The sequence below is a fragment of the Pyrus communis genome, chromosome 11 (assembly GCF_041283825.1).
Source record: "Pyrus communis isolate YQ-2024b chromosome 11, ASM4128382v1, whole genome shotgun sequence".
Taxonomy (NCBI): Eukaryota; Viridiplantae; Streptophyta; class Magnoliopsida; order Rosales; family Rosaceae; genus Pyrus; species Pyrus communis.
The window spans coordinates 20,599,982-20,744,160 of record NC_142575.1 but is presented as its reverse complement, the minus strand read 5'-3'; the positions used below and the strand labels follow the sequence as shown (position 1 = coordinate 20,744,160).

General features: G+C 39.2%; 3 protein-coding genes and 4 pseudogenes across 4 annotated transcripts; 6 read left to right on the top strand and 1 right to left on the bottom strand.

Moving 5' to 3' along the window:
* The first annotated feature begins 10,301 nt into the window (after positions 1 to 10,301).
* On the top strand, positions 10,302 to 11,252 carry LOC148693060 (palmitoyl-monogalactosyldiacylglycerol delta-7 desaturase, chloroplastic pseudogene; annotated as a pseudogene). Its single transcript, XR_015953587.1, has 3 exons — positions 10,302 to 10,715; positions 10,855 to 10,993; positions 11,080 to 11,252. The product of XR_015953587.1 is annotated as a palmitoyl-monogalactosyldiacylglycerol delta-7 desaturase, chloroplastic pseudogene (transcript).
* Positions 11,253 to 15,664: 4,412 nt separating this feature from the next.
* Positions 15,665 to 26,314, top strand: LOC148693059 (uncharacterized; annotated as a pseudogene).
* A 2,043-nt stretch (positions 26,315 to 28,357) lies between these two features.
* On the top strand, positions 28,358 to 31,015 carry LOC148693058 (uncharacterized). The gene is made up of 2 exons (XM_088680298.1): positions 28,358 to 30,026; positions 30,999 to 31,015. The coding sequence occupies exons 1-2, from the start codon at positions 28,358 to 28,360 to the stop codon at positions 31,013 to 31,015; spliced, it is 1,686 nt and encodes a 561-aa protein (XP_088536424.1).
* A 6,014-nt stretch (positions 31,016 to 37,029) lies between these two features.
* Positions 37,030 to 39,796, top strand: LOC148693057 (uncharacterized; annotated as a pseudogene).
* Positions 39,797 to 75,091: 35,295 nt separating this feature from the next.
* LOC148693056 (uncharacterized) lies at positions 75,092 to 122,490 on the top strand. Its single transcript, XM_088680297.1, has 4 exons — positions 75,092 to 75,810; positions 76,642 to 77,358; positions 118,797 to 118,985; positions 122,212 to 122,490. The coding sequence occupies exons 1-4, from the start codon at positions 75,196 to 75,198 to the stop codon at positions 122,488 to 122,490; spliced, it is 1,800 nt and encodes a 599-aa protein (XP_088536423.1). The 5' UTR covers positions 75,092 to 75,195.
* Positions 122,491 to 122,652: 162 nt separating this feature from the next.
* LOC148693055 (uncharacterized) lies at positions 122,653 to 128,557 on the top strand (annotated as a pseudogene).
* A 4,438-nt stretch (positions 128,558 to 132,995) lies between these two features.
* Positions 132,996 to 133,592, bottom strand: LOC148693054 (uncharacterized). The gene is made up of 2 exons (XM_088680296.1): positions 133,556 to 133,592; positions 132,996 to 133,444 (listed from the first exon to the last, which is right to left on the bottom strand). Exons 1-2 carry the CDS (start codon positions 133,590 to 133,592, stop codon positions 132,996 to 132,998), a joined length of 486 nt encoding a protein of 161 aa, XP_088536422.1.
* Positions 133,593 to 144,179: the final 10,587 nt, after the last annotated feature.

Genomic DNA, 144,179 nt, shown 5'->3' with positions numbered 1-144,179 from the left:
TCCCCTGAAATGAATGCCTTGGCCTCCTATTTATAGAATTCCAAAACTTGATTTTTTGGATTTAAATAATCAGATGAAATAAATCATTTCTGCCAGATATTGACACGTGTCCTATTTGATGACCTTTCCAATTTATTTCGATTTTTCGTTGAGTCACACGCTACATGTAAAATTTATGTGACACGTGAGCGTTGAAATTTTAATTATTGGTTAACATTCATTTCACCGAAATTTCGATGTCTACAAACATAAATTACAAGTTGGTCATAAATGGATGCTTTGGATCATTAGATTTGGATCCAATGCCTTCTTGTTAAAACTGTATAGAGGCGAAATGTTCGAATCTTTATTCTTTTAGAAAGAATAAAGAATCACAAAGTTGTTGAGGTTAATTCATTTAGATGTTAGTGGCACTTGTCCACAATATAATACTACTCATGTTGTATGACATTCACCGAAGATCACTCTCGGTTGGATGATAGGAGCATATTTAGGCGACTTACTTAGCTTGTTTTCGTGCATTTATGTTGTTGTTTCTTAGTTCTTTAAGTGTTTTAAGTCATTTTCGTATGATTTCAGGTTCTAAGGGCTAAAGAAGCAAAGAAGTGCAATTTGGAGCCTTTTGGAGCATTTTTGGGCCAAGAATGGATAGCTTATGCTTGGAGCCAAAGTGTTGGACAAAATTGAAGCTTTGTGTGCACTTTAGAACATAAAACAAAGGGCCTAGCCCAAGCAAACAAAGCCTTAGAACCAGAAATTCCCATGCCAACACATAAACAAAGCCCTTTGCCATGCAACACATGCACTCCCATTTCACATCCACTTCACCCTTTGCCGTGACTTCACATTGCATTTCCAGCATGCATTCACATGCATTTTCAGCTACATATTCACCCACATACACTTTAATCATTCAACACATGCATTCACACACCAACAACCATTTTGTGCCGTGCATTTCATCACCTTTCCAGCTTTCCCTTTCAATTCCAGCATGCATTCACATACAAAAACAGCACCATTCATTCTATGCCGTGCATTTCATTTACCTTTCCAGCTTTCCCTTTCATTTCCAGCTCTAACTCTTCATCATTGCAGCCACAAACACCTTAAACAAACAGCCATATACATCTCCACTCCTCCTATAAATACCCTTGCATTCCATTCACCAAATCTATCTTTCCATTCACAACACAACAACAAACACAAAAACAGCAACCTTGTTGCCGTGGGTTCTCTTCATTTCCAGCATCATTCCCTTCTATTTCCACCACTTCCCAACCCTCCAAACCACTCCTCATCCATCTCCATAATCCCCCAAACCTCACCTTAGACCTTGTGCTACAACAACGAGGAAGATAAGAGGGCCTAAACGTTCATACAATTCAAGTTTGAGTTGTTGGAATGTTTAGGTGTTTCTTTGATTTCAAAGTTTAAATTCAATTCTCTTTGTTTTGTACGTATGAGGAATGGAAGAAAAGAGTGCCTAAACGTTCATACAATTCAAGTTTGAGTTGTTGGAATGTTTAGGTGTTTCTTTGATTTCAAAGTTATGAGGAAATAAACCCCCCTTTAGCTAGGGGGTGATTCGAAACTATGTTTATGTTTGCAATATGAATTGATTAACTTTCGTTGGAATTTCATAAGTTGTTGATTCAATTTGTTTAACCGTTTGATTGATAACTTATTTATGTATGTTTATTAAGAATGTGCGCTTAATTTTCATGCATGAATATGACGCTAGAATATAAGTGAGTTTCACCTAATCGTTATGAACTTATATTCACAAGTAGTGGAGGTTGCTTATAAACAATCGCGTTAAATGAATTCTTGGCACGAGTTTCATGCTCATCATAGTAACGAATGCCTCGTCAACACTTATAGTTTTCATAATGCTTAATGATCTTTGATTGTATCTTTATTGTGCTGTTCACGTAAAGGACTTTTGGAGAATGTTGTGAATTGCGTTGCGCAAACCCATCCAATTCATTAACTTAAGGAAAACTTGACGGTTAATTTAAGCGGATCTAATTAACCCGGAGTGTTGAGTTTCATAATTTATCGAAAGACCAACTGAGAATCAATCTTGTATGCAAGTGTAACATGTGTGGAGAAGAACCCCTTAGCTATTCCATCATCCATATTTTCATCACATTCATATTTACGTTTTGCCTTTAATTACAATTTGTCCATTTTGTTTAATTTCGTCCAAACACAATCCCCCCTTTACTTTATTGTTCAATTTAATTAGAAATCAATTTAGTTTTTGTTTTTAAAGTGTTTGAGTCTTTTGATTTGTTTTAGTGTTTTAAAGTTTAGTTTTGCATTCTTTGAGTCTAGTATAGTGTTTTAAACTTTATTTTACGTTTTTGAGTCAGTTTCCAAGTGATTTGCAATCCCTCCTAATCCCTGGTTAAGAACGATCCCTACTTACATACTTACTACAATTGATAAAAAGAGGGTTTAATTTGTGCGCGTATAATTCTCGCACCATTGGACTATCGTTTATTTTGAATAAACACAAGTCCGAATGCTTTGCAAAAGGTTTCAAAGAATTCAAGAATGTAAGTTGATGAGTAAGACGCCTAAAATATTTATCTCCTTAGATTTGATCCAAGGAAAAATAACACTTTAGAAGAGTTTCCTTGAAAGATATCAAGGAAAGTAGCATCATAAGATAATGGATTTCTGCATTGGGAGAATAAAGAACTCAAATAAGATTTTGTTTGTTGGATGTTATCAATTACCCATATATAGGATGTATACTTCTAAGATAATATGATTGTCAATTGGAAGATCTTCCAAAATTTTCATGACTCCATAGGATGTAGTTGGAAAGAAAGACAAGTCTTAATCGTGTTAAGATTTGAGGTTGTGTGCTAATAAGCAATATTTGTTTGAGAACAATCTTGTGGGATATCCTTAAATTAACCTTTGGATATCACTTCTATAAACCAACTAACAAATGTTGTTTGTTGGGTAGTTCATTGTAATCGTACACTAGGATTTGCCTAAGATAGAGCAAATGAACGAGAGATAGAGCTCAAAGAATGGGTTCTTTGAGAGACAAGATGATGATCAACAAATATAACAACCTAGTTCCTACACCATAAGCTCCAAGGTAGTCGGGAAGGATTTATAGATTGTCTTAGTTGAATGATTTGAACTTTATGACTATGTCATAGAGTTACACCTCGTAATTCGAAAGAAATAAGAATGAAAATCCTTATGACTACATTGAGTGTATATATGAGATATACTCAAGGAAATGGTATAGTACCATTTGACCCGAAATAATGAAACCTACATAGCTAAATGGTAGCTTAAGGTGACTACAATCAACGAGATTGGTTGACTTGGATGAAACCATCTTTGATGTAGTCTTGGTTTCAATTAATTCGAAGATTGCTAGCTACAACTAAACGGTGATTCAATGTTTAGACATAATATGGGTTTTCGAAACCCTTATCAAGATAGTCTTGATAATATATGTCTAAAACTTGGAATCACAAGACGTGTAAGTTGTAGAGATCCATCCATAATGAATCTTAACAAGCTAGTGGGAGCTATAAGTGTCTTATGAGAGAAAGATCAAATCGTTTGATTTCTCATAAAGATGTAAATCAATCTTTTGTTTACTAGGTTTACAAAAGATTAGTGGGAGTTAATCATATTCCTAAATTTGAACATATATATGATATATTAATTTTAGGAATTCTTCTTCATTAAAGTTATGACTTTAAACATTCTATAACGATAGAATGTATATGGGAGACATAGTCTATATACATGGTATGGAAATCTATAATGATAGATTTCAGGATATAATTGGATTATATCAAGCCCTAATAATAGACAAAATATGCTAGGAAGTATCTCATATGATGATAAACTTCAATCAGAAGGACAAGTCCAGTGAGACTAGGAAGTTGCTTTTCTCAAAGGGAACGTACCCTTTGTGCCTACGCAGAAAGGTGATTTACATATTTCATATTGTATGAATAACATTGATATGAGTTGTGCCAAGATCAGTACAAGACGATATCAGTGCAAGCTCAGGATCAGAGCCATGACAACTGTCAAGTGAGTCCTTAAGTATTTAAGAAATACTAAAGGATACATTCCTCAAGAAGGAGGAAGAATTAGAGTAATGCAATGGAAGCATAAGTGTATTATATTATGAATCTAATATCGTATCCATCATTGGATGTATCTTCATTTTGAATGAAGAGATAATTAGATATCTCTTTATTATGACTAAAGAGATATTTGGGTGGAAACATTAAAAGTAATGACTTTAGTGTGTTCCATTGTGCATGCAAAATATATCGCCATATAGAAGCTTACAACAATGTTGTTTGGATGGGAAAGTTCATTTATGAACTCTTCTATTCGATTCCAACCAGAAAGTGTCTCTAGTGTACCGACACTGCGACACTAATGCGGTGATAGCTCAAGACAGGGAATCAAGGTCTCATCAAGATCCAAACTCAAATGAGAGACTAAACCACATGATTGAGAATCATTTATAACGGTGACATCGTTATTCTCAAGGTTGCTTCTATGGATAACATATAGATATCCATTGTCTAGGCCTACAACTCAACCATTTTTGAAATAACTACAGAAGAGGTATCATCACTGATGACCAAGCTGATTGGCTCTAGTGTAAGTGGGAGATTGTTGGAAATGTGCCCTAAAACCAATCATATGATGATACTTTACGAACATTTCACATGTTAAAGTAATCTACTTTAATATAAAGGGCAAAGATTGTTGTTTTAAGCCATCTCATATAAATTTATATGCTTAAACAATAAATTCAAGGAATATGCAACTGGGAGAATGTGATCTAAAGAAGTTAGATACATGAGACCATTCTCTTTCGTATACATATCCTAAACGTTCCTGATCATAGGATTGCCAATTGGGCATTGACAGTCCGTTAAGATCAGTACGTGCTATGTCTTCTCTTAGGGAGAGTGACTGGTCTCGAGTCATTGGTGTGACTGACACCAAGACAAGTATGTAGGTGCTCAATAGAGAATGAGTCCACTGAACACGATCAACGAGGAGTTCTCATACTCATGTCACATGAGAACTCATGGTTAGGATAATGCAAATCAGTCATTTAACCTGAGGCATCATAGTTGTCTTGTGGTTAGGTCCTTGATCTTTGACTATGTCAAAGTCACTCCGTCAGAGGGTCTCTACGGCATAGATGGGGTTAAGCCACTTAGCCATGGAGGCAAGTGAATGTGCAACAAGGGATCTCTAACCTTCAAACCGTTTGAGGGAGAATACTCTATGATATGATTAAGAATCTCTGGCTAGAGTATGAATGAGATTTCAGAAGTCGTTCCAAATCACATTCAAGGTAATCATATAAGTAAAAGAATCACATTGGATAGTAGATATGAATAAACTATTAAACCAAACAATGTGGTCAAGAGTATTGTATTAGAGAAAGACCGTATTGCATTGTAATCCTAAACTGAATAGGTTCTCCACCTCTTATGATTAGCTTGGGAAACCATGACATACTGCTAGGTGTCACTCATGGTTTGTGGAAGCCCTAAACGTGTATAATCACTAAAGGGAGAATTGAAAGTAAGTTTCAATTCACAATCGATATGAAGAGTTATAATCGCCCACTGCCCCGCTAAAAAGAACCTAATGGATCGTACACCATGTAAGGTAGAGATTGAAGAAACAATGGAGATGAGGAAGGATAATTAAATGGTTTAATTATTTATGGCCAAGATTAATTAATATGATGATTAATCAAACGAATAAGTTCGTTTTAGACCTCGGGTTAGTTTTGGGCTGCAAGGCCCAATTCGATTTTAATGTCAAGTCCAATAACTCAAGTTGTATGACAACTTGAAAACACAAAGGGCTTGAAAGCCTTATAAACCCTTAAGGCCGGCCATATAGAGAAAGGGTACTGAACTTGCTTTAATTGCAAGTTTGCCACTACATTGTGAGATGGTATAAAGACAACTTTATAGCCATTTCATCTTAGGGTTTCTTTTGGAGAAAAAATGAGAACACAAGCTCCCTTTTCTCTCGAAGAGGCCGGCCACACTAGGAAGGTTTTACTAGCATCTAAATCTTCCTAGGTCACTCATCTCCTCATCAAAGCTCTCCTTGGTGTGGAAAATTAGAGGTTCTTTATTTTGGGAACTTGGAGAATCCTTTCAACCATCCTCCTCCAAGAAATCCATGGAGCTAAGAAGTAAGGAATGAAGGCCCTCTCCTTGGGTGATTAGCCTTTGCTTATGTAAAGAGGAATCAACAAAGGTATAAGATTTCTCAACTCACTTTATTCTTGAGTTGAGTCTTGGTTCACCCAACTACTAGGCTTTGAATTTCATGGGTAAAGTTTTGTTTTTGAGTGCATACAAGCATGATTCCACCTTTAATTGTTAATTGCATGCATAGATGTTGCTCAAATGAACTTGTTTTCACAATTATTTCCTTCATATTTATTTAATCATCTAGAAGAACCCACAAGCCATGAGTGACATCTAACCATATATCATGGCTACCGAAGCTAATGTAGAATTTGGTTAGAGAACCTATTCAGTTGGAATTACAATGTAATTCGATCATTCTCTAAAAAATACTCACAATCGCATTACTAGGGTATGGATACTAAATGTCAAACCCCTAATGTGATTATACCAAGTTATATGATTCAATTGAGTCATATAGGAATGCCTTCCATCATTACGCTCGATACTTTGGCCGAAGATTCACGAATCATATCTTAGAGCATTCTTCCTCTCTTAACGAGGATTAAAGATCCTTTGTTGATCATTCACATGCCCCTAAGAATAAATCACTAACCCCAACAATGCATAGAACACATCCAAGATGATATGTGGTCACGTCACATTATCAAATGATTAGCAACGTATCCCCAAGACAACTATGATGTCTCAGGTCAAAGGATCACTTGCATTATTCCAACCAGTAGAGTTACTTGCCTGACATGTGAGTAGACCTCCATGCAAGAACTCTCGTTTGATTGTATTCAGTGAACTCATTCCCTTAATGAGCACCTACGCACTTGTCTTAGTGGACTACACGAATAGCTTGAGACTTTCTATCCTTCCCATTTAAAGCAGACATAGTACGTACTAGTCTATTTGGATTGTCAGTGTCCCTCTAACAATCATATGACTATGAACCTTTTTGGACATCATGGTTATGTGAAGAAGGTCTCTATAATCTAACATCTTTAGATTACTTCTTCCATTGATCCATTGTCCATGGACTCCCTAATTTTGGACGTATATCGTGCATTGAGATAGTCCTAATAAGTGACTTTGTCTTTTGCTGTATTAGAACACCTATATACAGACATTGTCCTGAAAGGTTTCTTCCAAAGATTGACTTTTAGGGCATAACTCCATCAGTAGGAGGATCCCTCCTTTTGGTATAAACATTCTAACTTTATCTTTCATTGCAATTTACTTATGTTCTGACATCACTTGTGTGATATGGATTCAATCTCGCTCACATGCACACTTAAAATTTTCACTTTTAGGTTTTAATTTATTCACTCTTTCCATATCACTACACTTTATGGCTTCGTCACCTTCTAGGTGTCGGCCATCACATCACGATTTGGATGTCCAGGTGGATATTCTGGGTCGGGGTGTGTCACCCTAGAAAGTAATCACTATTTCTAGAAATGGTGATACTAGTGTATTAAAAAAATTTTGATAATAATTTTGTTCAATTTTGACATGTGATAAATAATTCATATTATTATTTGTTAAAAAATATGATTAAATTTTAAATTATATACCTAACAAAAAAAAGAGGGGAGCAATGAGTGACATGAGAAAGAGAATAGGGAGAGATGATGGTGATGGGTGAAAGAGAAGAAAGATGATAGTGATGGGTGAAAGAGAAGAGAGAGGGGCAACTGTGAGGTAGGATGGGAGAGAAAGAAAGGTGTAGTTATTTTTTATTTTATTTTATTTTTTTTTGTATCATACTAAACTTTTGGGAGCTTTATATAAAGAGACAAAAACTTTCACTATATTTCAAGGAACTCCATTAGTTCTTAAACATGTGAAGGAGAGACAAAGGCATAAAGACAACTAATGCCCCGCCCAAAAACTTGGAAAGAAAGTTTTAAAATACCAACCATATCCCTAAGGCTTTAGGGTTGTTAATAGAATTCAGCCCTCACAACTTTAACGATATTAATATGTGCCACAAGCTCAATCCATCAAGTGCAGAATCAGTTTTTGAAATTATATGTAGAATTAGTTTGTATGCTTTATTACTAGAATCAATTCAACCAGTCCTCGATCATTTTTGGAGAATCGGTTCAACCCGTCTTTGGCCATTTTTACAGAATCAGTTCAATCAGTCCTTAACCATTTTTGCAGAATCAATTCAACTTGTCTTCGACATTTTTTGCAAAATCAGTTCAACCCATCTTCGACAATTTTTGCAAAATCAGTTCAATCGATCATCAACCATTTTTGTAGATTCAATTTAACCCGTCCTCAACCATTTTTGTAGAATCAATTCAATCAATCATCAACCATTTTTGCATAATCAGTTGAACTCATCCTCGACCATTTTATTTTTGTAGAATCAGTTCAATCGGTCTTCAACTATTTTTGCAGAATTAGTTTAACCCATCTTCAACCATTTTTGCATAATTAGTTTAACCCGTCTTTGACCATTTTTCGTGAATCAGATCCAAATACATGTCGAATTAGTTTTGTATACTTTTTTAGTAGAATCCATTTGTATATTTTAGTTGAACTAGTTTGTATATTTCAACAAACTACATACATGTCATCAATCCAACCCATCAAATCCTCCCCATAATTTTGTTTAGATTAAATCAGATCACCGTTCTAGTAGGAAAAAAAATATACTTCCCTATGTTTTCTTTCATTTCCCACTACTTAAAACACAATGGTTCAAAAAATAGTAGACAAAAAGAGATACAAACGTGTTAGTTCTATCTCTACGCCTTTTGAGGAATTTCTCATTATCTTCTACAACAATGTTTAATATGTTGTCCATCAACTGCTTCTTCTCTTCAGTCATAAGCTTAATAACATCAACCTTGCCATGCACCACCATGGCATCAACTGCTTCTTATCTTTAGTTTGTAACTTTCTTACTTACATTAAAAAAGAAACCTAAAAAGTTAAAATTAATAATTTAGAGTGTTTTGTTTTTTTTTTTTTTTTTTTTTTTTTTTTTTTTTGTGTGTGTTCTTTAGATGGATCATAGTAGTGGTAATGTAAAACATATGTGTGTGTGTGTGTGTGTGTATTTTTGTTGAATTTTCTTATACGGGGAAGAAGTCGTGAAAGTACCTAGTCATTTGGAAAGAACAGATTTTGGAGAATCCTCATTTGGGGTAGCAGTGCTGGGCAAAAAATTATTATTAATATTGTTAGAAGAAATGGTGGTGGCTCAGGTTGGTGCTTTTAATTCTACAATTTCATTGAAAGATGACAAATTCTCTGTTGCTCTCAATACTGACCACGCTCTCTCTCCTACCCATATGTGTTTTTTCACTCATTTTTTTATTTTGAAAATTTGATAACCCAATTGTCTATTTTTGCTGAATTGAAAAAAATCAATTGTTTGTTTTTGGTGAAATTAAATTTCTTTATCCTTTTCATGCTATGCCGAAATTGGCTGTTTGTTTACTGTATGAATGGTGAAATGGGAAAGGGAAGGGAGAGAGAGAGAGAGAAGGGAGCATGAGAAAGAAGTGTGAAAATACACTAAAGACAAATGGTATATTTGTAACTTACACTTCATAGAAGAAAAGTGTTGTCTTAATATGAAATTAAGAATTAGAAGCATACTCGATGTGTAATTTTTTCCAAATTTTTGTCATTTTCATTGAGTTTGAGATTCAAGCATTTCACATTAAATAAAAGGAAAACTAATGAAAATGACTTGAAAACTTTGAGTTTTAACGATAAAGACAAAATAAAGGATAAAGTGAATAATACCAGTCTTGACTTTTTAGTGTAAAAATGTAGTTTTTCATTAAAGTGAACAGTACCAGAAGTTTTTCGTTAAAGTTCTATTAAATAGAGTTATTAAGTTATTTTTTTTGTTAAGAAAAGTTTAGAGAAACCTTTTTATTAAAGCTTCCTAATAATGAGTGGTCCATAAATTAACTACCACGCTAATTATTTACCATGCCAATCGTGACAAAGCAGTGCGATATTAAATTGCTTCTCCATATATCTAATGGCTCGTGGAACAACATTTTCCAAACCCATAAGCATTTTCATTCAACGTTCTGTGGATCGAGTAGTAGTGAGATATCAGCTTCTAGCGAGCTCGGTTTTGCTAGTGCAGATACGAGTCATAGAAAATAGCAGCAGTGACTAGTGAGAGAGTCTGCTATTATATACCATATGGGGCGTTGGGTGAAGATTGTGATGATGCCCTGCGGAGAGTTCTTGGGGAGAAAATGGAATTTACAGGACCTAGTCATAGCGAGTACCCTTTCGTCGATGCACTTTCTTTCTTTATTTGCACCCTGTTATTTTGCTTGGGGTGCATTTTGGGTCGCCTTTGCACTCCATATGTTAACCAGTTTAGGAGTCACTCTGTCATTCCATAGAAATCTTTCACACAAGAGTTTCAGGCTTCCGAAATGGCTCGAATACTTATTTGCCTACGTCGCAGTTCTATCGCTTCAGGTACATTATATATATGTGTGCGTCGTGAGCAACGTTTTGTTACATTTTAGCATCATTCTGTGCTTAAATAGTAGCTTTTTTTTTTCTTGCAATATTATTAGGGAAAATGATGAGTTTGGTGTGTTGCACGTATATGCAGGGTAGCCCAATAGAATGGGTGAGCTAACACCATCACCACCACCAGTTTACTGATACACCGAAAGATGTTCATAGCCCCATTCAAGGTTTTTGGTTTAGTCACATTGGATGGATCATCGATAGCGGTTCTCCGTTTGGAAAGGTAGCAACAACATACACAACTATATATACACATACCCTACCAGCATATGTCGTCGAACTATTAAATTAACATTGGAAATTTTGCCGTACGGGGGACTAAAGAACGTTCAAGATTTGAAAAGACAGGCCTTCTATAGGTTTCTTCACCATACTTATGTTATACATTCAGTTGTTCTACCTCGAAGTTTATTATATGCCTTTGGCGGCCTTCCCTTCCTGGTTTGGGGACTGGTGAGATTATTAATTGCTTCCTCCTAAGTTTAGCTTTTTATCCCCAAAAGAAATTTGTTTACATTATTGTCACAAGGCCTTGTACATAAATTCCAATTCAAATCAATGAAAAAATTGCACAGTTTCTATGTGGCCACATATATAAACCTCACTTGCAAAAAATGTGTTGCTCGGTCAAAAAGTTCATTTCATAGACATTATTGCACCCATATAAACCTTACTTACAACTTTTGGATGGAGTTTAAACTTGAGATTTTAGCTAAAATTGTTATGATATGAATGATTTCCTTCTTATTTGGTAGCATGGTGATCGTTGACTATCAATGATTTATTCTTTCCCTTTGTAAAAATATTTACTTAGCTGATTTGTAGGGATTACGGGATGTGATTGTATGTTTACAGTTTGTATAAAAACTCTAGCCTAGCTTGTATATTTTAATGAATCAATACAGAAGATTATTCATTCTGCCATTCCATTCTTAAGATGGTACCAGAGAGTCCAAGATCCTAGGACGTTTTCTTTTTTTCCTTGGTTTCTCTTCATTTTTTTTTCTTCAGTTTTTCTTTTGAGCAAAGTCGTCATTTTTTGCCATGGGAGACTCCAAGTTGATAGGAGCATATTCATGCGACTTAATTAGCTTGTTCTCGTGCATTTATGTTGTGTTTACTTAGCTATTTTAGTGTTTAAGGCTACTTTTGTGTATTTTCAGATTATAAGGCCAAAGTGTGCAAGAAGATGCAAATTGGAGTATTTTGGACCGAAAGAGGAATGAATGAGTTGAAGATTTGAAGAAACGACGAATTCTTACTCCAACGATGAATTCTTACCAAAACGAGGAATCCTACTCAAACAAGGTTTCTTACTTGAAGTAGGAAAGTTAACCCTAAGTTTCCCGTTTTGGTAACCTTTCCTAATCTAAACGTCCGTATTTTCTAGCCACTTTGTAGACCTTGTAGTTACTTTAGGATACAAAACGAAGGCCCTAGGCTCCTTATCCATCCTTGCCGTGCCCTTTTATTTTCTTCCCTTCCCTTGCCGTGCAAGGGAGGGCAATTTTGTCCCCTTATTTGCACAAAACCCTAACCCTAAACCCTAGCCGAACTAATTCATTGCATGCATTCATATTTTTAAACCATTCAGCCACCATATTCCTATTATTCTAATCAGCCGCAACTTTTGATGCCATTCCTCATTCACCCTAAATTAAAACATTCAGCCATTGCATGCAATTCCCTTTCTAAGCCGTGCTCCCCCCATTTATCATTAAACCTATTAAAAACCAAAAAAATCAATCCAAGCCGTGTGTTTTTCCATTCAATCTCAGCGGCAGCACCATATCCCATTCATTGATCTTTTAATCGGCGAATCATCCTAATTCTCTAGAAGAAGCCGTCATTCCCATTCTCCATAAGCGGTGCATTCCATCACCTTTGATCCCATTCATTCTTAAAAACCGTACCCTAATTCACACACAAAAATCCTGCCGCAACCAATATATCATTTTTGATTCTCTCTGCCGTGTCATGCCCCTTATTTTCCAGCCCCCTTCACACATATTTTCACGCAGCTGATAGGAGCATATTCATGCGACTTAATTAGCTTGTTCTCGTGCATTTATGTTGTGTTTACCTAGCTATTTTAGTGTTTAAGGCTACTTTTGTGTATTTTCAGATTATAAGGCCAAAGTGTGCAAGAAGATGCAAATTGGAGTCTTTTGGAGCGAAAGAGGAATGAATGAGTTGAAGACTCGAAGAAACGACGAATTCCTACTCCAACGATGAATTCTTACCAAAACGAGGAATCCTACTCAAACAAGGTTTCCTGTTTGATATAGGAAAGTTAACCCTAATTCACTCCCAAAAATACATCCTAGCCGCTGCCATTCATTGGATGGATAAAAAACCATTCAGCCATTCACCTAATTTCACAAATCAGCCGTGCATTCCATCACCCAAAAAAACCAAATAGCCGTGCCTGCCCTACCATTCCAGCCACCTTCCCCCATCACTGCCGCAGCCATTCTACCACTCTCCACCACCTTACACACCTTCCTACACCACCACACAACCTTGCCGCACCATTAAACCACCATTAAACCATCCCTAAACCAGAAACACATCCAAAAACCACCCACAACCAATCTGCCGCAGCAAGGAGAAGAGGAAAGAGGAGCTTCGACGCGCACCAATTCACGTGGATTCGTTGGGCGTTCTAGGTGTAATCAATCCCTTGTGCTTTATGTTAAATTCATTTGTAATTCTCTTTTTGTGAACATGAGAGGCTAAACCCCCTAGTTAGCTAGGGGGTGATTCGAAACCATGATTATATATGTGAAATAAGTTGATTACTTCCAGTTATTGTTGCATAAGTTTTGAATACAATTTGCTTAACCGTTTGATTTAGAACTTATTCTTGTATGTTGATTGAGAGTGCACGCTTAATTTGCATGCTTGAATTTGATGCTAGGATATAAGTTTGTTTCACCTAATCGTTATGAATTTATATTCACAAGTAGTGAAGGTTGCTAGTCACGATCATGTTAAGTAGATTCCTGGCAAGCGTATCATGCTTTTCATAGTTACAAATGCCTTGTCGATGCTTATGATTTCCAAAGAACGTAATGATTCTAACTTATATCTTTATCATGCTGTTCATATAGAGAATTTGTTAGGAATAATTTGTTTGCGATGCATATTCATCCAATTCAATGATTCTAGGGAAATCTGAAGGTTAATTTAAGCGGACCTAATTAACTTGGAGTATCGAGGTTCATAACTTATTGGATTGATAATTGGAAATTGATTTACGTTGCATATATTTCATGTGTGGAGAAGAACCCCTTAGCTATCCCATCATCCATTGATTCATCCAAATTTTGTCTTAAAATCTATTTTCTTTACAATCTGCCAATTTAGTTTAAATTCGTCCAACCACTATCCCTCCATATTTTGTTGAGTCTTAGTCATTCAAATTTGTTTTATTTTGTGTTTTTAAGCATTTGGAGTCATAAACACTTTCAAATTCGTCCAAATTAAGTTCTAGTTTCTGTTTGAGTCAATTTGATTGTTTTAGGCAGATTTGAGTGTCTCAAATCTGTTTTGAGTCATAGTAGTCTTGTTAAGAGTCTTTAAGCTTAGTTTTTGTGTTTTTAAGTCAATTCAAATTAGACTAGCACCCCTAGTTAATCCCCGGTTAGAACGATCCCTACTTACTTCATTACTACAATTGTCACAAATAGGGTTTAATTTGTGTGTCAACATAATTTTCACATCAAATTTTGGCGCCGTTGCCGGGGATTAGCAAAGTTGCTAATCCCTTGTCTTGAGTCTTGTTTAAATTGTTTAGTTTCTGTTTTGTTTTAATTTTTTTTTGCACCGTGTGTGTGTGTTTTGTTTTTGTGTCGTGTGTGGCACCTTATTTCCTTACTTGTGCCGAGTCTATTAGGTTGATTGCTAACCTTGTTTGCTCTTGTGTGCAGGTACTAGTTTATGACCCGTGGCTCACAACCTGTTCGTGAGCATATCTCCGACTTTGACGGTGATTTCGAGAGGACTTTGAGAAGGAAAAAGAAATCGCAACTGTCTAATCCTCCTAGTCCCGAACCTGAATTAGAAGAGCAAGAAGTTGAAGTTGAGGTTGAAGAGGAGGCCACGGATTGGGTTGAAGAGGAAGTACCAACCATGGCAGTGGACAATCGAACCATCAAGGAGCTTTTTGCCTCGGGTTTGGCCAATGCAGCACCTCTTTGCATCCAATACCCTAGGGCAGCCCCTGAGAAGACTGATGAATTTGAGTTGAAGTCCAGCTTGCTCCACCATATTCCGAAATACCATGGGTTGGCCATGGAGGATCCGAACAAGCATCTAAAGGAATTCGAGGTGGTGTGCTCAAGTATGACACCGGTGAACGTGGACAGCAACATATTGAAGATGAAGGCTTTTCCTTTTTCTTTGGTGGAGAAGGCCAATGATTGGTTGTATGAGTTGGCTCCCGGAACTGTCACATCATGGGAGAGTATGAAGCGAGCCTTCCTAGAAAAGTTCTTTCCGACATAACGAGTCATTCTTCTTCGCAAGAAGATTAGTGGAATTCAGCAAAGCCAAGGTGAATCTTTCCCAACTTATTATGAACGTTTTAAAACTCTTGTTGCTTCATGTCCACAGCACCAGATGAAGGAGGAGCTACTTCTTCAATATTTTTACGAAGGCCTTTTACCACTTGAACGGCAAATGTTGGATGCATCTGCGGGAGGAGCTCTAGTGGACAAGACGCCTAGGGATGCCAAAACTCTCATTGCCAATCGAGCACTCAATGCACAACAATATGAAGGTGTTGGGCAGAGAGACACCCCACGGCCACAGCATGTAAATGAGGTAAGTTCTATTTCTGAGTTACAATCCCAAATGGCTAACCTTACGTCTATGTTATCGCAGTTTGTTGAAGGCCCTAAGATGCAAGGAACTACAATCTGTGGTGTATGCTCCATTCAAGGACACCAATCTGATCAATGCCCTCAATTAATTGAGAACGGAGGGTGGGAATCTGCCAATGTCGTGGGCTATGGGAATCAGAACCAACCAAGAGGTGATCCTTTCTCCAACACATACAATCAGGGATGGCGTGACCACCCCAATTTCAGATGGAGAGATGCACCACAATATGGCCAACAAAGTGGATTCCGACAACCCCCGGGTTTCTTTCCAAGGCCAATGGCACCACAACCACCTCCTCAAGCACAATCATCCCAAACCAACTCAGGTACGTCTATGAATGACGATAAAACATATCAGTTACTAACCACAATGGCGCAGGGAATGCAGAACCAAGCAAAGGAGGTTAATGAGCTGAAGAAGCAAATGGGCCAAATGGCCGAATTTTTGGGACAAATTCGTGAAAACGGTAAGTTACCAAGCACTACGGTAGTCAATCCCAAGGGTGGTTTCGAATCTGCGAAAGCTATCACACTAAGAAGTGGGAAAGAAGTGGGAAACAAGGAAGATGAGAAGATACGAATCGAAGAAGAGGAGAAAAATCACCCCACGGCAAGGGTGGTACCACCCATGCCACAACCATCTACGACCCTCCATCCATCCACCTCAGGTAAGGTTGTCCCAAATGTTGTGATTTCGAACACTAATCTGCCCGATGTTCCTTTCCCTCGCAGATTTGCGCAATCGAAGAAGGAAGAAAGCGAAAAAGACATTTTGGATACCTTTCGAAAAGTCCAAGTAAACATTCCTTTACTTGATGCTATTAAGCAAGTACCCAGGTATGCAAAATTTTTAAAAGAATTATGCACAACTAGGAAAAGAATTTCAAACAAGGAAGTTGTAAAAGTAAGTGAGAATGTATCAGCGGTTTTGCAACGAAAGTTGCCTCCAAAATGTAAGGACCCAGGGAGCTTTACTATCCCATGCACAATTGGAAACACTAGATTTGAGCAATGCATGTTAGATTTAGGTGCTTCTATTAATGTTATGCCATATTCCATTTATGCATCTATGAACCTGGGTGAGTTAAAACAAGATGGCGTTATAATTCAATTGGCTGATCGTTCTAACGCTTATCCCAAGGGAGTCCTTGAGGATGTTTTAGTGCAGGTCAATCATCTTATCTTTCCTGCAGATTTTTATGTCTTAGAAATGGAGGATTCGAGCCATGCTCCATCATTGCCAATCTTGCTAGGCCGTCCATTCATGAAAACAGCGAGAACAAAGATAGATGTGTATACGGGAACATTAACCATGGAATTTGACGGGGACATTATTCGTTTTAATCTTTCTGAAACTATTAAATATCCAATTGAGGACCATTCTTGTTTTGCTATTGACATTGTTGATTCTTTGGCACAGGTACATTTGAATCGAAGGAACGAAGATGCACTTGAAGTAGCCTTAGTGCACGGCATAGGAGCAAGAAATGAGGGTAGGGGAAGCCTGGCAAGCCACGGCATGGAATCTGACCATATTGCCGTGCCCCCTTGTAGTGAAGTGCTTGAAATGGTCGCGGCCCTTGAGTCATTGCCCTCACACTCTGGTAAGTCTCCACTCTCACTTTTAGATTCAGTTTTGACTAACAAGTTACTTCCATCAATTGTGCAGCCACCTACACTTGAGTTAAAGCCATTACCTAGTCACTTGAAGTATGTTTTCTTGGGAGAAGATCAGACACTACCTGTCATCATTTCTAGTTCACTCACGGCCCAAGAAGAAGACAAGTTGATAAGGGTGTTAAAGGAGCACAAACCTGCCATTGGATGGACCTTGGCGGATATCAAAGGCATTAGTCCCACCACATGCATGCATCGCATCCTTTTGGAGGAGGGAGCCAAGCCATCTCGTGAAGCTCAACGTCGCCTTAATCCACCCATGTTGGAAGTAGTAAAAAAGGAGATTATAAAATTGCTTGATTGTGGTGTTATATATCCTATTTCTGATAGTCGTTGGGTGTCACCCGTGCAGGTTGTTCCAAAGAAGTCCGGAGTCACGGTGGTGAAGAATGAAGAACAAGAGCTTGTACCCACTCGTGTTGTGACAGGTTGGCGTGTGTGTATTGATTACAGGAAGTTAAATGCCATGACAAGGAATGATCACTTTCCATTGCCATTCCTGGACCAAATGCTAGAAAGGTTAGCCGGTTATAAATTTTATTGCTTTCTTGATGGATATTCCGGATATAACCAAATTGTGATAGCTCCAGAGGATCAGGAAAAGACAACTTTCACGTGCCCCTTTGGCACCTTTGCATATCGACGTATGCCATTTGGGTTGTGCAATGCCCCTGCAACATTTCAACGATGCATGGTGAGTATATTCTCTGATTATGTGGAGAAGATTATTGAGATATTCATGGATGATTTTAGCGTGTTTGGTAATTCATTCGATCATTGCTTGAATAATCTGACCTTAATTTTGAAACGTTGTGTTGAAACGAATCTTGTGCTTAATTGGGAAAAATGTCATTTCATGGTTAAGCAAGGTATTGTTCTAGGACATATTATTTCTGAAAAAGGCATTGAAGTGGATAAATCTAAGGTAGACCTTGTTCGTCACTTACCCTCTCCAACTTCGGTTAGAGAGATTCGTTCGTTTCTTGGTCATGCAGGTTTTTATAGGCGCTTCATAAAGGATTTCTCCAAGATTGCGCAGCCACTATGCCGATTGCTTCAAAAGGAGGTGGTTTTCGAGTTCAACGAGGCGTGTGAGAAGGCATTCAACCACCTCAAGGAGGCTCTCACTTCGGCTCCCATTATCACACCTCCAGATTGGAGCCTTCCATTCGAGTTGATGTGCGATGCTTCGGACTATGCGATTGGTGCTGTTTTGGGGCAGCGAAAGAATAAACAACCTCATGTTATTTATTATGCATCTAGGACACTAAATGATGCTCAATTGAATTACTCAACCACTGAAAAAGAATTACTTGCTGTGGTATTTGCATTAGATAAGTTTCGATCATACTTACTTGGTACTAAAGTTATTATTTTTACTGATCATGCAGCTCTCAAGTATTTGCTCACGAAGAAGGAAGTTAAGCCTAGACTAATTCGATGGCTGTTGCTTTTACAAGAGTTTGACATTGAGATTCGAGATAAGAAGGGCGTAGAGAATGTGGTGGCTGACCACCTCAGTCGAATGGTACATGAGGAAGCATCGCCAATTCCTGAAACCTTTCCCGATGAGCAATTAATGTCCATCCAGGTAAGTGAGTCTTGGTATGCAGATTTGGTGAACTTTTTGGTATCTAAACACACCCCTAGCACACTTAATAGGAATCAACGTGATAAGCTGATAAAGGATGCTAGGTTTTATGTCTGGGATGACCCATACCTTTGGAAATTTTGTCCTGATCAAATTGTACGACGTTGTGTGAATGAATCTGAGTTTCAATCTATTTTAACATTTTGTCATTCATATGCATGTGGGGGACATTTTGGCACCCAACGCACTGCACTTAAAGTTTTAGAATGCGGGTTTTATTGGCCAACCATTTTTAAGGATGCTAGGACATTTTGCCTTACATGTGATCGTTGTCAACGAATGGGTAATATAAGTGTTAAGGATCAAATGCCACAAAACCCTATACTTTCTGTTGAAATATTTGATGTGTGGGGAATTGATTTTATGGGTCCCTTTCCTTCCTCCCATGGTTTTATCTATATCTTGTTGGCGGTGGATTATGTTTCCAAATGGGTGGAAGCAAAAGCCACCCGTACTAACGATTCCAAAGTGGTTGCAGATTTTGTGAAGTCTAACATTTTTGCTAGGTTTGGAATGCCTCGAGTCCTTATAAGTGATGGAGGTTCACATTTTTGTAATCGCACAATCGAGGCACTGCTCAAGAAGTACAAAGTTACACATAGGGTTTCGACACCCTATCATCCTCAAACAAGCGGGCAAGCCGAGGTGTCGAATCGCGAGATAAAACAGATTCTTGAGAAGACGGTTGGCCCAACAAGAAAAGATTGGAGCTTGAGGTTAGAGGATGCATTGTGGGCTTATAGGACCGCCTACAAAACACCCATAGGAATGTCCCCATTTCGGCTTGTGTATGGCAAACCATGTCACTTACCGGTGGAATTGGAGCACAAGGCTCATTGGGCCGTGAGGAAGTTCAACATGGATGTAGATGAGGCGGGAATTCATCGTAAGCTTCAATTGAATGAACTTAAGGATATACGGAATGAAGCTTACGAGAATGCTCGACTTTACAAGGAAAAGACAAAGGCCTTTCATGACAAGATGATTCGCACCAAGTCCTTCTCTGTTGGACAGAAAGTGTTGTTATTTAATTCTCGTCTTCGTCTATTTCCGAGTAAGTTACGTTCACGTTGGATTGGACCCTTTGTTATTACTAATGTTTTTCCTCATGGTGCAGTCCAAGTTCGTAGTTTCAAAACAGGTCAAGAGTTCAAGGTGAATGGGCATCGCTTGAAGCCTTACTACGAGAGCTTTGTAGAACATGATGTGGAGGAGACCACCCACTATGCCGTGGGTTCCCATGAAGGTTGATCAATGTGGCATCGTCCGGCTGCAAGACGTAAAAGAAAGCGCTACTTGGGAGGCAACCCATGCACTCAACAAAGGAAGAACTTGGGAATCGCTCCACACTCAGATTTGCGTCCCTAAACCCTTTTCCTTTGTTGCTTACTTTTTGTTATGTGTAATGTGTTCAATTGTGTCTAAAACATTGAGGACAATGTTTAGTTTAAGTGTGGGGGGGTAACATTCTGTTTTGAGATATTTTTGCATGAAATTCGTAGGGTATTACCACCTAACATGTCTAAACTTGTTTTCCACTGTTTTTAAGTGTTTTTAAGCTATTTTTAGAGTCTTTTTATGTGTTATTTTGAAAAATCCGAAAATCCCCTAAAAATTTGAAAAATTGTTTTGAAAAACCCAAAAAGAGTTGTGTTTGTGTGTTTGTTTGTGTCGTAGGTTACCTTCCAACACAATGATGAGGATTTGGTTTTTAATTGCATGATGGTTAAAGAAAGTTACAAACATGGATGGACGTTTGATATACTCTTTGGTTTATGCTTGTTTGTAGTTATAGTTTACGAATTCACATGTAATCACAAATGATAAAAATCAGTTTTTGTAACATGCTTGAAAGAATGAACTCAAACTAATGCTACATCCCTGTGAGACTTGAGCCTAAACGTTATTTGGAGAGTTAAAATCTGTGCATCATTGTTTTCTAAGTCGTTGCATGATCTCATTATTCTTTGCTTGGTTACTACTTAGAAGGCGTTTCATCACTTAGTTCCAAATGCTAGAACTCATGCCCATTTCATTCAAAGCATGTCATTGATTTGCATAACACATATTCAAGATGAAGTTGTGTAGTGACCACCATAAAAGCCAAACAGCCATGTGTCCTTCACTCATTTTGTGTTTAAGTTTAACCCCGTTGAGCCGTGTTAGCCCATGTTCTTTGTTAACCCACATTATCCTCACCTAGCCTAGAATAGGACCATCTGTACCCTTGTTCTTGAAGCATAGTAAGCATGAATGAATTCCTTTTGATTATGGTGTTGCAGAAAATAAGTGTGGGGGAAGGATTATTGATGTGAGTTATGTGCCATAGGCACGGCTAGAAAAAAAGAAAAAAAAAAAAGAAAAAGAAGTGAAAAAGAGTTGAAAAGTATTGTTTGTTGAAGTAAGGGCCCAAAACAATGAATTAGGCCCTAAGAGTTGTTTGAATCTTCCCTATTTGTCTAACAATTGATTTCTGCATTCTAAGTGGATTCTAAGTCTCAATTTCATTTCTTTGCTTGCTATTGCTTAAAGAACTTTTGTTTATCCCTACCTTTCCTTGTTAGCCAATACCCCAAGCCCCGTTACAACCCTTGACTTCTATCTTGAGTGTTGTGCATTTCAATTGTAGAGTTTGAATTTGGTATGAGCATATGGTGTCACTGGTTCTCGCATCTAAGTAGTAGCATTCCATTCATGAGATCATATCTAAACATGTTTAATTACTCCAGAAATTGCGTTCTTTGTTATAACATATGTGAGTACTAGTCTTTCATGTTTACATCAATCTTCTCACATATAACTAGTGTAGGGTGTGTAGTCAGAAAATCTGAGTGAAAATTGAGTGCATAACTAGTGAGGAATTGAGGGAATTCTCTAAGGCATGTTACTACATTCAAAATGTGTTTTAATTGATTAAATGCGAACCAGTGAATGGTGACTATGATTAAGTATGTGCTTGGGGGAAAGGAAGACTAAAGGCTATGTGAGTAATGATCTTTGACATGTCATGTTTCATTGGAAATCCCTGAGGCAATCGTTGGAAGGTTTAGGTTATGTTTTGTTTGTTTTGTTTCGTTTTGTTTAGTTTAGTTGTTTTGTTTTGCTCGAGGACTAGCAAAAGTTAAGTGTGGGGGAATTTGATAGGAGCATATTCATGCGACTTAATTAGCTTGTTCTCGTGCATTTATGTTGTGTTTACTTAGCTATTTTAGTGTTTAAGGCTACTTTTGTGTATTTTCAGATTATAAGGCCAAAGTGTGCAAGAAGATGCAAATTGGAGTCTTTTGGAGCGAAAGAGGAATGAATGAGTTGAAGACTCGAAGAAACGACGAATTCCTACTCCAACGATGAATTCTTACCAAAACGAGGAATCCTACTCAAACAAGGTTTCCTGTTTGATATAGGAAAGTTAACCCTAATTCACTCCCAAAAATACATCCTAGCCGCTGCCATTCATTGGATGGATAAAAAACCATTCAGCCATTCACCTAATTTCACAAATCAGCCGTGCATTCCATCACCCAAAAAAACCAAATAGCCGTGCCTGCCCTACCATTCCAGCCACCTTCCCCCATCACTGCCGCAGCCATTCTACCACTCTCCACCACCTTACACACCTTCCTACACCACCACACAACCTTGCCGCACCATTAAACCACCATTAAACCATCCCTAAACCAGAAACACATCCAAAAACCACCCACAACCAATCTGCCGCAGCAAGGAGAAGAGGAAAGAGGAGCTTCGACGCGCATCAATTCACGTGGATTCGTTGGGCGTTCTAGGTGTAATCAATCCCTTGTGCTTTATGTTAAATTCATTTGTAATTCTCTTTTTGTGAACATGAGAGGCTAAACCCCCTAGTTAGCTAGGGGGTGATTCGAAACCATGATTATATATGTGAAATAAGTTGATTACTTCCAGTTATTGTTGCATAAGTTTTGAATACAATTTGCTTAACCGTTTGATTTAGAACTTATTCTTGTATGTTGATTGAGAGTGCACGCTTAATTTGCATGCTTGAATTTGATGCTAGGATATAAGTTTGTTTCACCTAATCGTTATGAATTTATATTCACAAGTAGTGAAGGTTGCTAGTCACGATCATGTTAAGTAGATTCCTGGCAAGCGTATCATGCTTTTCATAGTTACAAATGCCTTGTCGATGCTTATGATTTCCAAAGAACGTAATGATTCTAACTTATATCTTTATCATGCTGTTCATATAGAGAATTTGTTAGGAATAATTTGTTTGCGATGCATATTCATCCAATTCAATGATTCTAGGGAAATCTGAAGGTTAATTTAAGCGGACCTAATTAACTTGGAGTATCGAGGTTCATAACTTATTGGATTGATAATTGGAAATTGATTTACGTTGCATATATTTCATGTGTGGAGAAGAACCCCTTAGCTATCCCATCATCCATTGATTCATCCAAATTTTGTCTTAAAATCTATTTTCTTTACAATCTGCCAATTTAGTTTAAATTCGTCCAACCACTATCCCCCCATATTTTGTTGAGTCTTAGTCATTCAAATTTGTTTTATTTTGTGTTTTTAAGCATTTGGAGTCATAAACACTTTCAAATTCGTCCAAATTAAGTTCTAGTTTCTGTTTGAGTCAATTTGATTGTTTTAGGCAGATTTGAGTGTCTCAAATCTGTTTTGAGTCATAGTAGTCTTGTTAAGAGTCTTTAAGCTTAGTTTTTGTGTTTTTAAGTCAATTCAAATTAGACTAGCACCCCTAGTTAATCCCCGGTTAGAACGATCCCTACTTACTTCATTACTACAATTGTCACAAATAGGGTTTAATTTGTGTGTCAACATAATTTTCACATCAGCAGCCACCACCATTCCATATATTACTTTACCCTAATAAACCAAAAACCCACAGCCACCAACACATCTCCATTCTCTAAAAAACTACCGCAGCCACCATATCCCAGATTCTTCCAGCCGTGCCTTTTCTCCCTCCACTCCAGCCAATTCCCAGTCTTGCCGCAACCATCCCCACCATTCCAGCCACCTTCCACACCTTCACACACCATCTATCAACCTTGCCGCACCACCCAACCTCCCTAAATCCATCCCTAACCCAGAAAACCATCCGGAAATTCCCTAAACACTCTCTGCCGCAGCAAGGAGAAGAGGAAAGAGGAGCTTCGACGCGCAGAAATTCAAGTGGATTTGTTGTGCGTTCTAGGTGTAATCAATCCTTTGTGCTTTATGTTTAAATTCAATTGTATTTCTCTTTCTGTGAACATGAGAGGCTAAACCCCCTACTTAGCTAGGGGGTGATTCGAAACCATGATTATATATGTGAAATAAGTTGATTACTTCCAATTATCGTTGCATAAGTTTTGAATACAATTTGCTTAACCGGTTGATTTAGAACTTATTCTTGTATGTTGATTGAGAGTGCACGCTTAATTTGCATGCTTGAATTTGATGCTAGGATATAAGTTTGTTTCACCTAATCGTTATGAATTTATATTCACAAGTAGTGAAGGTTGCTAGTCACGATCATGTTAAGTAGATTCCTGGCAAGCGTATCATGCTTTTCATAGTTACAAATGCCTTGTCGATGCTTATGATTTCCAAAGAACGTAATGATTCTAACTTATATCTTTATCATGCTGTTCATATAGAGAATTTGTTAGGAATAATTTGTTTGCGATGCATATTCATCCAATTCAATGATTCTAGGGAAATCTGAAGGTTAATTTAAGCGGACCTAATTAACTTGGAGTGTCGAGGTTCATAACTTATTGGATTGATAATTGGAAATTGATTTACGTTGCATATATTTCATGTGTGGAGAAGAACCCCTTAGTTAGTCCATCATCCATTGATTCATCATAATTTTGTCTTACAATTTGTTTTCTTTACAATCTGCCCATTTAGTTTAAATTCGTCCAACCACTATCCCCCCATATTTTGTTGAGTCTTAGTCATTCAAATTTGTTTTATTTTGTGTTTTTAAGCATTTGGAGTCATAAACACTTTCAAATTCGTCCAAATTAAGTTCTAGTTTTTGTTTGAGTCAATTTGATTGTTTTAGGCAGATTTGAGTGTCTCAAATCTGTTTTGAGTCATAGTAGTCTTGTTAAGAGTCTTTAAGCTTAGTTTTTGTATTTTTAAGTCAATTCAAATTAGATTAGCACCCCTAGTTAATCCCCGGTTAGAACGATCCCTACTTACTTCATTACTACAATTGTCACAAATAGGGTTTAATTTGTGTGCTTAATTAGTTCGCATCACAAGTCGGTTGAGGCGTCAAACGATCCCTCAAGCCATTTCTATATTCATCACTCTGATAATCCAAGGATGCATCTTGTTTCCACTCTACTTACTGGAAACAATTATAGCACATTGTCTGGTTTGATGCGTATTGCCCTTAGCGTAAAGAACAAATTTGGTTTTGTTGATGGCTCTGTGAAGAAGCCGTCAGACAAGAAAGCAACTGAATTTGCTCTTTGGCAGCGCTGTAATGACATGGTTCTCATGTGGATTTTAAATTTTGCGAGTTCTGGGTTATCAAACAATGTGGTTTACGCAGAAACTACACATGCTGTTTGGGAGGACATCAAGACTCGTTTTTCGCAAGACAACGTCCCACGAATTTTCGAGATTCAGAGTGACATTGCACGCCTCACTCAAAATCAGATGTCTGTGTCTGACTATTATTCCCAATTGAAGGGTTTATGGGATGAATTATCTTCTTACGGTAGCCATAAAAACTGCTCATGTGGCGCAATGGAAGACCATAACGAGAAGGAGGAGGAGAAGAATAAGGTTATGCAATTTTTAATAGGGCTAATGATTCGTATGCAGCAGTGCAAGGTCAGATTCTGCTTGTAAAACCATTGCCTTCGATGCTCAAAGTTTTTTCAATGGTTAACTAAGAGGAGAAGCAATGTGGAATTGCAGCCATCCCACAACCAAGTGTGGAAGGAGCAACCATGGCAGTTCAAGGTGGTCGAGGTACTCAGCACAGCTGTGGTAGCCAAGGGAATCGCAAGCCGCTACATTGCGATTATTGTGACGTGGACCACCACAGCAGGGAGACTTGCTACTAGCTCCATGGATATCCTGAAGAGCATCGTCTCCATAAAAAGAATAAGGGAAAGGGTCGCGGTAAGGAAGGAAAACCAGTGACCAACCATGTTCAAGCAACAACTTCTTCAACTTCTTCCTTTACATCAGCAACATCGATGACTTTTACTCCTGAGCAACTTCAACAACTCTTTGCTATGATGGCTGGAAATTTGTCATCTAAAGCACAGACCAATGCAATCACAGGTTTGTCTTCCCATCATTCATAAGAGTGGATAATTGATAGTGGCGTCGCAAATCATGTTACGGCGCTTCCTGATAGGAGCATATTCATGCGACTTAATTAGCTTGTTCTCGTGCATTTATGTTGTGTTTATTTAGTTATTTTAGTGTTTAAGGCCACTTTTGTGTATTTTCAGATTATAAGGTCAAAGTGTGCAAGAAGATGCAAATTGGAGTCTTTTGGAGCGAAAGAGGAATGAATGAGTTGAAGACGTGAAGAAACGACGAATTCCTACTCCAACGATGAATTCTTACCAAAATGAGGAATCCTACTCAAACAAGGTTTCCTACTTGAAGTAGGAAAGTTAATCCTAAGTTTCCCGTTTTGGTAACCTTTCCTAATCTAAACGTCCGTATTTTCTAGCCACTTTGAAGACCTTGTAGGTACTTTAGGACACAAAACGAAGACCCTAGGCCCCCTATCCCATTCTTTCCCATTCGTGCAGCCACCATACATGATTAATCACCTTTGCCGTGCATTCCATGATAATTCAACATAAAATATCATTCAAGCCGTCACCTCTTTTTGATGCCATTCACCCTAAATTACAACCAAGCCGCATCACCCATTCTCTCCCATTTTTCCTCCCAAAAACTGTGCAGCCACCATCACAGATTTTCTCCCATTTTTCCTCCCAAAAACTGTGCAGCCACCATCACAGATTTTCTCCCATTTTTCCTCCCAAAACCGTGCAGCCACCATCACCCAAAACCTTTGCCGTGCCTTCCTCCATCACTCCACAATCTTGCCGCACATCTTTACCACCCTAAACCCATTCCCAAACTAAAACAACATCCAGAAATTCCCAAAAACCTCACTGCCGCAGCAAGGAGAAGAGGAAAGAGGAGCTTCGACGCGCAGAAATTCAAGTGGATTCGTTGGGCGTTCTAGGTGTAATCAATCCTTTGTTCATTATGTTTAAATTAAATTTTATTTTTCTTGTTGTGAACATGAGAGGCTAAATCCCTATTTAGTTAGGGGGTGATTCGAAACCATGTTTATGCTTGCAATATGATTTGATTATTTTTGGTTGGAATTTCATGAATGGTGAATTCAATTTGTTTAACTGCTTGATCGATAACTTATTTATGTATGTTGATTGAGAGTGCACGCTTAATTTTCATGCATGAATATGACGCTAGAATATAAGTGAATTTCACCTAATAGTTATGAACTTATTTTCACAAGTAGTGGAGGTTGCTTATAAACAATCGCGTTAAATGAATTCTTGGCACTAGTTTCATGCTCATCATAGTAACGAATGCCTCGTCAACACTTATAGTTTTCATAATGCTTAATGATCTTTGATTGTATCTTTATTGTGCTTTTCACGTAAAGGACTTTTAGAGAATGTTTTGAATTGCGTTGCGCTAACCCATCCAATTCATTAACTTAAGGAAAACTTGACGGTTAATTTAAGCGGACCTAATTAACCCGGGGTGTTGAGTTTCATAATTCATCGAAAGACCAACTGAAAATCAAATTGTATGCAAGTGTGACATGTGTGGAGAAGAACCTTCTAGCTATCATTCATCCATATTTTCCTCACATTCATATTTATATTCTGCCTTTTAATTACAATCTTTGTATTTAGTTAATTTCGTCAAAACCTCAATCCCCCTTTACTTTAGTGTCCAATTTAGTTAGAAAGTGTCTTAGTTTGTGTTTATAAGTGTTTTGCATTCCTTGAGTCTTTTGATTTGTTTTTAGTGTTTTATTGTTTAGTTTTGCATTCTTTGAGTCTAGTTTAGTGTTTTTAACGTTTGTTTTACGTTTTTGAGTCAGTTTCCAAGTGATTTAGTAATCCCTCCTAATCCCCGGTCTAGAACGATCCCTACTTGCATCTTTACTACAATTGTCAAAAGAGGGTTTTAATTTGTGTGCTTAATTAGTTAGCATCAAATTTTTGGCGCCGTTGCCGGGGATTAGCAACTTTGCTAATCCCTTGGATTGTTATTTTTTTTGTTTAATTTAGTTTTTGTTAAAGATTCTGACCTTGTTTTGTTTTCCTTGTTTTAGGTACTAGTGTATGACTCGGAGTTCTCAACCGATTCGTGAGCATATTTCGGGCTTTGATAGCGATTTTGAGAGGACTTTGAGACGGACGAGGAAGCAACACGAACCAAATCCACCAAGCCCGGAATCTGACCTCGAGGAACAAGTCCTAGAGGAGGAGGAGGAACCCACGGCAAGGATTTTTGAGGAACCACAAGTCATGGCCGTGGACACCCGGACACTCAAGCAGCTTGCGGCTTCGGGATTGGGTAATGCAGCACCTTTGTGTATCCAATATCCCCCACCTGCCGAAGGGAAGACAGAGGAGTTTGAGTTAAAGTCAAGTTTGCTTCATCATATTCCTAAATACCATGGCTTGTCCATGGAAGATCCTAACAAACATTTGAAAGAATTTGAAGTAGTTTGCTCTAGTATGACTCCCGTCACTGTTGACGGAAATATCTTGAAGATGAAGGCTTTTCCATTCTCTTTGATGGATAAAGCCAAAGATTGGTTATATGAGTTAGCTCCCGGCACTGTCACTTCTTGGGAGAGTATGAAGAGAGCGTACTTGGAGAAGTTCTTTCCAACTTCTCGCATCATCCTCCTACGCAAAAAGATAAGCGGAATCCAGCAAGAAGAAGGTGAGTCTTTTCCTACGTATTATGAACGATTTAAATCACTTGTTGCTTCTTGTCCACAGCATCAGATGAAGGAGGAGTTGCTCTTGCAATACTTCTATGAGGGGCTCCTACCAATCGAACGTCAAATGCTCGATGCCTCGGCGGGTGGAGCATTGGTGGACAAGACGCCCATGGATGCCAAGGTGTTGATTGCTAACCGAGCGTTGAACGCTCAACAATACGAGGGAGTAGGCCAAAGAGGACCCCCACGGCAGCAAGTGCATGAGGTAAGTTCCACACCCGATATTCATTCACAGTTAGCTAATCTTACTTCCATTGTGTCTCAGATGGCCGAAGGAATGAGGGTGCAAGGACCGATTGTATGCGGGGTGTGTTCGATCCAAGGACATGCTTCTGAGAAGTGCCCACAACTCATAGGAAATGGTGGATGGGAAAGCGCCAATGCAATTGGATTTCAGGGCCAAAACCAACCAAGGAACGATCCGTACTCGAACACTTATAATCCAGGTTGGAGAGACCACCCGAACTTCAAATGGAGGGAGCCCCAACAACCACCACAACAAGGAGGCTTTAGGCAACAACCCCCGGGCTTCTTCACCAAGCCATTCGCACCCACACAAGCACCTCCACAATCTGCCCAAACAAGTTCAGGTAACACCTTAGATAATGATACACTTCTTAAGTTACTAACTAATTTGTCTCAGGGGCAAGAAAACCAAGCCAAAGCCATGCAAAACCAAGATAAGAGGGTGGATCAATTGGAGAAGCAAATTGGGCAGATTGCGGAGTTTGTAGGGCAATTCCGAGACCAAGGCAAGCTCCCGAGCTCAACCATTCCAAACCCGAAGGGAGGCTTTGAAACCGCCAACGCAATTACCTTGAGAAGTGGCAAGGAAGTTGGAACCACCCCACAACCACCAAAATCAAGCGAAGAAGAGGATGAAAAGCTGCAACATGAAGAGGAGGAGGCAAGCAAGCCCACGGCAAGGGTACAAACACCCTTGCCGCAACTACCTAGGGACATTAATGCACCCAACTCATCCCATTCGGCCACCAAAGGTAAGTTGGGTTCAAAATTGATTAATTATAACTTTGTTCCACCCGATGTTCCTTTTCCTAGCAGGTTTATGCAAACAAAGAAGGAGGAGCAGGAAAAAGACATTCTGGAGACGTTTCGGAAAGTCCAAGTAAACATTCCTTTACTTGATGCCATTAAGCAAGTCTCGAGGTACGCCAAGTTCTTAAAAGAGTTATGCACAACTAGGAAAATGAATTTCAAACAAAGAAGTTGTGAAAGTAAGTGAAAATGTATCTGCGGTTTTGCAACGAAAGTTACCTCCAAAATGTAAGGATCCAGGGAGTTTTACTATCCCATGCACAATTGGAAACACTAGATTTAAACAATGCATGTTAGATTTAGGTGCTTCTATTAATGTCATGCCATATTCCATTTATGCATCTATGAACCTTGGTGAGTTGAAACAAGATGGCGTTGTAATTCAATTGGCCGATCGTTCTAATGTTTATCCCAAGGGAGTCCTTGAGGATGTTTTAGTGCAGGTCAATCATCTCATCTTTCATGCAGATTTTTATGTCTTAGAAATGGAGGATTCGAGCGATGCTCCATCATTGCCACTCTTGATAGGCCGTCCGTTCATGAAAACGGCCCAAACAAAGATTGATGTGGCCAAGGGAGCACTAACAATGGAGTTTGGTGGTGATATAATTAAATTTAATGTTTATGACTCTATTAAGAATCCTAACGATAGCCATTCTTGCTTTGTCATAGATGTGCATAAGGACATGGGGCCGAAAGGATCCATACCTATCAAGAAGGATGTATCGAGAACCACCGCTGGAGAAGAACTTGGAGTGATTGGTCTACAACCACCCAATATGGCCGAAAGTAGCCATAGTAACATTGTTGAAAGGGCTGCCATTTTTGAGCCCTCACCACATTATGATTGTAAGTCTTCAATTCCAACCTCAATTCCTATTTCAACTAATAGGTTGTTACCGTCGTTGGTGCAGGTGACCAACCGATATAAAGATGGTGGGAGCATTTATATGGATTGTCGGAACCGAAACACTACCATCAGGGAGGATTATTATCCCCGCCCATTCATTGAGCCGTATTATGGAAGTGTTGAAGGGCATGTTGTGGAGAGGATCTCATTCCATGCCGTGAGCCCTAGTGGAGATTAAAAGAAGGTTTCGTCCGGCTGGAAGACGTTAAAGCAAGCGCTACTTGGGAGGCAACCCATGCAATCAACAAAGGAAGAACTTGGGAATCGCTCCACACTCAGATTTGCGTCCCTAAACCCTTTCCTTTGTTGCTTACTTTATGTTATGTGTAATGTGTTTAATTGTGTCTAAAACATTGAGGACAATGTTTAGTTTAAGTGTGGGGGGGTAACATTCTGTTCTAAGATATTTTTGCATGAAATTCGTAGGGTTTTACCACCTAACATGTCTAAACTTGTTTCCCACTGTTTTTAAGTGTTTTTAAGCTATTTTAGAGTGTTTTAGAGTATGTTGACTTAAAAATCCGAAAATCCCATAAAAATTTGAAAAATTGCTTTGAAAAACCCAAAAAGAGTTGTTTTTGTGTGTTTGGTTGTGTCATAGGTCACCTTCCAACACAATGATGAGGATTTGGTTTTTAATTGCATGATAGTTAAAGAAAGTTACAAACATTGATGGACGTTTGATATACTCTTTGGTTTATGCTTGTTTGTAGTTATAGTTTACGAATTCACATGTAATCACAAATGATAAAAATCAGTTTTTGTAACATGCTTGAAGGAAGGAACTCAAACTAACGCTACATCCCTGTGAGACTTGAGCCTAAACGTTATTTGGAGAGTTAAAATCTGTGCATTATTGTTTTCTAAAGTTGTTGCATGATCTCATTATTCATTGCTTGGTTACTACTTAGAAGGCGTTTCATCACTTAGTTCCAAATGCTAGAACTCATGCCCATTTCATTCAAAGCATGTTATTGAATTGCATAACACACATTCAAGATGAAGTTGTGTAGTGACCACCACCAAAAGCCAAATAGCCATGTGTCCTTAACTCATTTTGTGTTTAAGTTTATCCCCATTGAGCTATGTTAGCCCATGTTCTTTGTTAACCCATATCATCCTCACCTAGCCTAGATTAGGACCATCCGTACCCTTGTTCTTGAAGCATAGTAAGCATGAATGAATTCCCTTTGATTAATATGTTGCAGAAAATAAGTGTGGGGGAAGGATTACTGATATGAGTTTATGTGCTATAGGCATGGTTAAAAAAAAAAAAAAAAATAAAAAAAAAATAAAAAAATAAAAAAAAAGAAAGAAAAGAAAAGAAAAGTAAAGAAAAAAAAAATGAAAAAAAGAGTTGAAAATAGTTGAAAAGTATTGTTTGTTGAAGTAAGGGCCCAAAACAATGAATTAGGCCCTAAGAGTTGTTTGAATCTCCCCTATTTGTCTAACAGTTGATTTCTGCATTCTAAGTGGATTCTAAGTCTCAATTTCATTTCTTTGCTTGCTATTGCTTAAAGAACTTTTGTTTATCCCTACCTTTCCTTGTTAGCCAATACCCCAAGCCCCGTTACAACTCTTGACTTCTATCTTGAGTGTTGTGCATTTCAATTGTGGAGTTTGAATTTGGTATGAGCATATGGTGTCACTGGTTCTCGCGTTTAAGTAGTAGCATTCCATTCATGAGATCATATCTAAACACGTTTAATTACTCCAGAAATTGTGTTCCTTGTTATAACATATGTGAGTACTAGTCTTTCATGTTTACATCTATCTTCTCACATATAACTAGTGTAGGGTGTGTAGTCAGAAAATCTGAGTGAAAATTGAGTGCATAACTAGTGAGGAATTGAGGGAATTCTCTAAGGCATGTGACTACATTCAAAATGTGTTTTAATTGATTAAATGCGAACTAGTGAATGGTGACTATGATTAAGTATGTGCTCGAGGGGAAGGAAGACTAAAAGCTATGTGAGTAATGATCTTTGATATGTCATGTTTCATTGGAAATCCCTGAGGCAAACGTTGGAAGGTTTAGGTTATGTTTTGTTTGTTTTGTTTCGTTTTGTTTAGTTTAGTTGTTTAGTTTTGCTCGAGGACTAGCAAAAGTTAAGTGTGGGGGAATTTGATAGGAGCATATTCATGCGACTTAATTAGCTTGTTCTCGTGCATTTATGTTGTGTTTATTTAGTTATTTTAGTGTTTAAGGCCACTTTTGTGTATTTTCAGATTATAAGGTCAAAGTGTGCAAGAAGATGCAAATTGGAGTCTTTTGGAGCGAAAGAGGAATGAATGAGTTGAAGACGTGAAGAAACGACGAATTCCTACTCCAACGATGAATTCTTACCAAAATGAGGAATCCTACTCAAACAAGGTTTCCTACTTGAAGTAGGAAAGTTAATCCTAAGTTTCCCGTTTTGGTAACCTTTCCTAATCTAAACGTCCGTATTTTCTAGCCACTTTGAAGACCTTGTAGGTACTTTAGGACACAAAACGAAGACCCTAGGCCCCCTATCCCATTCTTTCCCATTCGTGCAGCCACCATACATGATTAATCACCTTTGCCGTGCATTCCATGATAATTCAACATAAAATATCATTCAAGCCGTCACCTCTTTTTGATGCCATTCACCCTAAATTACAACCAAGCCGCATCACCCATTCTCTCCCATTTTTCCTCCCAAAAACTGTGCAGCCACCATCACAGATTTTCTCCCATTTTTCCTCCCAAAAACTGTGCAGCCACCATCACAGATTTTCTCCCATTTTTCCTCCCAAAACCGTGCAGCCACCATCACCCAAAACCTTTGCCGTGCCTTCCTCCATCACTCCACAATCTTGCCGCACATCTTTACCACCCTAAACCCATTCCCAAACTAAAACAACATCCAGAAATTCCCAAAAACCTCACTGCCGCAGCAAGGAGAAGAGGAAAGAGGAGCTTCGACGCGCAGAAATTCAAGTGGATTCGTTGGGCGTTCTAGGTGTAATCAATCCTTTGTTCATTATGTTTAAATTAAATTTTATTTTTCTTGTTGTGAACATGAGAGGCTAAATCCCTATTTAGTTAGGGGGTGATTCGAAACCATGTTTATGCTTGCAATATGATTTGATTATTTTTGGTTGGAATTTCATGAATGGTGAATTCAATTTGTTTAACTGCTTGATCGATAACTTATTTATGTATGTTGATTGAGAGTGCACGCTTAATTTTCATGCATGAATATGACGCTAGAATATAAGTGAATTTCACCTAATAGTTATGAACTTATTTTCACAAGTAGTGGAGGTTGCTTATAAACAATCGCGTTAAATGAATTCTTGGCACTAGTTTCATGCTCATCATAGTAACGAATGCCTCGTCAACACTTATAGTTTTCATAATGCTTAATGATCTTTGATTGTATCTTTATTGTGCTTTTCACGTAAAGGACTTTTAGAGAATGTTTTGAATTGCGTTGCGCTAACCCATCCAATTCATTAACTTAAGGAAAACTTGACGGTTAATTTAAGCGGACCTAATTAACCCGGGGTGTTGAGTTTCATAATTCATCGAAAGACCAACTGAAAATCAAATTGTATGCAAGTGTGACATGTGTGGAGAAGAACCTTCTAGCTATCATTCATCCATATTTTCCTCACATTCATATTTATATTCTGCCTTTTAATTACAATCTTTGTATTTAGTTAATTTCGTCAAAACCTCAATCCCCCTTTACTTTAGTGTCCAATTTAGTTAGAAAGTGTCTTAGTTTGTGTTTATAAGTGTTTTGCATTCCTTGAGTCTTTTGATTTGTTTTTAGTGTTTTATTGTTTAGTTTTGCATTCTTTGAGTCTAGTTTAGTGTTTTTAACGTTTGTTTTACGTTTTTGAGTCAGTTTCCAAGTGATTTAGTAATCCCTCCTAATCCCCGGTCTAGAACGATCCCTACTTGCATCTTTACTACAATTGTCAAAAGAGGGTTTTAATTTGTGTGCTTAATTAGTTAGCATCACTTCCCTTATCAAACTCTACTGTGAACAAGTCTTTGCTGCCAGTAAAACTTCCTACTGGTGAAAGGGTTTCAATTAGTAGTATTGGCAATTTTACTTTTGATCCCAACTTTCATTGACTAACATATTACGAATTGCCTCTTTTTTGGTTAATTTGATATCAGTTAGTTGTTTAACAAAATCCCTTCGATGCTCCATAATATTTTTTTCCGGAGACGAGAAAGATGATTGGATGGGGTAGACAATGTGGAGGTCTTTACTATCTCACCAAACCAAACAGTAGCTGCACCACTTCACCTTCACCCAGTTGCGTTAATTCTATTTCATGGCATCATCGTCTTGGTCATCCCTCTCCACAACGACTCCACCTTTTAGCTAAGCAATCGTTAGATGTTTATTCTCATTCAAATAAATCTTATGATGTTTGCCCATTAGCAAAGCAAACTAGATTGCCTTTTCCATTAAGTCATATTTCTAGTAAACACATTTCTGAGCTTGTTCATTGTGACATTTGGGGACAGCACAAAATTTCTACATATAATGGGGATCGACATTTCTTAACAATTGTTGATGATTTTTCTCGAACCACTTGGCTCTTTTTGATGAGACATAAATTTGAAACACAACAGTTACTTAAAACTTTCTTTTCTTATGTAGAAACTCAATTCCATCACAAAATTAAGAAAATTTGAACTGATAATGATAGTGAGTTTTTGTCCCTACATTCTTTCTTTTATGAGAGTGGTGTGATTTTTATGAGAGTCGAGCGAAAACACTGTCATATTTTGCAAGTGGCTAGGGCACTACATTTTTTCAGAGTCACTTACCTTTATATTTTTGGGGAGATTGTGTCTTTACTGCAATCTACCTCATAAATCGCTTACCCACACCACTTTTGTCAAATAAATCACCTTTTGAGGTTCTTTATGGTCGTCCTCCATCGTATGCACACTTGCGTACTTTTGGATGTTTAGCTTATGCCACCAATGTTCAACCTCTTCATAAATTTGATGCAGGAGCCAGAAAATGTGTCTTTATAGGATATCCCTTTGGTCAAAAAGCGTATAAGTTGAACGACCTTTATGCCAACAATCGCGTTAAATGAATTCTTGGCACTAGTTTCATGCTTTTCATAGTAACGAAGACCTCGTCAACACTTATAGTTTTCATGATGCTTAATGATCTTTGATTGTATCTTTAGTGTGCTTTTCACGTAAAGGACTTTTGGAGAATGTTGTGAATTGTGTTGCGCAAACCCATCCAATTCATTAACTTATGGAGAACTTGACGGTTAATTTAAGCGGACCTAATTAACCCGGGGTGTTGGGTTTCATAATTTATCGAAAGACCAACTGAAAATCAATCTTGTATGCAAGTGTAACATGTGTGGAGAAGAACCTTCTAGCTAGCATTCCATCCATATTTTCATCACATTCATACTTACATTTTTGCCCTTAATTATAATCTGTCCATTTAATTTAATCTCGTCCAAACACAATCCCCCCATATTTTGTTAAGTCTTAGTCATTATAATCTGTCTTATTTTGGTTTTTAAGTATTTGGAGTCACAAACACTTCTAAATTCGTACAAATTAAGTTCTAGTTTCTGTTTGAGTCAATTTGATTGTTTTAGGCAGTTTTGAGTGTTTCAAAGCTATTCTGAGTCATAGTAGTCTTGTTAAGAGTCTTTAAGTTAAGTTTTTGTGTTTTTGAGTCAATTCAAAGTAGATTAGCACCCCTAGTTAATCCCCGGTTAGAACGATCCCTACTTACATCATTACTACAATTGTCACAAATAGGGTTTAATTTGTGTGCGTATAAATCTCGCATCAAATTTTGGCGCCGTTGCCGGGGATTGGCAAAGTTGCTAATCCCTTGTCTTGAGTCTTGTTTAAATTGTTTAGTTTCTGTTTTGTTTTAATTTTTGCACCGTGTGTATGTGTTTTGTTTTTGTGCCGTGTGTGGCAACTTGTTTTCTTACTTGTGCCAAGTCTATTAAGTTGGTTACTTATCTTGTTTACTCTTGTGTGTAGGTACTAGTTTATGACCCGTAGCTCACAACCTGTTCGTGAGCATATCTCCGACTTCGACGGTGATTTCGAGAGGACTTTGAGAAGGAACAAGAAATTGCAAGAGTCTAATCCTCCTAGTCCCGAACCTGAAGTTGAAGAGGAAGCCACGGATTGGGTTAAAGAGGAAGTACCAACCATGGCAGTGGACAATCGAACCATCAAAGAGCTTTCTGCCTCGGGTTTGGCCAATGCAGCCCCTTTTTGCATCCAATACCCCAATGCAGCCCCTGAAAAGACCGATGAATTTGAGTTGAAGTCCAGTTTGCTACATCATATACCCAAGTTCCATGGATTATCGATGGAGGACCCCAATAAGCATTTAAAGGAGTTCGAAGTCGTATGCTCAAGTATGACACCGGTGAACGTGGACAACAACATATTGAAGATGAAGGCTTTTCCTTTTTCTTTGTTGGAGAAGGCCAAGGATTGGTTGTATGAGTTGGCTCCCGGAACTGTCACATCATGGGAGAGTATGAAGCAAGCCTTCTTGGAGAAGTTCTTTCCGACATCACGATTCATTCTTCTTCGCAAGAAGATTAGTGGAATTCAGCAAAGCCAAGGTGAATCTTTTCCAACTTATTATGAACGTTTTAAAACTCTTGTTGCTTCATGTCCAAAGCACCAAATGAAGGAGGAGCTACTTCTTCAATATTTTTACGAAGGTCTTCTACCATTTGAACGGCAAATGTTGGATGCATCCGCGGGAGGAGCTCTAGTGGACAAGACACCTAGGGATGCCAAAACTCTCATTGCTAATCGAGCACTCAATGCACAACAATATGAAGGTGTTGGGCAGGGAGACACCCCACGGCCACATCATGTAAATGAGGTAAGTTCTATTTCTGAGTTACAATCCCAAATGGCTAACCTTAAATCTATGTTGTCGCAGTTTGTGGAGGGCCCCAAAGCGCAAGGAGCTACAATTTGTGGTGTATGCTCCATTCAAGGACACCAATCTGATCAGTGCCCTCAATTAATTGAGAATAGAGGGTGGGAATCTGCCAATGCCATGGGCTATGGGAATCAAAACCAACCGAGGAACGATCCATATTCTAACACATATAATCCAGGTTGGAGAGGCCACCCAAATTTCAGATGGAGAGATGCACAACAACCTGCCCAACAAAGTGAATTCCGACAACCTCCAGGTTTCTTTCCAAGGTTAATGGCACCATAACCACCTCCTCAAGCACAATCATCCCAAACCAACTCAGGTACATCTATGAATGACGATAAAACATATCAGTTACTAACCACAATGGCGCAGGGAATGTAGAACCAAGCAAAGGAGGTTAATGAGCTAAAGAAGCAAATGGGACAAATGGCCGAATTTTTGGGACAATTCCGTGAAAATGGTAAGTTACCAAGCACTACGGTGGTCAATCCCAAGGGTGGTTTCGAAACCGCCAATGCAATCACCTTAAGAAGTGGCAAGGAAGTTGGAACCACCTCACAACCACCAAAATCAAGCCAAAAAGAGGATGAAAGGTTGCTGAAAGAGGAAGAGAGCAAGGGCAAAGCCACGGCAAGGGTGGAGCAACCTTTGCCGCAACCACTTCAAGCTCCTAGGCCGTCCAACAAATGTAAGGTAGGTCCACACTCAATTGTTTCTAATGTGATTCCACCAAACGTGCCCTTTCCTAGCAGGTTTATGCAAGCCAAGATAGAGGAGGATGAAAAAGACATCCTGGAGACGTTTAGGAAGGTGCATGTCAATATCCCACTCCTTGATGCAATAAAGCAAATTCCAAAGTACGCTAAGTTTCTGAAGAAGATTTGTACAACAAGGAAACGGATTCGGGAGAAAGAGGTGTTACATGTAAGTGAGAATGTCTCTGCCATATTGCAAAGAAAGTTACCACCTAAATGCAAAGATCCAGGTAGTTTCACCATCCCTTGCGTAATTGGTAATAAAAGGTTCGAACATGCTATGCTAGATTTAGGTGCATCAATTAATGTCATGCCATACTCTGTTTATGCATCTATGAATCTAGGAGAGCTTAAAAATGATGGTGTCATTATTCAATTAGCTGATCGATCTAATGCATACCCGAGAGGAGTTTTGGAAGATGTTCTGGTGCAGGTGGACCACTTGATTTTTCCTGCAGATTTCTATGTGCTTGACATGGAGGATTCAACCCACTCTCTACAATCGCCACTCTTACTTGGACGACCTTTCATGAAAACAGCCCACACCAAGATTGACGTGGCCAAATGAGCCTTAACTATGGAGTTTGGTGGTGATATGATTAATTTTAAAGTTTCTGAATCTATTAAGAATACTAATGATGTTCATTCTTGTTTTTTTATAGATGTGCATAAGGACATAGGGCCGAAAGGATCTGCACAAATCAAGAAGGATTCATCTAGAATCACCATCAAGGAAGGAATTGGATTGGAGCACAATGAGCATGCCACTACCCTAAAAACATCCAATATGGCTGTGCTTTGTGCTAAAATTGGCAAGAGGGTGGCTGCCCTAGAGGCATTGCCACAACATCCTAGTAAGTCTCCAATCCCAATTCCGATCCCCATTTCAACTAATAGGTTGTTACCTTCTTTGGTGCAGGTACCCAATCAATTTCAAGGTGGTGGGAGCATGTACATGGACGTTCGGAACCAAAACACCACCATCAGGAAGGATCGTTATCCCAGCCCATTCAGTGAGCCATATTATGAAAGTGTTCAAGGAGCATACCGTGGAGGACATACCCCTCCATGCCGTGGGCTCTAAGTAAGAAATGAAGGTTTCGTCCGGCTGCAAGACGATAAAGAAAGCGCTACTTGGGAGGTAACCCAATACACTGAATAAAATAAAGCATTGATCTCCGAGAAGTTACAAGTGCGGAATTTAAAAAAAAAAAAAAAAAATGTAACTTTCACAAAGGTTGTTTACGTGAAGCCCCACTACGTGGCAAAACTCTAGGAGCGGGAGGCATCGAAGATAGATCATTCGAGGCCTCAATACTTGGTGGAACGCTAGATGACCCAGGAAAAAAGTGCCTCTAGAGGAAAGCCGAAAGCCTTTGACGGTCACTTTGAATTCGGCATTCAGATTCTTGCAGCTCATCAAGCTTCCTCTTCATGCCCGTCGAATAATTGTTTGCAAGCACGTGTAAACTTCTATTCTCGTGCTTAAGCTGCTTGATCTCTTGCTTAAGATTTTCCACCTCCACCATCAATGATTCAACTTGACGGGATCGAGCAAGTAGGCGTTGGCCCATGTTGGACACAGAGCCCGCACACTGAACACTGAGAGCTAGGGACTCTTGAACGGCCAACTCATCGGACCGTCCTGAAAGCAGCCTACTATCTTTAGGAGTGAGGAGGTTCCTAGCTACTATCATAGCTGTTGTTGCATCCGTCATCATGGAGTCTTCACCAGTAAGAGGGCCATTAGAAGATAAGAAAGACGGGCACCATACCTTAGCCTGACGTGGCGCACCCGGATCACTGCTGAGACTCAAATCTAAGCAAATGTTAGATGGGTTAGCCATTTTCAAAGGTGTGAAAAGAGAACGGTGGATGGAGTTAAATCTAAAAGGGCCGGAGACGATTTTCATAAATGGGCAATCTTCAAAGTGTACATGTTGGAGGTGATCGATACCTCTATAAAAAGGAAAGGCGACACGGCCACCGATTCAAAAGTTGAAGAGACATCACTCTTCAAATCTTAAAAGCCGGATTTTCCTGCGTAAAGCTCGGCGACGCTCTTCAGACACAATCTCGGCTTTTCAGATAACGCGTGCAACTTTGTCAAAAGATCTCTGACAAAGTTGAAAACGCGTGGAGGTCATTAACCCAACTACACACTTTTGCCGACAAGCGTGGGTGACAGAGCCGCATCCGCACTACTACTTGCTGTTCAGAAATCGAAGAGGCGCTTGCTCAGAAATCAAAGAGGCGTTTGTTCAGAAATCGAAGGGCCGCTTATTCAAAGATCGAAGAGTCATCACTATTTGAATTTCAAAAAGCCGGATTTGCTGGATCAAAACCTTTGTCGACAATGGTAAAAGAACAGTACCACCACTTGCTATTGGGAAATCCCTATATATGTCGACCTTCATCTTTTATGGCAAGGTAGACTAAAGAAAATGCCCAACTCTTCCTCACCTCTGAGGGCGCACTCCCAGCAAAGCCTCTCGAAATACTCAATTTTTCTTATTCCCCAATGTGCTGATTCATTCGCTGCCTCTTCAAAAGCAAAAGTATCTCATATCATCAAAGGCGAAAGCAAAGGTATCTCATATCATGCTCTTTCCCTATCTTTTCCTTTGTCCTTGTTCTTACTCGCATAACAAAGTGAAAGAAAGCAATCAGCCGGCACTTGGAGTCAGTCTTCCGATCTGGAACCGACTACCTGGAATCTATTCCCTGGTTGCTTACCTAGTGTTGCTCTCGAGTAGTCATCTTCAACGGTTGATACATTTCCAGAAAAGGGACCACTTCTGCAAGGGGAGCAAGTAAGGCAAGTGAAAATGATACATTGAAGCATGTGGAGACAAGCGCAACAACTATGCTGAGTTATCCTCTAACCCTCTTCAATACGAATTGGAGAGATTGAACAAAGAAACAGATAAAAGGAGTAAGCTCAGACCTTCGGGGAAGACCAAAAGAATCCTCCAGCCCAGTTTAAGAGTAAGCCTGTGGAATCACAAAGATCAAAGCCTCAATGCAATCACCAAGGAGAAGATGGAATTTACACTCCATAACCAGATTTGCGTCCCTAAACTCTTCTCTTTGTTAGTTACATTCTGCCATGTTTAGTATGTTTAAGTGTTGTTTGTGTGTTTACTTATGTTTTGTGTGAATCTATGCTTAAAACATTGAGGACAATGTTTGATTTAAGTGTTGGGGGGGGGGGGGTAACTAAGTATATTTGATGCAAATTCGTGGGATTTTATCACCCATAACTTCAAGTGTTGTTCCTTGCTGTTTTAAGGTGTTTTTAAGCTGTTTTAGAGTGTTTTAGTATGTTTTGTTTTATAACTTCGAAAATCACATAAAAATTTGAAAAACATGTTTTGAAAAGCCGAAAAAGAGTGTTTTGAGTCGTTTTTGTGTGTTTGTGTCTTAGGGTACCTTCCAACACAATGATGAGGATTTGGTTTGTAATTACATGGCTATTAAAAAAAGTTATAAACTTGGATGAAAGTTTGATTTACTCTTTGAGTTATGCTTGGTTGTGGTTATAATTTATGAATTCACATGCAATCATAAAGAAAAAAAAAAAAAATCAGTTTTTGTAACATGCTTGAAGGAAGGAACTCATAATAACGCTACATCCCTGTGAGACTCGAGCCATTACCTTCTTTGGAGAGTTATATTCTGTGATTCTCTGTTTTCTAAAGTTGTTGCATGATCTTATTATTCCTTGCTTGGTTGCTACTTAGAATGCAATTGTATCATGATAGAACTAAATGATAGAACTTATATCCGTTTCATTCAAAGCATGACATTGAATTGCATAACATATATCAAGATGAAGTTGTGGAGTTGCCACCATAGCCAAATAGCCTTACTTCCCATATTTCGTATATGTTGTAAGTTTTAACCCCGTTGAGCTTTGTTTAGCCTTTATTCTTTGTTAACCCACATTATCCTCACCTAGCCTAGTTTAGGACAGTCCACACCCTTGTTCTTAAAAGATAGTGAGCATGATTTAAATGAATTCCTTTTGAGTTACATTATGAAAGAAAATGAGTGTGGGGGAGATAATTTGTTTGTTCTCAAAGTGTTTATGTATGTTTTGAGATTCAAAAGAAAACAAAAAAAAAAAAAATTGTGAAAAACATATGAAAAAGAAAAACAGAAAAGAAAAGAAAGAAAGAAAGGAAAAAGAGCTTGTTCTCCCTTTTTGTTCAAAAGTTGAGTTTTCATTCAAAAGTGAATTCTAAGTTGATTCAAGTGCTTTGCTCACTATTTCTTTAAGAACCTTTGTTTTCCATAGCCTTTCTTTGTTATCCAAACACCCCAAGCCCCAGTATAACCCGTGACTTCAATCTTGAGTGTTATGTGTTTCAATTTGTGGAGTTTGAACTGGGTATGAGCATATGGTGTCACTGGTTCTCGCATCTAAGTAGTAGCATTCCATTCATGAGATCATACCTAAACATGCTTATTAACTCCAGAAATTGCTTTCTTTATGATACATATATGTGAGTGTTCGTTTTCATGTTTACATCAATCTTCTCACATGTAACTAGATTAGGGTGTGTAGTTAGAAAATCTGAGTGAAAATTGAATGCATATCTTGTAAGAAATTGAGCAAATTCTCTAAGGCATGTTACTACATTCAAAACATGGTTTTAAATGCTTAATTGTGAACTAATATGTGGTGACTATGATTAAGTATGTACTTAAGTGTATGGATGATTAAAATCTATGTGAGTAATGTTCTTGAACATGTCATGTGCATTGGGAACCCCTGAGACCATTGTTGGAAGGTTTAGGTTTTGTTTTGTTTTTCTGTTTTGCTCGAGGACTAGCAAAAGCTAAGTGTGGGGGAATTTGATAGGAGCATATTTAGGCAACTTAGTTGGCTCGTTTTCGTGCATTTATGTTATTAATTCTTAGTTATTTTAATTCTTCAAGCCTCTTTTGTGTGTTTTCAGGATCATAAGACGTATTTGACGAAAGGATGCATTGTGGAGCCTTTTGGGGCCTTTTGGAGCACTTTTGGGCTAAGGATGGATAGCTTATGCTTGGAGCCAAAGTGTTGGACGAAATCGAAGGCCTTGTATGCACTTTAGGACATAAAACAAAGGGCCTAGCCCATTCTCTTCCCAAAAACCATCCTAACCCATGCATAACCTACCAATTTCAGCCACATGCATCACAAATACACAACCAATGCCGTGGCCTCCCACCCCTATTTTCAGCCATCCCACTTCATCATTGCAGCCACCATTCACCCTAGTTGTCACTCACATGCTTTCCCATTCTATAATTCACCCACATGCACTCTTAATCATTCATCCATTTTCTCCCATCACAAACACACAACCTTTGCCGTGCACTCCCATCCTATTTCCAGCATTCCACTTTGCATTTTCAGCTTTCCACCAACCAACCTAGTTGTCATTCCACATGCATTCCCTCTTTAATCATTCCCTCCTAGCTGCCATTCACATGCTCTCCCATCCATTCTCTCCCTATAAAACCATGCAATGCATTCATACACACCATTCCCATTCACCATAAAACAATCACACAACACACCAACACAAAACAACCCATTCTTTGCCGTGCATCCCCTTCCATTTTCTGCACCTTTTCTCCTCCATTGCAGCCACTCTAACCACTCCCCATCCCTCCAAAGTACTACCCTACCATCACACATCCATTCCTCCATACAAATACCACCCCAAAACCTATCCTTAGACCTTGTGCCGCAACAAAGAGGAAGAGAAGAGGGCCTAAACGTTCATACAATTCAAGTTTGAGTTGTTGGAATGTTTAGGTGTTTCTTTGATTTCAATGTTTAATTTCAATTCTCTTTGTCTTGTACGTATGAGGAACTAAACCCCCTTTAGCTAGGGGGTGATTCGAAACCATGTTTATCCTTGCAATATGAATTGATTACCTTTGGTTGGAATTTCATAAGTTGTGGATTCAATTTGTTTAACTGTTTGATTGAGAACTTATTTATGTATGTTTATTGAGAGTGCACGCTTAATTTTCATGCATGAATATGAGGCTACAATATAAGTGAGTTTCACCTAATAGTTATGAACTTATATTCACAAGTAGTGGAGGTTGCTTATAAACAATCGCGTTAAATGAATTCTTGGCACTAGTTTCATGCTTTTCATAGTAACGAAGGCCTCGTCAACACTTATAGTTTTCATGATGCTTAATGATCTTTGATTGTATCTTTATTGTGCTTTTCACGTAAAGGACTTTTGGAGAATGTTGTGAATTGCGTTGCGCAAACCCATCCAATTCATTAACTTAAGGAGAACTTAACGGTTAATTTAAGCGGACCTAATTAACCCGGGGTGTTGTGTTTCATAATTTATCAAAAGACCAACTGAAAATCAATCTTGTATGCAAGTGTAACATGTGTGGAGAAGAACCTTCTAGCTAGCATTCCATCCATATTTTCATCACATTCATACTTACATTTTTGCCCTTAATTATAATCTGTCCATTTAATTTAATCTCGTCCAAACACAATCCCCCCATATTTTGTTAAGTCTTAGTCATTATAATCTGTCTTATTTTGGTTTTTAAGTATTTGGAGTCACAAACACTTTTAAATTCGTACAAATTAAGTTCTAGTTTCTGTTTGAGTCAATTTGATTGTTTTAGGCAGTTTTGAGTGTTTCAAAGCTATTCTGAGTCATAGTAGTCTTGTTAAGAGTCTTTAAGTTTAGTTTTTGTGTTTTTGAGTCAATTCAAAGTAGATTAGCACCCCTAGTTAATCCCCGGTTAGAACGATCCCTACTTACATCATTACTATACTTGTCACAAATAGGGTTTAATTTGTGTGCGTATAAATCTCGCATCAAACGTCAAAGGTAGTTTTAACGACCTTCTAAGAACACTGGTTTTTTAGAGCGGACGAGAACAGAAGCAAGGATACGAAGTCAAGTCACTTAGTGCGAATCTCCAACTAGTTCGGATTCAAACATGACCGCTAGACTGGACTAGAGACTGCCTCTTGCATCGCAGCCTTTGGCCCTATCTTAAGAAGCGATCAAAATAACTCTTGCATGTTCACAGCAGTTAAGTAAATTAGCTTCCACCACCACAACCTCAGCGGTCAGAAGTTCCTTTAATGATAGTGAACTGAGGTTTTGAAAATACTCGTCCAAAGCGTTAAGTAGGAATGATCGGTGAAATCAGCCTTGCCTTACCGACTTAAAGCAGTTAATAATATCTGTCTGCCTGCCTTAATGCTCTTCAAATTCACGGTCTTCTCGAGCCCAAGACTTGGCGATCGTGTCATCGACATAGATAAACCTCCATTTCCTTGTGAATCATATCATGAAACAGCGCAGTCATGGCTCGCTGGTACGTCACGGCAACATAAAATTCCCCTTATGAATGTATCTTAAGTAGGGGGCTTAGGCCGCCCGCCTACCAATCAAAGAGGCTCACCAGCCAGCCGGTGTGGTGGCAAACACGATGTGCTGTAAGCTAAGCTGTTCACCTTGTAGACGGAGGAGATATAGAAAGTGTGCCGCGCGTGATTCATAAGATTATATAGTAACACCAGTATATTATTTTATTTCACTTAGCCTGCCTCTCCCATGATTTTGCGGACCAACCAACCCCTCGCGAGTCTTTCTGCATTTTGGATCCAGGTTTGTTTTCCAACCCAACGGATCGTAACCTTAGGGCAACCTCCCAACCAAGGTTAGTCACCCCCTCGTCTGGTCGAGAAGAGACTGTGAGGAAAGGGGGTTTGCATACTCGATTGCCAAGAAGATGCGCCAAAGGTGAGCGCTCATTTTACTCAAAATGACCAGTATCTCGCGTCATCAACTTCCATCTCCAGACCAAAAGGGCCTTCTCCCCAGCCCCGAAAGCTCACGTAATGCCTTATCGAGCCAGTCCAAATCATGCGTTTATGATCCCGGCATGCGGAGGGCAAGTAGCTCTTGTCGCTCGATCTCAGTACATCTATATTAGGCTTACGGCACGCTTGAAATGAAAACTAGAAAAGCAGGTTCTGAAAGAAAGAAGCTAGGTCGGCTTAAAGTCTTTCTCATTATTCAGAACAGTGGAGCTTTCGATCAAGATGTTCTTGCCTCCCCCGTTCGGGCTATCGCTCGAATCGGAACCTTTATGCGTTGGTAGGCTTTCAACTCAATCTAATAGCCTACCTGCGCCAATAAAAGATAAAGTTTTCGCATGGGCTCATCATCTGATGCGGAACTGATTTCATAACCACCATCCATCGTCTGGCCTCTACCCCCTTTGAAAAGGAATTCTGTTTAAAAGGCCTTTTTTTGAGTTCCCTTTCGGCCGCTACTTTGTGGAACATAGCCGAGCCCACGGAAGTCTTTCTCTCTATTTTAATTTATCTCTCCGCCCTATTATTCTTACCGGTAGATTTTATCTTTTTTTTAGTCATGCTGGGAAGAGTTTTTCTATTTGCTGATTATGGCCCAGGTCTCTTTATTCAAACATATTTCGTTTACGGTTTGCAAAAATGGCGCAAAAATCGTCCCTTATTAGTGGCAATCTATATTACAATTTTCTAAATAAAAGACTAAGGTATGAAGTAACTCGACTGATAAGGAGAGGGGAGAGACCTTTTGCATTTTTTCCCCCGACAAAAGGACTAGTAGCGCAAAGGATCTGGGCGTGTCTACTATTGCTATTGATCCAACCTCTAAAAATTCCTTTTTAAAAAGCTAAGAATATCATTAAGGAGAGGGCTTTTGCCGGCTAATCGAGTGCCTTTACTAGTGTGCTACAATCCACTGCCTTGATCCACTTGGCTACATCCGCCCCTACCCCCACACAGGTTTAAGTCTCTATCTACGATCGGATCCTTTCCCCCATATGACCGCTATCAAATATAAGCTTTTCCTATACTATAGTTGCAAGTCTATTGTTGTGTTTTGGAATTAGGGGAAGCAAAGCTTCAACAAGTTTCTTCTGTCTAGACGTCCTTTCTGACGATGAATTTTTGATATACCGTCGTCAAGAGTACCCTTCTTCAATCAGGCTTCCAACATTGGCACAGGATGAAGCTGAAGATGTTGGCCTTCGTCAAAACTGGGGGTCGTTCGTGTTAACACGCAACCTTCCGCTTGGCTGTGACACTCGTCAAGCAAGTTGGGAGGTCTACCATCCTCACTTCGCTACTCGACAACTTGGCTACCTTTAAGGCTGTCTGGTGCCTCTACTTACTTCCCGCTCCCTCCTAAGCCGAGGGCGCCTTTCTAGTTCTTCAGAGAGGGAATGTCAGGATACTGAGAAAGAATTTCAAGAAAGGTGCAAGAAATTCCACCTTCAACCAACTGTTCTTGAATTTCTCGGTACCGACACCTTTGACGACTAATGGGAAGAATACACGCGGGACTTCTTTTGTGCTCCGGTCGAAGATGTGGTCCACAAACTTTCGGTGATCGATCTTAAACAACTGCAGCCCCATAGTCCAAGGAGACAAGTCAATCTACTGGCTTGATTCAAACACATTTAACTTTGTTGACTTGATTTAGTTTTCTCAGGTGGTCGAATGTCAAAACAGGCAGATGTGATTGTCGCGGCTATAAACAGGAAAAAATCGATCGCCTCTGTTAAGAAGGTAAAAACCACTGCGTAAGGCCCGCAAAGTAAACGACCTCACTAGGAAGCCGATACTGCAGGTGAAGCTGCCCGACCCCATAAAATGCATCAAGAAATTGGCGAAGAGGTAAGAATGGGAGATTCACATTATCTCTAGCCAGACCACGGGAACGACCGCTCCTAGTGTCTCTCCTCCTGCTTCTATCATTTGGGTTTCGACGGAAAAATGGCCAACTCTCGCTGGCCAAGCCATCCAAATTCGAACCATCCTTGGAGTCATGGTTGAGCCACTTACTGTTCCACTGGTCGAAGAACCTGCTGTTGCGCTTGTATTGGAGGAGGTGGCTTTTTTTGGCCGAGAAGGATTTCCCAAAAAATTCAAAACAATCAACGATCATCCTGGAAGAGGTAAAACTGTTGTTAGTAACTCTCTCTTACCACATGCCAGGTCTCTCTCTTACCATTTTTTCAAGAATGCCGACCAAAACCTTATTGCTTGCGTCAGCCTGCCTATTCGCCTGTGAATAATACGGCGTAGATTGCTCGAGTTGAATATTTAGATTTGCCGTATACTTTTTGAACCTGTCAGCTATAAAGATTATACCGTTGTCAGTTATGATCGTTTCTAGCATGCCGAATCTAGTTACAATATTTTTCGAAATAAAATTGCAAACTTCTTTGGTTGTCAACTCAGCTTATGATTTTGCTTCGACCCACTTGGTGAAATAGTCGGTTGCCACTAGTATCCACATATGTTTTGCTGCTTTAGAAGACAGAGTGATTTTACCGATCACGTCCATTGCCCATCCTCTGAACGGCCATGGTTTGATAACTGAGTGAAGTAATTCGGCCAGGACTCTTTGTATAGGTCCATGAATCTGACATTATATGCATCCTCATGCGTATTCAATGCAATCCTTCAATATACTCGGCCAGAAATAGCCGTGTCGGCGAAGCAACCAACGTATTTTACGTACGGATTGGTGAGCTCCGTAATCTCTTCGTGTACCTCGGTGATTGCCTGGGTAGCTTCCTGTGGGCTGAGGCATAATAACCATAAACCATCCTCACCCTTTCGATATAACTCATTCTCATATAACACGTAGTTTGTGGCATGGATTCTTGTTCTTCGGTCATGTTTGTCACTAGGGTTATTGAGATATTGTATAATCGCCCTTCTCTAATCGTCTGGCAATGTCTCGACAGCATATACTTCTACGGATCCCCTCGTTCTAGCAACAATGGTAAAGACATCACTCGTGTGCGTATTATGTGATTGCATTGGAGAACTTACTGATTAACCAAGGCTGGATAAGATCGCTGTCCTATTCGTGTTGCCTGGCCTAGCTTGCCCTCCGGGAGTTGTGTTCCGGAAGCTATATGGGTGAGTTCATCCTCGTCAGTGTTCCGGACACGCGAAACGTGCTCAAATGTAATTCCCTCAAACAACTCAGCCAAATAGGTGGCAACCATGTGATAGGGCACCAAAGTACAACTCATGCAATGAAAAATGTCGTTGAGTTGGTTAATCACCAGTTCGGAATCACCAAAGACGAGGACATGGGCTGCTCTTAAGTCGTGAAGGACATGAAGGCCAATGATAAAAGCTTCATATCCGGCCTGGTTATTCGTATAGCTGAAGTCTAACGTGAGAGAGAAGTACCAACGGTAGTGGTCGGGAGATTGAATGACGATGCCAATCCCAGCCGAGGTTGAGGTGCTAGAACCATCAAAGTGCATCGTCTAATAGTTGTCTCGTGTTTCGACTAAACCAATGTCAACTTCGCTGCCCCCAAAACCGTAAAGAAAGGGCTATTGGGCCAAAAAATGGGCTAGGGCTTGACCTTTGATGGCCTTTTGGGGTATGTATTGCAAACTGAACTCTGATAATGCCATTGTCCATTTCCCAATTCGGCCTTTGACGATAGGCCGAGTAAGCATGTAACGAATAACATCTGTCTGGGCGATGATCTATGTAACTAATGGGAGCATGTAATGTCGAAGTTTTGACGCGGTGAAAAACAAAGCCAAACAAAGTTTCTCAACAAATGAATAATTGATCTCAGGCGAATTCAGATTTCGGCTGAGATAAAAGATAGCTTGTTCATGCCAATCATTGTTATCTTGCGCGATGAGGCAACCGATGGACTCGTCGGCCGTCGAAATGTACAAGTACTGGTGGCGTTGTAAGGGAAACCTTGATTTGTATGAAAGCCGCCTGATGTTCTTCTTGCCACTTAAACTTATCTGAGTCCTTAAGTTTCAAGAACATAGAGAACGCATTCATTTTACCTTCTATATTAGCTATAAAACGGAGGAGAAAATTTATCTTCCTGACTAACGACTGACGTTGCTTCTTCGTCGTCGGGGGTTGATGTGAGATTTACTTGACACTCAAATTAAACCCTCGTTTGACAATTGTAGTAGAATGGATAAGTGAGGGATCGTTCTAGACCGGGGATTAGGAGGGCTTGCTAAAACCTTCTAAATTGACTTAAAAACATAAAAACTAAATTAAAATACTCTTAACAAGACTACTATGACTCAGAATGGCTTTGAAAAACTCAAATTGTCTAAAACAATCAAATTGACTCAAATAGAAGCTAGAACTTGATTTAGACGAATTTGCAATTGTTTATCACTCCAAAAGCTTTAAAGATACACAAATAAAACAAATACGAATGATTAAGACTTTAACAAAATAGGGGGGGAATTGTGGTTGGACGATATTAAATTAAAAAGACAGAATATAATTGAAGGCAAAATGTAAATATGAATGTGATAAAAATATGGATGATGGAATAGCTAAGGGGTTCTTCTCCACACATGTTACACTTGCAATACAAGATTGATTTTCGGTTGGTCTTTCGATAAATTATGAAACTCAATGCTCCAAGTTAATTAGGTCCGCTTAAATTAACTTTCAAATTTCCCTAAATTCATTGGATTGAATGGAATACGCATGACAACCAAATTATTCTTAATCAAAGTCCCTAACTATGGAATACGCATGATAGAGACATTCAACAAAGATCATTAAGTTCAATGAAAATTATAAGTGTTGACGAGGCACTCGTTACTATGGAATACGCATGAAACTTATGCCAAGAATTCGTTTAACGCGATTGTTTATAAGCAACCTCCACTACTTGTGAATATAAGTTCATAACGATTAGGTGAAACTCACTTATATTCTAGCGTCATATTCATGCATGAAAATTAAGCTTGCAATCTTAATGAACATACATAAATAATTTATCAATCAAACAGTTAAACGAATTGAATCCACAACTTATGAAATACCAACCAAAAGTAATCAATTCATATTGCAAATATAAACATAGTTTCGAATCACCCCCTAGCTAAAGGGGGTTTAGTTCCTCATAACTTTGAAATCAAAGAAACCCCTAAACATTCCAACAACTCAAACTTGAATTGTATGAACGTTTAGGCACTCTTCTCTTCCATTCTCATACGTACAAAACAAAGAGAATTAAATTTAAACTTTGAAATCAAAGAAACACCTAAAAATTCCAACAACTCAAACTTGAATTGTATGAACGTTTAGGCACTCTTTTCTTCCTCGTTGTTGTAGCACAAGGTCTAAGTGAGCTTTGGGGATTATGTGAAGTGTTTTGGAGGGATGGGAAGTGGTTGGATAGTGGCTGCAATGAAGGAGAAAAACTGCACAGAAAATGGAATGGGACTCACGGCACAAAGGTTCTTTGGTGATGAATGTGGTTGATTTAATGGAGGAACAAGTGCATGTGTTGAATTAGTGGTGCATGTGATTAAAGATGGAGAAGGTGGTGTAATGATGAAGTGGAATGGCTGAAAATGCAAGGGGGAGTGAAGGCCACGGCAAAGGTGTTTTGGTGCATGTGTTGGCTGTTTTGTTTGTTGGTTAAAGCTTGTGTTTGCATGTGAATGTTGTTTGTGTTTTAAAGAATGAATGGTGGTGTAATAATGAAGTGTGATGAGTGATAAGTGTATGATATGTTGAGTGATAAGATAAGTGGTTATTGATATGTGGTTATTGATATGTAGATGAATGAATGATATGATAAGTAATAAATATATGATATGTGGTGAGTGATAAGTGAATGGTTTGATAAGTGATAAATGAACTAGTTTAAAGGGCTAGGGTTTAAGTACATAGAATGGGCCTAAAATAGGTTGGTTTGTATGGCATAATGTGTTGTGTCTTCAAGTGCATACAAGGCCTTCAAATTCGTCCATCCTCTTGGCTCCATGGATAAGCTATCCAATCCATGCCCAAAAATGCTCCAAATGGCCTCAAAATGCACTTTCTTGCTCCCTAGGCCCTTAGAACCTGAAAACACACAAAAGAAGCATAAAGGACTAAAATAACGAGAGAAACATAACGTAAATGCACGAGAACAAGCCATTTAAGTCGCATGAATATGCTCCTATCAAATACCCCCACACTTAGCTTTTGCTAGTCCTCGAGCAAAACAGAATAAAAACAAATAAACAAAACGACACTAAACACGTAAAACACAACCTAAACCTTCCAACAACCGTCTTAGGGATTTCCAATGCACATGACATGTTAAAAATCATCATTCTCACAGATTTTAGTCATCTTCACACTTAAGTACATTCTTAATCATAGTCACCACATACTATTTCACAATTAAGCATTTAAAACCATGTTTTGAATGTAGTAACATGCCTTAGAGAATTTGCTCAAATCCTTACAAGATATGCACTCGTTTTTCACACAGATTTTCTGACTACACTCCCTACACTAGGTATATGTGAGAAGATTGATGTAAACATGAAAGACTAGTATCTCACATATGTTATAACAAAGAAAGCATTTTCTGGATTTACGATAATGACATGAATATGATCTCATGAATGGAATGCTACTACTTAGAATGAGAACCAGTGATTCCATAAGCTCATATCAATTTCAAACTCCGCAAATTGAAACACATAACACTCAAGATAGAAGTTGAGGGATGTAACGGGGCTAAGGGTAATGGTTTAACAAAGAAAGGTAGAGTACACAAACGTTCTTAAAGCAATAGTGAGCAAAGTATTGAATTAGGCACTTAGAATTCCCTTTAGAACGCAGAAGTTAACTTTGAACACCCAAGGGGAAGTCACAAAACTTAGGGCCATATTCAAACTTTTTGGGCCCTTTCATCAACAATCACACTTGTGAGTCCATTCTCACTTATTTTCACTTTTTTTTTTTTTTTTTTTTTTTTTTTTTTTTTTTTTTTTTCCGTGCCTCCTTTAAGACTTAGGCACATACATACACACAAAAATCCCTTCCCCCACACTTATTTTCTGCAACATATTAATAAAAAGGAATTCAATTAAGTCATGCTCACTATCTTTCAAGAACAAAGGGTACGGATGGTCCTACTCTAGGCTAGGTAAGGGGTGATGTGGTTAGCAAAGAAAATAGGCTAAACGCGGCTCAACGGGGTTAAAACTTACAACAAATACGAAATATGGGAAGTAAGGCTATTTGGTTATGGTGGCAACTACACAACTTCATCTTGATATATGTTATGCAATTCAATGTCATGCTTTGAATGAAACGGATATAAGTTCTGGCATTTAGTTCTATCATGATACAATTACATCCTAAGTAGCAACCAAGCAAGGAATAATGAGATCATGCAACAACTTTAGAAAACACAGAATCACAGAAAATAACTCTCCAAAGAAGGTAATGGCTCGAGTCTCACAGGGTTGTAGCGTTTGTTTGAATTCCTTCCTTCAAGCATGTTACAAAAACGAATTTTTCTTTTATGATTGCATGTGAAGTCATACATTATAACCATAACCAAGCATATACCAAGAGTAAATCAAACTTTTCTCTATGTTAATAACTCTTTTTAACCGTCATGCAATTACAAACCAAATCCTTATCATTGTGTTGGAAGGTACCCTAAGACACAAACTCACAAAAAACGACTCAAAACACTCTTTTTAGGTTTTTCAAAACAATTTTTCAAATTTTTATGTGCTTTTCGGAGTTATAAAAACAAAACATACTAAAACACTCTAAAACAACTTAAAAACACCTTAAAACAGCAAGGAACAATATTTGAAGTTATGGGTGATAAAATCCCACGAATTTGCATTAACAACATTAGTTACCCCCCCACACTTAAATCAAACATTGTCCTCAATGTTTTAAGCATAGATTCACACAAAACATAAGTAAATACACAAAAAACACTTAAACATACTAAACATGGCAGAATGTAATTAACAAAGAGAAGAGTTTAGAGACGCAAATCTGGTTATAGAGTGTAAATTCCATCTTCTCCTTGGTAATTGCATTGAGGCTTTTGATCTTTGTGATTCTACATGCTTACTCTTGAACTGGTTTCTGCCCATCGTTGATTTTCCTTTGTGCTACTTCTTGAACTGGGCAGCATGATGGTTCTTTTGGTCTTCCCCGAAGGTCTGAGCTTTCCCCCTTTATCTGTTTCTTTGTTCAATCTTTGCAGGAGTGGTCCCTTCTCTGGAAGTGTATCAACCGTTGAAGATGACTACTCGAGAGCAACGCTAGGTAAGCAATCAGGAATAGGTTCCAGGCAGTTGGCTCCAGATCGGAAGACTGACTCCAAGTGCCGGCTGATTGCTTCTTTCACTTTGCCATGCGAGTAAGAACAAGGACAAAGAAAAAGACAGTGAAAGAGCATGATATGAGATACTTTTGCTTTTGACCTTTATGATATGAGATACCTTTGCTTTTGAAGAAGCGGTGCATGAATCAGCACATGCATTTCCTCCTGGGTCATCTTTACTCCAGGCGTCTGGTATCATCTTTGGGGAAGAAGAAAATTTTGAGTAATTCAAAAGGCTTTGCTGGGAGTGCGCCCTCAGAGGTGAGAGAGAGTTGGTGGGCATTTTCTTCAAGTCTGCCTTGCCATAAGAGATGAAGGTCGACAAATATAGGGATTTTCTGAATAGAAAGTGGTGGTACTGCTCTTTTACCCTTTGTCGACAGACGTCTCTTCGATTTCTGAACGAACGGCTCTTCGATTTCTGCATGGCAAAAGTAGTCACGGGTGCGGCTCTTTTGACAAAGCTGCACGCGTTTTCTGAAAAGCAGAGAAAGCGTCGCCGAACTTTGCGCTTGTCGGCTAAAGACGTGTAATTGAGATGATGGCCTCCACGTGTTATCAGCTTTGTCAGATATCTTTTGACAAAGCTGAGCGCGTTTTCTGAAAAGCCGCGAATGCGTCGTCGAAATTTGCGGAGGAAAATCCGGATCTCTGAATCGGTGGACGCGTCGCCATGGCTTTTTATGGAGCTATCGATCACCCAAACAAATACACTCTGAAGAAATCCCATTCTTGAAAAATCGACTCTGGCCCTTTGAGAATTAATTCCATCCACCCCTTGAACACTTTTGAAAAATGGCAAACTCATCGAACCTTAGCTTGGAATTGAGCCTTAGCAGTGATGCGGGCGCGCTGCGTCAAGGTAACGTATGGCGCCCTTCTTTCTTTTCTTCTAACGGTCCTCTCACAGGTGAAGACTCCGTGATGCAGGACGCCACAACAGCTACAATAGTAGCTAGGAACCTCCTCACTCCGAAAGATAGTAGGCTGCTGTCAGGACGGTCCGATGAGTTGGCCGTTCAAGAGTCCCTCGCACTTAGTGTTCAGTGTGCGAGTTCTGTGTCCAACATGGGCCAACGCCTGCTTGCCCGCTCCCGTCAGGTGGAATCATTGATGGCAGAGGTGGAAAGTCTCAAGCAGGAGATCCAGCAGCTGAAGTATGAGAATAGAAGTTTGCACGTGCTTGCAAACAACTATTCGACGGGCATGAAGAGGAAGCTTGATGAGCTGCAAGAGTCTGAAGGTCGGATTCACAGTGACCGTCAAAGGTTCTCGTCTTTCCTCCAGAGGCACCTTTTTCCTGGCTCATCCAGCGCTTGGCCAAGTATTGAGGCCTGGAATGCTCTATCTTCGATGCCTCCCGCTCCGATGCCTTCTGTTCCTACGCCTTCCGCTCCGATGCCTTCTGTTCCTACGCCTTCCGCTTCAAGAGTAAAGCCACGTAGTGGGGCCTCAAGCAAACAACCTTTGTGAAGCACCATCTTTCTTTGTTTAGCAGTGCCTATCAATAAATCAAACATTTTCTCAATGTTACAATCATAAACTCACACAATTAATAAACAAACAAACAATAACAACTAAACAACCTAACAAGGCAGAAACGAAATAGCAACAAAATGACTCAAATGACTCTAAAAACACATATTTTTGGGTTTTTTCAAAAGAATTTATTTTTTTTTTTTTAAATTTTCGGAGTTTTATACCAAGACACTATAAAACACACTAAAACACTCTAAAAATGCTTAAAACAGCAAGAAACAACATTCTAAGTGAAAGGTGAATAAATCCCACGAAATTCATGCAAATACAAATTGTTTACCCCCCCACACTTAAATCAAACTTTGTCCTCAATGTTTTAAGCAGAAAGTCACAACAGAGCAAGCAAATAAACAAATACGAGAAAGAAAGCAAAGTAAAGGCAGTAAAGAAAAAGAAAGGAATAAAAATAAGTCTCTTAAAGGGGTTTCCAAGTTCTTCTCTATTCGGATGCATGGGTTGCCTCCCACGAAGCGCTTTCTTTTACGTCTTGCAGCCGGACGGTACCTCCGTTTAAGCTTGACTAGGTTCCACGGCATGGAGGGGTACCTCATGCACGACATGCTCCTCAAACATCTCGTAATAGGGCTTCAACCGATGCCCATTCACTTTGAATTCTTGCTGCGTCCTTGAACTTTTGATTTGCACTGCACCATGAGGGAAAACATTAGTAACAACAAACGGGCCAATCCATTTAGAACGCAACTTACCAGGAAACAACCGTAGGCGAGAGTTGAAAAGTAACACTTTCTGCCCAACTGTGAAGGTCTTGGTTCGAATCATTTTATCATGGAATGCTTTGGTCTTGGCTTTGTACATCCGGGCATTCTCATAGGCTTCATTCCGAATCTCCTCAAGTTCATTCAATTGGAGCTTCCTATGAACTCCCGCTGCATCTATGTCCATGTTGAAAATCTTCACGGCCCAATGTGCCTTGTGCTCTAACTCTACGGGCAAATGACATGGCTTACCATAGACGAGCCGAAAAGGTGACATCCCAATGGGTGTTTTGTATGCCGTACGATATGCCCACAGTGCATCATCTAAACGTAAGCTCCAATCCCTCCTTGTTGGTCCAACGGTCTTCTCCAAAATTTTTTTGATTTCTCGGTTAGACACCTCGGCTTGGCCATTTGTTTGAGGATGGTAAGGTGTAGAGACCTTATGGTTGACATGGTACTTTCTTAGCAACGCCTCAATGGTCTGATTGCAAAAGTGAGACCCTCCATCACTTATGATTACTCTCGGCATTCCAAACCTAGCAAAAATGTTAGTTTTCACGAAATCTGCAACCACCTTAGAATCGTTAGTACGGGTGGCTTTTGCTTCCACCCATTTAGAAACATAATCAACGGCTAGCAAGATATAAGTGAAACCATAAGATGGAGGGAAAGGGCCCATGAAATCAATGCCCCAAACATCAAAAATTTCAACATTAAAGACAGGGGTTTGCGGCATTTGGTCCTTGGTACCTATGTTACCCATTCGTTGGCAACGATCACAAGACATACAAAAGGTTCTAGCATCCCTAAATATAGTCGGCCAATAAAAACCACACTCTAAAACCTTGAGGGCAGTGCGTTGTGTGCCAAAATGACCACCACATGCATATGTGTGACAAAAGCTTAGAATTGAGTGAAATTCAGAATCATGCACACATCTACGTACAATTTGATCTGAGCAATACTTCCACAAATAAGGGTCATCCCAAACATAGAAACGTGCATCATTTTTAAGCTTATCAATGATCTTTTCAACAAAATCGGAAAATATACTTACCATACACCTTTGGAAAGTGGCCGGTGCGTTGCATAAGCCAAATGGCATGCGACGATAAGCAAATGTTCCAAAGGGACATGTGAATGTGGTCTTCTCTTGATCATCCGGGGCTATCACAATTTGGTTATATCCAGAGTATCCATCAAGAAAACAGTAAAAAGCATGACCGGCTAACCTTTCGAGCATCTGGTCGATGAATGGCAAAGGAAAGTGATCTTTCCTAGTCATGGCATTTAGCTTCCGGTAATCGATACACACTCGCCATCCAGTCTGAATGCGTGTAGGCACGAGCTCATTCTCATCATTCTTGATAACAGTTACTCCGGACTTCTTGGGAACGACTTGAACTGGAGAGACCCAATGGCTATCGGAGATAGGGTAGATCACTCCGCAATCCAAAAGTTTGATTATTTCCTTCTTCACCACTTCCATCATCGGAGGGTTGAGACGGCGTTGAGCCTCTCGAGTTGGTTTAGCCCCCTCCTTAAGAAGTATACGGTGCATGCATGTGGTAGGGCTTATTCCTTTAATGTCGGCCAAAGTCCACCCTATGGCCGTTTTGTGCTCTCGCAGCACCCTCTCAAGCTTCTCCTCCTCCATTGCCGTGAGACTTGATGAAATGATGACGGGCAATGTTTCGCCTTTTCCCAAAAACACATACTTCAAATGGTCCGGCAACGGCTTAAGTTCAAGCGATGGTGCCTGAACAACAGAAGGTAGCATCTTAGTGGAAACTGAATTTGAAAGTGAGAGTGGAACCTTACCATATTGTTGTGGTAATGACTCAAGGGCTGCCACAACCTCAATTATTTCTTCACTAGAACCCATTGCAAAGAATTCCTCCTCCTTGCCGTGGCCTTGCATTGGCCCAAATCCTTCATTTTTGCGCTCTATGGCCTTAGTGATGGTTGTTTCCAGGGCGTCCTCATTCAATTCTTCAAGGTATACCTGCGCCAAAGAATCGATAACATCAATGGAAAAACAAGAATGGTCATCAACGGGATATCTCATAGTTTCAGAAATATTAAAATCAATCACTTCCCCATCGAATTCCATTGTCAAGGTGCCTTTGTATACATCAATCTTCGTTCGGGCCGTCTTCATGAATGGCCTACCAAGGAGAATCGGCAAAGATGTAGAATGGGCTGAATCCTCCATGTCTAGGATGTAGAAATCAGCCGGAAAAATTAAATGGTTCACCTGCACAAGCACATCTTCCAAAACTCCTTTTGGATACGCGTTAGAACGATCGGCCAATTGTATAATTACACCATCTTGTTTTAATTCACCCAAATTCATAGATGCATAAATAGAATAAGGCATGACATTTATGGATGCACCTAAATCAAGCATGGCATGTTCAAAACGATTATGTCCAATCACACAAGGAATCGTGAAACTACCGGGGTCTTTGCACTTGGTAGGCAGTTTACGTTGCAAAACAGCGGACACATTCTCGCTTACCTTCACTACCTCTTTGTTTGCCCTTCTTCTCCTTGTATTGCATAGGTCCTTGAGGAATTTAGCATACTTTGGAACCTGTTTGATTGCATCGAGAAGCGGTATGTTCACTTGCACCTTCCGGAACGTTTCAAGAATGTCCTTCTCGCTTTCTTCCTTTTTTTCTTGCATGAACCTGCGAGGAAAAGGTACATTGGGCAGATTAGGACGTGAAGTACATGAATTTGAACTTAAATTACCTGATTTGGCCGAGTTAGGGTGATCTGCCTCAGGTTGTGTCGTCTCTTCATCTACTTTCTGGGCAGATTTGGGATTGTTTGGCTCGGTCCCAACTTCTTTTCCACCCCTTAGGGTGATGGCCTTGGCGGATTCGAATCCTCCCTTTGGATTGACTGTGGTTGAGCTAGGAAGCTTTCCTTGCTCTCTAATCTGTCCAAGGAACTCAGAAATCTGCCCTATTTGTTTCTTCATATCCATCATCTCCTTCTCGTTATTTTCTATCCGGTTGTTTTGATTTTGCAACCCCTGCGAAATAGAGGTTAGTAATTGCATAGCTTGATTACTTTCCAAAGACGTACCTGAATGAGATGATGCCGAAGGTTGTTGGGATTGTTGGGGTGCATACGGCTTGGAATAAAAACCAGGGGGGTTTGGCCTAAATCCTCCTTGTTGGGCAGCTTGTTGTGGCTCCCTCCATTTGAAGTTTGGATGGTCCCTCCATCCGGCATTGTAAGTGTTCGAGTATGGGTTGTTTTGATTTTGTCCTTGGAAACCAATTGCATTGGCAGATTCCCACCCACCATTCTCGATTAGTTGAGGGCACTTGTCGGATGGATGCCCTTGAATTGAGCACACGCCACAGACTTGGTGTTCTTGTGCTTTTGGACCAATCACAACCTGAGAAACAAGAGAAGTAAGATTAGCAAGTTGTGATTGAATTTCAGAAATAGCACTCACCTCATTTACACTTTGTTGCCGTGGGGCTTCCCTTTGGCCCACTCCTTCATATTGTTGAGCGTTGAGCGCTCGGTTGGCTATGAGAACCTTGGCATCCCTTGGTGTTTTGTCCACCAATGCTCCTCCCGCTGATGCATCAAGCATTTGACGTTCGATAGGAAGGAGGCCCTCATAGAAATATTGAAGGAGAAGTTCCTCCTTCATTTGATGTTGAGGACATGAAGCTACAAGGCTCTTGAAGCGCTCATAATAAGCCGGGAATGTCTCACCATGATTCTATTGAATACCACTAATTTTCTTCCGTAGGAGAATCACTCTCGAAGTAGGGAAGAATTTCTCCAAGAAAGCACGCTTCATACTCTCCCACGAAGTCACAGTTCCCGGGGCTAGTTCGTAGAGCCAATCTTTGGCCTTGTCCATAAGTGAAAATGGAAAGGCCTTCATCTTCAATATACTCCCATCCACATTGACGGGGGTCATGCTCGAACAAACCACCTCGAACTCCTTCAAGTGTTTGTTGGGGTCTTCCATAGACAAGCCATGGAACTTCGGAATATGGTGTAACAAACTGGATTTGAGTTCAAATTCATCGGTCTTGCCTTGGGCAGCCGTGGGGTATTGGATACAAAGAGGCAATGCATTATCCAGACCCGAGGCCGAAAGCTCCTTGATGGTTCTATTATCTGCTGCCATGGCTTGTTCTTCTTCAAAAATCTGATCCGTGGGCTTTTCTTCTACACCTACTTCGTCTTCTTCAAGCCCAGGTTGTGGTGGAGGTTGTGGTGGCTCTTGTTGACTCCTCGTTCTCCTCAAAGTGCGTTCAAAATCACCGTCAAAGTCGGAGATGTTCTCTATAATAGGCCGAGAGCTACGAGTCATACACAGTACCTAAAAAAAAAAAAAGGAAACAAACAAACTAAGAATTTGAAATAAGAATGCACGAAAAACAAAATATAAAAATAAAGACAAAGGATTAGCAAAGTTGCTAATCCCCGGCAACGGCGCCAAAATTTGATGTGAGATTTACTTGACACTCAAATTAAACCCTCGTTTGACAATTGTAGTAGAATGGATAAGTGAGGGATCGTTCTAGACCGGGGATTAGGAGGGCTTGCTAAAACCTTCTAAATTGACTTAAAAACATAAAAACTAAATTAAAATACTCTTAACAAGACTACTATGACTCAGAATGGCTTTGAAAAACTCAAATTGTCTAAAACAATCAAATTGACTCAAATAGAAGCTAGAACTTGATTTAGACGAATTTGCAATTGTTTATCACTCCAAAAGCTTTAAAGATACACAAATAAAACAAATACGAATGATTAAGACTTTAACAAAATAGGGGGGGAATTGTGGTTGGACGATATTAAATTAAAAAGACAGAATATAATTGAAGGCAAAATGTAAATATGAATGTGATAAAAATATGGATGATGGAATAGCTAAGGGGTTCTTCTCCACACATGTTACACTTGCAATACAAGATTGATTTTCGGTTGGTCTTTCGATAAATTATGAAACTCAATGCTCCAAGTTAATTAGGTCCGCTTAAATTAACTTTCAAATTTCCCTAAATTCATTGGATTGAATGGAATACGCATGACAACCAAATTATTCTTAATCAAAGTCCCTAACTATGGAATACGCATGATAGAGACATTCAACAAAGATCATTAAGTTCAATGAAAATTATAAGTGTTGACGAGGCACTCGTTACTATGGAATACGCATGAAACTTATGCCAAGAATTCGTTTAACGCGATTGTTTATAAGCAACCTCCACTACTTGTGAATATAAGTTCATAACGATTAGGTGAAACTCACTTATATTCTAGCGTCATATTCATGCATGAAAATTAAGCTTGCAATCTTAATGAACATACATAAATAATTTATCAATCAAACAGTTAAACGAATTGAATCCACAACTTATGAAATACCAACCAAAAGTAATCAATTCATATTGCAAATATAAACATAGTTTCGAATCACCCCCTAGCTAAAGGGGGTTTAGTTCCTCATAACTTTGAAATCAAAGAAACCCCTAAACATTCCAACAACTCAAACTTGAATTGTATGAACGTTTAGGCACTCTTCTCTTCCATTCTCATACGTACAAAACAAAGAGAATTAAATTTAAACTTTGAAATCAAAGAAACACCTAAAAATTCCAACAACTCAAACTTGAATTGTATGAACGTTTAGGCACTCTTTTCTTCCTCGTTGTTGTAGCACAAGGTCTAAGTGAGCTTTGGGGATTATGTGAAGTGTTTTGGAGGGATGGGAAGTGGTTGGATAGTGGCTGCAATGAAGGAGAAAAACTGCACAGAAAATGGAATGGGACTCACGGCACAAAGGTTCTTTGGTGATGAATGTGGTTGATTTAATGGAGGAACAAGTGCATGTGTTGAATTAGTGGTGCATGTGATTAAAGATGGAGAAGGTGGTGTAATGATGAAGTGGAATGGCTGAAAATGCAAGGGGGAGTGAAGGCCACGGCAAAGGTGTTTTGGTGCATGTGTTGGCTGTTTTGTTTGTTGGTTAAAGCTTGTGTTTGCATGTGAATGTTGTTTGTGTTTTAAAGAATGAATGGTGGTGTAATAATGAAGTGTGATGAGTGATAAGTGTATGATATGTTGAGTGATAAGATAAGTGGTTATTGATATGTGGTTATTGATATGTAGATGAATGAATGATATGATAAGTAATAAATATATGATATGTGGTGAGTGATAAGTGAATGGTTTGATAAGTGATAAATGAACTAGTTTAAAGGGCTAGGGTTTAAGTACATAGAATGGGCCTAAAATAGGTTGGTTTGTATGGCATAATGTGTTGTGTCTTCAAGTGCATACAAGGCCTTCAAATTCGTCCATCCTCTTGGCTCCATGGATAAGCTATCCAATCCATGCCCAAAAATGCTCCAAATGGCCTCAAAATGCACTTTCTTGCTCCCTAGGCCCTTAGAACCTGAAAACACACAAAAGAAGCATAAAGGACTAAAATAACGAGAGAAACATAACGTAAATGCACGAGAACAAGCCATTTAAGTCGCATGAATATGCTCCTATCAGGGGTGGAGCGTTAATGATTGTGCGGGTTTTATTTTCGTCGACCTCGATGCCATAATGGTGCACAACAAAACCCAAGAAGTTACAGGCCGATACACCGAAGGTGCACTTGGTCAGGTTCATTTTGAGATTATGTTGGCGAATACGAAGGAACGCTTGCCAAAGCTCATCTAGATGCGTTCGGCGGTTTTTTGATTTTACGACCATATCATCGATATATACTTCTATAACCATACCGATCAAATCGTGGAAGATGGTATTCATAGCTCGTTGGTATGTGGCACCGGTGTTCTTGAGGCCGAATGGCATGACGACCCATTTATATGTACCATGTGCCCCCGGACAACGGAAATGGGTTTTGTGAACGTCAGCTTCGACGATAAAGATCTGATTGTAACTGGCATGGTCGTCCATGAAGGACAATATTTCATGATTGGCTGCAGCATCAATTAACAAATCTGAGATAGGCATCGGGTATTCATCCTTAGGAGTGGCTAGATTCAAATTACGAAAATCGATACAGATGCGTAGGGCGCCATTCTTTTTTAGCACTGGGACGATATTGGCTAGCCACTCGACGTATCGAGCGGTCCGAATAAACTCGGCTTTTAAAAGTCGAACTAGTTTGTCTTTTATGCCAAGCTGTACCTCAGTCGAGAATCGGCGAGGGGGCTGTCGGAAAGGCTTACAACCAGCTTTGATGCGTAATTCATGTTTAATGAGGTTTTGATCGAGGCCCGGTATCTTATGGTAACTCCAAGCAAAGCAATCTTTAAACTCGTGTAACAATTGACAAAGTTCGGTCTTCATGAAGTGAGGTAACAATGCACTAATGAACAACAGTCGAGGGTCCTTAGCCGTTCCAACATTTATTTCTTTTAATGGATCCTTGACTTAGGGTCGACTGCCTTCGAGTTCGGCTGGTGCGGCCTGAATTTTATCTAACGATAATATTGGGCCGTTGTCTCCCTCAGCCAAAAATTTGATTAAGCTTATGCCCGAGTGTGGATGCTTGGAAATAACATACCAAAGAGCCAGCAGACGTTCCAAGGTGGATGAAACCGGGGCCCGACGCTTTTCTTGTTGGGCGTCAGTCGTCGTTGTTGGTGATTAAGTCTGCCAACCCAAGTCTCGCCAAATCCTAGTATACAGTCTCAGCGCCTCCCTTGATGGCTTTCTGAATTAAGATTCGAGTCGACCGTCCATCCTCATTAAAACCTTGTAGGTTAATGTAGCCAACGTAATCGTCATAATAGCGGGCCTGAATCATGTTGGTCTCAAACGGCTGATTATCGGCTGGGTGGACCACAACCGATTTGCCATCGCAAAAAATGAGGACCTGGTACAGCGACGAAGGAATGCAGCTCGTTTGATGGATCTAGTCGCGGCTAAGCAATGCGTTATATTCGGTCTTTGAGTCAATTATAAAGAATGCAGTCATGTGGTTATGACCTGCAACACTTACTTTTAACAGGAGCACCTTTGGTTTGAGACTTGTCGTCGACGAAGCTACTCATTGTTTCCCTAACAGTATGAGTTAGTCGTCGGAGCGGTGTAATGCATTCATGATAGATAGAGGCATGATGTTAACTGTGGCTCCACAATCGACAAATACCTTAGAAATAGGGTATCCTTTAATATGGGTCGTTACGTATAACGACTTTGTGTTGGAGATTAACAGAAGAGGAACGAGGAAATTTTAGCCAGAGCACCTTTAAGTTTTTCGTCTTTACTCATTTGCCCATCCTCTTGAGTGGTGATGAAATCGACTTGTGTTGCTTCCTCGATAACCACGTCCCCGTCCAAGAAATTTGGCTGGTGTGTGGCTGGTCGAAATTCAATGGGTAAAACTTAGACCATGCTAATTTCCATGTTTTCAAGGACTGAAGGACCTATCGGGTTCTGATCGTCTTTCTTCGGGTGATTGAGGGTAGTATCATAATTTTGAGCATGCTTGCCATGGTCGTTGTCTGCCTTTTCGGATGCTTGCTCCTGGGGAATGGCACCTGGACCTGGTTCATTATGGTTGTCGTCTTAGGGGATGTTTGATGCTAAGGTTTAATTTTGTTCCTGCAATGTTTTACGAGCTCGTTCTTCATAGGCGATTCAAGTGTTCCTTGTGTCTAGATATGTATCTAAACGCGCCACATGATAAGCTCTTATTTATATAAATTTTACATCAAATTCACTTGTCTTTTCTTAGTTAGTTCCTTATATTTTTGAGCTATTTACTTTGTTTTTGTGTTTTGTAGGATTTGTCAAGTAAAGAAACGAAAAATAGCACAAGTGGAATTTTAAGTAACAAATTCGTCAAAACTGCCTGTGCAGGTCAGCTGACTTTGGAAGCAAGTTGCAGACAGCTCAGAATGAAATAGAGAATGAGCCTTATATGCTTGGAAAGCGACGGATGTCTATTTTCTGGAGAATTTTGCGGATTATTAATATCATTTTTGTAGAAGAAGTTATGGCCGTTTTAACACTGAAAGGTTCCAAGGGGCTGAGCAGTTTGTAACTGACAAGAAAGCATTGAAAGCAATAAATCCAATAAAACTAGTGATAGGAGCATATTCATGCGACTTAAATGGCTTGTTCTCGTACATTTACGTTGTTATTTCTTAGTTCTTTAAGTCTTTTAAGTTAGTTTCGTATGTTTTCAGGTTCTGAGGGCTAAAGGAGCAAAGAAGTGCATTTTGGGCCTTTTGGAGCACTATTGGGCTAAGGATGGATAGCTTATGCTTGGAGCCAAAATGTTGGATGAAATTGAAGGCCTTGTATGCACCTTAGGATATAAAACAAAGGGCCTAACCCATGCATAACCCACCAATTTCAGCCACATGCACACAAACACATTCTATGCCATGCAAATCAACCTATTTTAGGCCCATTCTATGTACTTAAACACTAGCCCTTTAAACTTGCAGCCCTATTATGACAACCATGCAAACCACCAATTTAAGTGCACGCTTAAATTTCAGATGGAGAGATGCACAATAACCTGCCCAACAAAGTGGATTTCGACAACCCCCGGGTTTCTTTCCAAGGCCAATGGCACCACAACCACCTCCTCAAGCACAATCATCCCAAACCAACTCAGGTACGTCTATGAATGACGATAAAACATATCAGTTACTAACCACAATGGTGCAGGGAATGCAGAACCAAGCAAAGGAGGTTACTGAGCTAAAGAAGCAAATGGGCCAAATGGCCGAATTTTTGGGACAACTTCGTGAAAATGGTAAGTTACCAAGCACTACGGTGGTCAATCCAAAGGGTGGTTTCGAAACCGCCAATGCAATCACCTTAAGAAGTGGCAAGGAAGTTGGAACCACCTCACAACCACCAAAATCAAGCCAAGAAGAGGATGAAAGGTTGCTGAAAGCGGAAGAGAGCAAGGGCAAAGCCACGGCAAAGGTAGGTCCAAACTCAATTGTTTCTAATGTGATTCCACCAAACGTGCCTTTTCCTAGCAGGTTTATGCAAACAAAGAAGGAGGAGCAGGAGAAAGACATTCTGGAGACGTTTAGGAAGGTCCAAGTAAACATTCCTTTACTTGATGCCATTAAGCAAGTGCCCAGGTATGCAAAGTTTTTAAAAGAGTTATGCACAACTAGGAAAAGAATCTCAAACAAAGAAGTTGTGAAAGTAAGTGAAAATGTATCTGCGGTTTTGCAACGAAAGTTGCCTCCAAAATGTAAGGATCCAGGGAGCTTTACTATCCCATGCACAATTGGAAACACTAGATTTGAACAATGCATGTTAGATTTAGGTGCTTCTATTAATGTCATGCCATATTCCATTTATGCATCTATGAACCTTGGTGAATTAAAACAAGATGGTGTTATAATTCAATTGGCCGATCGTTCTAATGTTTATCCCAAGGGAGTCCTTGAGGATGTTTTAGTGCAGGTCAATCATCTCATCTTTCCTGCAGATTTTTATGTCTTAGAAATGGAGGATTCGAGCCATGCTCCATCATTGCCACTCTTGCTAGGGCGTCCGTTCATGAAAACAGCTCAAACAAATATTGATGTGGCCAAGGGAGCACTCACAATGGAGTTTGGTGGTGATATAATTAAATTTAATATTTATGACTCTATTAAGAATCCTAACGATAGTCATTCTTGTTTTGTCATAGATGTGCATAAGGACAGAGGATCGAAAGGATCCACACTTATCACGAAGAATGTATCAAACACCACCATCCGGGAGGATCATTATCCCATTCCATTCATTGAGCCATATTATGAAAGTGTTAAATGAGCATACCATCGTCCGGCTGCAAGACGATAAAGAAAGCGCTACTTGGGAGGCAACCCAATACACTGAATAAAATAAAGCTGTCCATTGATCTCCGGGAAGTTATTAAAAAAAAAAAAAAAAAAAAAAAAAAAAAAAAAAAACATGGTTGAATGATGGAGCCTTCACAAAGGTTGTTTACGTGAAGCCCCACTGCGAGGCATCGGAGCGGAAGGCATCGGAGTGAGAGGCATCGAAGCGGGAGGCATCGGAGCTAGATCATTCGAGGCCATAATACTTGGTGGAACGCTGGATGACCCAGGAAAAAGGTGCCTCTGGAGATAAGCAGCAAGCCTTTGACGGTCACTTTGAGTCCGACCTTCAGATTCTTGTAGCTCATCAAGCTTCTTCTTCATGCCCGTCGAATAATTGTTGGCAAGCATGTGCAAACTTCTATTCTCGTGCTTAAGCTGTTTGATCTCTTGCTTGAGACTTTCCACCTCTGCCATCAACGATTCAACCTGGCGGGAGCGAGCAAGTAGGCGTTGGCCCATGTTGGACACAGAGCCTGCACACTGAACACTGAGAGCGAAGGACTCTTGAACGGCCAACTCATCGGACCGTCCTGAAAGCAGCCTACTATCTTTAGGAGTAAGGAGGTTCCTTGCTACTATCGTAGCTGTTGTTGCATCCGTCATCATGGAGTCTTCACCTGTAAGAGGGCCATTAGAAGATAAAAAAGAAGGGCGCCATATATTACCTTGACGGGGCGCAACCGGATCGCTGCTGAGACTCAAATCTAAGCAAAGGTTCGATGGGTTAGTCATTTTTCAAAGTTGTTCAAAGAGAAGGGTTGGATGGAGTAAAATTTCAAAGGGCCGGAGACGATTTTCAAGAATGGGCAATCTTCAGAGTGTGAATGTTGGAGGTGATCGATACCTCTATAAAAAGCCAAGGCGACACGACCACCGATTCAAAGAGCCGGATTTTCCTGCGTAAAGTTCGGCGACGATCTCTCGGCTTTTCAGAAAACGCGTTCAACTTTGTCAAAAGATCTCTGACAAAGTTGAAAACACGTGGAGGCCATCATCGCAACTACACACTTTTGCCGACAAGCGCAAAGTTCGGCGACGCTTTCTCTGCTTTTCAGAAAACGCGTGCAACTTTGTCAAAAGATCTCTAACAGAGCCGCATCCGCACTACTACGTGTCGTTCAGAGATCAAAGAGGCGTTCGTCCAGAAATCGAAGAGTCATCACTCCTTTTCAAAAAGCCGGATTTGTTGGATCAAAATTTTTGTCGACAATGGTAAAAGAACAGTACCACCACTTGCTATTGGGAAATCCCTATATATGTCGACCTTCATCTTTTATGGCAAGGCAGACCTGAAGAAAATGCCCAACTCTTCCTCACCTCTGAGGGCGCACTCCTAGCAAAGCCTTTCGAAATACTCAATTTTTTCTTCTTCCCCAAAGAAGATACCAGATGCCTGGAGTACAGATGACCCAGGAGGAAACGGTAGATTGATGCATGCGGAGACAAGCACAACAAATACATGTGCTGATTCATTCACCGCTTCTTCAAAAGCAAAGGTATCTCATATCATCAAGGTCAAAAGCAAAAGTATCTCATATCATGCTCTTTCCCTGTCTTTTTCTTTGTCCTTGTTCTTACTCGCATGGCAAAGTGAAAGAAGCAATCAGCCGGCACTTGGAGTCAGTCTTCCGATCTGGATCCGACTGCCTGGAATCTATTCTCTGGTTGCTTACCTAGCGTTGCTCTCGAGTAGTCATCTTCAACGGTTGATACACTTCCAGAGAAGGGACCACTTCTGCAAAGGGGAGCAAGTAAGGCAAGTGAAAATGATAGATTGAAGCATGTGGAGACAAGTAACAACTGCATATGCTGAGCTATCCTCTAACCCTCTTCAATACGAATTGGAAAGATTGAACAAAGAAACAGATAAAAGGGGTTAGCTCAGACCTTCGGGGGAGACCAAAAGAATCCTGCAGCCCTATTCAAGAGTAGCCTGTGGAAAATCAACGATGGGAGGAAACCAGTTCAAGATTAAGCCTGTGGAATCACCAAGATCAACCCATGCATTCAACAAAAGAAGACTGAGAAAGCACTCCAATTCCAGATTTGCGTCCCTAAACTCTTCTCTTTGTTAGTTACATTCTGCCATGTTTAGTATGTTGAAGTGCTTTTTGTGTGTTTACTTATGTTTTGTGTGAATCTTTGCTTAAAACATTGAGGACAATGTTTGATTTAAGTGTTGGGGGGGGGGGGGTAACTAAGTATATTTGATGCAAATTCGTGGGATTTTATCACCCATAACTTCAAATGTTGTTCCTTGCTGTTTTAAGGTGTTTTTAAGTTGTTTGAGAATGTTTTAGTTTTCTTTGTTTTATAACTCCAAAAAGCACATAAAAATTTGAAAAACATTTTTTGAAAAACCTAAAAAGAGTGTTTTGAGTCGTTTTTGTGTGTTTGTGTCGTAGGATACCTTCCAACACAATGATGAGGATTTGGTTTGTAATTGCATGACTGTTAAAAAGAGTTATAAACATGGAGAAAAATTTGATTTACTCTTGGTATATGCTTGGTTATGGTTATAATGTATGACTTCACATGCAATCATAAAAGAAAAATTCGTTTCTATAACATGCTTGAAGGAAGGAACTCAGAATAACCCTACATCCCTGTGAGACTCGAGCCATTACTTTCTTTGGAGAGTTATAATCTGTGATTCTTTGTTTTCTAAAGTTGTTGCATGATCTCATTATTCCTTGCTTGGTTGCTACTTAGAATGCAATTGTATCATGATAGAACTAAATGCTAGAACTTATATCCGTTTCATTCAAAGCATGACATTGAATTGCATAACATATATCAAGATGAAGTTGTGTAGTTGCCACCATAGCCAAATAGCCTTACCTCCCATATTTCGTATATGTTGTAAGTTTTAACCCCGTTGAGCCTTGTTTAGCCCATGTTCTTTGTTAACCCATATCATCCTCACCTAGCCTAGATTAGGACCATCCGTACCCTTGTTCTTGAAGTATAGTGAGCATGACTTAAATGAATTCCTTTTGAGTTACATTATGCAAGAAAATGAGTGTGGGGGAAGGATTATTGATGAAAGCTGTTGTGCCATAGGCACGGCTAGAAAAGAAAAGAAAAGAAAAGAAAAGAAAAATAAAGTGAGAATGAACTCACAAGTATTGGTTGTTAGTGAGAATGACCCTAAGTTTTGTGTGACTTCCCCTTGGGTGTTCAAAGTTGATTTTTGCGTTCTAAAGGGAATTCTAAATGTCTAATTCATTACTTTGCTCACTATTGCTTAAAGAACCTTTGTTTTCCATATCCTTTCTTTGTTATCTAAACACCCCAAGCCTCAGTACAACCCGTGACTTCAATTTTGAGTGTTATGTGTTTCAATTTGTGGAGTTTGAACTTGGTATGAGCATATGGTGTCACTGGTTCTCGCATCTAAGTAGTAGCATTCCATTCATGAGATCATACCTAAACATGCTTATTAACTCCAGAAATTGCTCTCTTTATGATACATATATGTGAGTGTTCGTTTTCATGTTTACATCAATCTTCTCACATGTAACTAGATTAGGGTGTGTAGTTAGAAAATCTGAGTGAAAATTGAGTGCATATCTTGTAAGGAATTGAGCAAATTCTCTAAGGCATGTTACTACATTCAAAACATGGTTTTAAATGCTTAATTGTGAATTAGTATGTGGTGACTATGATTAAGTATGTACTTAAGTGTAAAGATAACCAAAATCTGTGGGAATGATGATTTTTAACATGTCATGTGCATTGGAAATCCCTGAGGCAACGTTGGAAAGTTTAAGATTGTCTTTGTTTTGTTTTGTTTTGTTTCGTTTTTCTGTTTTGCTCGAGGACTAGCAAAAGCTAAGTGTGGGGGAATTTGATAGGAGCATATTCATGCGACTTAAATGGCTTGTTCTCGTACATTTACGTTGTTATTTCTTAGTTCTTTAAGTCTTTTAAGTTAGTTTCGTATGTTTTCAGGTTCTAAGGGCTAAAGGAGCAAAGAAGTGCATTTTGGGCCTTTTGGAGTACTATTGGGCTAAGGATGGATAGCTTATGCTTGGAGCCAAAATGTTGGATGAAATTGAAGGCCTTGTATGCACCTTAGGATATAAAACAAAGGGCCTAACCCATGCATAACCCACCAATTTCAGCCACATGCACACAAACACATTCTATGCCATGCAAACCAACCTATTTTAGGCCCATTCTATGTACTTAAACCCTAGCCCTTTAAACTTGCAGCCCTATTATGATTTATTCACTTCCATACTCTTCTTTAATCCACATGCATTCATCATAATTCACAACACAAAACAGCCACAGAAACCAACCCATTGCCGTGCCTTCCCTTGCCATTTTCAGCCATCACACTTCATCATTGTAGCCACCATTCACCCTAGTTGTCAATCACATACTTTCCCATTGTATAATTCATCCACATGCATCTTTAATCATTCACTCACAAGCTTTAACCAACAAACAAATCAGCCACAACACACAAACACACCCATGCCGTGGCCACCCTTGCATTTCCAGTATTCCCATTTGCATTTTTAGATTTCCACCAACCAATCTAGTTGTCATTACACATGCATTCCTGATAGGAGCATATTCATGCGACTTAAATGGCTTGTTCTCGTACATTTACGTTATGTTTCTTTAGTTATTTTAGTTCTTTATGCTTCTTTTGTGTGTTTTCAGGTTCTAAGGGCTTAGGGAGCAAGAAAGTGCATTTTGAGGCCATTTGGAGCATTTTTGGGCATGGATTGGATAGCTTATCCATGGAGCCAAAGTTTGGACGAATTTGAAGGCCTTATTTTCACTTTGGACATAAAACAAAGGGCCTAGCCCATTCTCTCTTATTCTATCCCTTATAGCCATGCAAAGAACCATCCATTCCATCAAAAACAATCCATCAATTCACATGCAAAACCACCATTAACATACATGCACCCAAACAAAGCCAACCTAGCTAACCCTACATGCATTATTTATTAGCATCTTTACAAGACATTATCATTGCATAACATTCCACTTCCACCTCTTTCCAACCTAATTCACATGCATATCAACCCTACATACATTAATTAGTCATTCTTTTCATATTACACTCAAATGCATTCACATGCATTTCAAGAAGCAAAACAACATTGTGCCGTGAGCTTCCCTTGCATTTTCAGCTTTCCTCCTTGCATTCACATGCATAACCAACCTAGTGTCACTCCCATTCATTCCCTTTAATTATTTAGCCATTATCATACATTTATTCTCCCATAAACAACCCAACAATGCCGTGAGTTCCCACTCCCATTTCCAACTTTCCATAACTTTTCCTAGTTGTTTTATTACATACATTCCCCCTTCATTATTCCAAACACATGCACCCATAATCATTCATCCCCTCCTAGCTGCAATATTCCCTCTTTTGTTCCCCCATTTCACCTATAAATAAGCATCCAACACTCCTCAAAATTCATTCACTCTTCCATACACATTTTCAGTTACAAACACTTCCATTTTCTGTGCAGTTTTTCTCCTTCATTGCAGCCACTATCCAACCACTTCCCATCCCTCCAAAACACTTCACATAATCCCCAAAGCTCACCTTAGACCTTGTGCTACAACAACGAGGAAGAAAAGAGTGCTTAAACGTTCATACAATTCAAGTTTGAGTTGTTGGAATGTTTAGGTGTTTCTTTGATTTCAAAGTTTAAATTTAATTCTCTTTGTTTTGTACGTATGAGAAGGGAAGAGAAGAGTGCCTAAACGTTCATACAATTCACGTTTGAGTTGTTGGAATGTTTAGGTGTTTCTTTGATTTCAAAGTTATGAGGAACTAAACCCCCTTTAGCTAGGGGGTGATTCGAAACTATGTTTATATTTGCATTTTGAATTGATTACGTTTGGTTGGAATTTCATAAGTTGTGGATTCAATTCGTTTAACTGTTTGATTGATAACTTATTTATGTATGTTCATTGAGATTGCAAGCTTAATTTTCATGCATAAATATGACGCTAGAATATAAGTGAATTTCACCTAATCGTTATGAACTTATATTCACAAGTAGTAGAGGTTGCTTATAAACAATCGCGTTAAACGAATTCTTGGCATAAGTTTCATGCGTTTTCCATAGTAACGAATGCCTCGTCGATGTTTATGATTTCCGTTGAACTTAATGATCTTGGTTAAATGTCTCTATCATGCGTATTCCATAGTTAGGGACTTTGATTAAGAATAATTTGGTTGTAATGCGTATTCCATTCAATCCAACGAATTTAGGGAAATCTGAAAGTTAATCTAAGCGGATCTAATTAACTTGGAGCATTGAGTTTCACAACTTATCGAAAGACCAACTGAGAATCAATTTTGTTTGCAAGTGTAACATGTGTGGAGAAGAACCCCTTGGCTATTCCATCATCCATATTTTTATCACATTCATATTTACATTTTGCCTTTAATTATATTCTGTCTTTTTAATTTAATATCGTCCAACCACAATTCCCCCCCTATTTTGTTAAGTCTTAATCATTCGTATTTGTTTTATTTTTGTATCTTTAAGCTTTTGGAGTCATAAACAATTGCAAATTCATCTAAATCAAGTTCTAGCTTCTATTTGAGTCAATTTGATTGTTTTAGACAATTTGAGTTTTTCAAAGCCATTCTGAGTCATAGTAGTCTTGTTAAGAGTATTTTAATTTAGTTTTTATGTTTTTAAGTCAATTTAGAAGGTTTTAGCAAGCCCTCCTAATCCCCGGTCTAGAACGATCCCTCACTTATCCATTCTACTACAATTGTCAAACGAGGGTTTAATTTGAGTGTCAAGTAATTCTCGCATCAAATTTTGGCGCCGTTGCCGGGGATTAGCAACTTTGCTAATCCTTTGTCTTTATTTTTATATTTTGTTTTTCGTGCATTCTTATTTCAAATTCTTAGTTTGTTTGTTTCCTTGTTTTTTTTTAGGTACTGTGTATGACTCGTAGCTCTCGGCCTATTATAGAGAACATCTCCGACTTTGACGGTGATTTTGAACGCACTTTGAGGAGAACGAGGAGTCAACAAGAGCCACCACAACCTCCACCACAACCTGGGCTTGAAGAAGACGAAGTAGGTGTAGAAGAAAAGCCCACGGATCAGATTTTTGAAGAAGAACAAGCCATGGCAGCAGATAATAGAACCATCAAGGAGCTTTCGGCCTCGGGTCTGGATAATGCATTGCCTCTTTGTATCCAATACCCCACGGCTGCCCAAGGCAAGACCGATGAATTTGAACTCAAATCCAGTTTGTTACACCATATTCCGAAGTTCCATGGCTTGTCTATGGAAGACCCCAACAAACACTTGAAGGAGTTCGAGGTGGTTTGTTCGAGCATGACCCCCGTCAATGTGGATGGGAGTATATTGAAGATGAAGGCCTTTCCATTTTCACTTATGGACAAGGCCAAAGATTGGCTCTACGAACTAGCCCCGGGAACTGTGACTTCGTGGGAGAGTATGAAGCGTGCTTTCTTGGAGAAATTCTTCCCTACTTCGAGAGTGATTCTCCTACGGAAGAAAATTAGTGGTATTCAACAGAATCATGGTGAGACATTCCCGGCTTATTATGAGCGCTTCAAGGGCCTTGTAGCTTCATGTCCTCAACATCAAATGAAGGAGGAACTTCTCCTTCAATATTTCTATGAGGGCCTCCTTCCTATCGAACGTCAAATGCTTGATGCATCAGCGGGAGGAGCATTGGTGGACAAAACACCAAGGGATGCCAAGGTTCTCATAGCCAACCGAGCGCTCAACGCTCAACAATATGAAGGAGTGGGCCAAAGGGAAGCCCCACGGCAACAAAGTGTAAATGAGGTGAGTGCTATTTCTGAAATTCAATCACAACTTGCTAATCTTACTTCTCTTGTTTCTCAGGTTGTGATTGGTCCAAAAGCACAAGAACACCAAGTCTGTGGCGTGTGCTCAATTCAAGGGCATCCATCCGACAAGTGCCCTCAACTAATCGAGAATGGTGGGTGGGAATCTGCCAATGCAATTGGTTTCCAAGGACAAAATCAAAACAACCCATACTCGAACACTTATAATGCCGGATGGAGGGACCATCCAAACTTCAAATGGAGGGAGCCACAACAAGCTGCCCAACAAGGAGGATTTAGGCCAAACCCCCCTGGTTTTTATTCCAAGCCGTATGCACCCCAACAATCCCAACAACCTTCGGCATCATCTCATTCAGGTACGTCTTTGGAAAGTAATCAAGCTATGCAATTACTAACCTCTATTTCGCAGGGGTTGCAAAATCAAAACAACCGGATAGAAAATAACGAGAAGGAGATGATGGATATGAAGAAACAAATAGGGCAGATTTCTGAGTTCCTTGGACAGATTAGAGAGCAAGGAAAGCTTCCTAGCTCAACCACAGTCAATCCAAAGGGAGGATTCGAATCCGCCAAGGCCATCACCCTAAGGGGTGGAAAAGAAGTTGGGACCGAGCCAAACAATCCCACATCTGCCCAGAAAGTAGATGAAGAGAAGACACAACCTGAGGCAGATCACCCTAACTCGGCCAAATCAGGTAATTTAAGTTCAAATTCATGTACTTCACGTCCTAATCTGCCCAATGTACCTTTTCCTCGTAGGTTCATGCAAGAAAAAAAGGAAGAAAGCGAGAAGGACATTCTTGAAACGTTCCGGAAGGTGCAAGTGAACATACCACTTCTCGATGCAATCAAACAGGTTCCAAAGTATGCTAAATTCCTCAAGGACCTATGCAATACAAAGAGAAGAAGGGCAAACAAAGAGGTAGTGAAGGTAAGCGAGAATGTGTCCGCTGTTTTGCAACGTAAACTGCCTACCAAGTGCAAAGACCCCGGTAGTTTCACGATTCCTTGTGTGATTGGACATAATCGTTTTGAACATGCCATGCTTGATTTAGGTGCATCCATAAATGTCATGCCTTATTCGATTTATGCATCTATGAATTTGGGTGAATTAAAACAAGATGGTGTAATTATACAATTGGCCGATCGTTCTAACGCGTATCCAAAAGGAGTTTTGGAAGATGTGCTTGTGCAGGTGAACCATTTAATTTTTCCGGCTGATTTCTACGTCCTAGACATGGAGGATTCAGCCCATTCTACATCTTTGCCGATTCTCCTTGGTAGGCCATTCATGAAGACGGCCCGAACGAAGATTGATGTATACAAAGGCACCTTGACAATGGAATTCGATGGGGAAGTGATTGATTTTAATATTTCTGAAACTATGAGATATCCCGTTGATGACCATTCTTGTTTTTCCATTGATGTTATCGATTCTTTGGCGCAGGTATACCTTGAAGAATTGAATGAGGACGCCCTGGAAACAACCATCACTAAGGCCATAGAGCGCAAAAATGAAGGATTTGGGCCAATGCAAGGCCACGGCAAGGAGGAGGAATTCTTTGCAATGGGTTCTAGTGAAGAAATAATTGAGGTTGTGGCAGCCCTTGAGTCATTACCACAACAATATGGTAAGGTTCCACTCTCACTTTCAAATTCAGTTTCCACTAAGATGCTACCTTCTGTTGTTCAGGCACCATCGCTTGAACTTAAGCCGTTGCCGGACCATTTGAAGTATGTGTTTTTGGGAAAAGGCGAAACATTGCCCGTCATCATTTCATCAAGTCTCACGGCAATGGAGGAGGAGAAGCTTGAGAGGGTGCTGCGAGAGCACAAAACGGCCATAGGGTGGACTTTGGCCGACATTAAAGGAATAAGCCCTACCACATGCATGCACCGTATACTTCTTGAGGAGGGGACTAAGCCATCCCGAGAGGCTCAACGCCGTCTCAACCCTCCGATGATGGAAGTGGTGAAGAAGGAAATAATCAAGCTTTTGGATTGCGGAGTGATCTACCCTATCTCCGATAGCCGTTGGGTCTCTCCAGTTCAAGTCGTTCCCAAGAAGTCCGGAGTAACTGTTATCAAGAATGATGAGAATGAGCTCGTGCCTACACGCATTCAGACTGGATGGCGAGTATGTATCGATTACCGGAAGCTAAATGCCATGACTAGGAAAGATCACTTTCCTTTGCCATTCATCGACCAGATGCTCGAAAGGTTAGCCGGTCATGCCTTTTACTGTTTTCTTGATGGATACTCTGGATATAACCAAATTGTGATAGCCCCGGATGATCAAGAGAAGACCACATTCACATGTCCCTTTGGAACATTTGCTTATCGTCGCATGCCATTTGGCTTATGCAACGCACCGGCCACTTTCCAAAGGTGTATGGTAAGTATATTTTCCGATTTTGTTGAAAAGATCATTGAGGTTTTCATGGATGATTTCAGTGTATTTGGGAGTTCATTTGATAATTGCTTGGATAATCTGACCTTAATTTTGAAACGATGTGTTGAAACTAACCTTGTCTTGAATTGGGAGAAATGTCACTTTATGGTGAAACAAGGTATAGTTTTAGGACATATTGTTTCAGAAAAAGGAATTGAAGTAGATAAATCAAAAATAGACCTTGTACGTCACTTACCCTCTCCTACTTCGGTTAGAGAGGTACGTTCGTTTCTTGGCCATGCAGGGTTCTATAGGCGTTTTATCAAGGACTTCTCCAAGATGTCCAACCCTCTTTGCCGATTGCTTCAAAAAGATGTGCCATTCAAGTTTGATGGAGAGTGTAATTCGGCATTTAACCAACTCAAGGAGAAGCTAGTCTCGGCCCCCATTATTGTACCTCCAGATTGGAGCCTTCCGTTCGAGCTCATGTGCGATGCATCCGACTATGCATTAGGAGCTGTTCTAGGACAAAGAAGAGACAAGCGGCCGCATGTCATATACTATGCCTCTCGGACTCTCAATGATGCCCAATTGAACTACTCCACGACGGAAAAAGAACTTCTAGCTGTGGTTTTTGCTTTAGATAAATTCCGTTCATATTTAATTGGTACTAAAGTAATCGTTTATTCTGATCATGCAGCTTTGAGGTACTTGCTCACGAAAAAGGAAGCAAAGCCGAGGCTTATCCGTTGGATTCTTCTTCTTCAAGAATTTGATATTGAAATCCGGGATAAGAAAGGAAGCGAGAATGTAGTGGCTGACCATTTAAGCCGAATGATCCACGAGGAGCATGAACATGCCGTACCTATCCCTGAAACTTTTCCCGATGAGCAGCTGCTTTCCATTGAGGTAAGTGAACCATGGTATGCAGATTTAGTGAATTACTTGGTGGCTAAACAAATTCCAAATGAACTAAACAAGCACCAACGTGATAAGCTTAAAAATGATGCACGTTTCTATGTTTGGGATGACCCTTATTTGTGGAAGTATTGCTCAGATCAAATTGTACGTAGATGTGTGCATGATTCTGAATTTCACTCAATTCTAAGCTTTTGTCACACATATGCATGTGGTGGTCATTTTGGCACACAACGCACTGCCCTCAAGGTTTTAGAGTGTGGTTTTTATTGGCCGACTATATTTAGGGATGCTAGAACCTTTTGTATGTCTTGTGATCGTTGCCAACGAATGGGTAACATAGGTACCAAGGACCAAATGCCGCAAACCCCTGTCTTTAATGTTGAAATTTTTGATGTTTGGGGCATTGATTTCATGGGCCCTTTCCCTCCATCTTATGGTTTCACTTATATCTTGCTAGCCGTTGATTATGTTTCTAAATGGGTGGAAGCAAAAGCCACCCGTACTAACGATTCTAAGGTGGTTGCAGATTTCGTGAAAACTAACATTTTTGCTAGGTTTGGAATGCCGAGAGTAATCATAAGTGATGGAGGGTCTCACTTTTGCAATCGGACCATTGAGGCGTTGCTAAGAAAGTACCATGTCAACCATAAGGTCTCCACACCTTACCATCCTCAAACAAATGGCCAAGCCGAGGTGTCTAACCGAGAAATCAAACAAATTTTGGAGAAGACCGTTGGACCAACAAGGAGGGATTGGAGCGTACGTTTAGATGATGCACTGTGGGCATATCGTACGGCATACAAAACACCCATTGGGATGTCACCTTTTCGGCTCGTCTATGGTAAGCCATGTCATTTGCCCGTAGAGTTAGAGCACAAGGCACATTGGGCCGTGAAGATTTTCAACATGGACATAGATGCAGCGGGAGTTCATAGGAAGCTCCAATTGAATGAACTTGAGGAGATTCGGAATGAAGCCTATGAGAATGCCCGGATGTACAAAACCAAGACCAAAGCATTCCATGATAAAATGATTCGAACCAAGACCTTCACAGTTGGGCAGAAAGTGTTACTTTTCAACTCTCGCCTACGGTTGTTTCCTGGTAAGTTGCGTTCTAAATGGATTGGCCCGTTTGTTGTTACTAATGTTTTCCCTCATGGTGCAGTGCAAATCAAAAGTTCAAGGACGCAGCAAGAATTCAAAGTGAATGGGCATCGATTGAAGCCCTATTACGAGATGTTTGAGGAGCATGTCGTGGAGGAGGTACCCCTCCATGCCGTGGAACCTAGTCAAGCTTAAACGGAGGTACCGTCCGGCTGCAAGACGTAAAAGAAAGCGCTACTTGGGAGGCAACCCATGCATCCGAATAGAGAAGAACTTGGAAAACCCCTTTAAGAGACTTATTTTTATTCCTTTCTTTTTCTTTACTGCCTTACTTTGCTTTCTTTCTCGTATTTGTTTATTTGCTTGCTCTGTTGTGACTTTCTGCTTAAAACATTGAGGACAAGGTTTGATTTAAGTGTGGGGGGGTAAACAATTTGTATTTGCATGAATTTCGTGGGATTTATTCACCTATCACTTAGAATGTTGTTTCTTGCTGTTTTAAGCGTTTTTAGAGTGTTTTATAGTGTCTTGGTATAAAACTTCGAAAATTTGATAAAAAAAAAAAAAAATAATAAAAAAAAAAAAAAAAAAAAAAAAGATCTTTTGAAAAACCCAAAAATATGTGTTTTTAGAGTCATTTGAGTCATTTTGGTGTTTGTTTGTGTCTTAGCGCTACTTAGGTTGTTTAGTTGTTATTGTTTGTTTGTTTATTAATTATGTGAGTCTATGATTGTAACATTGAGAAAATGTTTGATTTATTGATAGGCACTGCTAAACAAAGAAAGATGGTGCTTCACAAAGGGTGTTTGCTTGAGGCCCCACTACGTGGCTTTACTCTTGAAGCGGAAGGCGTAGGAGCAGAAGGCATCGGAGCGGAAGGCGTAGGAACAGAAGGCGTTGGAACAGAAGGCATAGGAGCAGAAGGCATCGAAGATAGAGCATTCCAGGCCTCAATACTTGGCCAAGCGCTGGATGAGCCAGGAAAAAGTTGCCTCTGGAGGAAAGACGAGAACCTTTGACGGTCACTGTGAATCCGACCTTCAGACTCTTGCAGCTCATCAAGCTTCCTCTTCATGCCCGTCGAATAGTTGTTTGCAAGCACGTGCAAACTTCTATTCTCATACTTCAGCTGCTGGATCTCCTGCTTGAGACTTTCCACTTCTGCCATCAATGATTCCACCTGACGGGAGCGGGCAAGCAGGCGTTGGCCCATGTTGGACACAGAACTCGCACACTGAACACTAAGTGCGAGGGACTCTTGAACGGCCAGCTCATCGGACCGTCCTGACAGCAGCCTGCTATCTTTCGGAGTGAGGAGGTTCCTAGCTACTATTGTAGCTGTTGTGGCGTCCTGCATCACGGAGTCTTCACCTGTGAGAGGACCGTTAGAAGAAAAGAAAGAAGGGCGCCATACGTTACCTTGACGCGGCGCGCCCGTATCACTGCTAAGGCTCAATTCCAAGCTAAGGTTCGATGAGTTTGCCATTTTTCAAAAGTGTTCAGAAAGAAGGGGTGGTTGGAGTTAATTCTCAAAGGGCCGGAGTCGATTTTTCAAGAATGGGATTTCTTCAGAGTGTATTTGTTGGGGTGATCGATAGCTCCATAAAAAGCCATGGCGACGCGTCCACCGATTCAGAGATCCGGATTTTCCTCCGCAAATTTCGACGACGCTTTCGCGGTTTTTCAGAAAACGCGTTCAGCTTTGTCAAAAGATATCTGACAAAGCTGATAACACGTGGAGGCCATCATCTCAATTACACGTCTTTAGCCGACAAGCGCAAAGTTCGGCGACACTTTCTCAGCTTTTCAGAAGACGCGTGCAGCTTTGTCAAAAGGAGCCGCATCTGCACTACCACGTGTCGTTCAGCACTCGAAGGGGCGCCTGCTCAGAAATCGAAGAGGCGTGTTCAGAGATCGAAGAGGCGCCATTATTTCAAAAAGCCGGATTTGCGGGATCAAAACGTTTGTCGACGAAGGTAAAAAGTACCACCACTTGATATTATCTCTATATATGTCGACCTTCGTCTTTTATGGCAGGGTAAACCTGAAGAAAAATGCCCAACTCTCTCTCACCTCTGAGGGCGCACTCCCAGCAAAGCCTTTTGAATTACTCAAAATTTTCTTCTTCCCCAAAGATGATACCAGATACCTGGAGTACATATGACCCAGGAGGAAATACATGCGCTGATTCCTTCACCGCTTCTTCAAAAGCAAAGGTATCTCATATCATCAAGGTCAAAAGCAAAAGTATCTCATATCATGCTCTCTCCCTGTCTTTTTCTTTGTCCTTGTTCTTACTCGCATGGCAAAGTGAAAGAAGCAATCAGCCGGCACTTGGAGTCAGTCTTCCGATCTGGAGCCAACTGCCTGGAACCTATTCCTGATTGCTTACCTAGCGTTGCTCTCGAGTAGTCATCTTCAACGGTTGATACACTTCCAGAGAAGGGACCACTCCTGCACAGATTGAACAAAGAAACAGACAAAAGGGATAAGCTCAGACCTTCGGGGAAGACCAAAAGAATCCTCCAGCCCAGTAGCACAAAGGAAAATCAATGATGGGCGGAAACCAGTTCGAGAGTAAGCCTGTGGATCATCAAGATCAAGCCTCATTGCAATCAACAAAGAGAAGATGGAATTTACACTCCATAACCAGATTTGCGTCCCTAAACTCTTCTCTTTGTTAATTACATTTTGCCATGTTTAGTATGTTTAAGTGCTTTTTGTGTATTTACTTATGCTTTGTGTGAATCTATGCTTAAAACATTGAGGACAATGTTTGATTTAAGTGTGGGGGGGGTAACTAAGTATATTTGATGCAAATTCGTTGGATTTTATCACCTATCACTTCACATGTTGTTTCTCACTGTTTTAAAACTATTTTAGTGTGTGTTGTTTTATAACTCCGAAAAGCACATAAAAATTTGAAAAATTGTTTTGAAAAGCCTAAAAAGAGTGTTTTGAGTCGTTTTTGTGAGTTTGTGTCTTAGGATACCTTCCAACACAATGTTAAGGATTTGGTTTATAATTGCATGACGGTTAGAAAGAGTTATAAACATAGAGAAAAGTTTGATTTACTCTTGGTTTATGCTTAGTTATGCTTATAATATATGACTTCACATGCAATCATAAAAGAAAAATTCGTTTTTGTAACATGCTTGAAGGAAGGAACTCAAACAAACGCTACAACCCTGTGAGACTCGAGCCATTACCTTCTTTGGAGAGTTATTTTCTGTGATTCTTTGTTTTCTAAAGTTGTTGCATGATCTCATTATTCCTTGCTTGGTTACTACTTAGAATGCAATTGTATCATGATAGAACTAAATGCTAGAACTTATATCCGTTTCATTCAAAGCATGACATTGAATTGCATAACATATATCAAGATGAAGTTGTGTAGTTGCCACCATAACCAAATAGCCTTACTTCCCATATTTCGTATTTATTGTAAGTTTTAACCCCGTTGAGCCTCGTTTAGCCTTTATTCTTTGTTAACCCACATCACCCCTTACCTAGCCTAGAGTAGGACTTTCCTATACCCTTGTTCTTAAAGGATAGTGAGCATGACTTAATTGAATTCCTTTTTATTAATATGTTGCAGAAAATAAGTGTGGGGGAAGGGATTTTTGTGTGTATGTATGTGCCTAAGTCTTAAAGGAGGCACGGAAAAAAAAAAAAAAAAAAAAAAAAAAAAAAAAAAAGAAAAGAAAAGAAAAGAAAAGAAAAAGAGTGAAAATAAGTGAGAATGGACTCACAAGTGTGATTGTTGATGAAAGGGCCCAAAAAGTTTGAATATGGCCCTAAGTGTTGTGACTTCCCCTTGGGTGTTCAAAGTTAACTTCTGCGTTCTAAAGGGAATTCTAAGTGCCTAATTCAATACTTTGCTCACTATTGCTTTAAGAACGTTTGTGTACTCTACCTTTCTTTGTTAAACCATTACCCTTAGCCCCGTTACCTCCCTCAACTTCTATCTTGAGTGTTATGTGTTTCAATTTGCGGAGTTTGAAATTGATATGAGCTTATGGAATCACTGGTTCTCATTCTAAGTAGTAGCATTCCATTCATGAGATCATACCTAAACATGCTTATTAACTCCAGAAATTGCTCTCTTTATGATACATATATGTGAGTGTTCGTTTTCATGTTTACATCAATCTTCTCACATATGACTAGATTAGGGTGTGTAGTTAGAAATTCTGAGTGAAAATCGAGTGCATATCTTGTAAGGAATTGAGCAAATTCTCTAAGGCATGTTACTACATTCAAAACATGGTTTTAAATGCTTAATTGTGAACTAGTATATGGTGACTATGATTAAGAATGTACTTAAGTGTGAAGATGACTAAAAATCTGTGAGAATGATGATTTTTAACATGTCATGTGCATTGGAAATCCCTAAGACGGTTGTTGGAAGGTTTAGGTTGTGTTTTACGTGTTTAGTGTCGTTTTGTTTATTTGTTTTTATTCTGTTTTGCTCGAGGACTAGCAAAAGCTAAGTGTGGGGGTATTTGATAGGAGCATATTCATGCGACTTAAATGGCTTGTTCTCGTACATTTACGTTATGTTTCTTTAGTTATTTTAGTTCTTTATGCTTCTTTTGTGTGTTTTCAGGTTCTAAGGGCTTAGGGAGCAAGAAAGTGCATTTTGAGGCCATTTGGAGCATTTTTGGGCATGGATTGGATAGCTTATCCATGGAGCCAAAGTTTGGACGAATTTGAAGGCCTTATTTTCACTTTGGACATAAAACAAAGGGCCTAGCCCATTCTCTCTTATTCTATCCCTTATAGCCATGCAAAGAACCATCCATTCCATCAAAAACAATCCATCAATTCACATGCAAAACCACCATTAACATACATGCACCCAAACAAAGCCAACCTAGCTAACCCTACATGCATTATTTATTAGCATCTTTACAAGACATTATCATTGCATAACATTCCACTTCCACCTCTTTCCAACCTAATTCACATGCATATCAACCCTACATACATTAATTAGTCATTCTTTTCATATTACACTCAAATGCATTCACATGCATTTCAAGAAGCAAAACAACATTGTGCCGTGAGCTTCCCTTGCATTTTCAGCTTTCCTCCTTGCATTCACATGCATAACCAACCTAGTGTCACTCCCATTCATTCCCTTTAATTATTTAGCCATTATCATACATTTATTCTCCCATAAACAACCCAACAATGCCGTGAGTTCCCACTCCCATTTCCAACTTTCCATAACTTTTCCTAGTTGTTTTATTACATACATTCCCCCTTCATTATTCCAAACACATGCACCCATAATCATTCATCCCCTCCTAGCTGCAATATTCCCTCTTTTGTTCCCCCATTTCACCTATAAATAAGCATCCAACACTCCTCAAAATTCATTCACTCTTCCATACACATTTTCAGTTACAAACACTTCCATTTTCTGTGCAGTTTTTCTCCTTCATTGCAGCCACTATCCAACCACTTCCCATCCCTCCAAAACACTTCACATAATCCCCAAAGCTCACCTTAGACCTTGTGCTACAACAACGAGGAAGAAAAGAGTGCTTAAACGTTCATACAATTCAAGTTTGAGTTGTTGGAATGTTTAGGTGTTTCTTTGATTTCAAAGTTTAAATTTAATTCTCTTTGTTTTGTACGTATGAGAAGGGAAGAGAAGAGTGCCTAAACGTTCATACAATTCACGTTTGAGTTGTTGGAATGTTTAGGTGTTTCTTTGATTTCAAAGTTATGAGGAACTAAACCCCCTTTAGCTAGGGGGTGATTCGAAACTATGTTTATATTTGCATTTTGAATTGATTACGTTTGGTTGGAATTTCATAAGTTGTGGATTCAATTCGTTTAACTGTTTGATTGATAACTTATTTATGTATGTTCATTGAGATTGCAAGCTTAATTTTCATGCATAAATATGACGCTAGAATATAAGTGAATTTCACCTAATCGTTATGAACTTATATTCACAAGTAGTAGAGGTTGCTTATAAACAATCGCGTTAAACGAATTCTTGGCATAAGTTTCATGCGTTTTCCATAGTAACGAATGCCTCGTCGATGTTTATGATTTCCGTTGAACTTAATGATCTTGGTTAAATGTCTCTATCATGCGTATTCCATAGTTAGGGACTTTGATTAAGAATAATTTGGTTGTAATGCGTATTCCATTCAATCCAACGAATTTAGGGAAATCTGAAAGTTAATCTAAGCGGATCTAATTAACTTGGAGCATTGAGTTTCACAACTTATCGAAAGACCAACTGAGAATCAATTTTGTTTGCAAGTGTAACATGTGTGGAGAAGAACCCCTTGGCTATTCCATCATCCATATTTTTATCACATTCATATTTACATTTTGCCTTTAATTATATTCTGTCTTTTTAATTTAATATCGTCCAACCACAATTCCCCCCCTATTTTGTTAAGTCTTAATCATTCGTATTTGTTTTATTTTTGTATCTTTAAGCTTTTGGAGTCATAAACAATTGCAAATTCATCTAAATCAAGTTCTAGCTTCTATTTGAGTCAATTTGATTGTTTTAGACAATTTGAGTTTTTCAAAGCCATTCTGAGTCATAGTAGTCTTGTTAAGAGTATTTTAATTTAGTTTTTATGTTTTTAAGTCAATTTAGAAGGTTTTAGCAAGCCCTCCTAATCCCCGGTCTAGAACGATCCCTCACTTATCCATTCTACTACAATTGTCAAACGAGGGTTTAATTTGAGTGTCAAGTAATTCTCGCATCAATTCCCTTCTTTAATCATTCCTAGCTGCCATTCACATGTTCTCCCATCCATTCTCTCCCTATAAAACCATGCATTGCATTCATACAATTCATTCCATTCACCACAACACAACACACAACACAAATACCTTTGCCGTGCATCCCCTTCCAGTTTTCCAGCATTCTCTACTCCATTGCAGCCACTCCAACCATTCCCCACTCCATTCCACATACACCTAAAGCCCTAAACACTTCCTTAGACCTTGTGCCGCAACGAAGAGGAAGAGAAGAGGGCCTAAACGTTCATACAATTCAAGTTTGAGTTGTTGGAATGTTTAGGTGTTTCTTTGATTTCAATGTTTAATTTCAATTCTCTTTGTCTTGTACGTATGAGGAACTAAACCCCCTTTTAGCTAGGGGGTGATTCGAAACTATGTTTATGCTAGCAATATGAATTGATTATCTTTGGTTGGAATTTCATAAGTTGTGGATTCAATTTGTTTAACCGTTTGATTGATAACTTATTTATGTATGTTTATTGAGAGTGCACGCTTAATTTTCATGCATGAATACGACGCTAGAATATAAGTGAGTTTCATCTAATAGTTATGAACTTATATTCACAAGTAGTGGAGGTTGCTTATAAACAATCGCGTTAAATGAATTCTTGGCACTAGTTTCATGCTCATCATAGTAATGAATGCCTCGTCAACACTTATAGTTTTCATAATGCTTAATGATCTTTGATTGTATCTTTATTGTGCTTTTCACGTAAAGGACTTTTGGAGAATGTGGTGAATTGCGTTGCGCTAACCCATCCAATTCATTAACTTAAGGAGAACTTGACGGTTAATTTAAGCGGACCTAATTAACCCGGGGTGTTGAGTTTCATAACTTATCGAAAGACCAACTGAAAATCAATCTTGTATGCAAGCGTAACATGTGTGGAGAAGAACCCCTTGGCTATTCCATCATCCATATTTTCATCACATTCATATTTACATTTTGCCCTTAATTATATTCTGTCCATTTAATTTAATATCGTCCAAACACATTTCCCCCATATTTCGTTGAGTCTTAATCATTCGTATTTGTTTTATTTTTGTGTCTTTAAGCATTTGGAGTCATAAACACTTTCAAATTCGTCTAAATCAAGTTCTAGTTTCTGTTTGAGTCAATTTGATTGTTTTAGGCAGTTTGAGTATTTCAAAGCTATTCTGAGTCATAGTAGTCTTGTTAAGAGTCTTTACATTTAGTTTTTGTGTTTTCAAGTCAATTCAAAATAGATTAGCACCCCTAGTTAATCCCCGGTTAGAACGATCCCTACTTACATCATTACTACAATTGTCACAAATAGGGTTTAATTTGTGTGCGTATAAATCTTGCACCAACTAGCAGCCAAAACTAATGCAATCAAGAACAAACCAGCTGACACCTATTCAAATATTAGAGGAAATGGAATTAAAGATGAGGATTAAGAGGGAGTAATTGGCATAAAGGCTACCCAAGGAGTTACAATTGTTTTACCGTCTCCTCTCACTTATTGTCATCACTAAATGGCTATTAGTTGGTGAGTTAAGGAGAAGAAAATGATGCAGCAAGAATTGGTTTAAAAGTAGTGTTGGGGAAGGAAGAAAAGGGGAAGCCTCAGGCGATTTCTTTCGGTTCTATTTTCTCAAACTCATGTCTATCTTGAGTTTTAACTTAAGGATTGTGTAACTAAATTTTTAGTAGTTAGGGGCTGTTTGAAGCCCCGAATATGATTGCAAGTTTGTTATGACATTTCATTTGAATTACTTTTGTGAATGGATGAAAATTGGTTCACCACTTGTCTCATTGATGAATTCTTTATGTGTTTTCTAAGGATGCATACTTAGTAAGCATATCTAGGATTCTAATGCTATGAATATATGTGTGCCTGCCCTTGTCGAATGAGGACCTACATATGTTCTAGAGTAGTACTTGTTAATTGCGATTAACATGTGAATCAATTTCTAGGATAAGTAAGACAATGCTAGTACTTACGATGCCTTGTGATGACTCAAACTCTTTTCGTTCTTAATGATTTCTACTTCTTAAATCTATGAACACACCATTCTAGATTGCATGTTAGGGACTAAGGTAAGTTGAAAACGCCATTCTCTTAACATACTACATAAGAAAGAGTAATAGGTTGAGTTCAAACATTGAGCCAACTTGAGCATCTTCATTCGAAAATAGAAGGAATTTAAATGAAACATAACATGTTTGCATGATTATTTGGTGGTGGATAGCAATTCCCCTAACTCGTTTTTCTTAATTTGCGAACTACTTAAAATCTGTTTTTGTCCTGTTTTTGTTCGATTTAATTTAACAAGAAAATCAACTCCAAAAATCCCAAAAATGTGTATGAGTGTAGCTCTACGTGTCTAGTATCTGCATATAAAATTTCGTAGATTTTAGATAAGTGTAAGTTGGTCTAATAATTATTTTTCGGTGGCTGGTCAGTAGGGACAACAACCCAGTTTTTGTGACATTTTAAGTAGTTAGATAAAACAATCTTCTACGGGAAAGACCCTTATTTTCATATGCTACAATTGGCAAATTTTATTGTTAATAAGGAAAATTAATAGGACATTTGTGTGCTACTTTGTGATGTGCTTTTAATCCTATCACCACACGATCTTTCTCATCGGTCGTAAGGTCGAAGAATGATACAGCCGAGAAGACTTCGAAATGATATCACAAATGTTGAAGATCTTCAAAGGAGAAAGGAAGCTCGGCGATATCTATGTCTGTGTATGGATCGACCTCAAAACCGAGGACTCGAGCCTCACGTATATGCTGGAACCTATATTTTATTGCTGGATCAGTGGTTTTCTGGATAATCTGTTCAACATCGAGACAAGTTAGTGCCAAGTCGAGAGCTTCTTGGCATGCCTTGGGCAGGCCGTACAAGTCATTAGTGGAGTGCTTTTTGTGAAATTCTCGTATATACTCTAAGGATTCGCCGAGGAATAGAGGGTCTAGATTCCGTCAGACTTTTATTAATGGCTCCTGTGGATGTAAGGGGGGAAGCTTGTCTTCAGCTTCCTATCTGAAATGCTCGAGACAAGCTTTCATCTCCCTAGGCCGAAGAAGGAGTTTGATGCGTTCTTCGGATTCTACAATGGTGGTTTCAAAATCACAATTAACTGCCTTTTTCTCTTGAAGTAGTTCGGCCATAATGGTCAGGGTTGGTCAGCCATCGCCGCTTCCTGCCGTATCTTTTGGTTGCCATCTGGTAGTTGAATTGGCTTGCGCTCTTTGTCGTCGGGCCATGCAGTCTATCCGCTAGCTACGACGTTTCTGAGATTTGGATAACATCGTATACATGCCAGTGGGAGAATTGTAACTATACCAGCATTGGTCGTGTGGCTTAGGCGGCTTGAAGGTTTTCTAACTCACCGATGAACTCGAACCACTAGAGTTACGTGAGTAGTAGTCCTCATTATAAAACGGCGCGTCAAAGTCAAGATGCCGTCTGACTGAGGTTGGACCATTTGGTCGCACTTGAGGACCGAGTCTCAAGCACCTTCGGGCATTGGTCGGCACTGAGTTCCTTTGATGGTGTCGCTGCGGCCATGGTCGGTCGCCATAAAGTTAGAGCCTGAGGTGTTTTCTCTTTACGTTCGGTTAGGACAACGTGCGTCTTACAAAGGCCACACAAAGCCATTGGTCCATCAGCTCATTCGGAACTGGAACTTGGCATGGATTCGACTATGGCTGGCCCCGAAAACTCTGTGGGCAGTTCATTGGGGAATAAATCAATCTTGATTCGTGGTTGGGATTCTGCTTAAGGACATGTTGTACTGGGACGAACTCGGCCTTCCCTTTCCCTTTTTTTTTAGGTAGATGAGCATCTACCATGCCAATTTTTGTCAAGGGAAAGGGATTAACATCAACAGCCATCTATTTCTCAGGAAATTTTAACTTACCTTTATCAATCTAACTTTGAATCACATCACGGAACACGACACAGTTGTTGGTGCTATGCTTGTTTGAATTATGGTACTTGCAATACGTTTTGCCTTTCAACTCTTCGGCCTTAGGAATGTTAGGTCTTGGCCGAAGCTTTATGATCTTTGCTAACAACAAATAGTCGAAAATTGCATTGGCCTTGGTGATATCGAAAGTGTAAATGATGTGAAAATTAACTTGACACACAAATTAAACCCTAATGTTGACCATTGTAGTATATATGTAAGTAGGGATCGTTCTAGGGGGATGCTAACCAACTTAAAACTAACTCAAAAACACAAAACTAGTCTTAAAAACACTTAATTAGACTCAAAGAACTCAAAACAAGCTAAATAGAATCAAAACACACAAACTAAGTTAAATTGACTCAAACTAGGTCCTAGAAAGTGATTTGGACGAAAATTGAACTAAAAAGACTCAAAAGACTCAATATGGATAAATTCTGACGAATTGAAACTAAACTAACACAAATAAGAACAAAATGGGTATTTGGACGAATTTTAAATTTTACTTGACTCAAAACACTAATAGAACTAAGCTTAAATAGATTCTAACTAAGTTCAAACACAAAATGTTGGAGTAAATATGTTTTTATATAAATGTTTAAATATATATATATATATATATATATGCATATATATATATATATATATATATACACATATTTGTGTTTTGCTTAATTACCAATATTATATATTTAATAGCCAATTTATTTTGGCCTTACCAATTAGATAAGGAGTTATCTCCTCTTAAATATGAAACGTGGGATTCCTTTTCTATATAGAGAAGAAGATCAGGTTATTAAGCATATTCAAACTATTTTGTCTTTTTTATTTTGAATTTGCTTTACGTTTTGACTCATATTTATGTTAATAAATATTCAAACGTTTTGACTAATATTTATGTTGATAATCTGTAAAACAGCCCCTATACATAGAAAAGTATAACCATCAGATGTACTTTATATATATTCAAACCGTTTTGCACTTTGATATGCGATTACTTTATGTTTTGGTTTTTCCATTTTGTCCTGCTTTCAAGCCCTCATTAATCTCTCAAATTCTTAATGTCTTTTTCTTCTATAGTATGTATAGCAGTCCTTAGAATCAATGAATGTATTGAAAAAATATATATACGTGCAGAATAAGTTTTGGTAAGCAACATATTGAGAGGGTGTGAGTTTGAAGGTTCTTTCACTATGCAATGAAGAACTTTATTAGAAGAAGGTTCTGGGTTGTTTTATCTTGGGGACGATGTGGTGTTTGTGAACTGCTTGCACAGTTTGGGCAGAGCCGTGAAACGTCTTAAAGAGAGCGACTTAGTCCGTGACTCATCCTAAGAATCATTCACTACTCAAGGCTTCTACATTTTTCGGGTAACTTCGTTCCTTTCTATTTTAGTATTCAACAATTTTAAGACGTATTCAATCTGCCATGCATCATAAGGAAAACTCTGCTTCTTAGGAAAATCATGTTGAATAGCAATTGATTGCGATGATATCAGAAATCAACCTAGTTGATGGATCCGAAGGGTGGTGGGTGGACACTTGCGCTTCTCACCATTTTTGCTATGATTATTCCCTTTTCAAGACCTATTCTGTGGCTGAGGGAAGGAAGGTGTTGTTGGGTGATTCGCACTCAACTAATGTTGCTGGTACTAGAGAGGTGGAGTTGAAGTTCACTTCTGGAAAAATCATCATACTGAAAGATGGGATGCACGCTCCGATGATAAGGAAGAATCCTCGGGCTTTCTTCTCAATAAGGCTGGATTCACTCAAACGTTTGGAGCAGATACGTATACTCTTACTAAAAATAGGGTTTTTGTGGGAAATGGATATGCTACTGATGGAATGTTTAAATTGAATGTTGATAAAATGTCTACTTCTGCTTACATGTTGTTTTCTTTTAATACTTGGCATGCTAGACTTTTTCATGTTAACAAACGCTTGGTTCAGAACATGAGTAACTTTGGTTTTTTACCGAACTTATCTTTGAATGATTTTGAAAAATGTGAATATTGTAGTTAAGCTAAAATCACTGGAACTTCGCATAAATCTGTTAATAGAGAATATGAACCACTTGACTTAATTCATTCTGATATATGCGAATTTGATAGAGTGTTAACTAGAAATGGAAAACGTTATTTTATTACCTTTATTGATGATTGTTCAAATTATTGTTTTGTCTATCTTATGAAAAATAAAAGTGAAGCTATTGACATGTTCAAAACTTTCTTGATTGAAGTTGAAAATCAATTTAATCGTAAGATTAAAAGATTTCGTAGTGATAGAGGACAAGAATTTGAATCTATTGAATTTGTTCAAGTCTCATGGAATTATTCATCAAACTACTACTCCTTATTCTCCTGAAATGAATGGTAAAGCGGAAAGAAAAAATCGAACTCTTTGTGAATTGACTGTTGCTACTTTACTCAGTTCTGGAGCTGCTTCTTATTGGTGGGGTGAAATTGTGTTGACTGTATGTTATGTGTTAAATAGAATCCCTAACTCAAAAACAAATATTTCTCCTTACGAAATTTGGAAAAATAAGAAACCAAATGTGTTGTATTTCAGAACTTGGGGTTGTTTAGATTATGTTTATGAACCTGATCCAAAAAGATCGAAATTGGCTAGTAGAGCGTATGAATGTGTTTTTATTGGTTATGCATGTAATAGCAAAAGCATATAGATTTTATGATTTGAAAAACCATGTCATAATTGAGTCACTTGATGCAGATTTTTATGAGAATAAATTTCCTTTTAATCTTTGAAATAGTGGGGGTTCTAATTCTTCTAAAATTTATGAACCTACTTTTGTAAAACATAGTCAATCTGCATTAGAACCTAGGAAAAGTAAAAGAGCTTGAATAGCTAAAGATTTTGGGCCTGATTTTCATGTATATAACTTACAAGAATATCTTAATACAATTCAAAAAGCTTTAACTTCTTTAGATGCAGACTTGTGGCAAGAAGCTATAAATGATGAAATGGACTCCTTAGAGTCAAATCAAACTTGGCACTTGATGGATCTTCCACCTAGTTATCACATCCCGGCCCGGGGTGGATCACTTCCCTAGCCCGCTCCACCAGCGTAGCACGATATTGTTCGCTTTGGGCTTACCATTCCCTCACGGTTTTGTTTTTGGGAACTCACGAGCAACTTCCTAGTGAGTCACCCATCATGGGATTGCTCTAGCCCACTTCTCCCTTAACTTCGGAGTTCCTATGGAACCCAAAGCTAGTGAGCTCCCAAAAGGCCTCGTTCTAGGTAGAGATGGGAATATACATATAAGGATCACTCCCCTGGGCGATGTGGGATGTCACAATCCACGCCCCTTAGGGGCCTAACGTCCTCATCGGCACACTGCGACCAGGATTAGGCTCTGATACCAATTGTCACATCCCGGCCCGGGGCGGATCACTTCTCGGGCCTGCTCCACCAACGTAGCACGATATTGTCTGCTTTGGGCTTACCATTCCCTCACGGTTTTGTTTTTGGGAACTCACGAGCAACTTCCCAATGGGTCACCCACCATGGAATTGCTCTAGCCCCCTTCTCGCTTAACTTCGGAGTTCCTATGGAACCTGAAGGCAGTGAGCTCCCAAAAGGCCTCGTGCTAGGTAGAGATAGGAATATACATATAAGGATCACTCCCCTGGACGATGTGGGATGTCACATAGTTGCAAAACAATAGGTTGCAAATGGATTCTTAAAAGAAAATTAAAACCTAACGGTTCAGTTGAAAAATTTACAGCCCGACTTGTTGCCAAAGGCTATAGACGAAGAGAAAATATAGATTTCTTTGATACTTATTCACCTGTGACTAGAATAACTTTTATTCGTGTATTGTTTGCTTTAGCTTCTATTCATGATCTTGTTGTGCACCAAATGGATGTTAAAACGTTAAAACATCTTTCTTAAATGGTGAATTAGAGGAAGAAATATATATGGATCAACCAGAGGGTTTTATTATTCTATGACAAGAAAATAAAGTTTGCAAGTTAAATAAGTCACTTTATGGATTGAAACAGGCTCCTAAACAATGGCATGCGAAATTGGATAGTTTGGTTACGTCGAACGGTTTTAAAATATGCCTGTATGTGGATGATTTGCTCATTTTTGGTTCGAATATTCATGTTGTGAATAATGTCAAATCTTTGTTATGTGCTAATTTTGATATGAAAGACTTAGGTGAAGCTAGTGTAATACTTGGTTTGAAAATAACTAGGTCCGAACATGGGTTTTCTTTAGATCAATCCCACTACATAGAAAAAATTTTAAGAAAGTATAATTATTTTGATTGTAAACCAGCTTGTACTCCTTATGATCCTAGTGTAAAATTGTTCAAGAACACTGGTGACAGTGTTAAACAATCTGAGTATACGAGTATTATTGGTAGCCTTCGTTATGCTACTAATTGCACTAGGCCTAATATATCTTATGCCGAAGCAGGTTTACTATCAGACCTAGTTTGGAGCATTGGCATGCTATAGAGAGGCTTATGAGAAGAACGATGAATTTCATATTACACTATGAGAAGTTTTCCGCTATCCTAGAAGGTTACAGCGACGCTGATTGGAATACTCTTTCAAATGACTCTAAAGTCGCTAGTGGATATATTTTTAGTATTGGTGGTGGGGCTGTGTCATGGAAGTTTAGGAAATAGACTATATTGCCGTAGTCTACTATGGAGTCAGAATTAATAGCGCTAGCTACGGCAAGTGAAGAAGCAGGATGGTTGAGAAACCTACTGTCAGATAACCCTTTATGGGAGAAACCGATTCCAGCAGTTTTGATCCATTGTGATAGCACAACGGCAATAGCTAAAGTGCAAAACCGTTATTATAACGGGAAAAGACGACAAATATGTCGTAAGCATAGCACTGTAAGAGACTATCTCTCTAATGGAGCTGTAAGAGTAGATCATATACGGTCTGAGGAAAACTTGGCTCATCCTTTGATGAAAGGACTAGCACGAGAAAAGGTTTGGAAAACCTCAAAAGGGATGGGACTAAAGCTCGTAGAAAATTGAGTCATTTGTGATAGCAACCCAACCTATAGACTGTAGATCCCAAGAAATAGGTTCAAAGGGTAATAACAAGTTACAAGTGATATGAGTGAAGTCTTGCTAATTTTAATTTGGAATATTATTTCATGTCCATCCTTAAGAAGCATGACATCCTGAAGCGGTTTAAGGTTGAGATTTTTTATTTTTTATTTTTGTTTTCTCTTAGTAAGGTCTATACTCTATGTTGAGTGAGATATCTAGCTACAAGAATATCCTTGATAGTCTTACCTACGTGAATGTGGAAGTGAGGCCGCTTCCTCTGAAATCTTGGGCAAGTTTCTAGAGCATTCACTATACTGGGAGACAAGCACATGACCATAATGTGCTGGCTTTTTGAACTTCACCTTAATAAAGTTATGTGTGTGGTGTTGTCAGAGATAGAGTTCAAAACTATAAGTTACTCTAGTATAATCTGGATCACTAACACTATGTACAGGTTCAAGTTGGGAAACACCTTTACTTATGCATAGCTTTATGACATGTTGCTTGGTTTACAGTTTTTAAACAAAAACAAGTGGGGGATTGTTGGAGTAAATATGTTTTTATTTAAATGTTTAAATATATATATTTGTGTTTTGCTTAATTACCAATATTATATACATAATAGCCAATTTATTTTGGCCTTATCAATTAGATAAGGAGTTATCTCCTCTTAAATATGAAACGTGGGATTCCTTTTCTATATAGAGAAGAAGATCAAGTTATTAAGCATATTCAAACCATTTAGTCTTTTTCATTTTGAATTTGCTTTACGTTTTGACTAATATTTGTGTTAATAAATATTCAAACGTTTTGACTAATAATTGTGCTGATAAATATTCAAATGTTTTGACTAATATTTATGTTGATAATCTATAAAACAACCCCTATACATAGAAAAGTATAATTATCAGATGTACTTTATGTATATTCAAACCGTTTGGCCCTTTGATATGCGATTACTTTATGTTTTGGTTTTTCCGTTTTGTCCTGCTTTCAATCCCTCATCAATCTCTCAAATTCTCAACGTCTTTTTCTTCTATAGTATATATAGCAGTCCTTAGAATCAATGAATGTATTGAAAAAAAAAATATATATATATATATATATATATATATGTGCGGAATAAGTTTTGGTAAGCAACATATTGAGAGGGTGTGAGTTCGAAGGTTCATCCACTGTGCAAGGAAGAACTTTATCAGAAGAAGGTTCTGGGCTGTTTTATCCTGGGGACGACGTTGTGTTTGTGAACTGCTTGCACACTTTGGGCAGAGCCACGAAACGTCTAAAAGAGAGCGACTTAGTCCGCGACTCATCCCAAGAATCATTCACTACTCAAGGATTCTACATTTTTCGGGTAACTTTGTTCCTTTCTATTTCAGTATTCAACACAAAATATTAAAGGGGGATTGGTTTTGACGAATTTAAGATTTAGACAATCAGATTGCATAGACAAACTAAAAGGTACGAAATTAAGGTGAATGAATGGGTGAAATGCTAGCTAGAGGGTCCTTTTCCACACATGACATATGCATACAAACCAATTTCCAGTTATTATTCCTTTAGACTATGAATGACAATACCCCAAATTAACCGTGAAATGCACAAATTAACTTTTAGATTTTCCTTAACTCATTGAATTGGACGGGATACGCATCACAACCAAATTATCCTTATCAAGTTCCCTAACTATGAAAAGCATGATAGAAAGACATATCAAAGGTCATTAAGTTCTTTGAAAACCATAAGCATTGACTAGGCACTCATAACTATGAAAAGCATGATACTTATACCAAGGATTTACTTAACACAATCATGACTAGTGACTTCCACTACTTGTGAATATAAGTTCATAACGATTAGGTGAAACTCCCTTATACTCTAGCATCAAATTCATGCATGCAAATGAAGTGTCGACCCTCAATCAACATACATAAACAAGTTTTGATAACTCAAATAAGCAAATAACATTTAAGACTCAAGAAACAATAACTGGATGTAATCAATTCATATAAAACATATAATCATGGCTTCGAATTCACCTCCAACTATAAAGAAATTAGTTCCTCATTATCATCATAATTGAAAACCAAATTAAAATAAACATTGAACTAAAACTAAGGATAGAAAGAACCCAGAAGCACTCTACACTCCAATGGCAGGCACGACACTCATTTGGATGGTGGCAAGCACGGCACAAGTCCTATTTTCATTCCTTCCTTGCTGCGGCAGTAGGGTGATTTAGGTGGTGTGAATTATGGTGTTTGATGGCTGAATGAATGAATGAATGAGTCAATGAATGGATGGATGGGTGCGGCACAAACTTCAAATGTATATATGATGCACGGAAAGCCCTAGGGAAATCAGATTAGGGTTTGGTAGAAATCAGGTGGGAAAATGACTAGGGTGCACCAAAATCTGAAGGGAAAAGGATTGCTCAATTCTGTAAGGAAAAGGATTGCAGGTTCTAGAGCTTCTAGAAGAGGGAGAGGCACCACCTTTCTAGGGATTCTAGAAAGGGTGGTGCGGCCTGTATTTAGGGACATATAGGGTTTTCTAGAAAGGGGATTATGGCAGATTTCTAGAAGAACAAGGGCTAAGGGGTGCGGCACCAATGTAGGAACATATAAGACCTCTAGAAATCAGGTATTTAGGTCTCCTTGCAGCTAGAAATAAGGTAGAACAAGATTAGGTTAGGATGAGGTTTGGATAAGATAAGGTTGTTTGGATAATGTTCCATGCTTCTTGCTCTTTCCTTATCTTCTTTATCTTGAACTTGTTTCTCCAGATCTGTAGCATGTTCCTAGCCTCTTTTGACTTCAATTTCGTGAATCCACCTTGCTCCATATGCAAGCTATTCATTCCATGCCCAAAACTACTCCAAATGGCTCCAAAATGCACTTTCTTGCCAACTTTGCCATTAGGGCCTACAAACACACAAAAATAGCTTAAAACACTATAATAAATGAAAACTAACTATGTAAATGCAAGAAAACAATCTAACTAAGTCGCATAAATATGCTCATATCAAATTCCCCCACACTTAGCTTTTGCTAGTTCCATAGCAAAACAAAGAAAACAAAACACAACCTAAACCTTCCAACAATTGCCTTAGGGATTTCCAATGCAACATGTCATGTTAAAAATCACTACACCCATAGATTTTAGCTGTCCCTACCCTCGAGCATATACTTAATTGCAGTTACCACTCACTAGCTCGTATTTAATCAATTTAAACAATATTTTGAATGTAGTAACATGCCTTAGAGAATTCCCTCAATTCCTCATTGGATATACTCTCTATTTTCACACAGATTTTTTTACTACACTCCCTACACTAGGTATATGTGAGAAGATTGATGTAAACATGTAGACTAATACTCACATATGTATAATCAAAGAAGGCACTTTCTGGAATTATTAACATGTATATATATAATCTCATGAATGGAATGCCACTATTTAGACACGAGAACCAGGGATACTATATGCTCGTACCAATTTTACACTCCACGTATTGAAACACATAACAATCAAGATAGAAGTCTAAGGGTTGTAACGGGGCTAAGGTATTGGCTAACAAAGAAAGGTAAGGATAAACAAAAGTTCCTAAAGCAATAGTAAGAAAAGTAATGAAATAAATACTTAGAATTCACTTTTGAATGCAGAAATCAACTTTGAACACAAAGGGAAACTTCACACAACACTTAGGGCCAGATTCAAACTTTTTAGACCCTATCTCTCACTTATTTTCAACTCTTTTTGTTTTTTTTTTCCCTCAAACTTTTTCTTCTCTTTTTTTTTTCTCTTTTTCACCCTTTCTCTCTCTCTCTCTCTCTTTTCCGTGCCCTTTTCTTTCTTCTTTGGCACGGTACACGTACAACCTCATAGAATTCCAACGAAAATCCTTTCCCCATACTTGTTTTTCTGCAATTTGTGGATCAAAAAGGAATTCCCTCTAAGTCACGTTTCACTATCCTTTAAGAACAAGCGTATGGATAGTCCTATTTCAAGCTAGGTAAGGATAATGTGGCTAACAAAGAAAATAGGCTAACTAAGGCTCAAAAGGGTTACACCTACAATACATATGCAAAGGGTAAGGCTTTTTGGCTCTGGTTTAACTAAACAACTTCATCTTATTGTATGTTATGCAATCAGTATCATGCTTTGAATGAAATGGGCATGAGTTCTAGTATTTGGAACTATAGTGATAAAACGCATTCTGAGTAGCAACAAAGCAAAGAAATAATGAGATCATGCAATGACTTTAGAAAACCAAAAACATCAAGATTAATAACTCTCCAAATAAAGTTTAGGCTCAAGTCTCTCAGGGTTGTAGCGTTAGTTTGAGTTCCTTCCTTCAAGCATGTTACAAAAACTGATTTTTTCTTTTTGTGATTACATGTGAATTCGTTAATGACAACTACAACTAAACATAAACCAAAGAGCATATCAAACTTCCTTCCATGTTTGTAACTTTCTTTAATAGTCATGCAATTAAAAACCAAATCCTCATCATTGTGTTGGAAGGTACCCTAAGACACAAACAAACATAAAAACAAAAACGACTCTTTTTGGGTTTTTTAAACACTCTTTTTCGATCTTTTTTCAAATTTTCGGATTTTCTATTTAAGACACATAAAAACACTTCAAAACACACTAAAAAAACTTAAAAACAGTGAGTAACAACTTTAGAAGTGATAGGTGATAAAATCCCACGAAAATCATGCAAAAACAGCTTGTTTACCCCCCCCCCCCCAACACTTAAACCATACATTGTCCTCAATGTTTCAAACATAGACTCACAAACAAACAAAAAAATAACACAACTAACAAACATGACAATCATGGAAAAGTAAATGCAATAAAGAGTAGGGTTTAGGATCGCAAATTTGGTTGTGGAGTGTTGGAGATTCCTAGGTCTTCTTTATTGGCGTGGGTTGCCTCCCAAGAAGCGCTTGCTTTAACGTCTTCCAGCCAGACGATACCTCCTTTTAAGCTCATTGGAGCCCACGGCCTGGAGGGGTATATCCTCAACGACATGCTCCTCAAAGTGCTCATAGTATGGCTTTAAACAATGTCCATTCACTTTGAAATCGTTTCCGGTCTTTAAACCTTGAATTTGGACATCAGCATAAGAAAGGACATTAGTAATAACAAAAGGACCAATCCATTTAGAATGTAACTTAGCTAGAAACAATCGAAGGTGAGAATTGAAAAGTAACATTTTTTGCCCTATAGAGAACGTCTTGCTACGAATCATCTTGCCATGGAAAGCCTTTGTTTTTTCTTTGTAAATGCGAGCGCTCTCATAAGCCTCATTCCTTATCTCCTCAAGCTAATTCAATTAAAGCTTCCTATGAATTCCACCGGCATCTATGTCTATATTGAATGTTTTGATTGCCCAATGTGCTTTGTGCTCTAATTCTACGGGAATATGACATGATTTCCCATAGATGAGCCGAAATGAGACATCCCAATTGGTGTTTTATAAGCTGTACGATACACCCATAATGCATCATTCAAACGCAAGCTCCACTCTTTTTGGTTTGGCCCAACGGTCTTCTCCAAAATCTGTTTGATTTCCCGATTAGAAACTTCGGCTTGCCCACTTGTTTGAGGATGATTAGGTGTTGCCACCTTATACGTGACGTTATACTTTTTGAGCAGCGCGTCAATGGTTCGATTGCAAAAATGGGAACCCCTATCACTTATAAGAACCCTTGGCATTCCAAATCTTGCAAATATGTTAGTTTTCACAAAATCTACAACCACTTTGGAATCATTAGTACAGGTGGCTTTTGCTTTCACCTATTTCGAAACATAATCAACCACAAGGAAAATATAAACAAAACCATGAGATGAAGGAAAAGGACCCATAAAATCAATACCCCAAACATCAAAAATTTCGACAACAAAGATGGGATTTTGTGGCATTTGGTCATTTACACCTATATTGCCCGTTCTTTAAAAACGATCACAAGTCACACAAAAAGTTCTAGCATCCTTAAATATAGTAGGCCAATAAAATCCACATTCTAAAACTTTATGTGTTGTTCTTTGAGTGCCAAAGTGACCCCCACATGCATAAGTGTGACAGAAAGTTAAAATTGAATTAAACTCCGATTCATGCACACACCTACCTAGAATCTGATCAGGGAAATATTTCCATAAACATGGGTCATCCCATACATAAAAACGAGCCTCTTTCTTAATTTATCACGTTGGTGCTTATTTAGAGTGCTTGGAACTTGTTTAGACACCAAATAATTCACTAAATCGGCATACCGTGGCACACTTACCTTGATGGACAACAGGTCCTCATCTAGGAATGTCTTTGGGATAGAGATGGCATCCTCTTCATGCACCATAGGGCTCAAGTGGTTTGCCACCACGTTTTCACTTCCTTTCTTATCTCGGATTTCAATATCGAACTCTTGGAGAAGAAGCATCCAACGAATAAGCCTTGGTTTGGCCTCCTTCTTCGTAAGTAAGTACTTTAACACTGCATGATCAAAGTAGATTATAACTTTAGTGCCAAGTAAATAAGAACGAAACTTATCTAAAGCAAAAACAACAACAAGAAGTTCTTTTTCCGTTGTGGAGTAGTTCGATTAAGCATCATTTAAGGTCTGGGATGCATAATAGATGACATGTGGCTGCTTGTTCTTCATTTGGCCTAAAACAGCTCCTAATGCATAATCTGGGCATCACACATAAGCTTAAAAGGAAGACTCCAATCTGGCAGAACAATGATGAGGGCCAAAGTGAGCATTTCCTTGAGGTGTTTGAAGGCCTTCTCACATGCTTCATCGAACATAAATGGCACATCCTTTTGGAGAAGTTGGCATAGGGGTTGGGAAATCTTAGAAAAATCTTTGATGAATCATCTATAGAATCCTGCATGTCCAAGAAAAGAACGAACCTCTCTCACCACAGTAGGAGAGGGTAAGTAGTGTACAAGATCTATTTTTGATTTATCAACCTCAATACCCTTGGCCGAAACAATGTGACCTAAAACTATGCCTTGTTTTACCATGAAATGACATTTTTTCCAATTTAAAACAAGGCTAGTTTCAATGCATCATTTCAAGATTAAAGTGAGATTATGTACACAATCATCAAACGAATCACCAAAAACACTAAAATCATCCATGAAAACTTCAATAATCTTCTCCACAAAATCTAAAAAGATACTTACCATGCATCTTTAAAAGGTGGCTAGTGCATTACATAAACCAAATGGCATTCGACGATGAGAAAAAGTACCAAGTGGACAAGTAAAAGTGGTCTTTTCTTGATCATCTGGAGCTATAACAATTTCATTATATCCTGAATAACCATCAAGAAAACACTAAAAAGAATGACCGACTAACCTTTCAAGCATTTTATCAATGAATGGCAAAGGGAGGTCATATTTCCTTATGGTGGCATTGAGCTTCGTATAATCAATGCAAACTTTTCAACTTGTTTGGATACGGGTTGGCACAAGCTCATTCTCGGCATTCTTCACCACTGTAACTCTCGATTTCTTTGGAACAATTTGAACCGGCGAAACCCAATGGCTATCCGAGATAAGATAAATCACTCCATAATCGAGAAGCTTGACAACTTCCTTCTTCACAACTTCCATCATTAGAGGGTTGAGTCCGCGTTGTGCCTCTCGAGTTGGTTTGGCCCCCCTATTCTAGAAGTATGCGATGCATGCAAGTTGTAGGGCTAATACACCTAATGTCGGCCAAGGTCCATCCTATGGCTGTTTTGTGCTCTTTCAACACCCGAATCAGTTTTTCTTCGTCTAATGCCATGAGTGTTGAAAAGACTATGACTGGCAATGTTTCTTTGTCTCCCAAATAGATGTACTTCAAATGACTTGGCAATGGTTTAAGTTCAAGAATCGGGGCCTGAATCACTAAAGGTAACAACTTATTAGTAGAAACGGGAATTGAAATTGGGATTGGAGACTTACTAGGATGTTGTGGCAATGCCCCTAGGGCAGCCACCATCTCGCCAATTTCATCACTAGGCATGGCCAGATTGGGTTCTAGGACCAATCCCTTGGCAATCGTTGTTTCAAGGGGATCTTTGTCCAACGAATCTAGATAATCATGCGCCAACAAATCAAACACATCAATTGAAAAACAAGAATGATCATCTTTAGGGTATTTAATAGCTTCAGAAATATTAAAATCAATAATCTCGCCATCAAATTCCATCGTTAAAGTCCCCTTGAACACATCAATCTTGGTACGGGCTGTTTTCATGAAAGGTCTCCCAAGGAGGATCGGCAATGGGGTAGAATGGGCTGAATCTTCCATGTCAAACATGTAAAAGTCCGTTGGAAAGATCAAATTGTTAACCTGCACTAAAAAATCTTCCAAAACTCCTTTCAGATATGCATTAGAACGATCAACCAATTGAATAATCACACCATCGTTTTTAAGCTTTCCTAAGTTCATAGATGCATAAATTGAGTAAGGCGTGACATTAATTGAAGCTCCTAAGTCTAACATAGCATGTTCAAACTTAGTATTGCCAATAACACAAGGAATTGTAAAACTACTTGGATCTTTGCATTTAGGTGGTAGTCTCCTTTGTAACACTGCAGAAACATTCTCACTTACCTAGACCACTTCCTTGTTTGAAATCCTCTTCCTTGTTGTGTAAAGCTCTTTCAAGAATTTGGCATGCTTAGGAATTTGCTTGATTGCATCAATGAGCAGGATATTGACCTGAACTTTCCTAAAGGTTTTTAGAATGTCTTTCTCATTCTCTTCTTTCTTTGATTGCCTAAACCTGATAGGAAATGGCACATTTAGTGGAATAGAACTACAAAAATTCGAATTTGGACTTACCTTGGTGGTATGGGACGGTTTTGGGGCCTTAGAAGGCTGCGGCAAGGATTGGTCTTCCTTTGCCGTGGCCCTTGCTTCTTGTTCTTCTTCTTGCAGCAGCTTTTCCTCCTCGTTAAGGCCTTGTTTGGATGGTTTTGGATGATTTCCAAGCTCATTGCCACTTCTCAAGGTAATGGCCTTGGCGGTTTCAAAGCCTCCATTTGGATTCACAACGGTTGAACTAGGAAGTTTATCTTGTTCTTGAAACTACCCAAGGAACTCTGAAATTTGCCCCATTTGCTTCTCCAATCCATCCAGCTTTTTGACTTGATTTTGCATTGCTTCGATTTGATTTTGGACTCCCTACGCCAAAGTGGTTAATAATTGAACAATTTGATCATTATCCATGGACGAACTTGTTTTTAGTTGGGTTGATTGTGGTTGGTTCTGAATTGGTGCGTATGGCCTTGGAAACATCCCAGGGGGTGATGGACGAAATCCTCCTTGTTGTTGAGTTTGTTGAGGCTCCCTCCACTTCATATTTGGATGATCTCTCCACCCTGGATTGTAAATGTTGGCGTATGGATCATGCCTAGGTTGATTTTGGCCTTGATAACCCACGACATTGGCAGATTCCTATCCTCCATTCCCAATCAATTGAGGGCATTGCTCAAAGGGGTGTCTTTGCATGGTGCACACGCCACATACACTAGCCTTTTGCACTTTGGATCCATCAACAACCTGTGACACAAGAATAGTGAGATTAGCTAATTGAGATTGAATTTCAGAAATTGCACTTTCCTCATTCACTTGTTGTTGTTGTGGGGGGTTTCTTTGTCAAACTGCCTCGTATTGTTGTGCATTCAAGGCTCGATTTGCAATTAAGATCTTGGCAGCCACCGGTGTTTTGTCAACCAAAGCACCCCCTGCCAAGGCATCTAGCATTTGTCTCTCAATTGGAAGGAGTCCCTCGTAGAAATATAGAATTAAAAGTTCTTCCTTCATTTGATGTTGAGGGCACGAGGCAACTAGAGTCTTGAAACGCTCACAATATGTTGGAAAGGATTTTCCTTGGCTTTGTTGAATGCCACTAATTCTCTTCCTCAAGAGAATGACTCTAAAAGTTGGGAAAAACTTCTCTAAGAATGCTCGCTTCATGCTTTCCCAAGAAGTGACGGCTCCCGGTGCCAATTCATATAACCAATCTTTAACCTTTTCCAAAAGAGAGATCTTCAAAATGTTCCCATCGACATTGATGGGTGTCATGCTTGAACATACCACTTCAAACTCCTTAAGATGCTTGTTTAGATCTTCCATCGACAACCCATGGTATTTGGGAATGTGATGCAACAAGCTAGACTTCAATTCGAACTCATCGGTCTTGCCTTAAGCCACCCTAGGATATTGAATGCATAAGGGAATGGCATTGTCTAATCCCGAGGCTGAAAGTTCCTTGATTGTTCGATTATCCACAGCCATGGCTTGTTCTTTTTCTTCCATTTCTTCTTCTTCAGATTCGGCCTCAGAACTAGGTGGACTAGGTTTTGAATGCCTCCTCTTTCTTCTCAACGTTCATTCAAAATCATCATCAAACTCCAGTATATGCTCACGAATAGGTTGAGAACTACGAGTCATAAACTAGTACCTAAAACAAAGCAAACAAAACAAAATAAAATCAGAAAACAAAACAAAATAGACACAAATGAAAAAACACACGGCACTAACTAGGCGAAGATTAGCAATTTTGCTAATCCCCGGCAATGGCGCCAAAATTTGATGTGAAAATTAACTTGACACACAAATTAAACCCTAATGTTGACAATTGTGGTATATATGTAAGTAGGGATCGTTCTAGACCGGGGATTAACTAGGGATGCTAATCAACTTAAAACTGACTCAAAAACACAAAACTAGTCTTAAAAATACTTAATTAGACTCAAAGACCTCAAAACAAGCTAAATAGACTCAAAACACACAAACTAAGTTAAATTGACTCAAAACAGGTCCTAGAAAGTGATTTGGATGAAAATTGAACTAAAAAGACTCAAAAGACTCAATATGGACAGATTCTGACGAATTGAAACTAAACTAACACAAATAAGAACTACAGGGGTATTTAGACGAATTTTAAATTTTACTTGACACAAAACACTAATAGAACTAAACTTAAACAGATTCTAACTAAGTTCAAACACAAAATATTAAAGGGGGATTGGTTTTGATGAATTTAAGACTTAGACAATCAGATTGCATAAACAAACTAAAAGGTACGAATTAAAATAAACATATAATCATGGCTTCGAATTCACCTCCAATTATAAAGAAATTAGTTCCTCATGTGCATCATAATTGAAAACCAAATTAAAATAAACATTGAACTAAAACTAAGGATAGGAAAAAACCCAGAAGTACTCCACACTCCAATGGCAGGCACGGCACTCCCTTGGATGGTGACAAGAATGACACAAGTCATCTTCTCATTCCTTCCTTGGATGGTGACAAGAATGACACAAGTCATCTTCTCATTCCTTCCTTGATGCAGTAGTAGGGTGATTTAGGTGTGTGTGGTGTGAATTAAGGTGTTTGATGGCTGAATGAATGAATGAATGAGTGAATGAATGGATGGATAGGTGTGACACAAACTTAAAAAAAAAAATATATATATATATATATATGTATGTATGTATGTATGATGCACAGCAAACCCTAGGGAAATCAGATTAGGGTTTGGTAGAAATCAGGTGGGAAAAGGACTAGGGTGTACCAAAATCTGAAGGGAAAAGGATTGCTCAATTCTCTAAGGAAAGGATTGCAGGTTCTAGAGCTTCTAGAAAAGGGAGAGGCACCACCTTTCTAGGGATTCTAGAAAGGGTGGTGCGGCATGTATTTAGGAACAGATAGGGTCTTCTAGAAAGGGGATTATGGCAGATTTCTAGAAGAACAAGGGCTAAAGGCTGCGGCAGCAATGTAGGAACATATAGGACCTCTAGAAATCAAGTATTTAGGTCCCCTTGCAGCTAGAAATAAGGTAAAACAAGATTAGGTTAGGATAAGGTTTGGATAAGATAAGGTTGTTTGGATAATGTTCCATGTTTCTTGCTCTTTACTTATCTTCTTTGTCTTGAACTTGTTTCTCCAGATTTGTAGCATGTTCCTAGCCTTTTTTGAGTTCAATTTCATCCATCCACCTTGCTCCATATGCAAGCTATTCATTCCATGGCCAAAACTGCTCCAAATGGCTCCAAAATGCACTTTCTTGCCTACTTTGCCATTAGGAATTACAAAGACACGAAAATAGCTTAAAACACTATAATAAATGAAAACTAACTATGTAAATGCAAGAAAACAAGCTAACTAAGTCGCATAAATATGCTCTCAGATCAAATAATCATACTGCTCAACGTGCTGAGCTAGTTCATACATATCTCGGATATTTGCCCCTAAGAATTTCTTTTTGTATGCCACGTTTAGGTCGTTTAGAGCGATTTTGACGAATTCAACTTCAGGGAGAAATACTCGGCACCAATTTATGGCCGACTTGAACCATGTTAAGTATTCCATTGGCGACTCGTCTGATGCTTGAGCCATCCTAGCCAATGATGAAACTGACATTTCCATCCCCGGTCGGTAGAATTGTTCATAGAATTTTTTGACCAGTTCCTCCCAACTCTGGACAGAGTTAGGTGGGAGGTTGATGTACCAAGCAAACGCCGAACCTATTAGTGAGAAGTTGAATAGTCGTAGTTTATGGAAGTCACTATTAACGTCTCCACACTGTGCAGTGAATCAAGCTACATGTTCTAACGAAGATAAGGACGATTCTCCCGTGAAAAGGCTGAAATCTGGGATTTTGAAGCCTTTAGGATATTCAAACTTCTCTACATAAGCCGGATATGGATGGATGAACTTTGGGAACTTCAGCCCTTTTTTTAAGGTCGAATCTATCATCCTTTGAACCTCGGTCATGTTGACGGATGTTGTTTCCACTCCTCGGTCGTTGACTTTCCCATGAATATTTTCTTTTTTACGGAACATGTCTCAATGGTCATGAACTCCGAAGGTTTGGCACTGTGTCCCACTGGGCATGCCAAAATGTTGGCCCTAAAAATTACAAAACTTATGTGGCGCGTAGGCCGAGTAACTAATGAGCTAACTACGTCTTTCAGTTGATGCGAGGTGTGCTAACTCATCGGTCGAGCTTGGCCAAGCAGTACAATTTGTTGATGTTGCGTTGAGCACGTTGTTGACTTCTTGATCTTGCGATTGCTGCCGAGGAAGGAACAAGTCTCGGCCCTTGGATTCTCGAGCCTGAAGACAAGGTTGCTAGTTCTGCGAAGTTCATGAATCGTTGGCGCCGGATTTGGTTACAGTGATTATATTCGTAAGAGTATAAGCACGTCGAATCAACACCAGATTATATAGACACAAGTACTCGAAGGAGATGTATGTCTTGATGGTAAATGTGGTTCGGCAGTCAGAAAGCTGAACTTTGAAACTCACTTATGAGTATCCAATCATAAAATCACTCGGCGTTCAATGTGCCGAATGTCGTAACTCGTAACACCAAACTTCACCGAGAAGGCTAATAAGATGACCTTTGCCAATAAGGATTCAGAAACCCTTCTCAACGAGACTTGGATAGGTAACCAGTCGTCCTCGACGCAGTGTTGTTTATCCAAGCTAAAGGTGCTTCACGGCTGATTAATTCTATGGCAACAGTGCTGTTTATCCAAACTGAAGATGTTCGCCGGTTGCCTTCACAGTGTTGTTTATCCAAATTGAAGATGTGTTGGCAGAAAAAGAAAATAAAAATCTCAAGATGTTTGAGAGGTTTGCGCAGGGCAGTTGTGTGTTGAATTGGAGGTGGTCTAACGATGCACTATGCTTTCTATTTATAGCAGCAAATCCTCCTTAAAATCGAGTTAAAACCACATTTGGATTAGAACTTCTTATTCTAATCCAATTTCCCCTCGACCAATCTTACTCCTATTCGGACGTTGAATTCACCCCACTTTTCAGGTCGTATTCATTTCCAGCTGAGAACCCATATTGCATTAGGTCCCCTTATCGTACTGGGATTTCGACCTATCCGCTCATCTAAATTACTCCATCTTGCAATAGGACTCGATCACTTTAACCGAACGGCCTAGGACCACCAGGCAGCCCATAGTACATTTGGAAAAGCTTTGGGCCGATCACAAACCTACACTGGGCCCAATATTATTTTGGTCCCAAATAATAATATAGGCTCATACCATTAATATTAATTAATCAAGACAAGGGCCTTGGGCCTTGGAAGTTAAAATTAATCAAAGTTCATTAATTTTAATTTCGGATTAAGTTTTTAATTAATCTATTAATTAAAAACTATTTTGGTGGAGCCTAAAATAATCCCAAAAATTCTAGAGGCGACACGTGGACTTTTATTCATGAAAGACATGATTGCCCTCAATAAATGGGTAGGCTTCTAAGATGCTCCCACGTGCAACTCACATCCTTGGAGGTCTCAGCAACTGAATATGACTGTCTATAGCTCACCTGCCCTTGGCAAGGAATTAAAGATAAGGATTAATTACCCAAATCCTATCTTTAATACATTCCCATTTGAAGATTGACTCCAATCAAGTAAGATTAGGGATAATTACACCATTATCTCAAGATATTATTTCCTATTTAATATCTTGGGAATATTTAGAGAATATCTCTTCATTAAACACTATGGCCAGCCTTATCCCTATAATTACCCTATATTCTACAAAATTTTCTGGGCTTTTGCAACCCTAAAAAAGCCCTAAACACTTTACTCTCTCAGAGAAACTTACTTAGGCATCTGAGATCTATTGACCTAACCCCTCTCGTGAGCGCGTGAGGCTTAGGTCTCTAATCAAAGGTGTTGATTGTTTGGCAGATGCATTTTTGTCAAGACTGAAGACAGTGGAAATTTGCATTGACAAATTGGTGCTTTCATTGAGAGCTGATTCAAAATACTCGAAGAAGCCTCTTGCATTTGGTTCTTGAATTTTCTATTACATTGAATTTCTCAAACATCATATCAATTAATTTTTCCTAGAAAAGTTTCTTGATCAATCCTTAGAGAAAGGATACAATGGTAGGGAATTCTGAAACTACGACGAATGGAACCTCGTACGTGTAAGGATTTGGACTGGAGAATGGAGACAAGAACATAGCCCCACGACTGAGGTCCTAAAGGCTCAACTCAACGGTAGGAGGAGCCCTACTGCCGAGGAGCCTCGCCATTACCACCATCGTGACCCAGCAACCACGACAAGGCCATCAGGCCACGATACCACTCTCACCGCCGCTGTACTTGCAGCGTCGCACCCAGCCAAACCCTAGGCAGGAGGCCTAGGTCAATTTCCAAGCCTATGGGTAGAAGGCCCAAAACTTGGCAGTTACCACAGCAGGCCCAGGGCAAGAGGCCCAGCCCACTATGACAACAGGCTTTGCTGCATAGTAAGCCCAAGTTTGAACCCTAAAAGCGATAACTGTTGCTAGCTAGATAGCTTAATGGGCCCAAGCCCAAGCCACCCAACCAACAGGCCATGTTGTGGTAACCCAATGGCCAAGAGGGCCCATGGCTATGCAGGCCCAGAATGAGAAGACGCCGGTCTGACGCACCCCGCGACTCGACCCGTAGCCCAATCCATTCCAAGGTCACCCCTAGCTATCCGAATTTTGACCACCAATCCCACGATCAATTCAGGGTTACTTTCACCCCACTTTAGGCTCAAGTTTTGTACCTGCAGTCCACTATACTTCCACCATATGTGGAGATGCCCATTATCCAAATTCTTCCAATCCAAATGGCTAGCACCACCTGCTCCAGCAGGTCGACAATTTGACGAACGCCATCGCTCAATTGACCACCTTGGTGAACCCACTCCTCGAGAGCATCGAGATGCAGTGCGCCTTAGATGAGGTGTCCCTAAGCACGACAAGGGTGGAAAAACGTGACTCATTCCAGCAACGTCCCGACAAAGAATCGCTCAGCCCGTTACAAATATTATCCTTGGGGGAAACGTCTTCTCCCATCTAGATGCGTAGAGAATCGTTCATTCCTTACTCGGCTCATGAGGTAGTGTGCATTCGAGGTTGGGTCCATACTCTAACGAGCACTCAGGACATTCCAGGAGAAGCGTCCATATGAGGCTAGGCCTACAAGGAGATATTCCTATGATAGGAGCATATTCATGCGACTTAATTAGCTTGTTCTCGTGCATTTATGTTGTGTTTATTTAGTTATTTTAGTGTTTAAGGCCACTTTTGTGTATTTTCAGATTATAAGGCCAAAGTGTGCAAGAAGATGCAAATTGGAGTCTTTTGGAGCGAAAGAGGAATGAATGAGTTGAAGACTTGAAAAAACGACGAATTCCTACTCCAACAATGAATTCTTACCAAAACGAGGAATCCTACTCAAACAAGGTTTCCTACTTGAAGTAGGAAAGTTAACCCTAAGTTTCCCGTTTTGGTAACCTTTCCTAAACTTAAACGTCCATATTTTCTAGCCACTTTGAAGACCTTGTAGGCACTTTAGGGCACAAAACAATGGTCCTAGCCCACTTTAAACCCCTTGGCCGTGCCTTAACCCTAGTCCCTTCCCTTGCCGTGCAAGGGGGGGCACTTTTGTCCAAAGTTGTGCACTTAAAACCTATTTCCTTCTCCTAACCTAACCCTAGCCGCACTCTTTAATCAGTCCCCCTTTAATTTCTGATTTTATTTCCTAAATTCTAGAAGTCTTTGAATTTATTTTAGTTAATAAAAACAAGCTAGGGTTTATTTCAGAAATCATATATGTTTTAAACCCCTAGCCGTCACTCCTCACATTCTCCCATTTCCTCCATAAGCCGTAGCCATTCACCCTAATTCCATCCCATTTATTCCCTTTCTAGCCGTGGCCCCCATTTTATCAAAGAACATAAAATCATGCAGCCACCATCCCATTTATTTTTCTTACCTTTGCCGTGCATTCCAAAATCATGCACCCTAATTCTCATTAAGCCATTCATTGATATTTTAATCATCCATTTTCATCCTAATTATTCTTCTAAGCCGTGGCCCCCCATATATTATTTTACCCTAATTTCCCACTTTGGCCGTGGATCCCATCACCCAAAAACCAAGCAGCCACTAGACCCTAATAAAAAATCAATATCAGCCGCAGCCACTATATCCTATAAAAACCATCTCTGCCGTGCCTTCCCAAGGAATTCCAGCCATTTTTCCACGCCTCTCCCACCATCCACCACCATTGCCGCACCACCACACTTCCATAAATCCATCCCAAAACCAGAAAATCACCCAAATTAACCACACAACATCTCTGCCGCAGCAAGGAGAAGAGGAAAGAGGAGCTTAGACGCGCAGAAATTCAAGTGGATTCGTTGGGCGTTTTAGGTGTAATCAATCCTTTGTGCTTTATGTTTAAATTCAATTGTATTTCTCTTTTTGTGAACATGAGAGGCTAAACCCCTATTTAGCTAGGGGGTGATTCGAAACCATGTTTATGCTTGCAATATGAATTGATTACTTTTGGTTGGAATTTCATGAATGGTGAATTCAATTTGTTTAACTGCTTGATCGATAACTTATTTATGTATGTTGACTGAGAGTGCACGCTTAATTTTCATGCATGAATATGACGCTAGAATATAAGTGAGTTTCACCTAATAGTTATGAACTTATATTCACGAGTAGTGGAGGTTGCTTATAAACAATCGCGTTAAATGAATTCTTGGCACTAGTTTCATGCTCATCATAGTAACGAATGCCTCGTCGACACTTATAGTTTTCATGATGCTTAATGATCTTTGATTGTATCTTTATTGTGCTTTTCACGTAAAGGACTTTTCGAGAATGTTTTGAATTGCGTTGCGCTAACCCATCCAATTCATTAACTTAAGGAAAACTTGACGGTTAATTTAAGCGGACCTAATTAACCTGGGGTGTTGAGTTTCATAATTCATTGAAAGACCAACTGAAAACCAAATTGTATGCAAGTGTGACATGTGTGGAGAAGAACCTTCTAGCTAGCATTCATCCATATTTTCATCACATTCATATTTACATTCTGCCTTTAAATTACAATCTGTGTATTTAGTTTAATTTCGTCAAAACCTCAATCCCCCTTTACCTTAGTGTCTAATTTAGTTAGAAAGTGTCTTAGTTTGTGTTTATAAGTGTTTTGTATTCTTTGAGTCTTTTGATTTGTTTTAGTGTTTTATTGTTTAGTTTTGCATTCTTTGAGTCTAGTTTAGTGTTTTAACGTTTGTTTTACATTTTTGAGTCAGTTTCCAAGTGATTTAGTAATCCCTCCTAATCCCCGGTCTAGAACGATCCCTACTTGCATCTTTACTACAATTGTCACAAGAGGGTTTTAATTTGTGTGCTTAATTAGTTTGCATCAAATTTTTGGCGCCGTTGCCGGGGATTAGCAACTTTGCTAATCCCTTGGTTCTTTCCTTTTTGGTTTAGTTGTTTCCGTTTTAGTTTCTAACTTAGTGTTGTTTTCTTTGTTTGTTGTTACTTTTGATATTTGATTTAGTTCTCTTTCTTTGATTTTAGGTACTAGAGAAGTAAGATATGGATTTTGCTAGCATTCAAGCTCAATTGGCAAATCTTACTTCTCAATTGTCGTCGTATGCAGAAAGGACCACAATGCAGAGTGTCCCTACATTTGGTGCTTCATATAGGCAAGGATTTCAAGCCAAACAATGTCCACAAAGAGATTGGAGGGATCATTCAAACTCTATGTGGTGGGAAGCTCAACAAGTTCAACGTGAAGCATATTGGCAGCCATATGAGGAGTTCTATTCAAGACCTATGCAGCCACCACAACTTCATATGCAATATGCTCAATTAAATTCAAGTTCGTCAATAGATTATAATCAAATTCTTAATGAATTAAATTCTTTGGTGCAGGGGTCACAAAATCAAGTCAAGGAGGCTCAACAAGAAGCATATTGGCAACCATATGAGGAGTTCTATACAACACCTATGCAGCCACCACAACCTCCCCCACAACAATTCCAATCAAGTTCAAGTATGTCCATGGATAATGATAAAAATTTTCAATTACTAACCTCTTTGACGCCACGACGAACAAAATCAAGACAAGAAGTTGGGTAAATTGGAGGAGCAAATTGGGCAGATTATGGAGTTCATGAAACAAATTCAAGAGCAAAGTGAACTCTCCAACTCAACTATTGAAAACTCGAAGGAAGATTTTGAAATCCATAATGCTATCACTTTGGGAAGTGCTATGGAGGTTGGAGCTGACCTAAAAATGTCCAAACATAGCCTAGAAGTGGATGAGGAGCTGCTAATTGAGGAGGAGGAAGAAGACATGCACATGGCAAGGGTAGAACAACCCTTGCCGCAGCCCCCTATGCCCTCTAAATCACCCACCACAAGTAAGGACGTCCCAATTCCATGTGATTCTGATGTTATTCCACCCAATGTCCCTTTTCCTAACAGCTTTTTGATTCCCAACCAAGAAGAGAGTAAAAAGGACATCGTGGAAGCCTTCCCAAAGGTGCAAAATGCTATTCCAATTCTTGGTGCAACACAACAAGTCTTAGATGGTGTTGAATTCTTCAAAGGACTTTGTACACCAAGAAGAATGATTCAAGAGAAGGTAGTGGCTGGAGAAGATGTAGAAGGCATCAAAGAGGACATATTTGAAACCACAAAACCCAAAGAAGTTGAATTTGATGACATTGGACAAGTCATAACCATCACATGCAATCTGGCCAAGTCTAATATCCCTGAAACTTTCAAAGGAGTGGTGTTTGTCATTGAGTTCTTGTCGGACAAAACAAGTAAGTCATCTTCTCCAAATTCCATTACATTTTATACTAACTTGCTGATTTTAATGAATCAGGCACCTACACTAGAATTCAAACCAATGCCAGTTCACTTCAAGTATCACCTTCCATTCAAGGATCAATTCCATGCCGTGGGACCTAGGGAAGTTTGAATGGAAGCATCGTCCGGCTGTAAGACGTTAAAGCAAGCGCTTTGTGGGAGGCAACCCATGCATTCAACAAGGAGAAGATGGAATTTACACTCTATAACCAGATTTGCGTCCCTAACCTCTTCTCTTTGTTATTTACATTCTGCCATGTTTTTGTGTTTACTTTTATTTGGTGTGATTTTAAGCTTGAAACATTGAGGACAATGTTTAGTTTAAGTGTGGGGGGGGGGGGGGGTAACATTCTGTTTTGAGATATTTTTGCATGAAATTCGTAGGGTTTTACCTCCTAACATGTCTAAACTTGTTTCCCACTGTTTTTAAGTATTTTTAAGCCATTTTAGAGTGTTTTAGTGTGTGTTGACTTAAAAATCCGAAAATCCCTTAAAAATTTGGAAAATTGCTTTGAAAAACCCAAAAAGAGTTGTTTTTGTGTGTTTGTTTGTGTTGTAGGTTACCTTCCAACACAATGATGAGGATTTGGTTTTTAATTGCATGATGGTTAAAGAAAGTTACAAACATTGATGGACGTTTGATATACTCTTTGGTTTATGCTTGTTTGTAGTTATAGTTTACGAATTCACATGTAATCACAAAAGAAAAATTAGTTTTTGTAACATGCTTGAAGGAAGGAACTTAAACAAACGCTACATCCCGGTGAGACTTGAGCCTAAACGTTATTTGGAGAGTTAAAATCTGTGCATTATTGTTTTCTAAAGTCGTTGCATGATCTCATTATTCATTGCTTGGTTACTACTTAGAAGGTGTTTCATCACTTAGTTCCAAATGCTAGAACTCATGCCCATTTCATTCAAAGCATGTTATTGAATTGCATAACACACATTCAAGATGAAGTTGTGTAGTGACCACCATCAAAGCCAAACAGCCATGTGCCCTTCACTCATTTTGTGTTTAAGTGTAACCCCATTGAGCCGTGTTAGCCATGTTCTTTGTTAACCCATATTATCCTCACACAGCCTAGAATAGGACCATCTGTACCCTTGTTCTTGAAGCATAGTAAGCATGAATGAATTCCCTTTGATTAATGTGTTGCAGAAAATAAGTGTGGGGGAAGGAATAAGTGTGGGGGAAGGATGATGGAAAAGAGCTCCCAGAAACCATCTGAGCAGTTGTGCAAAGACACGGAACCGACTCAGAAAAAGGCGAGGATAAACCACTTAACAACAAGAGCAAGCCAAGAGACAAACGCAAGGACTGATCCCGAACAATAGGAGGCACAACGCTTAAGACGTACACTAAGGTCTCAGTCCCGATGAACCAGATCTTTCGCGACCTCAAAGATAAGCCATGCTTCAAGCCACTGCCACCCATAAGGGTTGATACTTTTAAGATGGACCAGACTAAGTATTGTGCATTCCATAGAGGCCCTGGGCACACAACCAATGATTGCACCACATGGAGAATGTACATTAAACAGCTCATGAAAGAAGGCAAGTGCGACCAGTATATCGATAGACCAGCTGCCTGGCCAAGGTGAGAAGCAGACGCCAATGCCGAGCCTCTAACCAAGATAATTCGAATCAATGGAATATTTGTCGAATTCGAGCATCTATGGGCCACCAATAACTCTAAGAAAAAGAAGATCCAGCAGGCGAGATTGGTCTATCAGGTTCAAGCCATAGTTGTTGTACCTAGACCAATCGTCGGCTTCACCGAGCAAGACGCCCTGGTGATTTTTGTACAACTGGCCTATGCCATCATTGACAGAATCATGGCAGACAATGGAAGCTTAGTCAACATCCTACAAATGTCAGTTATCCAGAAGATGCGCCTGGAAAGTATGATCTAACGCAAAGCAAAGGTCTTGACCAGATTCAACGGACTCACCTCAATTGTCATTAGCACTACCACACTCAACGTAACCAGCCCATTGATTGTCTTATTGCAAACCTTCATGATCATCAGCAACCCATCTCCTTATAATGGGATATTAGGCCGACCCTGGCTAATGAAGGTTGGAGATGTGACACCGATCAAGTATCAAAAAATTCGATTTCGCATCCTAGAACGAGCAGTCGAAGAGATCAAAGGTGACCAGCTCATGCCCAGATGATGCACTGTACAAGTTCTTAAAGAGACAAGGAAGAAGTCTTTCGCCCCAGCAGTAGCAGCTGAAGTGCAGAAAGACGATTCTACCTCTGCCAAATAGCAATTACAACAGGCAGGTTAAGAAGATGGCGTCAAGGTCAACAATGCCCTTGGAGATAAATCAGGATGGAAACCCGAAGAGGACACCGAAGACATCATTTTTGACCCTTATTAGTTGAAAAATACAGCTAGAATCGGCTCACGTCTAAGCCCGACGTAGAAAGACAAATGGGACGATGAGTGTGAGAAAGCATTACTGGACTTGAAGAAGTACTTGACATCACTTCCCTTACTATCCAAGCCGAAGGCAGCGAAGGATTTATGCATCCATGTGGTTGTATTTGAAGCAGCAATAAGTTATACCTTTATACGAGAAGAGCTGAGGGCTCGACCACCTGTATTCCACAATTCAAAAGCTCTCCTCGATGTGGAAGCCAGATACCCTAAAATCAAAACTTTGATTTTGACGCTAGTTATTGCAATCTGGAAGCTTAAGTCGTACCTTCAGACATACGCAGTTATCGTCATGACATGATATTCCCGACAGCCCAGACGCACAACGTTAAAAGCGTGAAAACTGGCAGACATTTCTATAACCGTAGTACCTCAGCCCAGAAACGCCCCAGAGGCAGCCAAACACACCATAACAACACCAACCCCACCTGCAAGAGATTTTTGACGCGTGCACGTTGACGTATCATCCAACTACCAAGGATCGAGAGCAAGCCTAGTTCTTACTACCCCAGACGGTTCAATGCTCGAGCAGGCAATCACTGTAAGGTTCAAGGCATCAAACATCGAAGCAAAGTATGAAGCTCCACTAGTTGGTCTTCGATTGGCGAAAGACCTAGCGGTGAAAAAGCTCGCAATTTATTCCGATTCTCAGCTGATCACTAACCAAACTTCAGGGGAGTACGCAACAAACCATCCAAGGATGGCCCGATACCCCGAGAAGGTATGAGAGCAGTTAGCGACGTTCTAATCATACACACTCACTCAAGTTCCACGAGCAGAAAATGCCCATGCAGACGCACTAGCAAGCCTAGGCTCTACGCTAGACCATCAGCTCAGGTGTTCTATCCCAGTCGAGTACTAAGAAAAGCCAAGCATAGATGAGCAACCAATAGTCGAGGTGGCGCTGATACGACCAATATTGCATACATTTTAATGTCATTTAGTTTAGATTTTTGTTATGTTTGTGAGTGAATTTAGTTCGTTTCATTTAGTTTTATGTTTTTCTTAGATTTGAAGAGTGAAGATGAAGAAAGAAGAAAAAGGAGCATTTTTGCGATTGAAATGAGTTTGGTATGCTGGAAGCAGAAGCTGTGCAGCCCACTTTATAGATTAAACTGTACTTCCTCAGAATGAACCAGCTGTTAAGCCTTATACCATTGGAAAGATATGGAAGTTAGCTTTCGGTGGAATTTTACGGTTCGTGATTCCAAGTTTCCTAGAAGACGTTATAGTGGTTTTTGTACCGGACATCTGCCAGCAAGGTTTACGCGGGATTTGCAAAAAGATTTCAGATTTACTAAGTTTAATAAAAGGAAATGTGCAGAGAAAAAGGGAAACTTGTAGAAAAGTTCAAGACTATTCTAAACAGTGCATGGGTAATATATTTAATAGTTTGATGTGCCGTATAAGAGAAAGTCAAAGAGTCCTATTAAAAGGACTTCAATATTTTTTTTCGGGAATAAAGGAGGATTTTGGGGAGAGCTTTTGGGGACTCGCTTTTGGGGGTTTCGAAGGTGCGGAGAAGTAGCAACGGGATGCTAATCCCAAGAGCAACAACATCCATCTTCATTGTTAGGGAGTTCGTCATGTTTTTAAGATTGTTAATTATGTTTTCGTATTCTATGAGTAACTAAACTCTTTTCCTAGGGTTAGGATGATGCCCTAGCATGCATGTTTATGGTTTTTAATGCTATTCATTGCTTGAGTTCTTTGATTGATCATTTTAGGACTTTGCATCTAGTAAGATTGGAAGATGAATTTAAGGCTGAACTAGCAATATAATTCAATTAGCTTCTTGCGGTTAAGTGTGGTAAATTACATTGTTGCTTGACAAAGAATAATGGTTTGCTTGGTTCCCTTGTTTTCTAAAGCGTAAAGAGTCCTATTTGTTAAATTTATGCCTTAACCAGGATAGATCACATGTTAGGATATACGACCTCTTCCAAAACTAGGAGAGAATCATTCACTTAAGGAAAACTATGGTCTAATGTGCATGACAAGGACTTAGATATGGGAATTATCATCTAAAGAATCGAAGATCCATTGATTGCATTGAATCCTAAACTAGATTGCTTGTGCTTAATTCCGAATCCCTAGACTTTTTCATCACTTGCTTAAAAACACAACGTTTTCTTCTCTTTAATTTTTATTTTTATTTAAAGTTCTGTTTTTATTTGTTTATAAAATCATCACGACAAACTCTTCACACCTTTGATTGATTTATTAATTAAGATCGAGTCTAGTTCGTTGTTTGGGTTTATATTTTATATTTTTGGGTTTGTGTTTCTTTAATATAATTAGATTTGGTTTAGTTTATCAAATTGGAGATTGAATTAAAATCCTCGTGGGAATGATACTTGGACTTGCAAAATGCTATATTAGGATTATCTTGTGCACTTGCAAGTTTACACCAAGTTTTTGGCGCCATTGCCCGGGACTCTAATTGAGTTCCCCAATTTGATATCTTATTCCATATCTAATAAGTCGTTTATTGTAGTTTGTTCAAATTGAATTTGGTTTGTTATCTAGTTTCGAGTAAGAGTCATAAGTATTAAGACAAGTAAAAGTAATTTTCGTCACTGTCTTATTTCAGTTTCTGTATCACTGTTTAGACACAATTTTGGACTAAACTATTCAATTTTTTACCAGGCACATTGTATACCGTCGGAAAGCCCCAGAAATCTAGTTTTCAACCCAAAAACACAGATCAACGATTGGATATTTGAGCTGCAAGAAATTTGCAAAATACCGAGCGGTGGTCAAACAAGGAGCAAAGTCTGATCGTATATGCAAGGTAGACATTCGTTGCAACTTGAGTTGATTCCTATAGATCAAGAACTTGAGTGTACTTTAAGAGAACAGCGGAGACAACGAATGTTTCAAGAACCAGCCATGGGTGAAGTAGTCAATAATGGTAGAGATAATCCTCCACCATTGCCACCACCACAACCGAGGCTTATGCGTGATTATACAAAACCAACGGAGTACAACGCACCGTCATGCATTGTTTTGGCTCCAATTGCACAGCGATTTGAGATTCGTCCACAAATTTATCAGTTGCTGTCTATATTTCTTGGGAAGGAGGAAGAAAATCCATACCATCACATCAAGGCGTTCTTCAAGCTATATTCCACATTCATCTTCACTAATGTTACTAAAAAACAAATTCGACTTCGTTTATTCCCATTCTCTTTGAGGGATAAAGCAAGCAGTTGGTTGGATTCTCCTCCCGAAGCATCTATTGACAGATGGACAGAATTATCCAAGAAGTTCTTGTCCAAATTCTTCCCTACTCGAAGAACCAATGCTTTGATCATGAAATGTGAACAATTTCATGAAAGTTTATGAGCTTTTGGCAACAAAAAGGTGAACAATTTCATGAAAGTTGACTTGTTTCTGCAATGTCCTCATCATGGTTTCAACACTTGGCAAAAGGTTCATTATTTTTACAAAGGTTTGAACTCTCAATGTAGGAGTTTGGTTGATTCAACAGTTGGTGGCACCTTAATGGACAAAACTCCAGAAGATGCCATACATGCCTTTGAAACTATATGTGAAAATTCTGAGCATTGGGATTTTCCTACAAAAGATTTGAGAGTTCCAACTGCATCGTCAACAAAAAGATGAGGCATTTATGAAGTTGATGCAAGGACGGGTTTAGAGGCAAAAGTGGCAGCCCTCACCAAGCTTCTCACACCACTCCTAATCTAGAAGGCATGCAAGAGGTCAATGCATTTAGTGGGAGGCCCCGAAATGATCTGTACTCTAATAATTATAACCCAGGATGGAGAGAACACCCGAATTTTTCTTGGAGAGATTTGCAAAATAGCATGGGATCATCCAATTCCACAAAGTAATAACAGCAACCTTATTAAGCTCTTCCAATTTAACAACAAGACCCCTCTATCAAGGACATGTTATCTCAACTCTTAAAGAAAACTGATCAGTATGAACAGGAAGTTGTATTGCTTGGACAAAGTCAGACGGTGTTGGAAAAGGCTCAATCTAATTTTGAGACTCAATTGGGACAAATAGCTACTACTTTGAACAAGCTAGAGCGAGCACAAGGGCAATTTCCAAGCCAAACTGAAACAAATCCTAGGAATCAAAAGCATATTCAAGCTGTCATGACTTTGAGGAGTGGAAAGACGATTGGTAATAATGTGGAAAGTTCAAAATTTAATAAGGAAGAAGATGAAGGGGTCAGCGCACATAAAGGGCAGTAGCTTGACAAGAAGTCTGGAAGTTCTATAAAATCTAAGAGGAATGACACGACCTTTGAAAAAGCAAACAAATCTGATCGTCCGACTCATTTTTCTTCTACTGCAGAAATTCATGGCTCTCTACCTTTTCCACAGCATGCAAGACAAGCTAAAAAAGAAAAGTACATGGGAGACATTTTAGAGCAATTCAGAAAGGTGCAGATTAATATTCCTCTTCTTGATGCTATAAAACAAATTCCATCATACATGAAGTTTTTGAAGGAACTCTGTACTAACAAGAGAAGGTATGAAGAACATGAGGAGGTGAAGTTATCAGGCACGGTTAGTGTGGTTCTTCAAAGAAAATTGCCGCCAAAACTTCAAGATCCTGGTAGCTTTACAGTCCCATGTGTCATTGGAGAAAGAAAATTTGAAAAAGCTTTGCTTGACTTGGGAGCAAGTGTGAATTTGATGCCTTATTCTGTTTATAAACACCTTAAGTTAGGCGAACTAAAGCATATATCCATTTCTCTACAGTTCCCTGATCGTTCCGTAAAATATCCAAGAGGGATTGTTGAAGATGCACTTGTGTGTGTTGATCAATTTATTCTTCCAGCTGATTTCATCATTTTGGACATGGAAGAAGCTGAAATTCCTGGTTGTGACTTGCCTTTATCCTTGGCAGACCTTTCATGGCTACTGCAGGTACGAAGATTGATGTTAAATCGGGATTATTAACTATGACCGTGCAAGGTATTACTCTAGAATTTCAGGTCTTCGAAGCATTGAAGAAGCCCATGGATCTTTATGACTGCTTTCGTGTTGAGGTTGTGGATCAAGTTATAAAAGAAACATTCATTGAATCAAGCATCTCAGATCCTTTGGAAGTTTGTATCTCTCAACATGGACTGAGTTTTGAAAAGGCTGCTGTCATTGAAGCAGAACGAGATCTCAATGCCGTAGCATCTTACTCTCCTACAGGCCAGCCTAAATTTGAAGCTTTGCCACTCTCACAAGCTAAAAATGTACCATCCATTATACAACCTCCAAAGCTTGAATTGAAGCCTCTTCCAGAGACTTTAATGTATGCATATCTAGGTGATTCAGAGACTCTTCCTGTGATTATAGCTGCTGACCTTAACCAAACAGAAGAAGAAAAGTTGATGCAAGTGTTGAGGGAGCATAAAACAGCGTTGGGATGGAGTATTGCAGACATGAAAGGAATTAGTCCTTCAATTTGCATGCATCGGATATATCTTGAAGACGAGTCAAAGCCTTCTAGAAAGGCTCAGAGACGTCTCAATCCACATATGGAAGAAGTGGTTCGGGCAAAAGTTCTCAAATTACTGAATGTTGGCATTATTTATCCTATATCTGACAGCAAATGGGTGAGTCCACTGCAGGTTGTACCAAAGAGATCTGGTATTACAGTTGTCAAGAATGAAAATAATGAGCTTATATCCCAGAGGACAGTCACAGGTTGGAGAATGTGTACAGATTACAGAAAGATCAATAATTCAACTCGAAAAGATCATTTTCCGCTCCCTTTCATTGACCTCATGCTTGAGAGACTTGCAGGCCACAGTTATTATTGCTTTCTTGATGGCTACTCTGGATATAATCAAATTCCTATAGCTCCCAAAGATCAAGAAAAGACTACTTTCACATGTTCATTTGAAACTTTTGCATATCGACGAATGCCTTTTGGGCTATGTAATGCTCCTGCAACATTCCAAAGATGCATGATGAGCATTTTCTTAGATATGGTGGAAAAGTGTATCGAAGTGTTCATAGATGATTTTTTCGTGTTTGGGTCATCGTTTGACCAATGTCTTCATCATCTTTCATTGGTGCTCCAACAGTGCCAAGAAACCAACTTGGTTTTAAACTGGGAAAAATGTCAGTTTATGGTGAAAAGTGGTATTGTTCTTGGTCATGTAATTTGAGCTGAAGGAATTGAAGTTGATAAAGCTAAGGTGGAGTTGATTTCGAAGCTTCCTCCTCCTACTTCTGTAAAAGAAGTTCAATCCTTTCTCGGGCATGCAGGTTTTTATCGACAATTCATTAAAGATTTCTCAAAAATCACCAAGCCACTTTGTGATCTGCTGGCTAAAGATTATGTATTTAATTTAAATGGTGAGTGCTTACAAGCTTTTGAGACCCTCAAGAAAGAATTAACACAGGCCTTGATCATAAAAGCTCCAGAGTGGTTGATAAGAGCATATTTATGCGACTTAGTTAACTTGTTCTCATGCATTTGTGTTGTTATTTCTTAGTCAATGTAGTATTTCAAGTCATTTTCGTGTGTTTGTAGGTCCAAAGGATTAAAGTGGCAAGAAAGTGCATTTTGGTGCATTTTGGAGCAGTTTTGGGCACTAAATGGATAGCACATGTATGGGGCAAGATGGATGGACGAATTTGGAGTTCAAAAGGCTAGGAATCTGATAAGAAGATGAAGAAATTAAACTCAAGACAAAGAGGATAAGGAATTAGCTCAAAAGAGGAAACATTATCCAAAACAATATCCAACCTTATCCAATCTTATCTTATCCTATCCTAACCTTATCGTGCCTTAATCTTAGTTGCAAGGGGACCTAAATGTGTATTTCTAGAACCTATTTCTAAAAGTATTCTCTTCTAGAAGGGCCAAATCAGCCATAAAGCATATTGTTTCTAGAAACCCTACAAAGGTGGCGCCTATTTCCTTCTAAAATGCCTTGCCTTGCAAGCCACTTTCCTTTCCCTCCAATTGTTGCCGCACCCCACTGGGCCTTTTCCCTTATGGATTCTGATTTATTAGGCCTTATTCCTTGTGGATTTATACAAATCCTTTTCTGAAATTAATTGGGCCAAACCCCCTCCTAAGTGGATTTAATGACTTGTGCCGAAACCTAGGGCCCTAATCCTTAAAAATCTGCTAAGTTGTAACCCTAATCTAATTAACCCTAGGGGTGGTTGAACTACATATTGATATTTTCAACCACAAATTCGTAAGAACCCTTATGCCATTCAGAAAATCCTTGCTGCAACTTTCCACCCTAGTTCTCCATCATTCATCCACTCCATTCACTTCCATACACAACCTGCCGTAACCTTTCACCCTAATCAGCCATCAATCATCATCCTAAGCAAGAATACATCATTCAAAACGCCCAAAACCACAACCCACACCTTGTGCCGTAGAAAGGAAAAAGGAGGAGAGCCCTAGACGTGCAAGCCATTCAACTTGGAGTTGCTGGAACGTTTTAGGTGTAATCTTTCTTGTGTTTTTCAATGTTTAAATTCAAGAATCTTTGCTTTGTGAGTATGAGGAACTAATCCCCTTTTGGCTAGGGGGAATTTCGAAACCATGGCCATATTTGCATTATGATTTGATTACTTCTAGTTGTGATTTCATGAATTGTGAATTCAATTTACTTATCTATTTGAATTAAAACTTGTTTGTGTATGTGGGTTAAGAGTGCACACTTAATTTGCATGCATAAATTTGATGCTAGGACATAAGGGAGCTTCACCTAATCGTTGTGAACTTATATTCATAAGTAGTAAAGGTTTTTAGTCACAATCATGTTAAGTAAATTATTGGCATAAGTATCATGCACTTTCATAGTTATGAATGCCTCGTCAACACTTATGATTTTCATGGAAATTAATGATCTTTGATTGTTTCTCTATTATGCGCTTTCATGTAGAGAACGTTTGAGGAATAATTTGATTGCAATGCGCTAATTCCATTCAATTCAATGACTTAAGAAAAATCTAAGGGTTAATTTAAGCGTACCTAATTAACTTGGGGTGTTAAGGTTCATGGTTCATTGAAAAAGTAACTGGAGATTGTTTTGTATGCAAGTATGTCATGTGTGGAGAAAGACCTCCTAGCTAGCCCATCATCCATTTATTTCCACCAAATTCATGCAAATCTGTCTAGTTCTAGTTTCTGTTTTGTTTACTTTATTTTCGTCCAAAATCAAATCCCCCTTTATTTTAGAGAGTCTAACTAGTTAGAATCTGTTTTAGATTGTGTTTTCAAGTGATTTGAGTCAAGTTAAAACCAAAATTCGTCCAAAATTGTGTTTAGAGTCAAATCTGCCCAGTTTGTGTTTTTAGGCAGTTTTGAGTGTTTTTAGCTTACTTTGAGTCTTGTGAACTTGTTTTGAGTCTTTTAAGTGTAGTTAAGTGTTTTAAAGCTTAGTTTTATCTATTTGAGTCAGTTTAAAGTGTTTTAGCAATCTCTCCTGATCCCCGGTTTAAGAACAATCCCTACTTATAAATATACTACAATTGTCAAAAGAGGGTTTAATTTGTGTGTTAAGTTAATTTTCACATCAGTGGTAATTTCCTTTCATAATCATGTGTGACACTTCTGATTATGCAGTGGGTGCTATGTTAGGCAGCGAGTTAACAAACTCCCTTATGTTATATATTATGCTAGCAGAACTCTCACTCGTGCGCAATTAAATTACATGACAACGGAGAAAGAATTACTTGCAGTAGTCTTTGCTTTGGAGAAATTTCGAAGCTACTTGATTGGCTCTAAGGTGACCATATATTCAGACCATGCAGCTCTTAAATATTTGTTATCATAAAAAGATGCCAAGCCTAGACTTATACGATGGATACTGTTGCTTCAAGAGTTCGATCTCGATATTAAGGACAAGAAAGGGTGCGAAAATGTGGTTGCGGATCACTTGTCTAGATTAAGCAATGATAAAGTTGCTGATGCCGAGCTTCCAATCAATGATCACTTTCCTGATGAGAAACTCTTCTCTATTCACGAACTCCCATGGTATGCTAACATAGTAAACTACTTGGCAAAGCAGTTTATGCCTCCGGAATGGTCAACACAACAACGGAAGCGTTTTCTATCTACTATGAAGCAATACTATTGGGATGATCCTTATTTATTCAAGCATTGCCCATATCAGTTGATAAGAAGGTGTGTATCTCACTCTGAAGTTTAGATCATTCTCACTTTTTGTCGTTCTCATACTTGTGGAGGTCACTTTGGTGCAAAGGAGACAGCGTTAAAGGTATTACAAAGTGGATTCTATTGGCCTACTTTATTTAAGGATGCATATGCCCTTGTCATTGCTTGTGATAGGTGCCAAAAAATGAGGAATATTTCTTCCAGAACGCAGATGCCATTAACTAACATTCTGGAAGTTGAATTGTTTGATGTGTGGGGAATAGATTTCATGGGCCCGTTCCCTATGTCGAATGAATATTTGTACATCATTGTGGCGGTAGATTATGTCTCTACATGTGTGGAAGCAATGCCTACCAAAACCAACGATCATAGGGTTCTGTTAAAATTTTTGAAAGAGAACATCTTTACTCGATTTGGGACACCTAGAGCGATCATTAGTGATGGTGGTTATCACTTCATTAACAGACCATTTGAAGCTCTCATGAAAAAGTATAACATTACACACAAAGTTTCTACTCCATACCAACCTCAAACCAGCGGACAAGTTGAGGTTTAGAATAGAGAAATAAAGCATATTCTCGAGAAAACAGTGAGTCAAAACCGCAAAGATTGGGCAAGTAAGTTGAGTGATGCATGTTGGGCATATAGGACAGCCTTTAAAACTCCCTTAGGCATGTCTCCTTATTGACTTGTCTTCGGAAAAGCATGTCATCTTCCGGTGGAACTGGAACATCGAGCATTTTGGGCATTAAAGAAGTTGAATTTCAACAACAACCAAGTAGGGAATTTGTGGAAGTTTCAATTAAATGAATTGGATGAATTGAGGAATGAAGCTTATGAGAATGCTAAGATTTATAAAGAAAAGACAAAGCTTGCTCATGATAAGATTTTAATTCCCAAACATTTTGAGCCACATCAAAAGGTGTTATTGTTCAACTCAATGCTTCGATTTTTCCCGGGAAGCCGAGTTCTAGATGGTTTGGTCCTTTTCTGGTTGTTCAGGTATTTCCACACGGAGCAGTAGAGATTCAAGACATGAAAACTGGTTCCATATTCAAGGTGAATGGGCATCGTCTTAAACCATATTTAGAGAATGCAGAAAATGTGTTATCGCAGACCAAAACTATTGAGGTGGCATACCTCAATGATTCTCCATTCATTTGAAGGTCGCTGAGTCCGGCTGAAGACTTAAAACTTAGCGCTTCTTGGGAGGCAACCCAAGCATTCGATGCATGAAGATGAAGCTGGTGTGTGCGGCAAGTCTCGTTTTAGCAACCACTTAACCAGGGGAGTTCTAAACTTTACCCTTTATTCTTCCGTTTATTTTTCTTCAGTTATACTTTTCCTTATTTGTTAACTTATTGCATGCCTTATATTTCACTTCACATTGAGGACAATGTGTTATTCAAGTTTGGGGGAGGGATCTTATTGATTTTCAAGGAATGAATTGTATCTCATTCATTCATCATTTTTAGTTACAAGAACAACAAAACATATATAGAGGAACCTATAGAAAACTAAGAGGAAAGCTACGGAAACAATGGAGAGTTAAGACCCCTTCATGACACCTCCACCTAACTTAAACCACTAATTAATCCTTACAATGATGATGAGGTCTCCACTCTACCTAACTAAACATCATCAAGGCTTGCATTATGCCTAAAGTAGATATTAAACTAAGATGCACTAAAGCATCACTTAAGTTTTAGCCGAAAGTTTGAATCCATGCATTAGCTAGCTTTCCATTATTCTATTCTTCCATGATACTCCATGATGCTTCCAACTCTTAGGAACCCTACTTCCAACCCTACTTCAAATAAACAACCATCCAATACTCCCCCTCAAGCTGGATCCAGAAGGTTGATGGATCCAAGCTTGGAGAAGAGTCTTTGAAACTGAGGAGAGGCTAGAGGTTTGGTGAATATATCGGCCAGCTGATCGAAGCTTTTTACATAATGTGTCTGAATCACCTGCGACTGTACTTGTTCACGAACATAGTGACAATCGACTTCAATGTGCTTCGTCCTCTCGTGAAAGACTGGATTTGATGCTATGTGCATAGCAGCCTGGTTGTCACAAAATAAGGTCATTGGTTGAGTCGTGAACACACCTAAGTCACATAGAAGTCCTTTTAGCCATATCAGCTCACACGCGGTTGAGGCCATTGCACGATATTCAGCTTCGGCACTTGATGTTGCGATGACAGTTTGTTTTTTGCTCTTCCATGTGACCAAATTTCCACCGACAAAGGTACAGTAACCAGTGGTGGACTTGCGATCGATGGCATTTCCTGCCCAATCTGCATCGCAGTACCCCATGATTTGAGTGTTGTCATTCTTCGTCATGAGGATGCCACGACCAACGGACCCTTTTAAGTAACGTAAGATCCTTTTTACAAGGTTCAAATGCTTGATGGTGGGGGAATGCATGAATTGACTGGCTATACTCACTGAATATGAGATGTCAGGTCTGGTGATCGTTAGGTAAATCAGCTTACCGACAAGCCTCTGATAGGAGCTGATATCCGAGAGTGGTGTGCCTCCCAAGTCAAGTTTGAGCTTGCTATCGAGAGGAGTAAGTGCAGGCTTAGCATCGCTCATATTAACATCCTTGAGTAGGTCCATGACGTATTTTCATTGATTAAGAAATAGTCCCTTGTGAGAAGATGCCATTTCGATTCCAAGAAAATACTTCAGCACCCCAAGATCTTTAATCGCAAATCTTTGTTGAAGTGAATTTTTGAGTATGGAGATCTCTGCAGCATTATCACCTGTAATTATTAAGTCATCCACATATATCAACACAACTAATTTGCTCGCAACTCCCGTGCGAACAAATAATGATGAATCTGCATTACTCCTTTTGAAACCAACACTATGAAGAACTGAACTTAGTTTTGCATACCAAGCACGAGGCGATTGCTTCAATCCATAAATCGACTTATGCAACTTACACACCATATCAGGCTCCTGGCTTTGAGGGTGTCCTGGTGGCAATCTCATATAGACCTCTTCTTTAAGATCACCATGTAGAAAGGCATTCTTTACGTCCATTTGGTACATAGACCAACCCTTATTGACGGCAACAGACAATAGGACCCTAACTGAGTTAATTTTTGCAACAGGATCAAATGTTTCTTTGTAATCTACCTCAAATGTTTGAGTGAATCCTCGAGCCACCAGCCTGGCTTTATGTCTTTCAATTGAACCATCAGAATTAAACTTGACCTTATAGATCCATTTGCAGCCCACTGCCCTTTTTCCTTTTGGAAGTTTGGTGATGCTCCAGGTGTTATGTTGGTCCAGTGCTTTGAGTTCATCTCGCATTGCTTCTTTCCACACAACTTGGTTATTAGCCTCATGAAAGTTTTGAGGCTCACTGTGACTTGAAATGGTATTAAGAAAAGCAGCATGAGATGGAGTCACCTTTTGATACGACACGCAATTGGAGATTGGATACCTCGGTTTATATGTGACAAAATCTTGAAGTCTTGTGGGAGGTTGTCTATCACGCCGAGGGTTGCGTCGAGGTACTGGGAGAGTTGTCTCATCCTCGTTCAAATTATCAGCCACACTTTGAAGATTTTCTTGGTTGCCGCTGTTATCATCATCCACAGAACCATCAGGATGAGTGCCTTCATTGTTGACTTCAGTGAGTGGTGTAGGAGATTCATCATTGTTGTCATGGTTAGAACCTCTTTCGTTTAAAACATCTGGAGTGCTGATTTCATCTGGAGTGCTGATTCTTGGTAGAGGAAGCAGATCAAAGATACACTCCCCCTGACCTGTGGCTTCAAGTGACTTGCTGAAAAAAGGGTTAGCTTCATGGAATCGAACATCTTTGGATACAATGATTTTTCTCAGTTGGGGATCATAGCACTTATATCCTTTTTGTGTTGATGAATAACCAAGAAAAATGCATTTGAGAGCTCTAGGGTCTAATTTATCTCGATGGTGTGACTAAACATGAACAAAACAGACACAACCAAAGGTTCTAAGATGTGAGAGGTCGATTTTTCTTCCTTTCATGACTTCAAGGGGAGATTTAAACCCCAAGACTCGGCTAGGAAGTCTATTGATGATGTACACAGCCGCCATGGCTCCTTGGGACCAAAATCTCTTTGGTACATTCATGTGTAACATTAATGCTCTTGTTTTTTCCAGTATGTCACGATTTTTCCTTTCGGCTACACCATTTTGTTGAGGTGTGCCAACACAGCTTGTTTGATGCATGATACCATGATTGCTTAAATATTGTGACATGAGATGGGACGTGTATTCGGTGCCATTGTCAGATCTTAAAGTTTGAATTTGAGAAGAAAAATGGTTCTTAACAAGGTTGTGAAAATCCTTAAATACTTCCATCACTTCATTCTTAGACTTTAAAAGGTACAACCAAGTGGCTCTAGAGAAATCATCAACAAAGATCACATAATACTTATAACCATCAAAAGATTCAAACGTTGGTCCCCATACATCTGAGTGAACTAGTTCGAAAACTTTACTAGTCCTAGATAAGGATGGGTTAAAAGGCAATCTAGTGTCCTTAGACAAATGACAGGTTTCACACGAAATTAAATCATTCCCTAAATTTGGAAACAAAGATGACAAAATAGGTTGAGAAGGATGAGCTAGACGTTGATGCCACAATTGACTATCTTGGGATGGATTGGACTTGGCTTGAAATCCCCTGGGACTGCTCTTTGATATGTAATAGAGACCATCTAGATAAAACCCTTCACCAATCGTCTTCTTGGTGAGACAATCCTGAAAAATGACATTGTGAGGAGAGAAGATGGCTAAACAATTCAAGGTATTGGTGATTTTTCCCACAGATAGAAGTTGAAATGGAAAAGAAGGAACATATAAGGCTACTGACTCAATTTTGTCTGACATTAAGTGGATATTTCCCTTGCCTAAAACCTTGGAACTCTCACCATTGGCAGTTGAGACTTGAGAAGGTTGCGAAAATTTTTGAAACTTTTGAAACTTAGAAACATGATTGGTCATATGATCTGTGGCACCCGAATCAACAATCCAAAAATCATGCATCATATTTACATTAAGAGCAGTTTTGAAAGCAGTCATGATACCTTGCATGTCATCTCGGGACATGTGTTGTGTGTCTGTCAGAAAACCAGCGAACTTGCCTAGCAAAGCTGTTGAGTTTCCATCTTCAAAAACGACCGTTTGATCACTCTTAACCTCTTCTTTCTTGCTTTGAAGATATGCTGCAAACTCATTTATGAGTGCAGCCGGATTTGCTGTGAAGCTCTTGAGTGCATCAGACCCATGTGAGGTTGAGGTAGATGCATTGTTGGCTCTGTGTGGTGCACGGTTTAGTCTTTGTGAGCCCTTGTTATCCTTCATGAACTCTGGCTTTAATTCTGGATGTAAAATCCAGCATGTCTCCTTAACATGGCCAGTATAGTTGCAATGTTGGCACTTCAAGTGTGGATTCTTCACTTTGTATTTTCTTTCGTTGGTTAGGTAAGACCTTGCTTCAGTTACATTAGTCTTTGTGCCAATGTTCATGACTTTCCTTCGTACTTCTTCACGTTGGATTGTTGCACATACACTGGTGAAGGAAGGTAGTTCGAGGTTCATGAGTATGTGGCTTCGTATCCTGAATCGAGGCTTGACAAGAGTTGGAATATCTTGTCTTCTTCTGCCCTTTTCAGTAGCACGGACGCTTCAGTTGTATGAGGCCGATACATTTCCAACTCATTCCACATGCTCTTCATGCGGCCAAGAAGTTGAACAAATGACTTTCCTTCTTGTTGCAGGTTGGAAATGTCCTTCTTTAGTTGAAACACACGTGCAACATTGTTTTGACTGCCATACATCTCCTTGACTGTCTCCCATAGCTCGAATGATGATTCAGAATAACTAAATATTTCAGCTAGTTTACGCTCCATGGAATTTAGGAGCCATGACATAACTAGCTGATCCTTGCAAAGCCAGTTTTCATATGTTGGTGAGGAAGCATCAGGAACTTCGATGCTTCCATTTATGAACCCTAGCTTGGACCTTCCACCTAAAGCAAGGCTCACTGCTCTCAACCAAGGTAAGTAATTAAACTCATTTAACAAGACTGAGCTTAACCTTTGATTTGGATTGACATCCACCTCAGACATATTTCCGGAAGAAAGAACCGGTGAACTTTCAGCATCTGACCTAAGAGGATTGTCTTCAGCCATCTTGAGGATTGATCACGTTCGGATGAAGCAGAAGCAGGTTATTTTTCCTGCTTTGATACCATATTGATTTTCAAGGAATGAATTGCATCTCATTCATTCATCATTTTTAGTTACAAGAACAACAAACCATATATAGAGGAACCTATAGAAAACTAAGAGGAAAGCTACGGAAACAATGGAGAGTTAAGACCCCTCCATGACACCTCCACCTAACTTAAACCACTAATTAATCCTTACAATGATGATGAGGTCTCCACTCTACCTAACTAAACATCATAAAGGCTTGCATTATGCCTAAAGTAGATTTTAAACTAAGATGCACTAAAGCATCACTTAAGTTTTAGCCGAAAGTTTGAATCCATGCATTAGCTAGCTTTCCATTATTCTATTCTTCCATGATACTCCATGATGCTTCCAACTCTTAGGAACCCTACTTCCAACCCTACTTCAAATAAACAACCATCCAATAGATCTCATTTTGATAGTTTTTTCAGTTAGTTGAGTTGTGTTAGTAAACATTGGCTCTCTGTTTTATTAAATTCTGGAACAATCTGTTGCTGTTTCTGAGTTTTGGTCCACGTTGCATTCTCTAATTTTTCGTTCTAAATCCAACCATATAAAGAACGTTGAATTCTGCCTAGTAGTTTGCAAGATATATGTAAAAAACTGAATAGAGGTCAAAAATTGGTTATTGCAGAGCATGAAGTCTTCGTTTTAAAGTCTTGACGGTTAGTTTCTCTTAGTTGTTCTATTCTGTTTTTGTTAGCTGTCCTGTTTTCACTAGTGTCTATAAAAAAAAAAGAAAAAAGAAAAAAAAAAATATATATATATATATATATATATTATTTTTGCTCTTCTCTCAATCTTGTTAGCCAGTCCTTTCCAAATCCAATGATAATAACTTGGTTGCTGCTCAAAATATGATTCTAAGAAATCGATAAGCATTGTTTATGTTCATCATTTGATTCTTGAGTTAGCTATGCTTTATATGATCATTCTTTACACCTTTTTCATGCACATAGCCAAGGTTAATGCAATTGTTTGCTTGCTTAGAGAATTATATGCGGATTAAGTAATCATGAAGATCTCAACGGATACTAGAACTTGCTTCAATATCTCTCGAGGCTGATGCGAACTAATTAAGCACACAAATTAAAACCCTCTTTTGACAATTGTAGTAAAGATGCAAGTAGGGATCGTTCTAGACCGGGGATTAGGAGGGATTACTAAATCACTTGGAAACTGACTCAAAAACGTAAAACAAACGTTAAAAACACTAAACTAGACTCAAAGAATGCAAACTAAACAATAAAACACTAAAACAAATCAAAAGACTCAAAGAATGCAAAACATTTATAAACACAAACTAAGATACTTTCTAACTAAATTGGACACTAAAGTAAAGAGGGATTGAGGTTTTAACGAAATTAAACTAAATGCACAGATTGTAATTAAGGGCAGAATGTAAATACGAATGTGATGAAAATATGGATGGAATGCTAGCTAGAAGGTTCTTCTCCACACAAGTTACACTTGCATACAAGATGATTTTCAGTTGGTCTTTCGATAAATTATGAAACTCAACACCCCGGGTTAATTAGGTCCGCTTAAATTAACCGTCAAGTTCTCCTTAAGTTAATGATTTGGATGGGTTAGCGCATACGCAATTCAAAACATTCTCCAAAAGTCCTTTACGTGAAAAGCACAATAAAGATACAATTAAAGATTATTAAGCATCATGAGAACTATAAGTGTTGACGAGGCATTCGTTACTATGATGAGCATGAAACTAGTGCCAAGAATTCATTTAACGCGATTTTTTATAAGCAACCTCCACTACTTGTGAATATAAGTTCATAACTATTAGGTGAAATTCACTTATATTCTAGCGTCATATTCATGCATGAAAATTAAGCGTGCACTCTCAATAAACATACACAAATAAGTTATCAATCAAGCAGTTAAACAAATTGAATCCACAATACATGAAATTCCAACCAAAGGTAATCAAATCATATTGCAAGCATAAACATGGTTTCGAATCACCCCCTAGCTAAATAGGGGTTTAGCCTCTCATGTTCACAGAAAGAGAAATAAAATTGAATTTAAACATAAAGATTAAAAGATCGATTACACCTAGAACGCCCAACGAATCCACTTGAATTTCTGCGTGTTTAAGCTCCTCTTTCTCCTTTCTTCTTGCTGCGACAGTGAGGGTTAATGGTGTTTTTGGATGATTTTATGGTTTAGGGATGGACTTATAGTGATATGGTGGCGCGGCAAGGTGGTGGAGTGATGGAGGAAGGTTTGTATGGTGGCTGGAATGATGGGGGAAGGCACGGCAATATTGGGAATTGGCTGCAATGGCTGGTTGCGGCTTAGGGTGGAAATATGTGAATGTTGAAGAGTAACGGCTGAATGAATTATGGGAGATGGTGGCTGCGGCAAGAGTCCATCATCTCGTTTTTTAGGGTGAATGATTAATATAAATCAAAAGTATGGGAGTTAGGGTGATGGGATGCACGGTTGATGGGGGAGAATAAGGGGAGTTGCGGCTTAGGGCTTTTTGTGTGTGAAGGTGGTTGCTGATTGAATGAATGGGAAGTGACGGCTTATTGAGAACTAGGGTGAATGATCATGAGTAAAATGACTAAATGAAAAATATAAGTGATAGTGAATAGGGTGCGGCTAATGAAAAGAATCAATCAATGGACAAGAAGCTAGGGTTAAAAATAAAAGGTACGGCTCAGATGGTTTGATAAATGAATCAATGGTGAATTAGAGGGATTAGGGTCTTTTGGATGGGAATTACGGCTGAAATCATTTTGTGGCTGAAAAATATGAAAAAGAAATAATAAGAGGTCCCTAAGGTGCGGCTAATTGGTGGAAACCCTAGGGTTTTAGAAATTTAAACCCTAGTTTATTTTTATTAACTAAAATTCACCTAAAGGCTGCTAGAATTTAGGAAATAAAATTAGAAATTAAAGAGGGAATAATTAAAGGGTGCGGCTAGGGTTAGGTTAGGAGAGGGAAATAGGGTGTAATTGCACAACATTGGACAAAAGTGCCCCCCCCCTGCACGGTAAGGGAAGGGAATTAGGGTTAAGGCACGGCAAGGTTGTGTAATTGGGCTAGGGCCTTGGTTTTGTGTCCTAAAGTGCTTACAAGGCCTTCAAAGTGGCTAGAAAATACGGACGTTTAAGTTTAGGAAAGGTTACCAAAACGGGAAACCTAGGGTTAACTTTCCTACTTCAAGTAGGAAACCTTGTTTGAATAGGAATTCTCGTTTTGGTAGGAATTCATCGTTAGAGTAGGAATTCATCGTTTCTTCAAGTCTTCAACTCGTTCATTCCTCTTTCGCTCCAAAAGACTCCAATTTGCATCTTCTTGCACACTTTGGCCTTATAATCTGAAAATACACAAAAGTGGCCTTAAACACTAAAATAACTAAGTAAACACACCATAATTGCACAAGAACAAGCTAATTAAGTCGCATGAATATGCTCCTATCAAATTCCCCCACACTTAACTTTTGCTAGTCCTCGAGCAAAACAAAACAACTAAAGTAAACAAGACGAAACAAAACAAACGAAACATAACCTAAACCTTCCAACATTTGCCTCAGGGATTTCCAATGAAACATGACATGTCAAAGATCATTACTCACATAGCTTTTAGTCTTCCTTCCCCTCAAGCACATACTTAATCATAGTCACCATTCACTAGCTCGCATTTAATCAATTAAAACACATTTTGAATGTATTAACATGCCTTAGAGAATTCCCTCAATTCCTCACTAGTTATGCACTCAATTTTCACTCAGATTTTCTGACTACACACCCTACACTAGTTATATGTGAGAAGATTGATGTAAACATGAAAGACTAGTACTCACATATGTTATAACAAAGAACGCAATTTCTGGAGTAATTAAACATGTTTAGATATGATCTCATGAATGGAATGCTACTACTTAGATGCGAGAACTAGTGACAGCATATGCTCATACCAAATTCAAACTCCACAATTGAAATGCACAACACTCAAGATAGAAGTCAAGGGTTGTAATGGGGTTTGGGGTATTGGCTAACAAGGAAAGGTAGGGATAAACAAAAGTTCTTTAAGCAATAGCAAGCAAAGTAATGAAATTGAGACTTAGAATTCACTTAGAATGCATAAATCAACTTTTAGACAAATAGGGAAGATTCAAACAACTCTTAGGGCCTAATTCATTGTTTTGGACCCTTACTTCAACAAACCAATACTTTGGAACTCTTTTTCACTTTTTTTTTTTTTTTTTTTTTTTTTTTTTTTTTAAGTTATAGCCGTGCCTATGGCACATAACTCACATCAATAATCCTTCCCCCACACTTATTTTTTGCAACACATTAATCAAAAGGAATTCATTCATGCTTACTATGCTTCAAGAACAAGGGTACGGATGGTCCTAATCTAGGCTAGGTGAGGATGATATGGGTTAACAAAGAACATGGCTAACACAGCTCAATGGGGTTAAACTTAAACACAAAATGAGTGACAGGCACATGGCTATTTGGCTTTTGATGGTAGTCACTACACAACTTCATCTTGAATATGTGTTATGCAATTCAATAACATGCTTTGAATGAAATGGGCATGAGTTCTAGCATTTGGAACTAAGTGATGAAACGCCTTCTAAGTAGTAACCAAGCAATGAGTAATGAGATCATGCAACGACTTTGGAAAACAATGATGCACAGATTTTAACTCTCCAAATAACGTTTAGGCTCAAGTCTCACAGGGATGTAGCCTTTGTTTAAGTTCCTTCCTTCAAGCATGTTACAAAAACTGATTTTTATCATTTGTGATTACATGTGAATTCGTAAACTATAACTACAAACAAGCATAAATCAAAGAGTATATCAAACGTCCATCCATGTTTGTAACTTTCTTTAACCATCATGCAATTAAAAACCAAATCCTCATCATTGCGTTGGAAGGTGACCTACGACACAAACAAACACACAAAAACAACTCTTTTTGGGTTTTTCAAAACAATTTTTCAAATTTTTATGGTATTTTCGGATTTTTAAGTCAACCCACTCTAAAACACTCTAAAATAGCTTAAAAACACTTAAAAACAGCAAGGAAAAACATTGGAAGTTATGGGTGATAAAATCCCACGAATTTGCATCAACAACATTAGTTACCCCCCCACACTTAAATCAAACATTGTCCTCAATGTTTTAAGCTTAAAATCACACCAAACAAAAGTAAGCACACAAACAGCAACTAAACATACTAAACATGGCAGAATATAAATAACAAAGAGAAGAGGTTAGGGACGCAAATCTGGTTATGGAGTGTAGATTCCATCTTCTCCTTGGTGATTGCATGGGTTGCCTCCCACGAAGCGCTTTCTTTTACGTCTTGCAGCCGGACGATGCCACATTGATCAACCTTCATGGGAACCCACGGCATAGTGGGTTGTCTCCTCCACATCATGTTCTACAAAGCTCTCGTAGTAAGGCTTCAAGCGATGCCCATTCACCTTGAACTCTTGACCTGTTTTGAAACTACGAACTTGGACTGCACCATGAGGAAAAACATTAGTAATAACAAAGGGTCCAATCCAACGTGAACGTAACTTACCCGGAAATAGACGAAGACGAGAATTAAATAACAACACTTTCTGTCCAACAGAGAAGGACTTGGTGCAAATCATCTTGTCATGAAAGGCCTTTGTCTTTTCCTTGTAAATGCGGGCATTCTCGTAAGCTTCATTCCGTATCTCCTCAAGTTCATTCAATTGAAGCTTACGATGAATGCCCGCCTCATCTACATCCATGTTGAACTTCCTCACGGCCCAATGAGCCTTGTGCTCCAACTGCACAGGTAAGTGACATGATTTGCCATAAGCCGAAAGGGGGACATTCCTATGGGTGTTTTGTAGGCGGTCCTATAAGCCCACAATGCATCCTCTAACCTTAAGCTCCAATCCTTTCTTGTTGGCCCAACCGTCTTCTCAAGAATCTGTTTTACCTCCCGATTCGCCACCTCAGCTTGCCCGCTTGTTTGAGGATGATAGGGTGTCGAAACCCTATGTGTAACGTTGTACTTCTTGAGCAGTGCCTCGATTGTGCGATTACAAAAATGTGAACCTCCATCACTTATAAGGACTCGAGGCATTCCAAACCTAACAAAAATGTTAGACTTCACAAAATCTGCAACCACTTTGGAATCGTTAGTACGGGTGGCTTTTGCTTCCACCCATTTGGAAACATAATCCACCGCCAACATGATATAGAGAAAACCATGTGATGAAAGAAAAAGACCCATAAAATCAATTCCCCACACATCAAATATTTCAACAGAAAGTATAGGGTTTTGTGGCATTTGATCCTTAACACTTATATTACCCATTCGTTGACAACGATCACATGTAAGGCAAAATGTCCTAGCATCCCTAAAAATGGTTGGCCAATAAAACCCACATTCTAAGACTTTAAGGGCCGTGCGTTGGGTGCCAAAATGTCCCCCACATGCATATGAATGACAAAATGTTAAAATAGATTGAAACTCAGATTCATTCACACAACGTCGTACAATCTGATCGGGACAAAATTTCCAGAGGTAGGGGTCATCCCAAACATAAAACCTAGCATCCTTTTTAAGCTTATCATGTTGATTCCTATTAAGTGTGCTAGGGATATGTTTAGACACCAAAAAGTTCACCAAATCTGCATACCAAGGCTCACTTACCTGGATAGACATTAATTGTTCATCGGGGAAGGTTTCAGAAATTGGCAATGCTTCCTCATGCACCATTCGACTTAGGTGGTCAGCCACCACGTTCTCCACGCCCTTCTTATCCCGAATCTCAATGTCAAACTCTTGTAGAAGCAACATCCATCGAATTAGTCTAGGCTTGGCCTCCTTTTTTGTGAGCAAATACTTGAGAGCTGCATGATCAGTAAAAATAATAACTTTAGTACCAAGTAATTATGACCGAAACTTATCTAATGCAAATACTACAACAAGTAATTCTTTTTCAGTGGTTGAGTAATTTAATTGAGCATCATTTAGTGTTCTAGATGATAATAAATAACATGAGGTTGTTTGTTCTTTCGCTGCCCCAAAACAGCACCAATCGCATAGTCCGAAGCATCGCACATCAACTCGAATGGAAGGCTCCAATCTGGAGGTGTGATAATGGGAGCCGAAGTGAGAGCCTCCTTGAGGTGGTTGAATGCTTTCTCACACGCCTCGTTGAACTCGAAAACCACCTCCTTTTGAAGCAATCTGCATAGTGGCTGCGCAATCTTGGAGAAATCCTTTATGAAGCGCCTATAAAAACCTGCATGACCAAGAAATGAACGAACCTCTCTAACCGAAGTTGGAGAGGGTAAGTGACGAACAAGGTCTACCTTAGATTTATCTACTTCAATGCCTTTTTCAGAAATAATATGTCCTAGAACAATACCTTGTTTAACCATGAAGTGACATTTCTCCCAATTTAACACAAGGTTTGTTTCAACACAACGGTTCAAAATCACACTAAGATTATTCAAACAACCATCAAATGAATTACCAAAAACACTGAAATCATCCATAAAAACCTCAATAATTTTCTCAACATAATTTGAAAATATGCTCATCATGCATCTTTGAAATGTGGCAGGTGCATTACATAAACCAAATGGCATACGACGATAAGCAAATGTACCAAAGGGGCATGTAAAAGTAGTCTTTTCTTGATCATCTGGGGCAATAACAATTTGATTATAACCAGAATATCCATCAAGAAAACAATAAAATGAATGACCCGCTAACCTTTCCAACATTTGATCTAGGAACGGCAATAGGAAGTGGTCCTTCCTCGTGGTGGCGTTTATCTTCCTATAATCAGTGCATACGCGCCAACCAGTTTGGATTCGAGTGGGTACCAGCTCATTCTCCGCATTCTCCACAACCGTCATTCCAGATTTCTTGGGAACACATTGGATAGGTGAAACCCAATGGCTATCGGAGATGGGGTAAATCACTCCACAATCAAGGAGTTTGATTATCTCCTTCTTCACTACTTCCATCATCGGAGGGTTAAGACGGCGTTGAGCCTCACTAGTTGGTTTGGCCCCCTCCTCAAGAAATATGTGATGCATACATGTGGCGGGACTAATACCTTTTATATCGGCCAAGGTCCACCCTAGGGCCGATTTGAACTCCTTCAAAACACGCACTAGTTTCTCCTCTTCTTGTGCCGTGAGTGATGAAGAAATAATGGCCGGTAAGGTCTCATCTTCCCCCAAGAAAATGTACTTCAAATGGCTTGGTAGTGGTTTGAGATCAAGGGTGGGTGCCTGAACTATAAATGGAAGCAACTTATTAGTCGAAATGGGAATTGACTCAAATTTAGAAAACTTACCCTCGTGCTTAGGCAATGACTCAAGGGTAGCAACCAACTCAAGGCATTCCTCACTAGGAGGCACGGCATGAAGTAGAGAGTGTGTGCCGTGGGCTAGCATCAATCCCCATTTCACGGTTTTGAGTTCCATGCTTCGTGTAATGACATTTTCTAGTGCATCGGCGTTCAAATCTTCAAAGTGTCCCTGCGCCAACGAGTCAACTATATCAATGGAGAAACATGAATGATCCTCACTAGGATACTTAATAGAATCAGAAAGACTAAAATTAACAACTTCCCCATCAAATTCCATGGACAATGTTCCATTAAACACGTCAATCTTTGTCCGAGCCGTCTTCATGAATGGCCGTCCAAGTAGGATTGGCAACGTAGGGGCATGGTCAGATTCATCCATCTCGAGCACATAGAAATCCGCTGGAAAGATTAAGTGATTAACCTGCACTAACACATCTTCCAAAACTCCCTTTGGATAAGCATTAGATCTATCAGCCAATTGTATAATTACACCATCATTTTTCAATACTCCTAAGTTCATAGATGCATAAATTGAATATGGCATGACATTTATAGAAGCACCTAGATCTAGCATGGCAGATTCAAAACGAGTATTACCTATCACACAAGGAATTGTAAAACTACCCGGATCTTTGCATTTGGGGGGTAGTTTGCGTTGCAAGATGGCGGAGACATTTTCACCTACCTTTACCACTTCCTTGGTTGACATCCTCTTCCTTGTGGTGTAAAGCTCCTTTAAGAACTTGGCGTACCTCGGGACTTGCTTGATTGCATCCAAAAGGGGAATGTTCACTTGCACTTTCCAAAACATCTCAAGGATGTCCTTCTCGGCTTCTTCTTTCTTCGTTTGCATGAACCTACTAGGAAAAGGCACATTCGAAGGAAAAACATTAATAGGAACCGAATTTGACACATTTTTACCCTTCTTGGCCGAATTAGACAATTTGGGATCAACACAAACTTGCGGCAAAGGTGTTTCCACCTTTGCCGTGGGTTGGCTTGCTTCCTCCTCTTCAATTCTCAGTTTTTCGTCCTCATTAAGACCTTATGGTGATGGTGTAGGACCTGCCCCGACTTCTTTTCCACTTCTCAAGAGTATGGCCTTTGCACTTTTGAAGCCTCCCTTGGGATTTGGAATGGTAGAACTAGGAAGTTGGCCTTGCTCACGAAACTTCCCTACAAAATCTGCAATCTGCCCAATTTGCTTCTCCAATTGCTCCACCCTCTTATCTTGGTTTTGCATGGTTTTGGCTTGGTTTTCTTGCCCCTGAGACAAATTCGTTAGTAACTTAAGAAGTGTATCATTGTCTAAAGTGTTACCTGAACTTGTTTGGGCAGATTGTGGAGGTGGTTGTGTGGGGGCGTATGGCTTGTTGTAGAAGCCCGGGGGTTGTTGCCTAAAGCCTCCTTGTTGTGGTGGTTGTTGGGGCTCCCTCCATTTGAAGTTTGGGTGGTCTCTCCAACCTGGATTATACGTGTTCGAATATGGATCGTTCCTCGGTTGGTTTTGGCCTTGAAACCCAATTGCATTTGCACTTTCCCATCCACCATATTCAATGAGTCATGGGCACTTCTCAAAAGCATGTCCTTGGATAGAACACACTACACACACAATTGGTCCTTGCACCCTCATTCCTTCGGCCATCTGAGAAACAATGGAAGTAAGATTAGCTAATTGTGAATGAATGTCGGGTGTGGAACTTACCTCATGTACTTGCTGTCGTGGGGGTCCTCTTTGGTCTACTCCTTCGTACTGTTGAGCGTTCAACGCTTGGTTAGCGATCAAAACCTTAGCATCCCTGGGTGTCTTGTCCACCAATGCTCCACCCGCTGAGGCATCGAGCATTTGACGTTCGATTGGTAGGAGCCCCTCGTAAAAGTATTGTAAAAGCAACTCCTCCTTCATCTGATGATGTGGACACGAAGCAACAAGAGATTTAAAACGTTCATAATACGTAGGAAAGGACTCACCTTCTTCTTGTTGGATTCCACTTATCCTTTTTCGTAAAAGGATGATTCGAGAAGTTGGGAAAAACTTCTCCAGATATGCCCTCTTCATGCTCTCCCATGATGTGACGGTTCCGAGAGCTAAGTCGTACAACCAATCATTGGCTTTGTCCATCAAAGAGAATGGAAAAGCCTTCATCTTCAATATACTTCCATCGACG

Excerpts from the sequence above, each read along its gene's own strand:
- LOC148693058 (XM_088680298.1), top strand. The coding sequence starts at position 28,358 with ATGACTCGGAGTTCTCAACCGATTCGTGAGCATATTTCGGGCTTTGAT.
- LOC148693056 (XM_088680297.1), top strand. The coding sequence starts at position 75,196 with ATGGCAGCAGATAATAGAACCATCAAGGAGCTTTCGGCCTCGGGTCTG. Across the intron at positions 77,359-118,796 it reads TTATCGATTCTTTGGCGCAG|GCAATCACTGTAAGGTTCAA; the intron begins GTATACCTTGAA and ends ATGCTCGAGCAG. Across the intron at positions 118,986-122,211 it reads TGGCCCGATACCCCGAGAAG|TATGAACAGGAAGTTGTATT; the intron begins GTATGAGAGCAG and ends AAAACTGATCAG.
- LOC148693054 (XM_088680296.1), bottom strand. The coding sequence starts at position 133,592 with ATGGCTGAAGACAATCCTCTTAGGTCAGATGCTGAAA. Across the intron at positions 133,445-133,555 it reads TCTTAGGTCAGATGCTGAAA|TGAGCCTTGCTTTAGGTGGA; the intron begins GTTCACCGGTTC and ends GGTTGAGAGCAG.